At 48.3% G+C, this 142,325-nt stretch overlaps 8 protein-coding genes across 8 annotated transcripts; 5 read left to right on the top strand and 3 right to left on the bottom strand.

Moving 5' to 3' along the window:
- Positions 1-4,784: 4,784 nt before the first annotated feature.
- On the top strand, positions 4,785-6,744 carry LOC131210060 (beta-catenin-like protein 1). The gene is made up of 3 exons (XM_058203253.1): positions 4,785-4,871; positions 4,937-6,346; positions 6,421-6,744. The coding sequence occupies exons 1-3, from the start codon at positions 4,842-4,844 to the stop codon at positions 6,703-6,705; spliced, it is 1,725 nt and encodes a 574-aa protein (XP_058059236.1). The 5' UTR covers positions 4,785-4,841; the 3' UTR covers positions 6,706-6,744.
- An 8,664-nt stretch (positions 6,745-15,408) lies between these two features.
- LOC131210370 (transcription factor mef2A) lies at positions 15,409-24,039 on the bottom strand. Its single transcript, XM_058203606.1, has 8 exons — positions 23,864-24,039; positions 18,925-19,189; positions 17,316-18,449; positions 17,101-17,250; positions 16,492-17,003; positions 16,001-16,206; positions 15,810-15,922; positions 15,409-15,628 (listed from the first exon to the last, which is right to left on the bottom strand). Exons 1-8 carry the CDS (start codon positions 24,037-24,039, stop codon positions 15,560-15,562), a joined length of 2,625 nt encoding a protein of 874 aa, XP_058059589.1. The 3' UTR covers positions 15,409-15,559.
- A 46,153-nt stretch (positions 24,040-70,192) lies between these two features.
- LOC131208528 (pre-mRNA 3' end processing protein WDR33) lies at positions 70,193-75,392 on the top strand. The gene is made up of 7 exons (XM_058201308.1): positions 70,193-71,036; positions 71,102-71,371; positions 71,462-71,613; positions 73,032-73,256; positions 73,339-73,572; positions 73,639-74,183; positions 74,248-75,392. Exons 1-7 carry the CDS (start codon positions 70,764-70,766, stop codon positions 75,306-75,308), a joined length of 2,760 nt encoding a protein of 919 aa, XP_058057291.1. The 5' UTR covers positions 70,193-70,763; the 3' UTR covers positions 75,309-75,392.
- Positions 75,393-75,890: 498 nt separating this feature from the next.
- LOC131210017 (MAU2 chromatid cohesion factor homolog) lies at positions 75,891-78,225 on the top strand. Its single transcript, XM_058203199.1, has 5 exons — positions 75,891-76,187; positions 76,261-76,440; positions 76,507-77,032; positions 77,096-77,558; positions 77,623-78,225. The coding sequence occupies exons 1-5, from the start codon at positions 75,963-75,965 to the stop codon at positions 78,164-78,166; spliced, it is 1,938 nt and encodes a 645-aa protein (XP_058059182.1). The 5' UTR covers positions 75,891-75,962; the 3' UTR covers positions 78,167-78,225.
- Positions 78,226-78,466: 241 nt separating this feature from the next.
- On the top strand, positions 78,467-79,222 carry LOC131208734 (ubiquitin-fold modifier 1). Its single transcript, XM_058201571.1, has 3 exons — positions 78,467-78,607; positions 78,712-78,768; positions 78,852-79,222. Exons 1-3 carry the CDS (start codon positions 78,600-78,602, stop codon positions 79,045-79,047), a joined length of 261 nt encoding a protein of 86 aa, XP_058057554.1. The 5' UTR covers positions 78,467-78,599; the 3' UTR covers positions 79,048-79,222.
- LOC131207359 (uncharacterized) lies at positions 79,132-82,018 on the bottom strand. The gene is made up of 7 exons (XM_058199970.1): positions 81,716-82,018; positions 80,942-81,123; positions 80,636-80,885; positions 80,250-80,558; positions 80,036-80,182; positions 79,486-79,969; positions 79,132-79,418 (listed from the first exon to the last, which is right to left on the bottom strand). The coding sequence occupies exons 1-7, from the start codon at positions 82,016-82,018 to the stop codon at positions 79,231-79,233; spliced, it is 1,863 nt and encodes a 620-aa protein (XP_058055953.1). The 3' UTR covers positions 79,132-79,230.
- Positions 82,019-82,357: 339 nt separating this feature from the next.
- LOC131209447 (serine protease Hayan-like) lies at positions 82,358-85,399 on the bottom strand. The gene is made up of 5 exons (XM_058202519.1): positions 85,284-85,399; positions 84,342-84,548; positions 84,007-84,257; positions 83,653-83,931; positions 82,358-83,590 (listed from the first exon to the last, which is right to left on the bottom strand). The coding sequence occupies exons 1-5, from the start codon at positions 85,287-85,289 to the stop codon at positions 82,477-82,479; spliced, it is 1,857 nt and encodes a 618-aa protein (XP_058058502.1). The 5' UTR covers positions 85,290-85,399; the 3' UTR covers positions 82,358-82,476.
- Positions 85,400-89,552: 4,153 nt separating this feature from the next.
- Positions 89,553-133,169, top strand: LOC131212945 (galactosylgalactosylxylosylprotein 3-beta-glucuronosyltransferase P). The gene is made up of 6 exons (XM_058207042.1): positions 89,553-89,745; positions 126,327-127,056; positions 129,779-130,001; positions 130,441-130,595; positions 130,679-130,969; positions 131,039-133,169. The coding sequence occupies exons 2-6, from the start codon at positions 126,610-126,612 to the stop codon at positions 131,144-131,146; spliced, it is 1,224 nt and encodes a 407-aa protein (XP_058063025.1). The 5' UTR covers positions 89,553-89,745; positions 126,327-126,609; the 3' UTR covers positions 131,147-133,169.
- The last annotated feature ends 9,156 nt before the right edge of the window (positions 133,170-142,325 follow it).

Here is a 142,325-nt window from a genome sequence, read left to right as displayed (position 1 = left end):
AGCATCGTAGCGCCAGCCAGCGAAATGATAAAACAAAAATCAATGAACAATTCAATTACCTTTTAACCACTTTAATATATAGAATATCCTGATACTTAGAAAAAAAAACGGTACGGAGCAAAACGAAAAAGGGGCAAGGAGGGACAAAGGAATACAAAAGCACGGAGCAGCAGACGAAACCCTAGCAATGGAAGTGAACAGTGCGTGTTTGGACAGAAAAGGATGGGGCCCACGGTTCAGTACATTTATGTTAAAGCGTAATACAAATAAATGTAACCGGTATCTTCTGCAGAAACCGTATGCACGAAACTTGCTGCAACACACAAACAGGAAGACAAAGGCAACCAGCACAACACAACAGGAACATGACAGCAACAAAATACACCACAAAGCACGCACCAACACACATGAACACAACACAACGCTCTTATCGCGCATGATTGTGATGATTTCTCTCAAAGTAAACGGTTTGACAGTTGTTTGTATCATACAGAGAATTACTAAGTAAATAAATGAATAAATTAAATGAACCCAAACAATCGAACACCTGTCTTCTAGTAAACGATTGTGTAACACGTAAAAGAGCAAGGGCAAACGATAAATGAATAGAATATGTAACCACAATCCCCGCGAGGGAGGTGTCGAGCCTTGGGTGAGGGCAAAGTGCAGGCGCTCAGTTAGAACAAATCAAAAAGTATAAACTAAAAAAAAACTAATAAAAGGTAGTTAATATATAGCTCTTGCACATGCTCATCGTGATCGTGATCATCTTTAATCCTCGAACCGGCGGCCCACGCCGGACCGGGCCCCCGCGAGGCACAAAGTGGAAATCTCAACGGCGAATTTTTGAATGGATGTAGAGCATGGTTTTCCGTTTTCTTCCGTTCCGTAAACGCACGCATTCGAATTGCTGCCAAGATGTCCACAACTCAACAGTACCGAAAACTCCCTGCAAACCGACAGCCTCGTCACGACGCGCGTCGTGGCCTTCAGTCTCAATTCTCACTACAATTTCCGTTCTCGCACCGAAACGTAAAGTTAAGGTGTTTGTTCAATTCGACTGCACTATCAGTAAAAAGTAAACAAAAGAGCGTTCATTGTGTTCCCGACAAAAAGCCTTGGTTTTGCTAGTGGTTTTGCCAAACTCCTTTGCTGGGAGAAATGCTACCCACGTTACCCACGGATACATCTTGGCCAATAATTCACGTTGAAAATGGACCAATTTTCAAAAAAAAGAAGAATCCTACACAGGCCACATTAGACACAACGACGACACATACAAACACGCCCCCAGAAACTTCCTACACATAAGCTAACGTATGAGGTGCATGCAACATGATTTAAGCCAAAACTGTGTTATCCTAATGCCAGTCAGTAGACAGTATAAGTGAGATCGACGGGGTTTGCACAATTCAGCAACAACACCCAGCAAGTCGCTGACGGCGCTCACCCGTACGGACCGCCGTCAGGGGGGGGGGGGGTGGCTTAAATATTATTAGATGGGCAGTACAGAGGAGCGCAGAAGTTCGGTTGCTGTACTCGCCGTGGTCAATCTCCGATCCGACGTGTTTAAATGCTTGTGATATCCAAAATTTAAACAATTTGCTCCCGTCAAACAACTACAAGACGCTTCAAAGACGAGGAGTCCACAATTGCAATGAGTTAATCAAATGTGTTCTTAATCGTACGGTCCGGTACTCACTCATCAGCAACGGTTTGCGCAGAAGAACGAGTCAGGACTGAACTTTCCGCCAAGATTCACTTACTGCAACATTTGAGTTTAATCAGACCCTTTTTAACACGACGAAATCGTGCTAGGTTGGTTCCCGTTTTTAATGATGGCAGTTCTTTCAAATATGCAACGATTGGAACGACGGCTTATTGTGCTTGCTTTTCGTCGAGTGCATCGAGGAGTTCCCGGGAGTCGACAAACAAGAATCAAGTGCAACACTAAAACGCTCGGCCACAAAAAAAATGTGCAAATAAAATTAGAAGCCGGTGACCACCCCACGAAGCGCTCACAGTGTAGGGAAGTAATGAAATAATGTTCATAATACATATCATTTAAGCTTAGAGTTTACGACACAATTTTATGAAATGTATATTTTTATTATAAAACAAAACAAGTAAATAGACATTGGCGACAATGTGTAGGAGCATTGGAATAGATTTCCACCGTTAGAAGTAAAGCCAACGGGAAGCAGTGGTGTGGAGTAGAGAAAACAGCCCAGCAACATTACGTCAGAAAGCTTATCCTCCGGACTGGCCGCTCACTCGCTCCGAAGTGCGCAGGAGCAGCTCTACGTTGGGCGCAACAGTGCGCATAGTGTAGCGCAGTGTGCAGTCGTTTAATCGTAAGCTTTTGAAGATCTATGCGGTGCAGCTCAAGCAACTTCATCCGTAAAAGCTGTTACGCGTGAACTGCTCCGTGGTGCCGCGATTGATCGCTTTAGCGTAGTCGAATCCGTGCAGCGGCAATAATTGCACTGCCTACTTCTAGAACCCAGCCAACAATAATATTTTACCCTGCACGTCACCCAGAGCGCGGTTGGGCAGCGTCCAACGAAAGTGATGTTGGGCTTGCCAACGTGGAAAGTAGTCTGGCCTCTGCTTCGCCTCTTCATTAGAAGGTACAAGTTGTGTTCACCGGAGAGGGAGTGTCAGTCTCCCTGAGAAACGGCGAGCTTTAGCGCGCCTCAACCGCCAAATTAGTGAGTGTGTTGCAAAGCATATACACGAATCGAGAACTTACTTTTCGTCAACTTGCGCATTAATCAAAAGTAAAACATTCTTCTACACACTCGAACAAACACTCGTAAATGCTTTCGCTTCGTTCTTCCCAGCACAAAACTAATTCGCCACTCGCCACTAGTTATGTTCGATATTAGACACATAAACTGTAACACACCCCAAAGTAGAAAGGGACTAATGTAGAAAGGCTTCCTAAAGCGAGGCACCTCTCTTCACTCAATACAAAACCAAATAGTAAAGAAACACAATCTGTTTTTCATGAATCCAAAAAACAGCAAACGACAAAAAATAATGCATAACCACCACAGAGACTAACGAGCATGGAAACGAGGCGCCCGAAAAGGAGCACAAACTATTATTGTAATAGCGCTTAGCGAGCACCAGCCATTTGTACGATCGGTTAAAATTGGATCAAGAGATCAGCTCCTTTACATGTAAGGCTTCTAGTAGCGTGTAGCGTATAAAGTATCGGTCGGTGAACGGCGAACCGATCGGACAGCATCGAAAGTAAAATTAAAAACTAATAAGAAACACACACACATCTAAATTAAAATTAACTAAACTTGCATTCTACAAAACATGTGCCGCATAGTTGTCCTCCAGTCCGGCAGGATGAGTGTGCACAATGCAACACAAGAGAAAAGTACGGGCTACGATTTATCGAAATCGAATAGAACACGAACGTAGTAGAGGTACCAAGTGAAGGCGGAAGCCGCGGTTCCACCAACCGCGGGAAAACCTGTACCGGTCCGCACCAGGTGCTAGTTTGGCATCAGGGCAAGAATTGAGGACGAATGAGATGAGCAGCATGGCCGCCGGGGGTTTCGCTCTCGTTACGTTTTCCTATTTAGGTTCTCTGTTTCTACGAACACCGCAACCGTTTTAATTCGTACGGAAAAATATACTAACGGTGCCATCGTTATCACTAGAGGTGTTTCTAAAGTCGCTTAGGCAAGGTGTTGGGTTACCACTAGAGTCTTAACCGGGACTATTGATTCGTTTCCATTTGTTGATCTACTATTTGAGCTCTGCGCAAGATGCATAGGAAACAAAGGCACCGCGCGCGCGCGCTGGAGAAGGATTAGTTAAGCAATTATTATACTTTGCTCCGAGGCGCCGAACAAATATTGAAAAACAAAAATGAACCACTAGAGTTAGGTAGCTGCGAAGTAGCATTGCTAGATGGATAGAGTAAATATCACCTACTGAAACAAACATAAACTGGCCAATTATAATAAATCGTTAATGAAGCAACTAGTAATCAAGTAAACTAGCTACGATGTGAGCGAGCAGCAAAAAACATCCAACTGAGACAAGAAACGGATTAACAAAGGAAGAGGAAACAAGAACAAACCGAAAGATAAGTAAACAATAAACCTGCTCGCTCACAGTACACAAACCATAGCCGAAAATAGCGCGAGTCCGCTGACCCGACTGGCGCACCGTGTCAGCAAACGGTGTTGATGAACGTCATTATAGCATATATTTAAATTTATTAATTCATTAATTGAATCCTTCTAAAACTACAACTAAAAGAAAGAAAAGAAAGAATCAACCGGACGCAGAAGGCGAACGAACAAACGACGAGAAAAAAGAAATAAAAGCGACAAAATTAAGAATATATATGAGATATATAATGCTTTGTTAAATGTAAATGTTGTGTATAGGAAATAAAACGTACACAATTTTAAACATTTTTCTGTGACTCTGGGAAATTTATGTTTGAGAACTTGATTGGGTCGCATGCAACCGCGAACGGAACCACCATACGGGTTTGCATGGGTCATTGATATGAGTTTTAATTGTGAAACAACCAATGATATTGCAAACCTATTGGACGAAAGCGAAAGTCGGTTAATAAATCAATGGGGATTAACGGAATCTTCAAGTCAACCATACATTATGAAACATTTCGAGGCCACTATGCCATCCGAAATGTTTCATCACATGTTGAATATAAACTGGCAACACTGGATAAACTGCATCGCTGTCAAACCAACATCACTGTCAAAACACGGTTGTTGACCATTCGAACAGCAATCAATCGCGGCTTCAAATCCTATCGCAGCTTATTTTTCCGCTTTTTCAGGATGGATGTAGAAGAACTGTTATCGTTTAAGGTAAATAAACAACGAAACAAAGCTCCCATTTTCGGCTTCGTGTTGAAATTTTCGTTTTGAATCAGCCAGAGCAAACGCCTAAACGGCCATCGGATTTCGAAAGAGCTGACGACGACGACGAGGACGATGGTAGCGACTCTCCCGGAGCGGCCGGGCCGCGAAATTCCAAAGTACGCCGCACCGAACACGACACATCTACCGGTGCTCGGCCAACTACCAAACCGGTGCTACCGGCTAAAGAGCCACAGATCAGCGAGCAGGAGCGACTAGACATTCTAAAGTTTGTCGAAACCGAGGAACCAGACGGTGAGGTGCTCGACGAGAGTGGACTCAAAAAGATGCTCCTTCTGTTTGAAAAGCGTGTCCTTAAGAACCAGGAAATGCGCATCAAGTTTCCCGACAATGCGGAAAAGTTCATGGAAAGCGAGATAGAGTTGAACGACGCGATCCAGGAGTTGCACTCCGTGGCGACCGTGCCCGATCTGTACCCGTTGCTGGTCGAGCTGAACGGGGTGGCCAGTTTGCTGGAGTTGTTGTCGCACCAGAACTCCGACATCAGCGTGGCGGTGGTGGACCTACTGCAGGAACTGACCGATGTCGACATCCTGCACGAAAGTTTAGACGGTGCGGAGACGCTGATTGAAGCACTCCGCAGCCAGCAGGCTGCCGGTTTGTTGGTGCAAAATCTCGAACGCCTACAGGAAACAGTCAAGGAGGAAGCGGACGGAGTGCACAACACACTGGCCATATTCGAGAATCTGATCGAAATCCGGCCAGAGATAGCGAAGGAGGTGGCCGAACAGGGGCTGCTGCAGTGGATATTGAAGCGCCTCCGTGCCAAAATGCCGTTCGATGCAAATAAGCTTTACTGTAGCGAAATTCTTTCAATCCTGGTGCAAAACACAAACGTAAATCGAATCATGCTGGGCAGTATCGACGGTATCGACGTGTTGCTACAGCAACTGGCCGCCTACAAACGGCACGATCCAGCTTCGGCCGAGGAGCAGGAGTTTATGGAGAACCTGTTCAACAGCCTCTGCTCTGCGCTGATGGCTCGCGAAAATCGCGAAAAATTCCTCAAGGGCGAAGGTTTGCAGCTCATGAATCTGATGCTGCGGGAAAAGAAACTCTCACGGAATGGGTCGCTGAAGGTGCTTGACCACGCCATGGCTGGCCCGGATGGGCGAGATAACTGTAACAAGTTTGTCGACATTCTTGGTCTGCGCACGATCTTTCCACTGTTCATGAAAACTCCGAAGCGGAACAAGAATCGGTTGCTTGGGGCGGATGAGCACGAGGAACACATCGTGTCGATCATCGCAAGCATGCTGCACAATTGCAAAGGATCGCAGCGCCAGCGGTTGTTGGCCAAGTTCACCGAGAACGATTACGAAAAGATCGAGCGGCTAATGGAACTGCACCGGAAGTACCTCGAAAAGGTTGAAGCCTTGGACCGGGAGATTGATCAGCAGATGGTGAGTTGTGGTAGTGGGTAGCTCTAAAAACCGGACAACTCAAAGCTTCATGTTTCGGACACAATGTCTTCCAGCGCACCGAGGACGACGACGAGGAGCCAGACGATGATGCCATTTACGTGAAGCGCTTATCGGGCGGACTGTTTACGCTGCAGCTGATCGACTATGTTGTGCTCGAGATCAGCTGCACGGATGTGGTGAAGCAGCGCGTGCTGAAGATCCTCAACCTGCATCACGGTTCGATGAAGACGATTCGCCACGTTATGCGCGAGTATGCCGGCAACCTTGGCGACGCAAGCGACAGTGACTGGCGTGAGCAAGAGCAAGCCCACATACTGCAGCTCATCGATCGCTTCTAAGTTAGAGAGGATAAGACTTTCCTTAACAAGTAAAACAAGTATCGAAAAATTGTAAAGGTATGATAAATAAATGCCGTGCACATTGCTTCATTAATTAGGCCCCCATGAAGGAGCTATCGGCACAAGTAATAAGAAAAACACTTCCTGTGAATATCAGTTACAATTATATGCATCTTTATTTACTGCCATCAGGTTAAGAGAAAAGGGCGATAGAGTGAAGGTTGATGGTATTTGCTCGCTGGTTTTTTTTAATGCCGCCTCGTCCGTCAGCGCGTTGTGCTTCTCTGCCTTTCGGTGCGCACACATTTCACCAAGTCGCGTGTGGTTTTTTGTCAGAAAAAAATCTATTGTCACTACTGCATCATCATTTGCGATCGACGCTATTGCATAATTGCGCGATTTGAACCTACAAAGACACCCCTGCTGTTCTCGCGTTCATTACTTTCTCCTATTTTCTGTTGCAACTACTTTTGCTGTGCCGAACTGTTTGCACGGGCTTACTGTTCCTGTAGTTAGATCGTCTTTCTCCCTTTTTGCTTCTCCGTTAATGAGATCCAAACACAACCTACTTGGGGTAGAGTGTGTTTATCTCGATTTACTTATTTTACGATTTTAGTGGTCAAGCTTTTCCTCGCTTCTGTGCCCACCCCGGGCATGCTTGAGTGGGGCGCAAAAGGTGAAAAACTTGAACGAACTTGGGGGACTTTATGCAAACGTTTTCTACTTTTCATCTTCCAATACCGTCGTAAGTAGCAGCGGGGATCACCGATTATCTAAACCTGCGGGTTAATCCATTACTTGCCAATCCTGAACGAATTCAAACCTTCAAAATGTTCAATGCTACATACAACAATCAAACGACTGGTTACGGATACGGGGTTACGGCTAATGTAATGCTTGAGTAAAGTATATATTCAACACAAAAACCAAGTTCAAGCGAGAAGAGAACAGAAAACCTTTGTAATCAACACATTACTAGGTCATAGTTTGAGGTGATGCGTGGTAGTGGTACGAAAGGAAGGTAAAAGTTCCGAATGATGATGCTTGCACAATAGAGTCTACACAAAACAACAAATACAGCTAGTATGTATGTATATAATAAGACGAACAAACCGCATCGTAACACGCTGCGCTGTAGTCTATAGTATTAGTAGTAGTAATGGTGTGCGCGTAATACTAATTGCAGTAATATGCAGTCAATGCTGAGTTGTTCTAGAATAGTAGGCGAAATGGTTTAAAAAGGAGCTTATTTGCATACTTTGTTTTCCATTGCATTTAGAACAAGGTAATTTAGACACAGGTGCATCCGCATTCCGTACACGACGAACGTGATATGAAGATTGCAACCGGAGAAGCGTTTTGCTGTAAGATACCGTAACATGAAGACAGAGGAGCACTAGGAAGAGGCAGGCGTTGTGAAGGTAAACTGTTAGTCCTGTCGAAACGAGCATGTGGCGGGCGGTGGTTGTAAGGAGCGGGGAAAATCAAGCAACGGCGGGGGTTTGCAATGCTTTCGGGTAGCTCCCCTGTGAACCCTCCTCCAGTGGGAAGACACTTTCTTTGCGTGTGCGTCGTCACGTGTTGACTGTACGATGGCTAGAAAAGATGATAACAAGAAGAAACACGCAAGAAACAAGAGCAAGAGAGCACGAGAAAGAGTACTAGAAACAACCATCCAACTAAAGAGAAACGGTTCATTGGCTAAGTTTTTTAATCGGTTAAAGCAATAGAACTCACTAGAGCACACTGAAGTTTCAACATTTCTGCCGTAAGAACCGAACGCAGGGGGGGTGGGTGCTGCTGTAGGCGTTTTTACATGTCGAACAGAACAGTATAATGAAGCGAAATAACCATTAAAAATTAGTTGAAAACAGTTTTTGTGTGTGCGGTAAAAGAAACGGACAACGCAATATGTAGTGTTAGTACTGAAAGGTACGTGTGATTTCGCTTTCCTCGGTTGCTACCTTTAGCACACACATATTATGCTGGAACAAGCTATGGAAACCGATTATTGCGGTGCTAGTTGAACAATGAAGTCAGCATTACGGGTAGTAGTATATTCTCATCCAAAACGAATTGAAATCAAAAGTAAGTGTCTAGAAACGAAACAAAAAACCCATAAAGAGAACAAGAAGAGCGTAGAAAACCCAAAACGTACATTAGTGGTAGGGAGAACGAGAAGAGTAACAAGAAGCCCAACAATGAATGAATCAATCGAATATCAAGACAAACCAAAGAAGAAAACGATACAAGACACATCTCTCTAGTTGCATTCTTCTGTTATTATAGCTTTTTTTGTTTTGTTTTTTTTCGTTTTCACTTCCCCAAATTTAAAATACAATTACGTGGCCACATTTAAAATTGTACAATGTATAAAAAGGCACACCCAAAATATATATTACAATGTTACTAAATATGCTGTTTCATGTGTCGGTACGAGTGAGCTTGCATATGTTCATTGTTGTGTTTCACCATCTGACTCTAGTTTACTGCTTATTTGCTTTTTATTTTGTTTTTTCTTCTGTTTCGCTTAGGGCACGCGTCGCACTGCGACAAAGCAGGTTAAGAAATTGCTGACTTATAAATCAACATGCCGAGTACTGATTGAACTCGCACGCCTTCGGCCAAGTAGTGGTACTTGTGTTCAACAAACTCTCAAGTCTCTTAATATGGCAATTTGAGTAATGGTCTAACGTATCATGCTGCGGCGCTTGGTTTAATGCACACAAAACCTGTAGCTTCCTTCATTTCTGTTTTGAAATCGTGGTTCTTCCAACTTCGGCTGCCGTTTACCGTACATGCTGATAAGGGTGTTATTCCTCACACACAAGAGGTACCACAACACGACGATGACTGCAATGACGTCGACGACAACTACCGACTAATGGCTTTTGGTTTTCTGCACAAAGCTTAGCACTGAAAAAGGTAGGAAGCTACCTGTGTGACGTAGCAGTACTACAGCATGAGGACCCTATGAGACGCTTTTATGTACTGTTCTATTACTCTTTATACAAGATAGTTGGCCGTTACGTTTTTGAAGTACAAACATGTCAAAAAGATCAATTCAAAGGTTAACCCTAACGAAATTACCATCCATTCGTGCTCCCAAACCGTGATTCTACTCCCTTAACCAATGTAAAATTATAGTATACCGAAAGAATAGAATAATAGACGAACAGTGTATTATCCAACTGACTGATTTTGTTTCTCGTTTTCAGCTCTACTCTAACAGTACCATGCAGTATGCGGTTCACGCGAATTTGAGCTTCATCACACAAGAAATTGTTGCCATGCGCATATTATACGTGTTTCGATGGTTATACATAACATAACACTACTTATTACATTGCCCCACAGCAATCAACATTTGAACAGTTGGATGGAAAGACATTTAAGTTTTGGACGCAAATAGTACACATACATTTCAAAATTAAATGCGCAAGCAGTGCTAACAAGTTGTGTGCCTCTTGAGTTTTCAAGCGGATAAACTACAGAAAATGCACAACGCTTCGAATCAGACATCGTGAGAACGTAAAAGCGAAAACTTCCAGAAGCTCATTTCATATTGTACGCGTTGCTAGAACCGAGCACCGAACCATCTACACCCCCACACCTAGTAAAGAGTGGGTGGTGGTGGCTACTTTAAGATTTTTTTTATCCGCATTTTGGTGTTTGGTCGTGAACGTAATTTAATGCACGGTATGGGAACATGAACGATTCTCAATTAGCAATTTTTATGTGTTTTACTTTATTGTTTGATAACAGCAATCCCTCTTTATCCTTTTCTCTCTCTCTCTCTCTCTTTCTGGACATCTGTATTGTTCTACATAACTATTATGTTATTGATTTTTAAGTTTATCACATCTAGCAGCAGCGAAATGCATTTTTAATTTGTGTGTCTTGGGTTTGTTGCAAAATTTTGCATTTTTTTTTCGTTTTGGTTTTTTAAATTTGTGTTTTACTTTAAGCACTATTCCCTCACATCATAAAAGTCGTATTCATTTCTTTTGTCTTACTCTTTCGATGCGTACGTAAATTTTTCATTGATTAGTTTTACTTTGCTTACACACTCGTTCAATTGCGATCGTTACGGTGTTTCGTTCGACTAAAATATCGGCCATAGGCATGCACCGCGGCTGGTTTTGCCTGTTTTCTTGTCGTTCTAGAGTAAGTAGCGAACGTCGGTAAAACATCAGGAAGATGCAGAGTTTTGGTTAAACTGTAATGTGTCTTTCGTGTTGCTATTTTTCGCTTATGTGCTCTAACAATGCATGAACAAGGCTATGCATTTCAAGGGCTTACATAAACGGAGACGGATGTTACTCTTTTTTTGTTCTTTTATACATATTTTTTGATTCAACAAGGAAACCACTAAAAATCATCCACCCTACATCATACACTACACAGCAAACTGGCGGATACCTTTTGCAATCCGCATTAAATTCGGTGCCATTCTCGGATGGTGGTAGTGCATGCGTTTTCTTTGTTAATATTTATTCCTGCATTTGCTCTGTATTTGGTGTAATGTAATTTCACATGCAGTTTTTGCTATTTGGCTTCAAGGGGGGTTAGTGACAATACTGTGGAATGTTTCGCGACGGCCAGGGGATCAATATATGCTTTGAATATACTTTCGCATTGTACCTCCTGACTTCTTACTCTCTACTACCGAATTTGTCGTAGTATATATTTTTAATATGTTGGTTTTTTAATGTATATATATAAAGATCAGTCCAGAATGTAGGAGGGGCACACAATAATGCTTTGCTGTTACGTTTTTACTCAATGTTTCGCTTAACAATCACGACACGCTCTCCAATCGCAAACACACTTGTAGATGTCCATTTAATCCATTCATCCATCGCTCACTCACCTAAACGGCAGTTATAGAACAAGCAATATTACAACACAGCGTGCAGTGTTAGAAGTTGCAGGCGATGTGTGAGTGGAGAAGGAAAATACATAAGGTGTGGTCTTGTGTAGCTAGCGATTCAGTTTGTGCCATTTCAGCATGTTTGCTACACTCACATATTGCCCGGTAAACACTGCATACAGAAACCCCACTAAACTGTTTCTCAACAAACGAAACAAACTAAGAATTGTTTATACGATTAGAAATAGTATGAGAGAGAAAAACAAACACGAGAAGTTAAACCCATAATCGCAAGTGCAGAGCATAAGCGTGATTCTTGTTGTTAAACCTATCCATTGATCCCATTTCAAAGTGTATTCTCTTATCATTATTCGTTTAGCATATTTTTTTTGTAATTTTCACGTGAATTGTTTTTTCGTCACAACTGTTACGCTATTTTCGTAGTTATATCTGCAATTTTAGCGTTTGCTTTATGACCACGCGGTGCACACAAATACGATACAAATATGGACCAAAACATCGATCCACTCTAGACTAATATTGTACCAAAATCACATTCAATAGGTTTCTGCGGTTTTGCTCGTTTTGCGTTCATAGGAAACAACATTGAAACAACTCAAGTCTACTGTAGCGTAGTCGTGAGCAATCGAGGAAGGAGGACGATTTGTTACATTTTGCTTTTTATTTGATTTTTTTTCTCTTTTGTAAAAGGGACATTCATCATCCGATGTCCATTTTATATTGTTCTGCGTTCGAAAATTTGGTCTTGTTCTTGCAGTGTTTATGTTGCAAGATAAACATACATTTTACATGTAGAATCATTTACGATATGCATTCAACTATAGTGGTTAGCGTTTAATCAGAAACATCCATTCATCGCTATTATTAGATTGATACCTTGTTTGTTTGATATCATGTTTTGGAAAGCCCAAAACGATCGAGTGAATCATTTGCGGGTATCGTTAAAACTATTTCAAACGGAGTCAATTGCTTTTTCGTAAAACCTAAATGACAACAATAATATTTTGACACAATTATAGTAAAGCTGCATGGCATTGCGGGTGTTACAATGGGTTAATTGATGCTAAATAACTAACCGTATTTCAGGTTTATTAGCTTCTGCTAGCTAATTGAGATGACTTGTACCGAACGCAGGAATCTAATCATTAAAGAGATACAAAACGATAATTCTTCCGAGATCATAAAGCTCAAGGCAGAAGGGTAAAATGGAAGTAACTTATCTTAGTATTAATTGAAGCGTAGCATTGTATATTCCTAATCGTGTTATTCAAATCTACCATAAAAGTACAGCTACAACATGTCGAAAGAAGCAGCCCGCGCAACTTCGAACATTTTAATTGCTTTTTTTCTGAAAAACATTAAGCGTCCTGAGGTAAAAAGGTGTTTTACAGCGAATTTCCACAGCAACAATAAATGCATTAGACAGATTTTCGAAATTGCTGATAAAACGATAGTGATACTATATAATAAGTAGGGTTACAAAAATTATGCTCAAAATGTATATCATAAAATGTATAAACCATAAAACCAAATAAGAAGTTACTTTAGAGTGGATTACGCGTGGAATGGTTTTTCTTAATTCAACTTTTTCGCCAAACGTATCATTTTTACATTAAAAAGAGCCCATACACATAATTAAAACAACTACATTATCCTAATAGTGAAGTCTTGCGCATAAAACTGAAATTCTTATTTAAAACCTGTTTGGTGAGTGAAAATGCGTTGCTCGTAGAAGAAAAAAAAACAATCGAAAGGTAACCTTATTGCAAACCTGAGCCCACGCAAGAAAATCGACCTTTTTTAAATTCTACACACACGCACACACACGTAAGTTTTTGATTATTTTTTTTCTGAGTTTTGCATCATGTTTATCGTAGCACCCGTCAATAGTAATTGTATATGGTTGACGTAAGGTGTGTTCAGCTTCGCAGAATGAAGTGAATAGAACATGCACAAACGATCTACGTAGCCCACGGTCGGAACAAATCAACTTATTTGGGTTGCGTTACAAATAATAAAGAAGTTGATAGCAATTTCTAGGCGCCAACCTTTCCTTGATAAACAAACAGAAGCTTAATGTAAAGTGTATATCATTCTAGAGATATTGAGTTAGTAAAAGAAATTTTCGATCAAATCGAAGATAGTAGGACACATTACAGTAAAAAAAAATGCTAGAATATAAGCAACTCACACTAATTGCTTGAAAAGTATACGTTAAAATTTGAGCTAAAAGCAATGAACCACGGAAAATTGAAAAAAAAACTGCACTTGGCGTAAAACTGTGCATAATGAAAGAAAAAGAAACTGCAACAACCACATATTAACAAGAAGAACAAGTAACACAATAGAAAAATATAGACAACATACATAATACAGTTAAGTTTGAAACGGTCGAGAAATGGAACCTTAATCGACGACAAAATTATATGAATTTTCCAACAAAGTGATTCCGTTACGATGTGTGTCTGTGGCATGACCCATTTTCCAATTGATCCAATTGATCCAACGCCCGCCGATAACCAGATGGCAATGCGTTACAATGATCGCGAATTCAAAAACAGTAAGGTAGGGTTAATTTAGTATATCCACGACATGCAATAATAAACCAAACCAACTAAAGCAACCAATCTACGCGCGCTTTGTCAAGAGCATTTCGAGCACTTTGAAACAAGACATTATTGAAACAATGTTTCATGCGGACCCATTGACAATGCAGAAGATAGCGATAGAGAATCACACAGGTGGTGGCCAGAACCCAAATGTCAAAAGTTACCACAAAACCCATAAAGCAGTTGTAAATGTAACTTGGTAGGTTACCTTCCACTTAAAACGGGCTGACTCATATGCGAATTATTACTAACTGGAAGCGTCAAAATGGAAAGAGCGCTTCATTATATCCTTGGTTTTCTTTTCGTTATTCTACGCAGTGTTTTACTCACCTATTTTTCTTTATAGTCTATGATATCATTCGTGTAAACGTAGACTGAGCTGGTTACTGTGTTTGTTGTTTTCAAATTATTGCTCTTGGGTGGCTTTGCGATACTACTAACTATTCGTTTACTATACTTTTTTACTTTTGTTCTATCGTGTTTGTTGGTGGTTTTCTCTTGATTTGCTTTTTGGTTTTTCAACTGTGTTAATTCCGTGTAGGATTGTTTTATTTTTTTCCTTTGTGGCTGTGTGAGCACGAAGGTTCATTCTTTTCATATGTAGAATAAACACCATCACAACCACTTATAGCCGGGGGAAAAATAATTATTTGAATCACAGATCTTAGACTGCGACTGCCCTCGGAGGTGCACAACATTCATAGCGGATAGGACCTCATTAGGCGTAGGCAGCTGCAGGGTATCAACTATCTTTCCACCGTTACCGGAGGATGATACTGAACAGAGTAGGGAACAACGTTTATCTGTAGCCTTTTCAGGCTTAAGCTTATGCATTTTGGGATTCGTGTGAAGCAAATGAACTAACTTAAATATACTTGTAACATTCGCAACGTCCTTGTTAGCTGACCTTGACCTTCGTTAGCTTCGCCCAACAAGGACGTTTCAATTCAGAATAATGTTGAAACTGAAACACTATGGAACGCTTGCGATGTAAGTTTGGTATTATTGGCCCGATTATTGGCAACAATTAGGTTTTTTAGATGTAAATAATACATTTCTATTTGCGTTGCTAATGAGACGATGAATTTAATTGTCCGTACGGAGAACGAAGAGCAAGTTAGAACGAAGTAATGTAAGGACCTCCTTGTTGTAGACTCCTATACTGGTGGGCCATATATTCAGTTGACCCCTTCTAGTGCAGAAAGCTGTACAATATGACAAGTTGCGATCAAATCTAGACAATCCGTCGTTGATACAATGAGTTTGACCGGTTGAGAGCAAGGCGGCGACCGACTGGTAAGATATTTGCAGACAAATCGCAGCTGTTGCTCACTGTGAAGTTTGAGCGTTTTTACTGCTCCTCACTGCTTTCAAAGTATTCAGAAGCATTGCCTCGGCAAATTGGACACGTACGATTGGACTGCAAAGAGGAAAGTAGTGGGCAATGTATAATGCAGATTTCGTATTTCTGCGCGATAGAGCCGGCTCGGGCCGTACTAGATTCAAATGACAAGACGCATCCACTCGCGAATGCACGACAGTTGTATCGCCAACTGCCAAAAACGTTGAAATGCCTTTGAAAATACTGAAAAACTACTTACCCGTAGCCATTTATCGACACACTTGGCGTGGAATTCATGCGAACACGGCAGAACACGCAAGATTTGCCGGGCTTCGAAGTCGCACATGCACACCACGCACGATGTTTGATCGCCTGAAGAGGACACACGAGTGTAACGTTATCAATCATCACGGGAACCGTAGGGTCAGTCACTCAGCCCAACAAACTTACCGGTATGCGTTTCTGCATTGAACTTGTAACTCGGCAGTTGATCAATCTCGGGCCGGGCAAGACCGCGTGGCTTCGCCTCACCGAGCCGTTCGGCCAGGCTGAGGAGTGCTTCGTAGTTCTCCGTTTCGTTCGAGTCGGGTGAATTCAGATCCGGTGGACCATAGGTGGACAGCGGGAACATTGCTCTGAAAGGGCACCGCACGGGTCTAGGGTTTGTTAGTGGAGGTCTCTCTGTCTCTCACACATCCCGTTTTCACGGGCCCAGATGTTGGCAGCAACGCAACGGCGGTACGCATCACCCTAAATGCAGGATGCTCTACGAGGGATCCTTATTTCCTTTCAGTGATCTTTTTAGCAATAAAGAACCTTTCCCTGGGGCGCCATCTTTCAGTCACTGCTAGATCTTCACAATACGGAAGATCAAGGGCGATGCGTTACGCGCGCCGCGTTGTTGCCGACCCCTTCTCCCACCATCAGCAGAGACTACTTACAGGAAGTTGAGTAAGATGCCCGAGTAGGCGGACGTGGTCGCAGACAGGGTAACATGGGCCGGCTGTGGACCGAGTGTCTGATGTTGCAGGGCCGGTGGTGACCGATGGGTCGCCGGATGGTGATGGTGATGATGGTGATGATGATGGGCCGGCGGCGGCGGTGGTGGAGGCGGCGGAGGCGGTGCCGGCCAGTGGAACCGGGCAAAGTTGCGGCGCGGGGCACTGATCGCCCGGCGAGCCGTTCGGTGCAGTAGCTCGAATTGGCTGCTGCGACCCTGCAGGACGTTCGCGATCAGTGGGATCAGTGTACCGGGGGCCGCACCGGCCGTGCGCGGCGGCACCTCGGTGCCCACGGCACTTACCTCGGTGGAGATATAGATCGGTTGTGCCGCCGCGGTCAACTGCGTCATCTGGGGCGTCGAGTGCAGATGTGCGTGCGTTGTCAGCGGCGACATGTGCAACGGTGACGCTCCGGCATGCTCCAATCCGTCCAGTGCCAGCCCATCGGTACGCTAAAAGACAAGCAGAGGGGTCATGTTTACAAATGCAAATGTTTGCGGAATCCCAGGCCAGCCAGCCAGCCAGCCAGCCAGCCAGCGCGATACGTACCTGCTGGCCTAGATGCGGATGCGGATAGTGCGCCTGATGGGGCTGCGGATGTGGCACGGCCAATGCCGGACCGGCTGTCGACGCGAACCCACCGAAGTGCCCACCGATGCTGCATGTTTGAGCGAAGGGCTGCGAATAGACGCCATGGACCTAAAATTAAAAAAAAGCACGAGTCAGTTACAGGTTTGACCACAAATCGGGGGGTTCCTTTTTACCTGACACGGCGGCAGATGCGGTGCGGCCGGATGACCCGAGCAGATGGAGATGTGCGGTCCGGCCGAGTACGTCCAAAGCGGCTCGTGGTGGTGTCCGAGCGGCAAGCTGACCGGCACCTGATTGATGTCGACCATCAGCGAGGAGGCCGCATGCGGATGCTGCGCCTGAGCCGCCGGCGATGGCTGCTGGAAAACTTGCGTCAACGACTCCCACTGACGCTGCTGTTGCTGCTGTGGTGGTGGCGGCGGCGGAGCTTGCTGTTGCTGTTGCTGTTGGTGCTGGTCGCGATGGTAACGCGGACGCCGTATCGGAGGACTGCCCTGGCCCGGGTGCAGATGAGACTGCAGCTGCGACATAACCGCAGCCGCCAGACCACTTCCGGCGGTACTCGGATGCATCGGATGGTGATGTTGTTGTTGCTGCTGCTGCTGCTGTTGCTGCTGCTGCTGTTGTTGCTGCTGCTGCTGATGGTGATGATGATGGGGTGGCGGATGATGGTGGTGCTGTTCGCGGTGTAGCAGCTGTTGCTGTTGTTGCAACTGTAACTGCTGCTGTTGCTGTTGCTGCTGTTGCTGCTGAGAGCCTTGCGCTGTTTGTGGCTGCTGCATGGCAAGATTGTGATGCCCATTCATCGCGTGATGTCCGTTCGATCCGATCCCATTGCCGTTGGCACCGCTACCCAAGTGCATCATCATACCACTTCCGCCGGCTCCACCACCGCCACCGTTCCGTGGTGAACGACGGTGTTCCCAGATGGCGGGTGGCGATTGGCTCGGCAACCGTGACGAAACTCGGCGTCTTTTGCGTGACGGACTGTCCGACTTCATGCCGCCATTGCCCATGGGACCACCCTCGCCCGGACAGTAGGCCGATGGCGAGGCCGTTTGGTTGCTTCCGCTGCCCCCACCGTTTCCGCTGGCGCCACTGCCGCCGGCAGCGTTGCTTCCACCGGAGGACATGTGCCCGTTAGGCCCGTGGCCACCGCCGTTGCTTCCGCCCGGATGATAGTGCGGGCTGATCCGGTCCCGATTGTTGTCGCGGCTGTTACGCAGCGAGTCAATCGACAGCATGGACCGGCTGTCGACGTGTAACTCCGAACCTCGCGACGAATTCGATGGACCCTCGAAATGACCCTACGGAGTGAACAGAATCGCACTTTGCATTAGTTCCTGTTTGTAGATGGGAAGAAAAACACTTCAATTCAACAAACGCCCCCGCACTTCAGTTAATCACTAAACTATTGAACTGAAACTATTCGATCACCATCGAAAAACACGAATGCAAAAATCATTACTTAACGTTCCTTATTTTGTTTAAGCAACGTTCGACCATTTGATGCGTTGGCTGCTTGTCGGGCTTCCAGCAGATGATACTGTACTGAACGTTTTACCAAGCATTTCGAGCAATGAGCTCTTCGATTTGCCATCGTTGACAACAATGAATAGAACACAGCGCATACTCTTCCATCGCATTTTCGAACATTTTCGACAAACCAATTCCAATTTTGCATTTTTGCGAAATGTTTTGCTCAATGAATATAAGATCACAGAAAAATATTGCTTTCAATGCCTGTTACATAGAGACCGATCAGTCCGGGGTGACACTTACCGAATGGCGATCGATCGAGGAGCTGCTCATCGTGTGCCGGTTACGCTCCTGCATGCCCATATTGATCCGGTGCCGGTCAATGTGGCTCGGGCCGGCTCTAAGAATTTGTTGAGATCTATTATTAATACTACCGTCATCAGTAGCACCGTAAGGCACTAGGATGGCCGCTGCTGGACGACTCGTTAGGGGAGGGGAATGCAACTGCACCGGTGGGGACTTGGGTGAGTAGGTGAAGGACTCTTTGGGGCTACTTCCGTTATTGTCACTGCGCGGTTGTGTTGCGTTCGGGATCAAGATTAGTGGAGGCAGTAGGCAAGTAGTAGTGATCGTAGTAGTCGCAGTAGTAGTAGCAGTAGTATAAGTAGTAGTAGTGATACATTTTTTCACGATGTTGCGGGGGTGTGTGTGCAGTTGTGTGAGGAAGGCGTGTGTACGTTTAAATGTACGTAATGAGAGTGCCATTGTACACGAGGCAACATATTGGCATTGCGTAGAGGGCGGCGTATAGCGTTAAGAGAGCAAACACAGGCGGTGGTGGTACAGTAAGTAACAATAGCAAGAGAAACAATTGGCCATAGGTAGGTAGGTAGGTAAGTGACAAGTAGCAGGATCACACACAACCAGGAAATGGTCCAGGAGGAATGAGGAGGGCGGTGCCGTGACCGTTGTGGGATTCATAGCAGGTGAAGGGTGGTGATCGACATGATACGAGATGCATTGTACAATTGCATTCAATTGCGCGTGTATGTGTTTATTAGAGTTGTTTGGTCCGCGTTTGGTTTTGTTGCGTGTTTACCACGTTGGCGGAGGACGTGTTGTGATGGTGAGGACAGCGGTTGTATACCAGTTTGTTAGAGGTTCATTTCAGAGTACGGTTCGGTTCAGTTTGGTTGATATTGCAATAAGTTTACCACAAAGGACAAAAAGCATGCGGAAGAAAAAATCAAAAACAATTATGTATTAATTAAAATGAAACAATTTACAATTACGATTACGGTAAGCTTAGGTGTAGTTGGTCGTATTTATATATGTATATTTATATAATTAGAGAGTATATTTACGAAAAAGGTAACGATAAGTAAGTACATCTGGCACTGCTCTACAATGTAGAAGAGAAACTGTTATCGAACTGGAGGCACAACGGAAACAACGCTCGGTCAGATCGGTAAAGGTATTAATCAAAAAAAGCTATTTGTGATATAAAAATACATGAAATCGCTTGCACATGACAAGGAATGTGTGTGTGAGAGAGACAGAGAGTAAGATGTCAACCAAATGAAAGGACAACATAAACCGGGCTCGTTGTTCGTACCGGGGTTCGGCTCTACTCTTTCGCATTCTGGTTTGGTTCTGTTTCACGTTTGCTGTTGTCTTGCTGGTTTAGTGTTTCGTAAAGGGAGCGAACACACACATTGATTGTTGTTTGGCAGTTAGAGCTTTGCTCAACTTTCTCTCTACGTTTGGGGCATTCACGTTTGACAATTAACAACGAAGGAAGATGAAAACCGGTAATGCAACAGATAAAAGTTAACTCGCAGCAAAAGCTAGACAGCGTACGACTTTATATTGTGCGCCTTCGATTCAATCACTGTTCAACGGGGCATACAAATATACTTAACAAACTCAATTTGGCATGACCAATAATGATAAACTGAAAACCCATACTATGTTATTTGTTCATGATTAAGAAACTATACCAACTGCTCGGGGTTAGAAATCCAGCCAACACTTACCATGTTGCACTAACTATTATCGGTAAGAAAATTGATTCAATAAAGTCGCAAAAAATCGAACAAAGTAAAGTCTGAAGTGCCCTGTCCTGCCTGTGAGCGTGTTCCAACAAAAACCCAGGCCTGCCCGCTAGGAGTGGAAGCAGCATGAAACAATAAACCAAACTGATATGCTAAAAGTGAAACAAACGAGCACAACAAATATCAATCGCTATGTTATCATGAGTATGGCAAAGAGAAAACCAGTGGAATAGATAATGTAAGATTATTTTTATTAATGGTATATTATTTTCCTTGGTCATTCCGGCTCCAATCATACAGACTAAAAACAATAACTAAAGCCGCTAGCGATAATGTGCAACAGACAACGGGTTTATATCACAAATGGCACTCTCTTCAACCACAATATCCATACATTGCTTTGGAAGTATACTTGCTCTGCAACAGTTAGGGAACGAACTAAAATGTACGAAGAATAAAACAATATCGGCAACAGTCAACACAGATATCGGGAATACCCTTCTTCCGGGGGGGTGTGCTGATGAAGGAGGTTAGTGTTGCTGGTAGAGGAATCGAGCTGTAAAACTTTTCTAACTATACAGCTATGCGGATGCCCGAACGAAGCTCTGCCGTGATCAGCCGTGTGTGTTAGGTTTAGAAAAAAATATGCTTGCTAAAACACTTTGAATTCCATCCGAACATATGACACCAACACATTCCATTCATTCCGCCAAGTGAAAGCTACCGAAATATCCTTGTTCCAACTAAAACAACACAAATCATAGGGAAGAAGAACTTGGGCGCATTGCCCGCTCTGCGACAGAAAGATTGGTCATTCACTAAACAAATATCAACTGAAACTGCGCGTGCTGCGTTGTACTTGGACAGAATGATGCTTCGCATACGGTGAATAGATGGCAAATCGTGAGCAATAAAATAGGAAACAGAATAGACAATAAATAATATTAAAAGTAACGCACAGTACACGTTTACTATCAGTTTAGTACCCGGCGAACTGTTCAACTCAAAAGGTTAATCTTAGCAATTTTGAAAACTCATAGCGGCCAAAAATACTGCAATTGTGAACCTTATTGAGAACAAACAGCAACAAACGAACACTTGTTCGGAAGATTCTTCTAGATAATGAAAATGATATAAGAAACTAACATGAGATGTGATAATAATACAGGAAACAATTTTTAAGATGATATTTCGATATAACGAAAATCTCAACATGTTAGCTCAGCCCCCTGCGGTACTGTATTGAGTGTAAACCCTGTTCATGAAACGGCCAAATTATTATGCTCATTAGACACACGACGCTGTTTTGGAACGTTTACGTGCGAACAACAACTCTTATCAAATGCTTCTTAGTAAAGACAAAATTGATAGCCTCATACCCTAGCGTTAAATTAGTTTTCGCCCTTTTCCAAAACGTACATAACAAACGTACAAACTTAAGACATAAATTCGAACCAAAAGAGTAAATCGAAACGAAACGTAGAAAAACAGCAGCAGATGATGCCGATAAAAGTTCAATTCACAATACCAAGATACAACCATCACTTTCAAGAAAAACTAGCAGCAGATTACAGTGAGTAAGTAAAACCTTAACACTACACGTTGCAGTAGTAGCAGTAAAAGGTAGTTAGCGGTCGGTACAGTTTTTGGGTTTGGCTTTTTTTTTTCGGGGGGAGGTTGTTGTTTGTTGCTCGAATTTGGGTTCCTTCACCAAAAAAACGCAATGCCGGCGAATGACACCGGCGGCGGGGGAGGACACAGTTGCAGGTGGTGTGAAGAGTTGGTTTTTTTGATTATACACTTTTACCGTCCCTGCTTGATTTGATCATCCCTTCTCGGTGGTCACCAGCTAGGCGTTAGAGTGTAGCGAGTGCATGTGCAATCGATTCAAAAATGCATACACAACCAACCGCATACCAAACGGAGAAGAAGCAAACTTACACATAGCTACACCCGGTCGAGGCGGTTGGTTTTGAGTCGATTGCAAATGTCCCACACGGCCGGAAACGGTATCAGAGGTTGCTCGGCCAAAGGTTCCGGGTTGATGTTGAATGGTTAGTTGTGAATGTTTGTTTAATTTATATAAATGCTGGCGCTACCACTCAGGGTGTACTCGGCGGTGGAATTAAAATGTGCATTGAAAGTAACATCGAAAAACTGGAACCATGCTCTTTTTGTCGTTTCGAATATTAGTTTTTACTTTCAAAAAGGCTCAATAGATCAATATCGAATGTCATTTATTCGTGAATAGCACTTAGCACGAAGTGGCAAGCGATGAAACGTGTTACTATAAACATGAAACAAGAAACTTTTAAAAATGTTTTATACCATTGCGTAATATTCCTTGTATAAGAACTACGGAGTTGTTTTAGATGTTTATTTTTTCAAGAAACAGATAATAAAGATGCTACAATGGCCATCGCGAAAGTGTCCATCAAAAATACAATCCCGACATTTAATAATAAAAATGTAATTAAATATAGTCGACATGTAACTAATAAGTTGAACCTAAGGTTATTTTGGTGTACCAACATCGAACACATTCGTTTTCTTTTATCGAAACCATTCGTGTAGACATGAAAAGATGCAATCAGCAACGAAAAGAATTCCAAACTTTTGGAGCAACAAATGGGACATCTTACGGAAGAACACAACAAAACACAACATTGTGGTGTCTCACATACCCACAAAACATGCAACAACCCCGAAGGAGTTTGATCGAAGGATCCCCATTGCACATTTCTACTCCGTTCCGCATGCAGAAGCCGGCGGCCCACTACTAGAAGGCGCACTCTGGATGTCGAAAAGCCAACCCGATGGGGGAAGAAGAAGCTAACTTTGGTGCAACAACAAACACGATACCGTTTCCTTGGTGACCACCGCCTATTTGTGTGAGTTTGTGTGTTAAACCTTTCACGACTTCATCTGGACCATTAATCGAGAATGTGTATCTGGGGGGTTGATGGGTGTTCCTCCCTGTATGCAATCGTTACCCACAAAAAGCGCACGAAAGTCCACAACTCATCAGGCACACGCTCACATCACGTGTAGTGACGGGGGCTTGGAGGGCCTTGGGGCCAGTTGTTTCGTTTCGGTGCACCGGCTTCTACATGATGAGACCACACCCGCTCGAGAAGAGACCCCGGTCGGCTTCCGGGGAGACAGTTTTGGACAACCGACCCGCTTACCCGTAATTAAAGCTGTTCTCCATGTCCTTGTTGCTGTACCACGACTGGTTGTGGCCTCCGTGGTTCCGGTTCGAGTGATGCGGATGCGGCGAGAACGGCATCCGGGACCGATTTCTGGGGACGGCCCCGCGCGAGTACGGCCTCCGCGACGCCCCGGAATGGTTCGGATTCATCATTTTTTTTCTTCTTTTTGCTGTTGCTTTTGCCGCTGGCCTGGTTCTGGACGCCGCGGTCCTGCACACGCGGTTCGCTTCCCTCCTCTGCTTTCTCTCCTTCACTCACTCTCTCGTTGGTCGACTGGCAATATGCGACGGTTAAGAGTATGTTGCCTCACGAACGGTACACCACGGAAGCTCTGCTATCTCTGTCGATATTGCCCTGAAAGAGCTGGTGAGCTCTCAAAAGCTGCTGCTGCTGCCTTGGGACACGCTGCGGACCGGCCGCAGTTACGCCAGACACAGAGTTCCACTCACACCAGAATGGAAAATTAACTAAATTCACGGCCGATCTGGCTGACGGCGACTGTCGTTAGCGTTCTTTGGAGATGACGCCTTTTTGACGACGGAGCCTACTATATTGATGTGCGGCAACACCGTAGCAGCAGCTGCAAGCGAGAAGCGCTGCTTTGGTGCTTTCCAATTTTCACCTCACCTCACGACGAAGCACGCCTCATCTCACGATTCACCAATTTAATCACACATACACAATCACGCACGTCACGATGCTGAAAACGAGGGAATATTATGCAAATGAATATTTATGTGCAAATGGAGCACGGAAATGGGGCGCGCCTCTCCTCCCATTCACGGAGCCCTACAGAGGGCTACAACAGTGTAAACAAACCGCCCTTCACTACCACACGCGAACGTACGCACGCACCAACAGAGCCCCACCGGGTGGTTCCGTTCGGGCAAGGACACGACGCGACAGATCGCGGCGCGCTTCAATGTACCCGCCGCGAGAAACAACAAAAAACCGGCAACGTGATGTAACTCACACCCGGACGTGGGTAGTAGATTGCCAGCTCGAGCACTACTACCACCGCCATCACCGCCTACTACTACTACTACCACTACGGAAGGCGAGAGACCATTTGACAGCAGTTCCGTATGGAGAGTCACAGTCGTCCTGTGGCCACCCATCGGTGGCCCGGCCGCATGGGGAAAGCTTTTTTCTCTCACGCACACCGCCCCATCGGAAAAGCACATCGTCCTGCGATCACAATCGAGCATCGTGGTTTTGTCGGGGAGGTGTTCTCAGTTGGCTATGCTAAGTAGGCACCGCTACACCGAAGAACCGGAAGCTGAACTCGGACGGCCGCTTGCTTATCTTTCTGCGAAGGAAGAAAAAGTAAAGTGAAAAGAAGAAAGAAAATATTAATATTGGCCGTACCGCGGCGAAGGATCTGCGTGTCACGAGAGAGAGAGGGAGAGAGAGAAATCGAAAGAAGAGAGCATATCGTAAACAGCTTTTCGATACGGGTCTCCTACGGCTATGTTGTGTAGAGTGTACGCGTCTCACGCTGTTTCGCTAGCTCACTCACTCGCTCTCGCCTTTCTCTCACTTTCTCTCGTGCGCTTTTCTTATGCTATCACGCTACTTCCGAGTCTATCTCCGTGTGTATATGTGTGTGGCAATGTAACTACTATTGTTGTTTTTACTCGTCCATTCGCCGTCGGCGGCCACGAGATGATGATGATGGGCACCACACCACACAACCACCAACTTTCGATTTCACGTGGAATGTAAGCGCGGCAGTGGCGGTTGCAGCGGATGGCCTAGAAAATATACTGCCGCTGCTGCTCGCCCCCAGGCCGCCGGCGTAATAATGTTACGCAAGAGACGGAGGAAAGCCGGGTCCGCGAAGGAAAAAAAACCGGACATACCCCGGACGGAAGGAGCAACCGAAAAAACAACCAAAACCGTACAACAAATGGCTGAAGTGGACTAGGGAGAGCCCGAGAGAGGAAAGTGAAACCGGTGGCGACGGCCATTTTGGTGGACATTTTTGGGTGGAGCCGACTTGATAAATTGTTCATCCCCCGAGCAGCGGTTCCAAGGCCAAGCGTACCCGTGGAAAAAAAAGCCGACGGCCACACATAGCACAACTCAAAAATAATGTTCGTAACATAAAAGATAACCGAAAAAAGGAAAGAGGTTTTCCTTAGAGTTTCCCGCAATTCGTAGGCGACAGATGGGCGCCGGTGGCGGCACACACAAAGTATTTTTATCGGCAGCTGGTTACGGAACGATTAAGTTTAGTTTTTTTCTTTCACCATCGGGAGTGTCGATTGATGCTGATCTTAGCGACACAGAGGCAACTGGAAAAATGCTCACCCAACAAGCTTTTCCTTTGCCCGAGGACACCTCCGAAAAACGGCAAACACCAAACAATGTTTACCAACAGAGAAAGAGAGAGAAAGCAAGTAAATAAAAACATAAATCCATTTGAACGACGACGCACACCACCACCACGACCGACCGCCAGTAACCGAAATAGATTCTCCCAGAACGCGAAAGGTGGAGATGACGGTTGTGGCACGCCAATTTTAACACGCCCACGTTTGTTTTGATGCTACCCGATGCTGCTAACGATCCAATTTGAATATTCAAATTGTTGCCGGTGCTGCTGCAGGGATGTGTCATTGAAACAAAGCCCGTTGGACACCATAACTCATTGGGTGACACTTTTTTTAACTAGCATAATAAAGAGTAGCATATTTCGAAACCACCTGACCGAAGGTAAGAATGACAGTGAAGTGATGTACTTGTTTAAGCTCCCCGAATAGACTCGATTGCCAGCCTGTGTGGTGTGTGGGAGAATGTGGTGTGATACCAGCAAACCGATGCGACATTCCACAATCAGCTTGCGGCTATAAAACAGCCCCTCTCGCCAGTCCTACGCTTCCGGCTGATCAAACAGAACTCAACTTTTTTTATGCTCGCTTCGTTTTTATTACGTACTGCGTTATCACAAACGGATTGTAGCGAGAGTGAGAGCGAACACTACGGCTATAAAGCACCGGACGCGTGGTAGATTGGAGGGGAATCGGTTCGAACCACACAACCACACACATGACGCATTTGCGCAATAGAACAGCGCCCGGCATTTTCGGGGCGCTTGCGTGTCATGTGGAATCTCTTCCGTTGCGCACAAGAGAGGGAGAGAGAGAAAGAGGAAAAGAGAGAGAAATAAATAGAAAGAGAGAGAGAGAAAGAGCGAGAGAAAAAAGTTATAAAGCGAAAGAGAGAGCGTTTAAAGGATGTGTTTTCTGTTTCATTCCAACACTGCACTGTGGCATTGAAATTGGAACTGCTGCGGAAGGAGTAACAGTGAGATGTATCCTGAAACCCCTATCTCTCTCTCTCTTTCCCCCTCACGCCCTTAGAAGCTAGATATGATCTAAAAAGTGATGCCACCAGGATCTGCGTACCCAAAGGACTGTCCCGGCTCGGCCTGGTTCGGGATTCAACGGCGAGAGAGCTTTAGTTCTTTTGCCTAGCCTACTTTGAATCATAGGACGATTATGCAGTCCACTTTGCACACCCACCCACACACACACACACATACACAGATTAATGTCGAGGGATAAAAGGCGTGAAAGGAGCACCCGACACCGTCCCCAATGCTTCACACCCGTGAATCCGTGAAGACGCGTTGATGATGACGATGGTGATACTTCGTTCGCCTCTCGTTCGGAGATTTTGATAGTGACGACGATGGGTGACGAAGGCGAAGACAATGCTCCTTGCCACCCACCACCACCGGAGGAGTGTGCGTTTTGTGCGCCGAGAAGGATCACGGGGCGACGCTGAAACAATAGCAGCTCGTTAGGGTGTTTTCCTCCACTTGAGAATTGAAGTGTGACATCGGAAGGAAGAGCAGGGTCCCACGCCCCTCCCGGTCCACCCGGTGGGGTCCGGACTAGATCCCAAAAGGATTTATCGGGTTGAACAGCCGTGAGAGCCTCGCGCGGTTCGAAACTGAGACACGACTCGAGTTTGATTGGATGATAGAACACAGTGAGGGAGGCTGGGACCATCGCCTCCTAAGCCGACCCGATCCACACACAATATGGTGGGGTGGTGGTGAGTGGCCGTCACCAGACCAACGGACGCGCCCTCCCTCTAATTTAGTCACTACTTAAGCACTAAAGCCTTTGAAGATTACAAGTGTTAAGAAAGCGTTCAACCGGCCGTCGAACGAAGGACCGAAGAAAGGACCTCACAGTGGAGGCTCCTCGTGCTCAGGCAGATGAGAAAAGAGCTCGCAAAACGACGGTCTGTGCGCCACGCCAGCATGCTGTCGACGCGCTATCGTCGCTTTCCATTTGGCGATAGCGACCATCGAATACATAATCGTCGCCGGCGTTCGTGTGCTCGACGCCGCATGATGCTGGTGCTGCAGCACCGAAAAATGGAACCCCCATTTCTGTTTCGTTTCTGTGGGCGCCCTGTGGACGGCGATCGTCATGATGATGACGATGCCACGCCTCGGGCTTCTCGTTATCATCATCATTATTGTAGTTCGGGATTTCGTGAACTAAAATCTGAAGGAACCGTGGCTAAGCACCGCGGGCTTCAGAACTAAGCTTTGGCCCGGGGATTGGTTAGAATTTTTATGCCATTTATGTCTGAGCACCAAACTTTGTGGTCCCTCCGCCGTGGTGGTGCATTCCCCCTTCTCGCTTTGGAATGATACAAAATTGAAGCTTGTCCGAGGATGAATAGCATTTGGTTGATTTTCCCTAATGTCCGCTAGCTGCAATTGTGACTTTTGATCAAAAAAATCTAAGAATTCCATTTCATAGTCTTGGATAGTTCAAGTAAATTCAGCACAACATTTTCGAACAAAGGACATGGTGGCCAACAGCAAACCGAATATTTTCTTCCCATTTTTAACATCTTTACAAAAATTTTCTTTATATCCTTTCTTAATTCGTTTAATTTTTTTCATAATAAACTGAAGAATGATTCAAAATGAAAAAAATGAATCTAAATTGTCTATACTAATCTAATATTCAAATCAAATAAAAAGGAAAATAAAATGGATTAGGAACAATTTTAATCAAATCGCCATCCAATGCAAAGCCCTGCCAAATAATTAAGTGTATCTAACTCTACACCCTTTTACTGACAAATAAATTTGAAAGCTACAAATCTTTACTTGTGTGCAATTTATTGATTGTGTGCAATTGTTTCCTATGCCTTGACCTTAATACTTACTATTTTACTATTTCTCGTCTCTTGCTAACGTTCTTAATAAAGATTAGAACAAATTTTGTATAGAAATTGAAATTGAAATTGATTTTTTCTCATTGTTTTTAAAATTTTCTAAACATGTTTTGAGTGTCTAAACTCAAACATACGTCGAATGGGAACGATTCAGAGCATCCACATCGGAGGAAGTGATTTTAATCAACATACCCGCGAACGAGACCAGCACACTGACCACAAATCGTACACCAGAGAGCCCAATAAGAACAACAGTGTGCTCACCGGAACTGGCGGCAGGGCGGCCACTAATCACGGCCGGCCGAACAACTCCCGGCACATTTCCGGCCCATTAAAAGCGTGACGAACGGAGTTGGTTCCGTCACAAACTTTGCAGAGCGCGCACCGCCGTAGAGAGCTCAATTAATGCTGCGGCCACCCTGCGAAAGCGTGGCCTAATGAATTCAAATGCAATTCATCGGCGCGTGAAAAACGCCTCATCAGAACACGCGCCGCACGTTCGCTTGCGCGATGGCGGACGGGCTACTCCAATTTTGCGATTATGAATCGATCGTGCACGTTTCGTGCATTAAAACAGGAGCGAAGAAAAAACGGCGAAGAAGCGATCGTCACACCATTACCTGGCACGGTCCTTTCGTCGGCACAAATGACCCCCACGAGGGTGCGGAGGAGCTGCCGACCCGATTAATTAATGTTCAATTTATTTCATTTTATGCTCTACCACGACCCGTTCCGTGCGGGCACAGCAAAAACGTAAGGAAACCAATTTATGTTTCATTGGAAGCATTTTTTGTGCCTTCAAGCGTCAACTCAATTTTCTTGTGCCACACTTACCAAACCAATAGAGAGCTGTGCAGTGCGCGCGTGCGCGTACCTAATTGGAGCATAAGCTGCCGGCCATCATTACGCGGGTGCTCGGACGGGCCAGTAATGAATTAAATCTATCTGCCCGGGTATTAACAGGGCAACAATGAGGGGGCCATGACGATAACACGTTAACGCCATGCCATGGTGGTTTGTGTTCGCTCGGGTCGATTCAACAACATCCGGCAACAGGATCTAATTTCACTCAGAGTCCCCAGTCGACCACCCCTCTCCCCGGGGAGGCTTTGGCATAATGTTTTTTGTGTACTGCGGGCGGTGTGGGTTACTTTTTTTCACTGTCCCAATAGAGAACATCCCACCCAGGGAAAAGCACACAAAGGCGGTACCGCACAGCCGCAGCACACAAAGCAGTGCCGCATTGGCTTTATATGCTCGCAGCAATCGATAATGGAAATGCACATTAATTCCTAATGAAATCCCGCCGTTCCGGGGGCGAATGATACTCATTAAATCCATTCAAAATTGATCGAATCAGCTTCCTGCCGAGAGGCGGTCCACACGACCACGCTGGGTCTTTGATATCGCAGCATTTGGACGTGATGGCATTTCGATTACGGCTCAGCGCACACACAAAGCGAGTGAGTTCGAACTAAAATAGTAGTAAGGTCCCCGGGCGCCGGGAAAACCCGGCTGGAAAAACTCGGGGGGGCTCCACCCAAATGGACTGTGACTTTCCTCGGCTCAGCGCGAGCGTAGCGTGACGCGTGGCACATGATTTATCGAACCTCTTTCACCCATTGACAAGCGTGTATGTGTGTGTTGGACACGCACATCCGTGAGTAATTATCCGTCGTCCTTCCTGTGAGCAAATCTGAGAAGCTATTGATAAATTACCGAAACACCCGGAGGAAGTTCTAGTTAATGTCACAAATAACTGTTGTTTCGCTCTCCCGATGGCTCCAACGGATCCCATATTTTGTGTTCCTCTAACGAAGGCACCATTTTAGATCTCAGTCCCATAATGACGTCCGGTTGACCAGATAGTATTTCGCTGCGTCAGATAATTTTTACTTCAAATTGCGACCCCCAAAAAGCGCCCCCCCAAGCGAAGAGCATTTTGCAGCCATAAACGAAGCACCCATCAGCAGTTTGCGTTTGCATTTTAATGCGTTAAAAAATTGGTTTCTCTCAGGCCACGGGCGCGCAATAACGCGATGTTCGTGGTTGATGAGCCACAACGAGCGACCGAAAAAAAAAGGATAATTTCAACAAATTCTAATCTCCCGACGGTTGTTTGCTCACGCGCACACCCGCACACTAGGTAACCACCCCGCAAACGAGTCCTCATCTCGTTTAGGGATCTTGGGAAAGCGCAGCATCCACAGCTTGAGGGTTTTCCGGGCCCCTAACTGAAGAAGAAAAAACCGTATGCTCGGAATAGAGAGCAAGCAATGTTCCGGAGCACGGTCGTCTCCGTCAGTTCCATCTAAAAATGGTCGCAATGGTCGCGAAGAACTCTTTCTCCGCAAAACCGCATTTGAAACTCTCGTTTCTTTTTGCGTTTCGTCGAAAGGTGTCATATCTTGATTGTTTGCGCGCTCGGCATTGCCGACCTTTTGCGACCGCACGAGGCGAGGCGTACCCTTTTGCAAACGGATAAATCCTTTCCTAAACCGGTGGGGAAATCGGACCCCGCGTAGGACGGGAAACCAAAACAAACCACCATCCTCTATTGGGTGGTGAAGACTCTGAGAAGAAAAAACTTACAACCCTGAGTCGGAAAGATTAACGAACGGAAGAATGTTCCTCGTACTAGGCGGGGGAAAAATCCAAAAAGGTCACCTGCGAAGGAGAACAAAAAATTAGAGAAATTCGTTCTCGTTCCTGGACACCAACCAATCCATCTCCTCCACAACCTGCCGCTGCGGCGTCAGCATAATCGTCGCTGAATGCGATAGCAAAATCCTAGACCAGGATTTGGCCAAAGCAAAGTTTGGGTTTCACAGCATTCGGTGAACGGAAAAGAAAATCCTCGCAAAACCCGGCCCGGCTCAGACCGGGTCGCACCGGGCAGCCAGCCGGGGGGGCTTTTTTGTCCTGGACCACGACGACGATCCGTTGCAGACCCGAATCTGTCTTCGCCGCTAAACTATGCAGAGACGATTTAGGTGTGTGTTTGTGTGTGGCAAGACGATAAAATGCAAATGGCGCACATTTTGTGTTGAACTAGAGAGACAGGGACAGGAGAGGACAGAGAGAGAGAGCGAAAATTGTCCACAGTCAGCTCCGACGCCCGCGTTATGGACGATAATAGCGATAACGAAATTTAACCGTTTTTCCATGTCCATCAGGGGTCCATCTGCGCGTTCGTTTGGCCGCGCAGGTTGCGGTGTGACGCTTTACGTTGGGAAAAGAACCGACGTTATTAGTCAACGTTATCTGGAAATTTGAAATTTTTTTGGTCACATTCCAGGAAAAATGATGGCTAAAAATGGAGCCATCGGTCTGCGGCCCACAAGGTTGTGTGTACCGAGAAGAACAGAATTTCAAAAGCAGGATTTACCAATGTTATCGAAGAGAAGACCCTTGCGGTACTAAGAAAACCAGTACCTCACCAGCAGCGATTCTTTAAATTCCTTAATGCACCTATCCAATTGTAACACAATCAAACAGCAAGGTCCACTCTTATCTAACGTCACAGCTAAACGGTTTAGCAACTGGGCATCGGGGCAGTGTCACTATCGTGACATATCAATCAATCAATTACGTGCCTCCTCCGGTGCCGAAACACGATAAAATGAGAAAACTTTTCCTTCACTCTCCCCCCGGGTTGACAACACGTGCCAAACGACGACCGAGTTAGCACCGCGACGCGGGTTAAAAATAAATAAATATTTGAAAATATAGAAAAAGTCGCAACTAAACAACATTTGATTGTCAAACGCGAAACGCGTTGCCTATCACACGAATCGGGATCGCACCGCGAATGACACATTCGATTCTGCCTGTCGGATGCTTCGTTAGGCCAATTTAGCATCCAGTCTGCGGCTGCTGACCGTCGATTCCTAGCAGTCGACCAGAGCGCGACCATGTGACCCACACGCCACCCAGTCACGGCTGACGGCGACGGATCATTTTCACATCACGCTCACGACCGCGTCGAAAGGCGTCAATTTTTTTTGCCCAGAACGAGAGATTAGGAAGTTAGCTCACTTTCGTCGGGCGCGCACGCCCCGGTCGTGCCGAATCGGCCATCGGCGGACATGTCACGTCCCTTTATGGCACCAGCACGGCGGCGTACAAGTCATGTCAACACGTTGTCACGGCGTTTCGATGGCGAAAAAAGGAAAGTAAAAATATTAAACCGAAGACAGAGAAAAAAATGGGAAAACAAATGGTTTTTTGCGTCTCTAACAACGTTCACAACCGGTTGCAAACAAAACGACTAGCAAACACATAAAACAGAAACACGCAGCAAATGTGATAACGAAACTCGGATAAAAGTCGTGAAAGTGCCCGTAAGATGCTTGCAAACAACAGCAGCCTTGATGGAAAACAATGTCTATACCAGAAAAACATCGAATTGTGAACAAAAGATAGAACGAAAAAAACATTACGTTCACGTCACAGCGATTGTTAGCAGAGTGCGGTGAGAGATGCATTTGCAACAAGCAACTAAAATTAGTATTCCAAAGTATTATTATTATTTGTAAAATCACTATTCAACGAGCTGCTTCTGTCAAACAACTTGCAAATGCTACAAACCCTAAGCGCACACAAACACATACGCCACACACATTAGAACTAGCCTACGAGCTACGAGATACAAACCTGTCACCAGCAGGACACGATCATCAGCGGGGCGTGCACACTAGTAGGTAGTAGGTTGTTGGGAAGTAGTGGTGGTAGTAGTGATGATGGTAGCACTAGTAGTAGTAGTAGCGGAAGTAGTGCCAGAGGTAGTAATTACAGTGGAGCAGTTTGTGCTACGCGGCCTCGTTGAATTGGATAAACGCTTGAAGCCATGCTGAAGGGGCACACAACTAGCTCACTGGGGTTCATCCTGTTTGACTGTGTGCAGATAAAATGTGAGCATGCGTTACACTTAAACACCACCCGCCACTGGCCGACGACTAGACCCCCGATGCGGGGAGAAGTTCGAAACATTCAACAAAACACAATCACTACAAAAACAAACTAAAACCAAATGAATGAAATTAGGAGCATGAGATGAAACTAAGAATGTAACATAAACACACAATAAACTACGAAAAACAATTCAGAGAATGAAATAAGTATGGCAAAAAAGGAAAACTAAACATAAAAATTTAAAAGAAGCAAACAAAATTACAAAACCACAGGAATCGGAACGATAAAATGGTACACACAACATACAAAGCACTTCTGGCGTTTCAAGCGAACAATTCCCAATTTCCAATATGAAACCTGAAAGAGAGCTTTGAACGGGAAAACTTTACACAAAATCACACTCAACCAAGGAACTCCGTCAACTTTTTGCAAAGCACAGGGGCGTGAAATAGAAAGTGTATGTGACTTTTAGAACACATACACAAAAAAATACCCAAAAAACATGTTAAACATTTATCAGAATTCAAGCCGTGCTTTCGATTTCACTATTATCATATGGGTCCCCCGGGGAGGGCTTGCGGCTGCTTTCGATTGGACTGCATATGTGCCGTGTCTTTGTGCGACGAACCAAACCTTGTGAAAGTTCTACGTCATCCGTCAAGATTTCCTTCACGACTTATCATCAGCGCGCACTTGTCAAATTTGCCACCCGGGCGCCAGCGTTCGGGACACACTGCCGATCTGCTGAAAATCAGATCACCGACGAACGCTAAAAGGCAAAGCAAATAAGGTAGCCCCAGGCTCCGATAGCTCTCCGTGAGACGAAGCCACCGCGGGGATTGGTTGCTGTTGGTGGTTGGCAATCTCAGCTCCATGCGCCCGTGATGCCACCCCAGGGAGAGAGTCGACCTTTACGAGATTAGCTTTCCCAGTTCGGTTTCTACTACAAAACGCGAAGGACATAGTTCAGGGCGCGCGCTGCACGGGTGCGGAGAGTTCGATTTGGCAGCCGTGGACTTTGTTGAAATCGGATGACAGTGAAACAAGCAAAACGGTGTGCGCCTCTTGGGATACTGTGAAAAATGGGAAAAGTGTTTTCGCCGGTGCTCCTGTTGGGATTCTTCTCGCGGCTAACCCTGATGTCGGCTCAGTACTGCCCGGAACCTACGCGACCGCATACGTCTCGGTGCGATCAGTACTTGCGCTGCGACAAACTTTCCACGGGGGACCACGTTTGGATCACGGTCCAATGCCAGCAGGGACTTGTGTATCAGCAGCACATGGGTACCTGCGTCGTTCCTGGTGAGTTCAGCACATCAGAGATACAGGTCCAGGGCCAGTTCTTTAAAGGAATACAGTGATGTCCCAGAATAGACAAGGCGGCACGTAGCACTTGAATAGCTTATATTTTGGACCGAACCAAAACATATGATGAGAATGCAATTCATCACCAATAAAAATACAGAATGCCGTGTATAGCGTGTGGCCTGTCTTTGGCGAGGTTCTGGGTGACCTACTGATCCGGACCTAGTTTCACAAAAGTGTGAATCGATAAGAGAAATTTTCCTTGCACCGGTTGACTGTCTATAGATGCTCCACATAGTTCAAGTGTTGGGCTCGCGCGCATCTTGTGGTCGAGTGTTAATGAAACGTGACAGAAACATCAGACCTCACTCCTGGAATCTCAACAACCCCATTGTACTTCCCGCATATTATACCAAACTATTTTACGAACGAGTGAAAGCTCGGTCGTGCAAATCATTTCCGTCAAAGTCGTTAGAAAGTGAGATTTAGAACCGAAGTTACTAATGCGGCATTTCTTGCCATTTCTTCAGACAGCGACTGGGAGTGTGACCTGTCGGCGGAGAACGATCGCGACCGTAGTGAGGAGAACGTTTATGGTGTCGACAGTGGGCTCGATTCCGAGTCCCGTGCATCGTCAGACGATAGTGAAGACCATCCCATCTTTTCCAGTGAACCGGAATCCAGTGGTGATGGGAGTCTGGAGAAGTTGTCGGATGAATCCGAGACAGAAAGTGCTCCTGCGCAAACTAGCACGATAGCACGCCAGGACGTACCTCAACAGCCTTCTACTTCGAGCTCGAAAACGTCAGAAGATGTGACAGACAACCAGGACAAGAATGCGACTCTGACTGATCTGCAACTATCGGAGCAGCTTAGGAGATTCATCGAGCAACAGAAAACCTGGATCGCGACTAATCTGAAGCAACGCAACTACCTGTCAGCAGCGGGTGCAAAGAAGGCTGAAGATCATTCGAACTCATCGAGGGAGGTCGATAAGCCGCAACCACCGGAACCACCGAAAACCGACCCAGGTCCAAGTTTGAGCCAGAAGCAGAGCGGAGGCTTAGTGTCCGAGGATCTCATACGAAATGTGCTGAGCATTTCGCAACAAATAATCTCCAACCAGAAGGAGTCCGCTGCCCTTAAGTCGAGCGTTGAGCAGAAACCAATAGTGACCCCCATTTACATACCGTACCCTGTCGGTGGCATCCCGGGGCCAACGACAAGGCCTCCACCAACCAATACCAATGCGGCAGCCTCGCCACCAGTCGGTGCTAGTTTCAACAATCTGCCTCACAACAACTACTTCACCGTGTACGATGGTAACAGCCAATTTCCGGCTAATGTGTCCCTCCAACAGCGTCCCGCCGTACTGTATGATGCGTTCGGACATAGAATCTTGCCGTTCGGATCTTTCCCTCCCTACATGCCTGCTCCTAGTGGTTACCAAGTGGCGAACTCCGGCTACAACCCTTATTACGCCGGAGTCCAGCAGCCACCCGGTGGAAGGTATCCCGCCATATTCTCCCCACAGACTGGAGCTCCGCTGAATGGCCCTTCAGATTACTATCACAGCCAGTACCAACCAGGGCCACCGGTGTACGATGTGGGCTATGCAGGAAATCAGCAGCAAATTCGCTACGGTCCGCCCCACCACGGGCTGGGGGCTGCTTCATTCGATCGGAACGAGCTGTCAGACCCGAGCTTGTCAGACGAAAACGATGTCCTCGACAGCACCGAAGACGATGACGAGGAAGACGATGCTGCGACGTTTTCGGCCTTTTCCGACGAGTACAACGATGAGGTGGCTCCGGCAGAAGAAACCGCCGACGAGTCGACGTCACATTTGAAGCGCAAACTTTTCGCCCTCGACGACGAACGCACGCTGGACTACGAGGAGTACAAGGACCGCATACTGCCTCTGCTAAGGGCCAATCCGGGCGACACACGCATCACGCTGCTCACGTGCTCCCTCGGCAGCCGGCAACCGAACCGGACCGATTGCTTCCGGTACTACGTCTGCAATCCGCACAACGGCGCGTTCCAAACGTTCACCTGCCCGGCCAGTACGGCATTCAACAAGAACACGCGGCTCTGCGACTCGGTGTCGTACAAACCGTGCCAAACGGCGACGGTGGGCCCGAAGCGTCCAGTGTCGCTGAGACGCCAGAAACCCCAGGCGCACCGGAAACGCACCAAGGAGCAGCCCGCCGAAAAGGAGCTTCTGCGCAAAGCGCAAAAGTACGTCGAGCTGATTCGTCGGCAGGCCCTGAAGGTGATGGTACCTTCCAACGGCAATAGCCAACAGGCAATAGGTCAACCCCAGGCCCGGCCTAACAAAGTACATCGCCGTAAGTCGAGCTCCTCCGCCGGCAAGAGGAGAGTGGCGTCGACCACAACGACGACGACGAGGGCCCCCGTGAAAGTGGCGCGCTGTCGTCTGGAGGGCCGCATGCCGGATCCGAACGATCGGATCAACTACTACGTCTGCCATCGGAAAAGTGCGAAGAAGTTCACCAAGCTGAAGATGGCCTGTCCGCCCAACTTGATCTATTGTGCCGAGTCGCAGTACTGCACGTTGGCAACGAACTGCTGATCCAGCAGCTGTCGAAATCGCTGTTAAAGCTATTTATTCTATTTATCTACTTATTTATTTATTTATTTGCACGCAGGATTTTGGATAAATGAAAGCATAACTCGCTTCAGGAAACCATTTTTAACAACAAAACCACGAATAAATACGAATTTCTATAGCAATCATAAAACCTTGAGAAAGTTGGAAAGTGAAAAGGTTATTCATTTGCACAGAAACTGTGTGTTAAATTAAACTCCTATAGTTTTCTTTCAACAACAATTAGACTACATTTTGTATCTTTGCGAAATCCTGGAATAAAACGACATTAAAAATCACACTTTAAAATGACTGACAATGACGTGAGCAACAAGCACAGCGTTAGAGTAGAAGAACCGAAAAAAGCATTTAATTTTTATATTCACATGCAGGTTGAGGGGGGGTTTGAAGTAGTTATGATTCTGCGCATAAGCTGAACTGTGAGTGCGTTGTCATGGCTGAGTCATTCGAACGTACGACGGTCTGGCTGCTGCTACGTGACACTACAATCAAATCTTGCGATTTCCTCAAAAGTGCTTTGCAGAAAAGAGAACCATTATGCTGCGAACGGACGGCCGATGGCGTCGAGGTGCTTTCTCTGCTTATGCTGAAGAGGTTATCAGAGAAGCAATCCGAGTCTCGGCTGCAGGTACTACCCTAGAAACATCACAATTGGTCACGTGCTGTTTAATATTAATAAAACAGAGCAAGGGGCCACGCATGCATGCAGGAAGAGCTGGTGACTAAACTGATCCAGCACACGGCACACAATACTGGAATTCTGAAAGTTTGTGCTTACACGAACCGAAGCGAATAGAAACCGGTAGAAAACGGCTAGCAGGAAAGAAGCCTTATGTACGATACATTAAGAAAGATAGAAACGATAAATTTTAAAACAAAACCGAAAAATAAAGAAACGATTAGAACTTTTGCGCACTTCACCACAAATCTGCAAATCGATGAACAAACACGAAAAGTACAACGACCCCACCAGTTGGGGCATCAAAGCAGAACGGAAGAGAAGCAAAGGTGCTTGCCTATGCCCAAGTGTGATGTTAGTTAAATGTTGAACCAATGGAGTTAAAGAAGAGACTAAAGAAGAAAGCTAACTAGTTAAAAGAACCAAGAAACAATAACAACAGAAAATAACCACCAACACACGAAACAACGGGTGCTGGTGAAGCAAGAGGAAACAAAAGTAATCCTTTTTCTGTTCCAGCAACTTTATTTTGCAACAACCAAATTATGAGCAGCATTACATACAACTATAGATACACCATTGTTTAAGATACTATAAATCGCGAGTCGCAATGCAAGAATTGTGCACAATTATCATTACGGTACAGAGATGTGGTTAGTTTTCTACGGCTCGCACACTTTCTTTACCTCCTACATCCTATTAATTAGTATTGGACGGTGAACTATAGTCAAACTGATTAATATGACACGGCCGGTTAGGTTACACGGTGGCTTTCATCATGACGTTACGCACGTTACACGACCTAGAAATGATGAGTTCTAAAGTGTGTCCTTTACAGGAGGCGCACCTCGACACATCACAAATTAGTTTCGACTTGTGTTCAGTTTCTTTTAAGCGATATAGAGTGAGCACAACATTAGTAACGAAATGCAGTAGGGCATATAGATGAAAACATAGATAAAGCTTTCTGCGAGTTTGTTTATTTTCGTCTAAACATAGGCAACAGGCTGTTTCTAACATAAAACGCAAGTTCATCATGCATCAGATAGTGTGGTACGCAATGTATTTGATACTTTTCTACACATTTAAGTAACGTTTTCGTATTGTATCATTATTAGTATCTTTTTTTGGTATTTTACAAAATCACAGCAACTAATCGGAGCATGTATACGTAAGAAGCAAAATGCAAAGTGAAATACGCAAACGCGGCTTAACACTAAACAACACGTGAACAGGGGTATGTTTGGCCTTCCATCCATTCGGATTACTGTGAGCTAGAGTAGATGAAGTGGTAATTATTTTATTTTCGCTCAATCAACGGAAACTAAACAACAACAACATTCAACAGACACATACCCAACCAACACTATGAGCGTCTTCTACTAAAGTGAAGCTATCACAACGCAATGTACGGCACCGTTCCGATAGACAATATATTTAAACCAGGTGGTTATGAGAAAAAGTGATGCATTCTTGTTATTAGATGTGTTGGCACATACCTCTAAAAAATCAACATTATAGAGCGTCTCAACTCTCTAGTTATTCTTTTCTTTATCACAAAGCAGCACCATTAGTTGCGATAGTATGTATGTGTGCAAATGGAATGTATTTACTCAGGTGGTGGTTTAAGTACGATTGAACAATAGTCCTTTTTCTGCACCTCCTTGTATCAGAGTTTAGTTTGTTACCGCGGTGACGAATCATAAAATAGCAACAAACTCTTTACCTGGTTCCAGAGGCAACACGCAACCGCGCCTTGATGCAGATCGTATTTACACAGTTTGAAAGTTTCTTATTTACATGAAAAATGAACAGTTCGTGACACGCACTTACTAAGTTGCTACACTGCAAAGAATACGCATCGATGAGATATCACACAGCCGGTGTGGTCGGTCCCTGAGATTAAGGTCCTTTTCGGTTCACACTGTAGTATCGAAGGCGTTCGGAGAGTGTGGTTAGTAAATAAAAAATCGATACGTGGCAAACTACAAACAGCCATTCCAGCTGGCCCAAGGTTGTTACAACGGGCGGACGGAAGAAATTAATAATTTGCTACAACCCTGACGTACCCTTGACAGGCCCTGCCGACGACTGTAACTGTGTCTTGAAACCTTACCGTAAGAAACAAATTTATCATCTTTCTTCAAACGACTCGTTCTTTGTTGATTGCCAAACAAAAAAGAAGGAGAAACAATCGAAATACATCGAAAAAATATATTGCCCGAAAACATAAATCAACCCCGGGAGGGCTTCCGTTAACCAACACGGGGATCGTAGAACGAACGGAACCGACCGACTGTGCGGTATGGGAACTCTAGGAAAAGCAATACCAACACAGAATAGAACCTCCCAGGCCAAGTGGGCCAAGTTCGAGCGTCGCGAAAAATAAATGGAACCAAATACGCGCGTAAAAATCGAAAAATCGGCTTGTCATCGATGTAATTTCCCAAACATTTCCCGGTCGACGAGTACGGACCGGGTAATGGTGCAGGAGGGCACCACAACACTGGCTGTGATGACTGGCTTTTTCACGAGTAGTTTACTCGGAAGAAACAATAAGAAAAACTGGGCAAAACACATAACTCTCGAAAGACTGCTGACCTTCAACGGGGCGCGCGGATGGAGCTCACATATGCTGCGTAAAAAAGGGCTCAACATATTTCTCATAATATTTTATACGAAAACGGTACGGTTCCCCTGGCTCGGTGCGGTGCGGTACAATCAACCATGCTATCCAACTAATCAATCTATGGAAAACGAGTGATGTCACGCACAATTTTTCACGCTTATGGAACACGGCACACGGTTGTGAAGAAATGCCGCAAACCGTGGGGAGTTCCGGTATGTAACTTGCTACGTACAATACGACTTTGGTCATAACGTTAACGAATAGAAACACATTCACCGTATCGAACACTGAATCCAGCGCGAACTAATAATGGAAAAAAAAAATTGATGCGAGAACGCTAATCACTTGCGTCACCACACACATTTACAGGTTGACGCAATCGTCGCCCCTTTCCGGTGTAACGATCGTGTAGCAACTCCCACAAAAAAACAAGCCTCTCCAGCTTGTTGTCCTGAGCCCTCGTGTTACGTTCCATTTCTTAACGCCCCATCGTTAGTTTGATGGGAATTGTGTTTATAAATCGCACACACACGTGGCCACACGGAGGGAAAACACAGCCTCGACGAGGAGAACCGAGAAGGCTCAAAAGTCCTCAACAACTGTGTAAGGGGTGAGGCCGCAGCTGTGTAGAGCCAAACACATTAGCATATCGCACATATCGAGTGGTGGAATGGTCTATGTCCCCTTGTGCGGCGATGGTCTTCACCCTTACACATATATTATGTGTGTGATGATAACATGATAGAAAGTCCTTTTTACCAACCCTCCTATCCTAGCATGACCACGAAGCGAAATAGAACCGGAAGATATCCAATAATGAACGAAAAATGTTGGGGACGCATAATTTTTAATGTCGCTCGGACTTGAGTAACGACCACCAGCACCACGGGGAGAATGTGGTTCTACCGTACTCGGGGAATTCCTTAACGTGCTCCTTTGGTGCTGGCACCACGACCACTACAGCAGCGGCACGTAGTGGCTATTGGGTGCCCCCGTGTTGCCATTTGTCATTTGATTTGATTTTAATTTCATCGCTCGTGACGTTTATGGGACATTACGAGGCCACCTCTCCGGGGATGGAGGCAGAACCATTCACCGAGGGCGATCCTTCGGGAAGCATGTGCACGAGCACCACAGCGAAGTAAATCTGCCCAAAAGAGAGAGGAGCCCATATATTAGGCACTGTGTGGGGTTGCCGTGCTCTTTGCTGGGTTCTCTGGGATTTATCCTTATCAGTGAACCAACGCACGTAACACCAGCTCTTTCCCCTCTGTTTGCCATGCTTCACGCTTGCTGGACCGGCGCGCCATGCTGAAGAAGTAAGGACCCGGGAAGATATGGGCCTCAATTCTGAGCGTCCCACAAATTATCGTACGCCAGCGGACGAGCGCGTCTGCCGAGAGGTTCATCATGAACGCAGAAGAGTCCGTCAATCTCGTCGAACATGGGCCCGTGCCGTTGTCGGGGAAGGGATCTACCACACCATGTGACGCTTATCGTAAACCTCATCCCTAACGCTCTCTCGGGAAACAACCCCGGGGTTTGGAACGGGATCGAACGGTTATCGAATCCCACACCGGGGACCGCCGTCCCAAGAAGATGTTTTGAAAGTTGGTCCCAACCGAAAACAACATTCTAGAATCGCGGCCCAGTTCCGTGTGGACCTCGCCGTCTGCGTGGTACTCTGCTCTGCTCTGCTCTGTTTGGTTACAAGTCGGCCCGGTTTTCTCGTTCGCCCAACTGAACCGGGACACGGCACCGCGGCCACCACACAGATAATGTTGTTTGACTTTCCCAAAGTCTCGCAACCCGAATCAACAAACCGACCGACCGAGAAGAGGGGGAAAAATATTGTCAGCGAATTCAACAAGCCTGGTCTGTTGGGGAGCATGCGTTCTACGTTCCACCACGGCGAATGGTCGGTGTTGAGCGTCGTTTACTTTCTGATAATTTACCTCCACTCGAAAAAGGCCGCGTTCTGATTAGGTCGGCCCGCTTCAGAGTTGCGTGGAGTTTCTGATCGCAGCGCTGGTGTTCTCGCGTTCGCCGCTGCGGAAGTCGCCATTAGAATCGTGTATTTGCATATCTCGGCGTTCTCAGCCACCCAGAGTCCTGTGGGTTGTTGATTTCGTGTGCGTGTCCTGTTTGGAGGATGAGAAGAAATTAATTTCTTATCAGTTGCGTGCAGCAGATTACGGAGTGGGCAACAAAAAGTATCATTATCCCGCGTGAACCCCAGATTCTCGCTCTAATCTCTGTTCAAATCCCAACAGAACACCATTTAATTCGAATATCTCCGTCTGACTAGAGGAGCTTTTGAACCCCTGCCTGGACACTGAAGAAGGCTAAGTTAACAATAGTTTTACAATGCCTGACCTGCAACCTGCAATTGGCTTTCGAAGGTAATTTTATACGAAAGTAACAGAGAGTGTAGAGCCCGCTTATTGCCGTTCTTTCCATTGCGAGAGCACAGCTTAGTGACTCACTGTAAACCAATCAAGCTGCAGCATAATAAACAAATGCCAGCAACGGCGAGCAACGGGTTGATGAAGCTACTACTACTGCTGTGTGCTGGCCTCCCGGCTGGAGCTGGCACTTAATTTAACTACCAATGAATTATTTAACCTTTTACTCTCAACTACACAGCCCGGATGACGGTGCCGGGCACACGCGCGTTTGTGTGTGCGGGGGCCGTCCCCAGAAACTGGAACCTTCATCACCAACAACAATTCCAACGGATATGGGCCGCGTAATGATTCACTTGAAGTAATACCACCACGCGGGTAGCTGGGAGCGAGCGTGTCGCGTGTTTCTCGTGACGCTTATTACGACGACCGCGAACAAACCATACGCTGCGCACCCCGGGGCCCATTCGGAAAAGAAGGATCGAGGAGACACACCGAGAAGCAAAAACAATCCCCAACTGGGCTACTGGAGCCTGGCGAAGTCCTGCCGCCGGGTGGGTCGCCCGGAATTAACGAGCTGCAGTGTAAGTTCGCGTCGCCTTCAGCGGGCCAAACTTTGGCATTTCAAAAAACAAAATCATAACCTTCGTTAGCCAAGAGCGCCTCTCCACGTCCACATTTTGCGCGGGGACAGGCATTGAGGGCTCCTACTAACTCGCTTTTCGGAAGCGGAAAAGATGCTAATGCGCAATTTAAATTACATTTTCATTATTAAACATGAGCCGTTGGGGACGTCGTCGTCGAGGACGCAACTCCTTGCTCGTCTCAAGCAATCGACGAGCGAATGCCCCGAACGGCGCTTTCATTGTGATTTCACATATGGCATAAAAGCGCACTGCGCTCACCACACACCCCACCTATGAGCCACCTCTCTATATTTCCGGTCTTAAAAAATAAACCCTTGCCCTTTCGGTGGCCCCAAACTCACCCGTTTAAACAGTTTTTCGTAAAATTAGCATTTATTTATCGCAAGCCCCAAAGTAACATCAACTACAATTAGGGCGCGGCCAGCCGACCGGCCGTCATGTTTCATGCACGGTTGTGTTCTAATATGACCGGAAGCACGGAGAGCCACCAGTTTCCGGAGGCACCCTGCTGGTGCTTTTTATGAATATTTAAAAATAAATCCCACACAAACGCCCGGAGGAGTTTTCCCGCTGCTGCCACTTGTTTTATGGGTAGGTAACCCACATTCAGTTCGGGAACTGGCAAAGAGAGCTCCTTGTGAACCGAGGCTTGTGTGCGACAGAGCGAGAGCGAGAACCACACGGTTTTCCTCCCGATTTTTCATCACTCCTTTTCCCTGCCGAGTCGAGGTTCTGGTGGTGTGTGGAAAGTTCGGCAAAAGGAGGAACCAGGCGCGCGTGCGCGAGCTGCTGCTTATTTGAAGTCCTAAATTTCAATTTGAAGATAAGCCCCTTTTGGGGTCCCACCATTCACATGATTTTTCTTATGAGACAATCGCAGCAACCCGTTGTGCAAACGATAGGTTGGAAATGAATGGTGCAGCTTTCGAAATATTATTTGACATGACCCCAATGGTTTGTGAGAAGATTGTGAGAACCTTCAAAAACCTTTCGTGAAACATGTTCCGTATTATGAAAATTGTTCATATCGCAAAAAAACGATGCCAAAAGAGTTTGAACTCTATGGGACCAAAGTTTCTTCTACCGCTGCAGTACTTTCCCCGTTTAAATTGATTTTAATTTTAAGATGGATCCGAAGGGACGGCACATGTTTATTTTTTCAAACCACCGAACGCTTTTCGTTCCCCGTGAGATGCCTATCGTGCGGATATTTCAATTAGAGATAGGACGAAAAATGTATGAAACAGGTACGCCCTGCCCTCCAGGGCGCCCGGATGGCTTCTGTTAAGGCAAATTTAATTAAGCACCTCTCGGTTGCAGCCAAAAGCTGATCAAACACAACCCACCACCACGCCCTGTATTCTGGGGGTGCCAGGGATGCAAACGATCACTGACTGCCGAAGAAGAAGTTACTGCTGCTGCTTTCCTCCTCACTTTCCCTCTCGTCCAGTGTGACGTGGGCGCTGGCGAACGAACACGAGGCTGAGAGGTTGTTACCAGAGAGCCACCTACTTGTAAACTCTGTAAGCTCTTGTTAAGATAGTCCTCGGAGTTAGGCCCGTATAGTAGGCTCACAAAACTTGCGTCAGGTTGTGCGTCCGTCGTCCGTGTTTTTATCAACGCGATGCCTCCGATCGCTTTAAAAGCCTCGTCTGTAAATTGAATTAGATGACTACTTCATCATGCTGGAGACTAACTTTTTACATTATTGCCCTGAGCGCTCTGTGAGTCCTTGGAGTAAAATCTTTTAAAGTTTTCTAGCTCGCTTCATGGTCTAGCTTCAGGTGTGCCGTTTCGGATCGTCATCCACTCGTCGACCAAAATCGAATCGAAGCGCTAAAAGATGACGCAAACTGCACACAATTCTTGAAAGCAAACTACGAGAAATCGCCAGTTCCACCATCGCGCTCTGCTCACGAGAAGACGACTGAAAAAGGTGAATTTAATTATTGCCTGCCCACTGGCAACCACAGGACGACCACTAGGAACACGACGAAGACCAGCGACGCATCACATGATGAGCTCTGCACCGTTGAACGGCGGACTCCCATTTGGTCTCGTGCATTTGTGTGTGTTAAACTAATTAATTAAAAGCTCATGCTGGGCGCTGTAACAACATGTGGCAAAAGCCCCATCACCTTCAGGAGAGTTTAGGACGGATGGACCGACCACCCGCCGATTGAATAATGCCCTCGGGGCATCGAAAACGTAATTGCTCTGCAACGCCCTTACGCGCTGCACATAACATCCGTCGTGGCTAAATGTAACCAGAATTTTGAAGAAAAACAAAATGCGTACCGTGGAAAAACTGTAGATGGAATAAAGCTGCCCATTGCTACACGCTTCGATGGCTTCCACACCACACGTCAGCTCGGTCTGTAACTCGATACAGGCATGGACAAATAATGCTTCCCTCTCACAGCACATCTGCACACATCAGCACCCGCCGTTCGGGCATCAAAGGAAATCATATCAAGCCACACATTTCAATCACCGCACCGGGCCCCGGGATTCCTCCGGAAAGTTCTCCTTGTGAAGAAGCCCTTTAGCCCATCAGATCAGCAACAAACGGTCTATTCTTCTTATCAAACATACACGCACGCGGTCGGGCCACACAAATGAAATCAAAACCATATGTCAGAGAGACGCCAGAGAGTTTATTCAGGAAAAAGTTGGCATGGTAGCGCGCCCGCCAACACTCTAAACATCCCGAAGGGAAAAATATCCCTCGAAACCGGGTTGTTCCCTTCTCGAAGTAACGATCCACAACGGGTTCCCCCTGGCAAACCACAAAATTATGATTTGCCTGTGTTATGAGTCCGACGTCGAGTCGACAGGACGAGCGCCAGTAGTTATCAAATATCAAAAACATCAAAGCTTTTACTTATCGCGCATCGGGGGCCCTGGTTCCGCGGCAGCAGCAGCAGCCTCGTTAGGGGAAACGATATGAGATGATGTTCGGTTGGAAATTATATTCAACGGACGCGAGGAGAGACTGTCTGTGTTGTGTGTGACTGGCGCAAAATAAAAAGGAGTCCGAAATGGGAATAGAGACCCTGTGAACGGAAAGCTTACAAAAAAAAACACAGCGACCCGACTTTACTTCGTCCGGAACTGCGCAGAACATTATTCGTTCCGTTCGCTATGGCCATTCTCGTCCGAGACACTCTTTCGATCGATTCTCGGGAGTGACAACACGCGAAGCGACAACCGGAAGTCGAAAGCGCACAGCACGTCGACGCTTTCGCGCCACCACTATTGTATAAGGCCGCTTTCCCGGCCATTTTCTGGCCCTCTCCGAAGCACGGCGGCGGCGTTGTCTGTAGTTTGTGCGCCACGGAGGTTTACGCTCAATTATCGACGGCAATCATCGTTCCCCGTCGACGGCGCTGCAGGTTCCACCACCATAATTTCACTTTCTTTACCGCCACCAACGCGCAGAGACGGCTCTGCCGGGGCCCAAACTGAAGATTTGAAGAGGCACAGCAGAGGCCGGCGCGCACGGTGGGATACATTTTCGCGCCTCATCACGAAGAAGATTGCTTTCTAACCTCGTTTCGGTTTTGCCGTGCGCATGATGGGGAGAGGTCCCTTTATCCTTGCTTTCCCCTCCTTGCGAGAAATTCGAACCCTGTTGTGCTCTTGGCGGATTCGCCCACATCACGTCGGATTGAAAACGGTGCTCTGGCAGCTAACTTAAGGCACCCCTAACTTACAGTAAATATGGTGGCACTGGCGTGGTAATCTCGACCGGCGGAAACTCGGTACGACTCCCGTTCTGTCGGCTTTTCGATTCGCTTCGAAAAAACCGTGGAAAAATCAACCTAAACTGACCGCTCCGGCCCTTTTCGAAATCGGGAACGGATTCAGCGAACCTGGGGAGGATGTTGGCTAAGGGAACTAATTAAAATTCCATCACCGAATGGCCCACTTCCCTTCCTTGGCGGTAATAAAACCGTTGCGAAGGACCTAAAGCCGGCCAAGGGTTGAGCCACCCGTTAAGAAGTTATCGGCCCCGGTTTCCCATATTTTCCATTTTAAACTCACCATTTTCTACGACTTTTTTTAGTACATGCACTCAAAGTTTTGCACCTAGAAGGACTTTAATCGAGCCACATTTCTATGCGAGCCAACCACCGAGCCATTGGTAGTTGGCAAACGAGAAGTAAAGTTCTCAAACAATATTTACCCGGACCGATAAAGCCGGTCGGCACAATAGTACACCCCTCGCGTACGTGCCAATTCGCGAGCCGCATGGGGTGGCCCCGATAAAGAAAAGGCCACGGAAGGAAATGGGTTTCAAGTGGCGGCCAAGCATTGCGGGTGGGCGGCTAATAGGTGGGCCTCCTCTTTTATCAAACCCGGCCCCGTCGAGCACACTTCACACAACTTTACGACGGTGGCGCGGGTCTAAAAGTTTTCTCAATTCCAAAATAAAGTACGAATAGATGCTTCACAACACTCAACCCTAAAGCAATAAATATGCTAGCCAATGCATTTCTTCCCGCAGCATAAACCCAGATCATTTGTCAGGACCTCCCGTGTATGGACAGCCCCCGATTGCTGTACTGTGTCTTGTCTGGTTTTCCGAACCATTTCTCTTAACCAATAAATGTTGCCACCTAACACCGTGTTTGGTCCGGGGGTTCGTTCTTGTTCGGAAATGGAGAAAAAGTTTCACACTTTAGAACCGATCGATTCTCGATTTGGTAGATGTTGTACACTTTCTTGTACACAAAACCACCAAATAGCATCCCGCAGCGTCTTGTTCCCAGGGTCGGAGCGAATACTCAACGTTGGCCAACTTTTCAGCACGACGAAGCCAAACCGAACCTGCTGCTGCACGGTTAATGGAGAAGAAGAATCGGTTCTCGGGCGTCAATGTTCTGCTACGTGGTTTGATAAGCATCATGCTCAGTTCCACTATTTTTCATACGAGGCCACAATAAGTTGCAATTGTGAAGAATTATTGTGATCCCTCCCGTTGTGAACTTGTGGACAACCTGGACCAACATTTGCTCTGGTCTTCTGTCTACATGAACCAAACTCATCAACCATCAACCTATGTAGTGAACTCTGTGTAGTCGTTCTGCTGCCACAACATGACCAAAACCGGCATCGAAAAACTCCCCACACTTACGTATGGTTCTCTAGTTGCTCGAAGAAACATGGATCACCACCACAGCGCGGCCAGCCCGCCGGCCGGTCAGCCGGTCTCTGAGGGCTTCAAGCAGCTTTTTTAGTATGCTTCTTCACTTCCACCGGACATTCCAGTCAGAGCGCCGGCCGCCGCCTGGAGCCTTCGGCGAAAACAACCAAAGCACCGACTGAAATGAGTCATCCCTTCCATAATTGATTTCGATTTCGCAACCTGACCCGGCGACGAACAGCATGACGATGCTGTATGCCGTCAGTCTTCGGCTGGCACGGCAGGCAGAGAGCACCGAAACATGCTTGGGATTGTGCCGTCGATGCTCCAAGAAATTGGACAAACATTTCAGGGAAGAACAAAAAAATACACCCCAATCCAACACGTTTCTCTGAGGGGGGTCGATCAAAGAAGTGTGTGCTAATGAGAAATCAATCGAAAATCTGGCCCGATTCTGGCACAGAGATAGAGCGCAAGAGAGATGTCCAGATCTTTCCGAAGCAACCAACAAGACACGCACGCAAGTTCGTCCTGTGCCAACAAATACTGATTTTAAATTTAAAAAAGGGACCATATCTTCGCCCTGAAAGCAAAGCCCCCCATTTTATATCCTTCATAAGCTTTCATATTAAATAAGCATAACCTCTGCATGTTCGGCCCCCGGTACAAAGCTTTCTCTCGCCCTGCCGGCCGATGAAATATGGCTGCGGGAGGAGAATTCTCACAACGACACAGAGAAAAAGGATGCTACGACCAAACACGACGGTCAGGCATCGCAACGCTCTGCACGAGGCGGCGGCTCATACGGATCAACAATACCAAACCGGTTTTTGGCCGCTCCCTCCGTCAGCAGTGTACTCTCGTTGAGGCACCGAAAACCCCGAAAACAATCCTTTAGCCTCTGTGAAGGAAGAAGAAAAACAACGCCCAGAATCTCCGACAAACGATCCCACCATCATCGATAAACGTCGGTCTGTGCGAGAGTTTCCCCATTCATCCCCATGGAACCCTGATCCCAGGCAATCGTCCCCTTGTCCCACAGGCTCGCCCTTTTCGCAGAGTATAGCTCCAGACCCCTTGCGGCAGTATCCAGAACACACGTCCAACAGCGTGAGAGCGCCTAAAAAGGGTTCATATATACCACCGGCCCCCCGATAAGATCGGTTTCATTTTTCATCCTCCACAACAATATGAAACAGACGGCCTACCGGCCTTGCCATGGGGGCTGCTGCTGGCTCTGCGCTCTCCCCTTGAAAGAGACAGGGGCCGGATGGTGAATATTGTTGATGAAAGCCCTAGAACAGGAAGCGCACGGATTTTATTTTCAATCCGGACCGGCCTGTTGGAACCGGACCGATCCACAAGAAGAAAGTGGCCGAGCTCAATTTCCGGAACAGTCCTTTCGTAAGTTACCCATCCAACGCCCACACCAACGTTACCTTTTTTACCACGGTAATAGGCCTAGTTTGGGAGAAAATTATGCACTACCGAGGTGGCCACTAGCATCCGTTCATAAAATCATGTATAAGAAAGGTCTAACGCGTGCAAGGCACGAAGCAATTTATTGGTCAGAGACGGTTCTTTGCTAGATGCGATGGTGGGAACGGAATGGACTGGTCCACAATAAAATACTATCACTTGGCCAGCTTGCCATAATTCGATGGTAAGCCTATTCGCCACACAAGCAACATAAGGACACTTGTATTAAGTATGTAAAATAAATTAACAGTCAAGCAAGAATCTAAAGGATCTACTCAACTTTAATGACATCGTAGGCTCAGCCTAACCTAGCCTAACATCGCTCCTAACCTATACCTAACAAGAAATAATGCCCTGAGTTTCTTTTTCTAGGCACTCCATAATTTGAGAGGCATTTTACGAAACGCAATGAATCGTTTGAGAATCGCCACCATTGGATCATTAAACGTTTACTTTATGCTTCGTGTTCAGCGCGGTGACTTTCGTATTGGGAATTGATGGCTAGACTCTAAGCGCAGCAGCAGCACACTGCACATAAATATGCTACTTTAGCATCCCGTTCTAAATTTTATTCTCCTCTCCCCCAGCAAAGCAGTGAAATGGGACGGACTGCATCGAGAGTCAGTAATAACAATAAATAAATGAACAGTGACTTCCCATCAGTTTCGGGTACGTGTGCAGTGCGCGTCGAAAAGGGAGCGTAAATTTCAACGCAAAAACCTTTACGCAATTTAACTCGCCCAATTGAAGTCACGTACCGCACGTCCACTCCTATCCGGCGATGACTCGGGCAGCGCTTGTTGTGGGCGATAATTCGAAACAGATGTTGCCATTGCAAACGATATATTTCTCTTGGATTGAAGTGTGTTACTTCACTACCGCCTTCGGAGCCAAGAGTGTGTTCTGGGCGGAACGAACAGGGAAAAGTTTTGCCTGCACTCAAGGTGTCCCCAGGCAGGCGGCAAATATCGGTCGTAAAAAATTACTGTTCCTACATGGTTATGGGGTAAGAAAGAGGGCCCAGTGAAAATTGTGATATATCTGAACCCGGGGAGTCCTTATTCCCGTGTGAGAAATTAATGAGAAAACTTTCGAACGAGTTCGTGAGCTCGAAGAAGCCTTTTGCTCCGAAAAAAACTTACACTCTCGGTCATTAAAGATGTCTCAACAGGTCGCACACTCGGGCAACTCGGGACGGCGATTATCAAATCAAGCTCCCCCATCACGCTGTGGGCTACAAGACTTCCGCCGTTGAGCCTCCGGGCGCCTTCGCCACTGCGCCCACCATCAACCACGTGCGATAACCAATTTTCTGCCTGAGGTAGTACAGCGGCCGATGTACTAACGCCCCGTGTGTGGGGCGAGATAAAAAACAAACCATAAGACCCCATTCCGCGGTCCGAACTCCTCCACAGGCTGAACACCGGAGGTTAACGACTACAGAAATCGCTGAACCGCGAGAGCTCGCACCCCCTCAGCGCCACCGGAAGAGCGATGGTGGAAGATAAAGCCTTCCGATTCCGAGAGTTCAAGGTGAATGGGGGGGGGGAGTTCAGCCGCGTCGGTGGCGCATTTTTTCCACTTCGCATCGTAATGGGGACCACCACCACCACCACTCTGGACCCGTCGTCTTCTTGCCTCGGCGGTGGTTTCCCCGTCCATAAAACGGCGGGATTCGCGCGGCTTGATTATTCGGACCTGAACTCTTCCGTTCCGCTGTGCTGGCCTTGGCGTAGCCCCCTGGCCTATCGTGGCCTCTCTAGCTACCTTCCGGTGGAGACTTCAGAGGTCCGTCTTCCGTCGACCAGTTCTCGTGTTCTCGATAATGGGTCCGTTCACCGATTATTACCGCATCGTCCATAGCTCGGCGGGCACGGTCGTCGATCGTCGATGTGTTCGGTCGATGACGTGACCGGTAGAGCTCGACGGGGCCGACCAGACATTAGCGCAAACGCAGCCTCAACACATCCACATTGCTGCTATTGGTCCAATGACATCCACTTCGCGGCCTTCATTCAGCGTATTGTTGGTGTGAGAGTTGTTGCGAGTCAGGATTACGTGTGGTAGTGTGGAGGACATAGCCCCATTGGACAGTAGTAGCAGTGAGGGAGATCAAGCCTTCGGGGAATGGATGTCCCAGGAACACTCACGGCACGCCTATTACGCTGGATGAGTTACATGCGGTTCTTGGGATCAAGCCTCCAGCAGATCCTAGTTGGAGTCATTAGTTCGGGGGGGGGATACCATCGGGAGGTCGATCGTCGATCCAAGGGATCATTTTTCTTGTTATTATCAACTGCGCTCGGCTCTTTACAGGCGATCTGAGGTTACCTCCGATCCAATGTCCAATCAGAATTCTGTATCGCTGAATTAAAGTACCCATAAATCGGCTACGGACACACTCCCCGCAGAAGGTTCAAAGCTAGCAAACACACTTATCGCTGTTGTTCCAATGAACTCCCCGCTCACAGATATGCAAAGCGGCCACTTCCATTCCTCGTAACTCATTCACGCAAACGGGATGGCCCAGAGTGTCGCAGGCAGTATAGTGAGTTTCCACAGAATGGCCGTCAGCCGTCGATTGAACGAAACCACAAGGCCCGACGACGACGACTGACGCATCGTCATGCGCCTCTCTGGCGTGGCGGGCATTAAATAATCATACTCCATATTCCGGGATGTAGGAACCGCGTGATGATCAAACTTTGAGTGGACGACCGGACCAACTGGCCACTGCGTCTCCTTCCTGCTCGGTAACCAATTTACCACTAGAGGCAGCGCCAGCAGCTGGCAAACGGGGACGCGCAGGCCCTGATGGCTGGACCCGCCCCGCCGGACCCTGCCCTGAACCACACACTTCTGCTGGGAAGCAATATTTAAATAAACAAAACTGTCAAGGAGAGACATCAAGCACATCAGGCGGATGGGCGATGATGGTGGGGTGGCAGGCCGCCAAAGAATGCTATCGACCAAGAACCGACCGCCGAAGGAACATGTTCTGTTTGCGTTTTTTGTGGCCAAGGGAAAAGTTGGTCTTCTCTCGGGGTGCGGCGGCGCTGGCTGCTGATTGGAGGCTATAAAATGGCCGCCTGATGGTAGGGTACCGGAGCCGTGTTGGGAAAAGTTTCTGCTGCTGGGCTGTGCTACGAGTTGTTCCTTGTTCATTTTTTTTACCTCCGACATTCCTTCGAACACTGCTCTCGAGAGTCCCAAAAGTTTAGGATTCGTCCATCGAGAACGCTGCTGCTGCTGCTGCTGCCGCCGTAGCTGGTCAGCCGGAGCGCGCAGTGGAGTTAAGAGTTGAAGTCGAAAAGCGATTGTTGAGAATTGATTGTTGAATGTGCTGCATCGCTACTGAATGGAAGTGGCCCTGGCCCGTAGCCACTTGGACTCTCCTCGATGGGGACGAGAGGGACGAAAACTTTCGGGGAGCGAACCCGAGGATTTGCGCGTCGTGGTCCCGGGGAACAGGCAGGGCTAGAAATTTGAGAACTCAGACCGCACAAGAATGCACCCGGCCAGGGCGGGGCACCGTTGAAGCCCTATGCACGCCAGACCGGAGACCGTTGCACCGGAAGTCCCCCTGCTGCGTGTGTTTGTGTGTGCAGCATTGTGCCACAAGGGTTCCTCGCCGTCTGGACGGACCCTCACGAACGAGTCTCGGTTGTTGGGCAAGTATCCAAAAAGGTATTCTTTACCCAACTCTCCTGGGAAAGCAGGGACGGTGTGTAGAGGCCCGAAAGGACTGGTCCGCCTGCGAGTAAGAAGACGGATGTGAAAATCCATTGTGGAAGGAAGGCAACGGAGACTCTTGCCTGTTGGGGGCAGGAATTTTCACAATCTACACACGTCAGAGGCCGCCGGCTTCTTGGGATAAGTTCATCGTCGAACGTCGACGTGCGGTGCCCGTTGCAATATTCACCAGGTACATGATCCATCAGCCCCAAGGCATCAGCAGCACCGTGCGGCTCTCGGTAACGATGGTGGCCCGCTTTTAAAATTGATCGGTGTTAGCTAAATTATTTTACACATCGTTGGATACGACGTCGAAGTCGGCCGGAGGCGCGAGCGAGCGGAGAAATTGATTTCCCTGGGCGGCGTGAGGCGAATTTAATTTTCCAAGGAGCAGTAGGTCCGTGGGATTACAACGGTCGTAAGCCCGCAAAACGACGTGAACCCGCAAAAGGAACAGATGGTTCCGAGACGAAGAGAGGCGAAGAACCCCGAAGGTCCTTAACCCGGGCCCAGCAGCAACGGTTGTCCACAGCATGCAGTAGAACCACTCCTTAACTTAAAAAAAAAGCGACCGAAACAGCTGTGGACGCAGCGTGTCGTCGCAGACACGTTAACGTCACCTGAAGGAACGAACGGGCGAAGAGCTCAAAACAGAAGGACGACCACTTCTTGGCCCTGTCAACCAGTCGCATTAGACGATACCCCATCAAGACGATCGTTTGGCGTTTAGGGAGCCTCTGATTGGTTCATTGATCGAAATGATGTCAGACAACAGGAGTCCTCTATAGAAGCGTCGAGGAGTTCACAGGACTCCTTGACACTTCTTCACGCACAGCACAGCACTCACCACGGCGCCGGAATGTGCGCCGCATTTTGATTTAGCTTTTTATTTGTGCCAACAAAATGGCGGTCCTTCTTTTTTATTTCAGACCCCCATCAGGACACAATCAGAGAGAGAGGGAGACTCAAAGACATCTGTGCAAAATGGCAAGAGCTACATCAAACGAGTGAATACAAAAGTGTTTTAGATTTGCCATTTTTTTTCTGCTCGCCAAGCTCGGCAGAAACAAATCGGCCACAGCACCCGCACTCTCGCGACACCGTTCCGGGGACCGACGGCAGGAATGAAGAAATAAAACGTCATGAATAATTAATGGCACGTTCTGCCGCCCTTAGCCCGGCCAAAACACATCCCACTTCGCGCACGCTCCCACTGCTATTTGAGTCCGTTTTATTTTAGACGGAAAGCGTCGTATCTTCACCGAGAGTTGGAGGAATATCTGAGGCCACTCTACGACGACGACGATGGAACATCACAAATCCAGCATCACTCGGCGCGTCTTGACACTTAGATCCCGGGTGCGCTTTGCCAACTGTCCAAAGTGATGGAGAAACTTTTGATAGTTTCAGTCCGCCAGCCAACCACCCCTCGGACCCTTAAGCTAATGGCCCCCAGGAACACGCACTGCGAAAGGATTAGCTGCCAACTGAACCCGGCGCGGCTCTTAACAAAATCGGTCGTCTGTCACGGCACGCCATGGACTTACGGAGGAATTACATACAGAGCGCCGTGTCCGTCGCTCATAAAACTTTGCACTTCATCTACGAGCGAGCGAGCGAGCGAGTGGCAGGGCAGAAATCCCGTCCCGAGTCCCAGACGTCCCAGAGCCCAGCGCTAATCCCAGAAAGAAAGGGGGTACAAACGCTTTTATGCCGTGTCCCACCAGTCGTCGGCACCCCTTACGTCCTGTGACCTGGAAGCGAGAGAACTCGACGGTGCGAAAACGGGAAATCGACAGAGAAAATCGCCATCGCCTGGACGGGGTGTGGGGGCACCCAACAGCACCCCGGATTTCCTGCAGGTCGAGTTTCATCCCCCGAAACCGCCGAAAAAAACCGGATCGCACCCGGCCAAGTTCCACTCCCCTCAGACAGGGCAAACCCTCTGGTGGCGAAGTAGAGAGCTCGAAATTTCCGGTCCCGGGAGAACTGCGCCGGGAGAGCCTGGAGGATGCGGCAAGCCCCATTACTTGTCCTCCGGGATTCGGTGCCTCGCTTTTGGCTGCCGCCGCCGCCGCCGCAGCAGCTGCGACGGACGGTCTTGAGTGAGTAGCAGGGAACGACCTGCATCACTTCGTGGCGTGGTGAAACACACACCTGGAGGCAGCATAAAAAAGGGGCTGACGCCTTCAAGGAGCGGACGGACACCTCTTCTTCCATTTGAACCACCTCGCTCTCTCTCACACACTCTCCGGCTGACACGGACAAACGGCTCGGCTCTGGTGAACCTGTCGGTCCTGCGGAGGCAGCGAAAGCAGATGGAACGAAAAAGGTCAATCTTTCCGAAGTCGGGACACAGCTGCATGGGACCGGGACCGGGAGCTGCAATCTGGCAATGCACCGACGGTTTTTATGCTCGTAACCCGTGCACAGACACGGACCCTTCTTTCTGATATGCAGGTAGGTTGGTCGTACGCCCACAGAAGCTTCCTTGTTGCAGCCAGCAGCAGCAGCTCACGAAAGCTTAAAAGCATGAATGGCCCTTCTACCAACACCATTCAACGGAGAACTCTCTCCTCTGTGTGGCGACCCTCTTCTTGCGCGTTTAATCCTGGGTCGCGTCGATCGAATGTTCCGCGCTTCGTTTCGCCACGGGTTGGGAATTGCTTTGAGCCACACAACGGATCACACAGATTCTGTTCTCCCGGTTCCTGAGTGTGTCCCTCGTCTTAAGAAAGCTAAAAAAAACCGTCAAAGAAACGTTGCGTTGGTCTTCGCGCGGCCACACCACCGTCGACGGGATTGGTCTGACCTGGATCGCGTGTTTTCTTTCGTGACAACACCACCGAAGGGAGAAAACAGCAATATGTGCTCCCATAAGACTGCACAAGGCACACCTCTCCGTGACAAAATCATGAAGGGAGGGTGAAAGTTTATTGCTATTCTTGGTACACGCGACGTTTCGAAACAATGCAAGAGTATCTGATAGAAGAAGCAGTAAGAGCAAAAGTAAAAAGAAGAAGATAGAAAAGAGAACAAAAAACAGTTCGAATCGAATAATAAAGGAAAAGAACAAAAACAGGCTGAGTAGTTATAGTAAATAGGAAAACCAAATTAACAACTATCTCAAAACAAAAAAAGAAAGCAAAAGAAACAATTAGAAGGGGTTAATCAATAAAGTTAAAATAAGAAAACGGAACAAACGCATTGCAAAGGGCACAAAACGTCGTCGATGAAGCGAAGAGAATCGATCGTCGATTAAGCGAAAAGCAAAAGACCGAAAGCTTGCTTATGAAAACAGCGCCCAATAATGATCGAAAGTGAGAATGAAACAAAAATTAACTATTGAAATAGCAAAAAGCGGCAACAATCCCAAAGCATACTTGAAGCGAAGAATTCTCGAAAGCGGACGATTTGATACCGAAAGCCTTGCCACGAACGAAACTAATCGCCCCGACGCAGATCGAACGGGGGGACTTCGGCATTGATCGGACCACGAAACCGGCTGCCGGGCACCAAAGTGGCATCAGGCAGAGACCTCGACCTCGATCATGTAACAACCCGCCGCAGCCGCAACAGCCGCCACCGCCAACGACGAGATAGACCCGCCGCGGTGAAACGAGGCGATGAGAAGCATAAACTTTAATCAACAGATGATGATGATGATGGTGCTGATAATGAGCATTATGGCTGGCTGGCTGGCCGTGGTTTATGCGGGTCGGGAAGCAGCAGCTTCGGCAGGCGAAACGAAATAATGCTCCACGACGACTGGCCCCCATATTACGGTGAGCGGGTTCTCGCTTTGTTAAACCACGCGGATGAATCTACCTCCGAAATCTTACGCGGAACGGCAACTTTTCCTCATCCGTCGTCGTCATCGTAGTTGATGTGGGTTTTCAGCGCCAGACGCCGCAGCACACGTGGCGGATTGAGCTGTTATGCAAAGCCCGGGGCCCGGGGCCCGCGGGAACCAGACGGGTTTCGCGTCGACTCCAAACAAAACAATGAAAACAGCCTTCAACAGCGACAACAAAGTAAAACGGGGGCCCACGTTATAATGCTGGCTGGCTGGCTGATGAAGCTGCTGCTGATTGTTGTCATTGAAATAGTTTTCCACCGTGCCAAGAAGGAGGTCGCCCCTCTGCCGGTGGTGGTACCGATTTTCCGGTACCGACACCGGGCGGGCCAAGTGTAGTGGCTGCCTCTAATGGAGTTCCGGTGGCCTCCTCGGGTCGTTTGCTGAGGGCACACATACACCGTGCCCACATACAGCTGGGGCAGACACAGCACACATATTGCGCGCCTTTTCGTGCATCTAATGAGCAGCAGCTTTACCTACAATCGGCATACACAGTGTGCCCGAGCGCCTTCATTAGCTCTTCTTGTGCCCCAAAACATTAGGACCCTCGGAAACTCGTCAGTGGTTTCTATGTGTGTGGGGTTTTGCGGTTTTCGCAGTCCTCTCCCCAACAAAAAAACCGCGAAAAGGAAAGTACCTTTTGAAGGGAACTCTTGGTGGTCGATTGTGCGGTTCGAATGTGTGGACACAGGAGGCCCAGATAAAGACCCGTCCCCCATGTGATGGGGTCGAAAATTCCCATTAGGCTCCCGAGGACCGATTAGAAAATGGAACCGAATCCTTTGAACGGATCGGAGTTTGATAATCGAAGCGTGACGAGGCTGAACAAAATCCTCCACGTAAATAGAAGATAGAGAGCGAGAGAGTGCGACTAATATAGGGTAGGGTATGCATGTATAAAGGCCCGATGGTGCCGAATGGTGGTCGATGACACTTTCTTCACGTGGACATTCCCCGCACAATAAATGTCACTTGTGGTCTGCCCCACCCCCCCAAACAAGGGTGGGTGGTGGTCTCCCACATACACACGCATGGCCACATGGGGTGGCCGACCCCACAATCATCATTCGCATCGCCACGCCGCACGATTCAAGGTTCCAGAATAACAGAAGGTGCGGATGAGGGAGCCGCCGGTGCAATGTATCGGCGGCGGCGAGACCTCGCACTTCCTTATCATCCCTCCCTCCGGGCCTGTGCTGATGTTGGCCCCAACACCGACCGCGACCGCAGACGATTGCCGTTACCCTCGCTCGCGCTGAGGTCACCCACAGAGAGCAGCGGCCCGCACTTTGCAACCCTCACACCGCAATGGGGTGGCAACTTTTTGTGCGTTCCCCACACACAAGCAACCCCAATCGAGGTTGGTCGTTGAGAGCCTGAAGTATGTAAACCCCAGGAAGGGCAAATCGGAAACCAAATTGTGTTGTGTTCTTCTATGGTCCGACTTCACAGACAAACGTTCATTTTTCATTTTCTTATAAAATGAAAACAGCTAAATATTTTTCGATGGTTGAATATTTATTCGAAAGGTTTATTCATTACATTTTTTTATGTAAAACAATTTTGGCCAAATGTCCACCACTTCGGCGCACTTTGTCAGACCATGGAACTAATTACAGAAAATACTATAGAGCTTAACTTTAACATACAACCAACTTTAAGTAGGATGTAGTGATACCCGTGGAATCAAACAACGCTACCCAACTTAATGACCCTCGTGGCTCCAACCAGAAATTGTTCTCTCAAATGCATGATCTGTGCTATTCTCGGTTCTACATTCTTTGCTGCACATCATCGATTCCCCCGCACGGCATGGTTTTTTACGTGGTGGTTTATGGCCGCGGTTACTCGTGGAGGTCGTCAGCGGTCGGCGGCAGTGTTGATTACCCAACTCGTCCCGGTTTTTGTTTTTTGGGAGATATTTCGAGCCACCCATAATAAGCTCCATGTGCCCAATGTGCAGACCACCCTCGTTGTCCGCCCGCACCCCCACAAACTGACGTCCACAATGAGCGTTCTAAAAGTGCAGTTGCAATCCTGCAGTAGAAGCGGTCGTTTTGCGGGAGGGAGCTCGATTCGCCGTTAAATGAACTGCAATGCGTCGAATTTTTTGTGTTGTTGTTCCACTCACACAAGTTACTGAGTTGATGAGGGAAGTGAAGCGCGCGAATAGTGTATTTACGCAAGTGGCGTCTAGGAGGCCAACTACTTTCAATAAAGAGCGCTGTAAGTATCATTTCCTCAAGCCACGCACACACACTCACACGCTCCTGTCCGCTGTGGGGCCAATAAATGTTGCAAGACGGGACCGGCTCCGCGCAACAACAACGCACGTGCCCGCATCGACCGTCTCACTCCGGCACTCGGGCGTCAATAAATGATTACTTATTTACCCAACGTCTTATGCTCAGTCGCGGAGCCCCCCACGCACAGCGACGACTTTTTGCAACCGACCGACGCGTGATGGAGCATAATGTTGCCTCTTGTGCCTCTCTCTCTCTCTCTCTCGGGCTGGCGCTGGTTCAACAAACAACTGAGCAGAGCAGAGCAGAGTTTACCGAGTCGCACAATCAAGCGCGAATTGGTATGGAAGGAGCAAATAAATAAACATCAAACAGTGTGCTCGTTTATTGCAAAATACGAAACTCTCAATAGCACAGCCGTTTCAGCGATGGCGTACGGGATAGAGTCTCGAGTAACACACACGGTTTGCTGGGGAACGAAGTGTTACTTAAAACTCACAACAAATAGGCACAAATTCTAGGAGCTTCTAAAAGATTAAAATAAGCATGAACATGGAACATTCATTCTTATCTGCTGTGTGAAGTCTGGCAGGGGTTTTCCGTTAGCTTTTGGTTTTTTTTCTTTCCGCTGACTAAATATGCAAATTAAACAACCCGCACCGTGCACGGCGCAATGCTGTAACGGGGCGCACACGACCCACGTGCGCGACACTGAAATTAGTTGCCATACCCCACCAGAGCTCCCAGCTCTGGCAGCAAGCCCTTTTAGGGTGGTGGGTGCTTTGCGTTACTTGCCATGGCCACGCGAAAAGGATAATACACGCTGCACGAACCCGTACTCCTCGTTTGTGGCCACCAGACGGGTCCACAGTGGCGGGTTATGATGGCGGCCCAACTACTAACCAAGCCAGCTCCTGGGATGTTGCTGCTCATTTCTTTATATTTCGGGACCAATTCGCTCCTCGCTCCATAATGACCGCGACTGACTCACTCTCGCGTGGTTTTGGAAGGCGAAAGCCACAACGGCACGCTGGTAAAAGACTTCAATCACGCATTTTCGTGTCTAGTTTGCATTCCCCGTCCGACCCAGACATTAGCTGATGAGTAATGCAGCAGCGCAGCAGAACGTGGCCCCATCTGCTGAGAGTTGACTCGCTACTTATTTGGACGGGTGTCTGCGTGGTTTGCGGATTATCGACTTTGGGTTTTTGGCTACCCCTTTGGGGCCAAAGTATCATCGACTTAATTACGTTTAAAGCCAAAAAAATATTTGCTTCAATTGACAAAACACAACCCCAAATTCGGATTCAACAAGCAGACGAGAAAACGTTCAGACATCCTCGAACCACCGCAGCGTTGCTGAAGGTCTCCCGAAGCATGTCCGTCGATTTCGCTACCTCGAAGGTTGTCTCACAGACACACGGCAGTGGGACACACGAAAGGTATGGGGAGACCCTACGCCATTAGTGGATGAACCTTCGCCAGACGCAAGCCGGTGGCGCCGGGCGAGTTAAAGGCCCAAATTAAGCCTCCAAAAATGGTAAGTGATTAAACCAGGCTCACGATTCCGCGTGTCTTGTGTTTCGCGTTCCGGGAGTTTAATAAACCGACCGCGGCCACGGGTAAGAAATTGCCGGCCGAGATGATGACGGAGAAGCCCATCATCTGCGCTCGCTGAGTCGAACGTTAATGGCTCATCAATCCCTTGCGGTGTTTGCCACAAACGAATCACCTCGAGGCGCGGCTCAGACTGCTGCCATTCTGCTAGCTGGCTGGCTGGCTGACGTTAATACGGCCGTGGTGTTGACGGGTAGACGATAATTATGATGATGGTTCTGCGTTCCGTGGTACGTGTTGGCAGCTTCTTGGAAAGGCACTGAAACGCTCCCCATCAACCACCGACTTGGAGGGCTGCTGCTCCGCGAACCTGAGAGACACTGAGAAGTGTGAGGTAATAAAGTTGCAAGGAAGTGTTATGATTCTACTCTCTAGATCGAGACCTTGCCGCGGCCGGAACAGCAGTGACATTGGCCATTGTTGAAGGTTGGGGTTCGGCTGGTCGGATCGCCGCTTGTGGGACACAAATCCGCCGATTGAAGAGACGATCAACAACAACAAAAATCCCACAGAACAATATTGTTCGCGCTTACGTATAAATAGAAAAAAGGGAGATGCGATCAAGAAGCGGACAAAGAAAATCGTCTTCAAGATGGCCAAATCCCCCGACACACACCCATGCATGTATTCGTATCGATTATTTTGAGAAACCCTCTTGAGGCGAGGGTTATAACACACTGATTCTCTCTCTTTCCTTATTCGGGCCGGTTCCACGATTCGAGGAAAACTAATGGGGAAGTCGGGTTCGCGGCGAAAGAATTCGAAAGGCAAACGGGAAAAACGAGATCGCCATCGCCTATTATCCTCCGTTTCTTCGTTTCTAGAGCTCCCAACATACACACTCACAGCAGCAAACCGGTCACACTTACTCTAATTAATTTCATGCGCGAATAGCGTGTGGACGTGGAGGACCTCAGAGGACGCACGTGGAGCTGTGCCTGTGTCGGTATGTTACGGCCGTGAAGCCGACCTTTCCCGTGATTTATTTCAATCACCACCAACAAGAACAATAGAAGCAGCAGCTCAAACCTCAAACTTCTGCCGGGTCGAAATGAGAAAACTCGCCCGGTAAAAGTTTCACGGCGTTCCAACAACCAAATAACGTTGTGCAACCTTCGTGCCTCGTGTCCACAGCGCTATTGCGCCTGCTTTGTTGGCTCGTTCGGCCAAGAAATCCTTCCGGAAAGGATACAGTAAAGTTTGCTGCCAAGTTTCAACCCCGTGCCCCTGGTTCTGTCGTTGAAGACCCAGTGTCGTGAATCGGGAAACTTCTGGCCTACGAATCCTCTCCTGGCGAAGCGCGCACGGGGAGCCCTATCAGCACCGAAAGTGGGTATTTGCGTTTGAGATAGCGAACAGCACTGCGTCCAACACATACTACGTTCTCAGTAATTCCCTATCATTCGTTTTGGGGCACAAAGGAAGAAACCTTTTGCGTCTCTCGGTTGCGCGTGTCTACGTGCCGAGGGGATGCAATGCGACACTAGAAAGAGGGGAGCCAAGAGCGATATAAATCCGGACCGGTTAGGGTGTGTGACGACGATGAACCAGGCCAGACCAGGCGGTCATGGCGCATCGTACGATACGCGGAGGGGTTGAATGAAAATAGCTATGAATAATTCCGATACATCCGACGGCCATCACCGGAACCGAGTGCAAACCAAGCGCGAACCGCCACCAGCACCGGCGAAGCCAACGACGCTGCTGCAAGGGTGGCCCAGCGGCACAGCAACTCAACGCCCTCCACGCGGCCTCTATACGCCTGGCGCCAGAAGGGGTGCATACAAAAAGGAGGAAAATCATTTCCGCTTCTTTGTCGGAACGAGGGAGACACTCTGCCGGTGTGCGTTTGCTGTGACGCGCTCCACCACACCGCGTTTCGTCTGCCATAAGTTTCGACAGGGCCATAGCACGGAACATTTCCCAAACAGAACTCGCGGCAAACACAGCGAGAGGATAACTCTGCCTTCAATGCAATCAGCGGCACTTAGAATCCGATTTAACGGTAGGAAATCCGTCACTCGATGACGACTACAGAGGTCGTCGGTTCGAATCCCTTGCAAGCTTTTCCGGTTTTTCGACGGGCGCAATTTTCAAGATCACCTGCGGCTGATTCTTCCAAACATTCCTTCTTTTCAAAGGCAGGTGTGTTTTGTCACTTACCGAAATGATTTTTCAATACACAAACCCACAGCGGCGCGGCCTGCGGACCACTCAGCATAATCAAACGGCTTTTGTGCGTGAAACACAGAACTCTGGGTGGTTCCGAGCAGCACATCCCCTCCTGTGCAGAGGGGCCTAAGATTAGAGCAGATGCTATCCACACGCCTGACCGAGAAAACTCTTGTAATTTGTTGTGCGAACCCCCCTTTTCTTTTTGTAACTTTTGTTCTTCGGGTTCCCCATTGTGGCGCTCGCGCGTGTGACGGAATGCTTTTTGATGGCACCAAAAACCATGCAGCCGCCATGTTTCTTTTTACTGTGCGAAACAATGCACAAACCATTCATTTCCTTTTATCCCCGCTGTTCCCGGTGCCATAAGAAACACACAAAGGAATTCGGATGGCCCTCAAAGGACGGGGGCGGCGATGCTGTATGTCCTCGGCAGCATCGTATCGGCACGGACGAATGTTAATGTCGCACATCGCTCAGGAATGGCGGGTGATGAATATTCCACCAACACCATGGTTTAGGTTAGGCCATGTGGCCAACAACAAACACACCTGTCTCCTGGATTGGGCAAGTTTTTCGCTCAAGTACGACTTGATATGTTACCGAACTCAACCTGATGGTGGCAGCACTAGAACAAAATGAAAGCTGAAGTGAAGTTTAGTTCAGTTTATTCACTGGACCAAATGGTAGTAGAAGATCACCGAACTAAGTGCTGGAGATAGCAGAGCTTATTAACATGTTAATAAGCTTATTAACATGCTTATTGTTTGTCACTATTGGACATAAGGAGGTTGTCTGGGCGTTGGTTGACCTGTTTCCTTAGCGATGGCCATGGCTAAAATCCACCAATTGCCGTTTGATCTGCTTGAGGAGTGAAGAGAAGCCTATCTCTAAAACGAAAGAAAATAAAATTCACAAAAAGTGTTTGCATCTTTGTTGGGTCGGACATTTTTTAAGTCACCCTCGTACCTTCTGCTTCTTTATACCCAAAATCATTATCTTAACAGTATTTTATTTCCATGGTGTTCCCCTAATCAAACCCTGGGGGCTGCTGGGGGCTGCTGAACGAGTGAAACCCGAGCGGATTGTAAAGTGGTGCCAATTCGGTACACTACCTTTGCGGGCTACCGCAATCCTATCCCGACTCCCAAACCAACCATCAGCTCAAGACACACTCGTACGTAAGCCGAGATTTTCCCTTTCAACCACGAAAGAAAGCCCTCCCCGGACCGCCACGCTGAGTGGTAATAGAGTGGAAAGATGCAGTAATATCCCGAGCCGGACGCCACCGTCACTATTTGGGTTCAACGGCTGGCGCACCACCGCCTCAGGCATCACACGAAAGAAAGACGAAGAAAGCATAAAAAGGCAGCCACAAGGGGGGAGCGGCCCCCCTTTTCCTCGCGTTTCGCAACGTCTGGAGCAGTTTTCTTTCGTGTTCCATTTTCTTTTCATTTCGTGCCCATGTTTTTCATCGGCCTCTTCCATTCCACGTGCTTCCATGCCGGATGCCGGCTGCTTTCCCGGGCGACAGGCGGAGAGGGCGGCCACCAAAACGTGCATGGCGCAGCAGACACGCCAGCCCCAGAAAGCCCCAAACGCGGAACACGTAATCACCGCGCGCAACGCGTTCCTCGCCATGTTCCGTCATCATCCGTCATCCTGCGTTCCAAGGTGTGGCGTACGAAACGAAATCGAGAAACAAAGAGGGGAGGGAAAACGAAATCTTCCAAACAACAAAGAAAGGAAAAGCCACTAGCCGTGTGTTCCTGCTGCCGGGCAAGTGGAGTGTTGGATCCACCGGCGCCCGACTTCGTCACCTCATTTTACTTTCGCCTGATGACAGGCGGACTAGGCTCTGGGTCCCAGGGAGGCCCACAGGCGGCCTTTTTTGTTCCGGGAGGGCTTTTGCAATTTCGCGCCCCGTGTGTGGCCGTCACCCGTCCTCGGTTGGGGTGGTGTCCTCCTTCTTTGAGAGAAGATTGTTTGCTTTGTCTGAAACACCGGCACCTTTGTTACGGGCTGGGACACAAGGAACCTTTCTAGAAAATGGTTCTGTCTTTCGCTTGAGCTGCGAAAGATACGCGTGTTCCCACCGGGTTGTGGCACAGTCCCTGAAACAGGCATGACTCAACAATAAGTAACAAGTGACACATGCTTCGGGCGGACGTGTTCGGGGGTCACTTAATAACTAACGGAAAGACGGTTTTTTGGTGTCACAATTTTGATTAGTTTTTTTCAGTTTTAAACAATTACTCAACAAAGAGAGCACACGTAGGTGCTTCCAAGTTCCCTTCATTTCTTCGATCAAAGACCTCAGACCCGCTAGCTGGCCGGGTGTGTTTGTGTCTCATTTTTAAGGCCCCGAAGCGAGGCGGCTTCAAAGGCCGTGTTCATGGTTCCCTCGCGAAACGCGACCGAGGTGTTGTGTACATTGTTTATACATGGCCCCCGGGGAGCAACACATTCCAAGGCGCCATATAGCACCCCCTTTTTGTATTCCGCTGTGCGTTACGTGCATTGTGCAGCAAAGTGTTGAAAAGCGCAGAACACGGCCCCCGTGGCCCCGCGACTTGGTACACAGCAATTCGTCCTCGCTCGCATGGTCCGTGGATTCGTGTGCGTGTTCCAGTTAAAAACGGCAAATTGCTACAAATAATTCAAAAATTAAACATCTTGCGCCCGGCAGTAGTGGTGGTGGCCGTCTGGTAAATTGAAAATCAACATTCTGTCGTGGGTGGCGAAACATCGCTCCCATCGCCGTCCTCGTGTGTAACGCACGCGCCTTCACGCACCCACACGCCTGCAAAAGACGACGCGAATGTGTGAAAAATTAAGCTCCCCAAAGGACTCCACACAAGATGAATGACAGAAGCCAGAAGCCCTAAGCCCGCGAGTGGGGTTCAGGGAAAAGGATCGATCTGTGTTGCGGAGCCGCACACAGCTACTGCTGGCACTCACACCAACATGCGGCGCCGCACGTGCATGGCGGCGATGGAGCTCGGGAAAAAAACATAGTGCGCTTTTGTTGCTGGCCTGCTTTGTTTGTATGGCACGCGCGAGAGCGAGAGAACGAGAGAGCGACAGGGACGGCGAATGAGAATCGATTGTGGACTTTGTTTCACCCCGTTTTTTTCTGTCTAATTCCGTGCGATTGATTATTCATTCGCCGTCCGTTCTCGCTGTTGTTGATTAAGCCACTTCTCTCTCTCTCGCTCTCACTCACCCGCCGTAAAAATAACGAAATTTACTCTTTCTCTGACTCACTTCTACTTTTCGTCGGCTTCGCGTGGGGCACCACCATTCCCAGAACGGAGCCCCACCGATGGTTGCTGCGGTTGTTGTTGTTGCTGGCTTCGTTTTCGTTTTTCGGTTTCTGCTGATCTCCGCATCCGCCGCCGCACAGCCTGCTGATATTTTTGACACGGCACACGTGTGTACGTGTGGGAGTCGACCCCCTGCGGTGCAACAAAACGCCATCAGCGACACAAACACTCCCTCTTGCTCTCTCTCTCTCTCTCTCTCGCTAGCACAGATGGGACTCTTTCTTCGATTGAGTCATGAGCCGATGCATCACACACTGTGGCCTTTCGTGTGAAACTTCCGGCCGATGACCGGGGGGTGGCAGCAAACCGACGGAACGGACACCCAGCGAATGCACAATTAAATTCACGCCCTCACACACTGCGACGGAAACACAGACGCAAATTTGCACCACCACCTTGATACCGACGAACCAACCAAACACGTTTCTGGCTCCGGCAGCAACGTGCCGCCTGCGCGACGACGGCGACGTTGTTGGCCATCTTTGCCATTCGACGGAATTCTCTGTGTTTTTCCTTTCCCTTTCCTCGGACGCTCTCGCTCGCCCGCGCAGGTCCGTCGTGTTGCCCCTCTCGCCCTCCTTTTCCCTCCCACAGCCCGGCCCATGATATACCGTGATAAAGCAAAAGCACACGCCAGGCGGCCCCTGATGTGCGGGGGGGCACTTACAAAACACAACAGCACAAACACACTTACACTAGCACGCACACACACACTATTGCGCGCTGCGACACACGCAGGCACGGCAATTAACCTTCGAGTTGTTTTTCCTTCCTCCTTCGACGATGTGTGTACTTTTCACGCTTGATGTAATAACCACCGCCACACCACCATCCCGTCGGTACCGCACAGACTGCTCGCACGCACGCACGCACGCACACAGAAACACACGCGACGAGGCCGTAGACGGACGCAGACGGACGGTACGCGCGGAACTCGCTCTCTTCGCAGTTTTTGACGGAATGACGATTCAGTTTGTAGCCGCAGCTCTCAAACCATCGGAGTCACCAATACCAACACCAAAGTTTGGTTTCGTCCATTCGAACCTGACCTACGAGTCGCGAAACTTACCCGAACAGAAAAAGCACCCTTTTTCTCCGTACTGGGACGAAATATTTCACGTGGTCAGAAAGAGATCGCGACAGCGAGTAATATTTCGCTGTCTTCTTCGCACTAATACGCCACTCTTCTCGGACAAAAGGCTTCCGTGAATTGAATGCGTAACTTAGCGAACAACACGTTGTCTTGTATGGGATTGTTTGGGACACTTCACATTCAACTTCACCATCGTCGCCGACTGGCGCAGGCCAAGTTGGTTGGGACGGAATTTTTTGATTATTTATGTTCGCATATTCGCAATTTTTGGTGCGAGCATTAAAATAGTTTAATGATGAATTTGTGTTTGTATTACTAGTAATAATTAAGTTAAAATTATTTTGCATGCTTGTGATACTGTGCCGCCACACGGTCCGTAATTAGGACCGTAAAAACGTTCGATCCTTGGATCCTTGGACGTTCGAAAAAGGATCCTTGACGGTTCGAGTGCCAGCAAAAATATAAACCCGAAATGTCAAACGTATTTACATTCGTGTTTTTGGTTCAAGAAAACAAATATCGAAAAAAAATAAATTGATTTCTGAATATTTTTTCTGTTTGTTTTTAGATTTTGTTGCTACATCAGCAAATATGAACTTACATCATCCTCTGTTTGTAAACAAAGCGTATGCAAACAATGTTTACGCCTCGGGCGACCCATAAACGTTTTGACATAAGCACAAACAGTTTGGCATTTATCTGAAATGTCACTTCGTTTATTTGCCTCTCGTCTGGCACCACAGTTTCATTTATTCAGTATCGCAAGTTTTTTTACAACTACGATTTTTCAACAATTGTTTACAACTTTTTGTTTGGCACTGCCCTATCGGCAGTTGTGCGATATTTAACTTGTGAAATTGTGTGTGCGTTGAAAAATTAAAAGCGCCGCAGTCGCTTTTACAACAAATCACATAAACGGTGCTCATACTAAAATTCAAAGTTAATGCGTTTGACACTACAATCTTCCATCGCCTCGCCCGTAAATCGTTCGCTATCCATCATTAAGCCTCAATTTTAAGTAGGTGCTTAAAAAGGCTCTGCCCGACAGTCAACAAACTCCATTTAATATTCGATTTTACTCCTTTTCAATGTGTTTCACCTTCACCGTCGGTGTAAACCGAGCCTCGACTGTACCGGTCATTACGCCGACACACGACGGCGCTGTCAACGGTGACAGCTCGAATCGGCAGAAAAATGGTTGCCCGCACACTATTCATCACGCGTAACTTTGCCCCACGATAGAAGCCAATCGGCGGAAAAGGCCCACAATATTTCGTCCTGCTTGCGACATTTTCGCACGGCCGCCCAGATTAGTGAACTACGCGTCGCGAAAAGGAAAATCGGAAGGACGACCTAACGCCCCCGAACGGCACCGAGTGAAAGTAGCGGGATCGCTACTCCGGACGCGGGGTGCGCTAAACATTGTAAATCATGTCCAGCATTTAGCCCAGTGAAGGGCGTCGCTCCGAAACCACCTGCAAACCAGCCGGGCTGTGTTGGCGAAAAGTGTAATACGCGTTCCAGGTGTAAAACAAAACCGTGCAGGGTTGTTCGTAGCAGCGTTCCGTCGCTCACTATGTGGCAGTGTAACACAAGCGCGTGTAAATAGTGCGTAGTCCCGTCGGTACGGGGGTTTCCGGTTGCTTCCGTAGGGATTCGGTGTGATTGGCTCCGTTTTCTGTTCAGTTCGGTGACTGCCGTTCCGTTTGCTTGGTTAACGCTTTTGTCCAGGTTGTTTCGTCTGTTGTCCTCCCCTCCGGCCCGGTTAGCTTCGGGGTGAGATGGAGTTTTCACAACCGCCACCGCCGGTGGATGCGGCACCATCGGTGCAGCACTTTGCAAACCCGCCGCCCATTAACCGCATCCTGAGCTACCAGAACCCACAGCCGCAGAAACAGCAGTTCTACTTTTTCCACCACAAACCGTACCACCACTTCAATGGCTTCCGCAGCGGCGGGCCAATGTCGCAGGATGACTTCGACGGCAAGCGGTTGCGAAAGTCGGTCATGCGTAAAACGGTCGACTACAATGCGTCCATCATTAAAGCGCTCGAGGTAAGCGGTACTCTAGCAGTGCAGTCCCCGGACGTTGGTTTAACCCCTTTTTGTGCCAATCGCAGTCTCGGACCTGGCAGCGAGATTACCGCGACCGGCGCGCCCTGCAGCCGGAGAGCATCTACATTCCCGAACTGTTGCCACCGCCGAGCTACATGGACAACCCGAGCAACGCCGTGACGACACGGTTCGTCAAGACCGCCACCAACAAGATGCGCTGTCCGATCTTTACTCTCGCCTGGACCCCGGAAGGTCGTCGGCTAATCACCGGCGCCAGTTCGGGAGAATTCACGCTCTGGAACGGGTTAATGTTTAACTTCGAGACGATCCTTCAGGTAGGCCCGCTGGCGCTGATGCAATAATGTGCCCTGTTGCTCTGTGCCCCGTCACCTATATGCCACTTGTTTCATTTCTCTCCCGCACAGGCTCACGATGTTTCGGTGAGGACGATGGTGTGGTCACACAACGACAACTGGATGGTAACCGGCGATCACGGCGGATACGTCAAGTACTGGCAGTCGAACATGAACAACGTCAAGATGTTCCAGGCGCACAAGGACCCGATACGTGGAATAAGGTACAAGACCGGCAAAACGGCACCATCGGTCACGCTGGTGGCGTGCACCGTTGCCTCACTTGGTCCCTTCGCAGCGGTGCTCGACATGCTGCTTCTCTTCCTGCCACTCGTCGCTCGACTAAGTATACTCTATCTCTCTCTGTTTCTCTCACAACTCACTCACTTATGCTCTTGGTTTGTTTTACTGGCCACTGGCGGTTGCCTAAACGTATCTCCATTGATGGTCGTTTCCAGTTGCTCCTCTAGAGAAGGAACTGCTAATTTTTTTTGAAGCACGTTGTTGGGGCATTTTTTTATGTTGCCCCAATGAAATGGTCAATGCATCGCGTTCATGAACTGCAAGGATCTTCTATTGAAGTGTATTTCCTTGTGCTACCCTTGTGATATAGCACCTTTTCGTTCCATCTGTGATGCCATTTTTGTCGGAAATTAAGTCCGATACGAATGCTTTATTTACAACATTTTGTATCATTCGGCGTTGCCCTCTTTGATTGAATCGTACGACGAAACGAAGCACCGTGTGATCAAAGCTAGCCCGGAAATAAAATAAAGCAGAATTTATGTTGTTGGGTATGTTTCGTTTCGTACAAATGCGTTTACACAACAACATGTTGCTAGAAACAGTATGTGATAATAAATGTTATAAAATACACCAAATAAAGCTGACTGAGCAGTGCTCTGTGAATGTTGTGCTTATAAGCTAACCGGCGCGAAGTTTAGGCAAAAACAAATAAAAACATGCCGATCGGCTCTACCAGAACAGTGCTAGTTTCGTACCAACTTTAAAAAGGCCTACTGCGGGCCGAAAGTTACTATTGAATAAAGTGCCAATGCGAGATATACGCCGACCATTACAACCGAGGCGCTCGAATCACAACAACCCATGTGTGAACGTGTTTTTTTCCTGTTTCGATTAACGTCCCCGAAATCGACGTGATGGTCCGTGATAACTTTGCAACATGGCGCCGCACAATGAGAAGTTTTCCAATAAAAATTAGCAGCGCGGCTTGGCAGTAACATTTCCTTTCTGTTTCCAACGGCTCGGTGGTATACGCTATGTCGGCCTCCGAAAACTGTCCTATTCTTACACCATTTGATAAAAATAAAATGTTGAAAAATAAAGTAATTTCAGCGATTGTGAAACACTCAGCATGCTTTGGCCTACAAAATTACACGGAAAATTACGAGGAACCAAAGCACAAAACACTACACCTAGCAGTCGAGTCGAGTGGAGTTCACAAGGAAGTAGAAAATGAACCGGGTGTGACACGGCATGACAGAGAAGCGGTTCCCATCCCTTTTCCGAGGTTCCCCCTAGTAGTTGGTTAATTTTTGTTCCCCAATTTCTGCTCTACCTTTTTATGCTTTGTACAAATCCACACAAAACGGCCGAATTGCGACAATGTTCAACTCTTCAGCTTCAGTCCGTCGGATGCGAAGTTTGCGAGCTGCAGCGATGATGGCACGGTGCGCGTGTGGGATTTCTTGCGCTGCCAGGAGGAGCGTGTGCTGCGGGGCCACGGTGCCGACGTCAAGTGTGTCCACTGGCATCCGCAGAAAGCGTTGATCGTTTCCGGCAGCAAAGACAACCAGCAGCCGATCAAGCTGTGGGACCCGAAGTGTGGCCAAGCGCTCGCCACTCTGTAAGCAACGGATGGACTCTTACGTGAAAGAGGGGGCTTTGGTTAATTAGTTATTTACTTCTTCCTTTTCCGAATGGCTCAGGCATGCGCACAAGTCCACGGTGATGGACCTGAAGTGGAACGATAACGGAAACTGGCTAGTGACGGCTTCGCGGGACCATCTGTTGAAGCTGTTTGATCTGCGCAATCTCAGCGAGGAGGTTCAGGTATTTCGAGGCCACAAGAAGGAGGCGAGTGCCGTTTCTTGGCATCCGGTGCACGAGGGTTTATTCGCGTCCGGTGGCTCCGACGGATCGATTCTCTTCTGGAACGTTGGGTAAGGGTCTTGTTGTTGTGATCGTTAGATTTTGCAACCATCTCACGGGGGCGGTTCCTCTTTTAGCACCGACAAGGAAGTTGGCAGTATCGATATGGCGCATGATAGTATCGTTTGGACGCTGGCCTGGCACCCGCTCGGGCACATCCTGTGTTCGGGGTCGAATGATCACACGGTCAAGTTTTGGACCCGTAACCGTCCCGGCGATCAGATGCGAGACAAGTACAACCTCAACACGCTACCGGCCAGCTTGGCCGGGTTGGACGAGTGCGAGCTGGAGGAACACATCGTCATCCCGGGAATGGGACCGGAGGATAAGGTCGACATCGTGGAAAGCATTGCGACGAAGGAAACGGGCCCGATTCCCGGGCTCGATCTGAACGTGAACAACTTTAACGAGAAAATGCGCGAGAAGAAGATCCCCTACAGCAAACCGATTCCGCGTAACTTCCAAGCACAGTGGAACGAATCGGGCGCACTCGATGATCACACAACGGCCGACGAGATCAAGGAGGTTATTTCGCAGATCGTAGACGGTGTCGCTCCGGCTTCACAGAAGAAGCCGCTACCTACCGCGATGGCCCTGTACGATCGGATGGTGCAGGTTATACGTAAGTACAACGGAACCCAACCTTGTGTGATCATTATGCTGATCTTCATTTCACTTTCGCTCAGCGGGTGGCGCACTGGAGCGAGCAATCGACGATGGGGCGGAGGCTCTGAACCGCTTCATCGAGCAGGGTGGCATCCCGGAACTGCACGATATCTTCCCACCGCAGCCCGTGCCCGTCGAGCTGGCGTCATCGACGAATGGTGATGGCGGTAAGGGAGAAGGTGGCGGTTCATCGAAACAACCGGTCGCAAAGCGGCGCCGACTCGACGTGGAACCCAAATTCTTTTACGGGCCGCAACCCCCGTTCGTGATCGATCTGGTCGATCCACCGGAAGTAGTGCGCATCGAACCAGAAATTGTGATCGCCACTGGCGAAGATGATGATGCCGGGTCGAGAGATGATGCGTTCGATGCAAACATACCTTCACTGCTACAGGTCGACCCGAACCAACCGACCCTTCAGTACAACACGGAAGACCCGTCGGATGCCAAGAAGCGTGGTGCGGGGCGAAGCGAGAAGCAATTACGGCGTGACAAGCGCGACCTCGAGCAGGACAAGCGGACGTGGAAAGCGTTTAACGATCGTAACTGGGACGAGGAGGACGATGATGTGATGATCGTGGAACCGGCGGGCTCAACGGGCAACCGTAGGTCTGACTCTCCCGCGAGCACCAACAGCAACGGACCCTGGGGCGCTGAATACGAGGGCGAGGGCCACCCGCCACCGCCTTGGATCAGCGATAATGGTAGTTCGAGGGGCCCTCCACCGCCATTCGGTGGTGGACCGTTCGGTGGTGACGACGAAGGTGGCAGATCGTTGGATGGGTTTAACAGCCAGCGGCCACCACCACCGTTCGGTGGTCACCTCAATCCGAATCCCTTCGCGATGATGGGAGGAAGGAACGACGACGGGGGTGGAGGATTAGAGTACAACCACGGTGTCGGTGGGTCACACAATAATCCCGGCGACCATCGGGACTTTGGGCGGAACGATGACTGGGGGCGTAATGAGGGCGGTGGCAACAACCATCGTGGGAATAATCGGAACCGTGGCGGCGGTAGAGACTTCCGTGATGATCGCGGTGGTCGGCGCGGTGATCGTGGGTTCCGGAGAAGAAACTAGCTCGTTTGGGCAACGGGGTCGTGAGAGTGAAAAGGTGCCCTTCAAGTGGCACGATCGCGAGCGCGGATCTGTAGAAAGAAACAATTGTAAGAAAGGTAGCCCTTAAGAATAAATATTATAAGGTCTGTAAGTCTTTCTTTTTTCTCTACTCTAGAACAAGATCAACTTATGGTAAGATTGAACCAAGACCAAGAAGATATTAAATTGGTTTTCGAATACGATTGGGGTAGGTTCTAGTAATCATTATACCGAGAGCCAATCAGATGGCGCTAAATCATATCCCGTAATAATTACAAGATAAGGTAAAAATGCTTCTAGATCCTAATGGAGTAATTCTATTGGGCTTCGATTTCCATGAAAAGTTCAATTTATAAACGGGATTTAAAATTAATGCACAACGAAACACGTTTCGATTGCTACGTTTCCAAAGGGAACGCAAAGAAGCGGTAACTTGACTGGCAACACTGCCTTCCGTGATAAAACGTCAAACCGACGCTTGATGCAATCGCGGCTTCGTATTTTGTTTACGTCGTCGGCGCACGAAAACAGTAAAATCGGTGCTGCAAGGCGGGAGAAAGATTACGGTTGCAGCTTCCGCGTCTACCCCACGAGCCCCGTTTGGACGGTTGATCATCTCGCCCACCGGACAGACCGATGACGTCTTCGCAGGATGCGTGCTACATCTCCCTGCTCGGCCTGTCGGAGTACTTCCGCACGGCGTCACCTCCGGACATCAAGAAGTGCATCCAGTGTTTGCAGGCACTGTTCACATTCAAACCTCCGCTCAAGGTGGAAGCCAGAACGCACCTGCAGCTCGGCCAGATACTGATGGCCTACACGAAGAACACCGATCTGGCGAAGAACCATCTCGAGCAAGCGGTAAGTGCAAAGCCTGTACCGTACTGCGCCAGTGGCCAAGGCATTTACCGTTTTTCTGTATCCCACGTTGCAGTGGATCCTGTCGGAGAACATCAACAACTTTGACGATGTAAAGTTCGACACGGCCAGCCTTTTAGCGCAGCTGTATCAACAGCAGGACCAGAGTTCACTAGCCAAACCCGTCCTCCGGAAGGCTATCGAACTTTCGCAGCACAACGTTTACTGGCACTGCAAGCTTCTCTTCCAGCTAGCGGTAGGTATAGGTTCACGGGCCGTGATGGGGGTCAACTTACAACTGTTCTTTATTCTTTTTCCGTAGCAAACACACGCCACGGATAAGGAGTACGCACTCGCCTCGGAACTGTTAGCTGTCGGTGTGGAATCGACGGATGAATCGAACGCAACCTACCTGAAATCGTTGTTCCTCCTCAGCCGTGCCATGATCATGATGATCGAGCGCAAAACCAACGATGTGCTGGCGATCCTCAATCAGGCGGGCCCAATCATTGACCACTCGATCACGAACGTCCATCTGAAGGAGTACCTGAAAGTGTTCTTCTACGTGCTGCAGGTTTGCCACTATCTGCAGCTCGGGCAGGTGAAGACGGTCAAAACGAGCCTGAAGCAGCTGCAGCAAAGCATTCAAACCATCATGGCCGCTAACTGGCCGGCGGATGAGCAGATATTCGGACAAAACAGCACGGAAATGTTCATGTGGCTGCCGAAGGAGCAACTGTACGTACTGGTGTACCTCGTTACCGTTTCGCACTCGATGATGGCCGGCTACATGGACAAGGCGCAAAAGTACACCGAAAAGGCACTCACACAGATCGAGAAGCTTAAATGTGAGTAAAGGGAATCCTATGTATGATGCGGAATCCATTGACTAATCTGCTTCCTTTTTGTAGCTCAAGAAAACAAACCGATTTTGGCCGTGTTTCAGATCATCCTGCTCGAGCACATCATCATGTGCCGGCTGGTGATGGGCAACAAGTCGCTGGCGATCAAGGAGATCGCGCTGGCAAAGGACGTGTGTCTCTCGTCGTCGCACAAATTTCTCTTGAAACGGCACGCTCCGCAACTACATTGTTTGCTCGGATTGTACGCCATGTCAACCAGCCTGTTCGAGCACGCCGAGAAGCAGTTCTACACCTGCATCCAGGACACGACGGAGCGGGAGCTGAAACTTTTCGCCAACCTCAACCTAGCCATCGTGTATCTGCGCACCAAACGGGAACAGGATTTGCGCAACATTCTCGAGCAGATACAGCAGGAGAACTCGCAGTGCTCAAACAGTCAGGCGCTGATGGGCAGCTTCTACTACGTCCAGGGACTGAACGCGTTCCACAAAAGCAGCTTTCACGAAGCAAAGTAAGTGACCGGACGGCCCATGATGAATGTAATGGGATTGCACACTGAAATGCTCTGTTTTTAGACGATTCCTGCGCGAAACGCTCAAGATGGCCAATGCCGAGGATCTGAACCGATTAACGTCCTGCTCGCTGGTGCTACTGAGCCACGTGTTCCTCAGCATCGGCAACTCGCGCGAAAGCATGAACATGGTCACGCCGGCGATGCAGCTAGCGTCCAAGATACCCGACATCCACGTACAGCTGTGGGGCAGTGCCATACTGAAGGACCTTCACCGGATGCTGAAGGAGCCGACGCAGGAGGTCGAAGCGTACAACAATCACGTCAACTTTTCGCAGAACCTGATCGCCGACCAGCTCAAGTGCACCAAGTTTCCCGAGCACACGCTTATCAGCTGGTTCCAGGGCGATCCACCGTTACCGATGCTCTCGCAGGAACTAGTCCAACCGGTGGCAGCGGCAGTCTCTAACGCTCCGATGGCGTCCGGTTCCGGTGTGCCATCGCTGGTCGTTACAGGGCAGCAGCAGCAGCAGGGGACGGTCCAACAAGTGGGCGGCACATACGTACGATTACCAGGCGCACTTAATCAGCAGGTTATGTTCCAGTGAGGTTACCAGGGAATAGCGATGTGACCAACGACCTACCTACTGCTCCTTAAGTGTGTGAATTGAACCATGAAATTAAAGAAAAATTTCAACCAATAAACGTTTGTTTGCATAACCTTATTTAAAATCGTTTGAGCGAGAAGATACGCCGCGCTCTCAAATTTTCCATTTTTAACGTCCAAAATTGAACAAATATCCTTCAACTCGCAGCTGACTTTGTTCACGAACGTGCAAACATTTGACGTTTCCAAAGGGGCTGAAGGTTGTCAATCCGACCAGCAACGTGTCAGCTGCTTTGTTGACGATTTCTGCTTGGTGGGTAAAGCACCAATTCGAAAAAAGATCGCTTCCGAATAGCGATTTCGAGCATTTCACTCCACGTTTCAATTCCATTAGTGTGTAGCTAGAAAACGAATACGTAAGAAATACTAATCAAATGGCAGCGTAAGTATTCCCTACGACGAGCAGTATTGCTATTTGCTATTCGTCCATACGTTCACATTTGGCCGCCTCGAGTTATGAACAATTACTTTACCTTTCTATTGCAGCTCGAAGGTAACATTCAAAATTACGCTCACGTCCGACCCGAAACTGCCTTTTAAAGTGTAAGTGCACTCAAGCGAACCGTTCGTTCAAGGATCTTATTCAAACAACCTACAACTTTCCCCACCTGTCTTGCCGAATCCAGATTAAGTGTCCCGGAAACGACACCGTTCACGGCGGTACTCAAATTCGCGGCAGAGGAATTCAAGGTACCACCGGCAACGAGCGCCATCATTACCGACGATGGAATCGGCATCAACCCACAGCAAACGGCGGGTAACGTGTTCCTGAAGCACGGTTCCGAGCTTCGGTTAATTCCACGCGATCGTGTCGGGTGCTGAAGTGGCTACTCATTGTTTTCGGTTTTGCAAAATGCTTATTTCAGCAGTACGTTTAATTTGTGATTTGCAACACATGGCATCTCGTTGATTATTGGCTCGTTCTGCTTATGATTTTTATTGTTGCCCTCGGAGATACAAATAAATACTTTCGTCCCATTATAACCAAAGCAAAGTGTTTGGGGCCTACGAAATTTGTTGCCGTAGCCAGTCGCGGAACTTGGGAACATCGGTAAACACGGAGTACTGGTTCGGGTCGCAGATGAGCAGATTGCGACGCTGGGCACTGATCGAAATGATACCGCGAATGTAGTAGCGAGATCCCTCGTCAAACACCAATCCGCCACCGCTGTCGCCATTGCAAACTGAATTTCCTGTGTATGGGGCGATAAGAGAAAGGAGTCAGTAATTTGATTTTATTCTTGAAGTGGCACAACATACCATCTGCATGCCCAGCACAGAACGACTCTCCGACGGCGAGCACCACGTTAAACTGGACGTTCTTCTGTGAGCACACCTTCTGCGAGACGACCGGTACTTCCAGATAGTTGAGCACATTGCTGATAACACCCTCCCGGTTGAAACCCCAACCCGTCACCTTACCATCGCGCCCATAAAACCCACTAATGTCCACGGTCCGATTGTAAAGGCACACCGGCCTAATGAAACTATTGTACGTGATGTTACGCTTCAGCCGCAACAAGCCAATATCGGTCGTGAACATAACCGGATTGTACTCTCGGTGAACAATCACCATATCAACGGTACGATAAAGGTGGTCATCGATCGTGCTGATGTCGATGATTCCCGCGTACACACGGAACAGCCCAGCGTCGAGTGTTTCATTAGTGTTGGGCCGCGTCAGGCAGTGTGCCGCCGTCAGAATCCACCGTCTGCCCACGATGCTTCCTCCACATTGATATTGCTTAAACGGAAAAGGAAACAGAATCGAAATTGAAGCGGTTGAAAGGCATACCTCCATTTTACGCACCTCATCCAGATAAATGGCAACATGCCACGGGTGTTCACCCTGTCCGGAGGCCACACCACCGATTATTCGCGACTTTACTCGTTTAGCGACCGGCGGTAGGACTGTCGCACATTCACTCTCATCCAACGGCCACGGCAGCTCCTCTGACTGGAGAAACAAAAATAGTATCAAAATCCTTCGAAAGAACCCATTCGTGACTCAGGCGCCATCTTACGTCACTTCCTGTTGCCGGCCGATCGGTAGTCACTCTAGCAAAATCACGATCATTGATAGTGGGCCTAGGCGTTGTATCTCGCCAGATTTCGCCATCAGCTCCGCCATTTCCGTTCAGCACGCGACGACGACGCTGCCGGCAGTAGTTGTGGCCATTAAAGTTTACTTCCACCACGTCCGGCAGTGGTCCAATTTGGTTGTAACGAACGAAGAAGTTCAATTCTATTTGCGAATCCTTCGCCAGGATGAAGGTACGGTTTTCGATCCGAAACCGCGTACTGTCCTCTGTCGTAACCTCACCGAAGTGGTTCTAGGACACAAACAGAACCACCATTAGTGTTGCCCGTACTTAGAGAGCGCGATTGCAATCTGTACATCGTTGTTTACCCCCACTATGTACACGGGATGATCGAAGACGATTTCGATCACGGCACGATCGATGGTATTCTCGGCCACCAGATCCATCACCGCGTCCCACCGGCCATCGGACACAACGGCACCAGCACGGATCGCCTGGCAGGATGAGTTGAAATGTTGCTGCTCATGATCTTTGGTGAAGTTTCGAGAGTTTACCACCGGTCTTTCGACGCTGGTGGCAGGACGCAGGAGAATTGACGGGCGAGGACGCGTCAGTGGTCTGGAATGTAGGTCAATTATTGCCGGGAGCTCTGAATGTTTCGAGCCTTCACCTACATCATGGTTAGCGGACAGATTGTGAGACCGTTCACTTCAATTCGCACGACCGTCGGTTTGGTGGACGACGTGTAGGACACTTCTACCGGGATTTTCACGATTGTTCCGGCCCGCATGGCGTACGTCATGTTGGCTATGTGGAAACTGTGGTGATCCAGGGTGCTGACGTGACCGAAGTAGTTCTGCAAAGAGGTATACACTTAATGTATGCAATTGAAAAAAGAAGGTATGACTATGTTCAATTAATATAAACGTTTCCCCGTTTCGATTTACACAACCCACAGAACAGAGCGATCATTTGAAATGGTGTGACGCACCATTTAATATCACGGTGATCAGCTACAGTCGCCATAATCAATAATACGTTTCCAATTCCAGGAAACAGAGAACTCTTTGGAAAAGAGAACCTGATCGTAACCTTCTTTTGCGTCGGTCGATACAATCCCCCATACGTTCATGGAGAGCATAAGCTACCAAAAGACTACTTCTGTGATTGATTTTCGACAACACCGAATTAAACCACTATTTGGAAGCTGTTTGATTGCGCATCAAGTATGACCGAATTCAACACAACCTCGTCGGAGAGCAGTACTACAGATTGCACTTGCACATTGCACAATGTTTTCGAACCGTTTCCACATTTGTAAACATCGCGCACTGCAAGCGATCTGTGCTCTTTCTATCACGGACACCCCACACTATAGCCTTCAATCGCAAAAAGACCCGTTCGCGTACTGCAAACGGGCAGGTCCTGGGGTCCCCCAACTTTCTTACCGTTAACTGCTCTACTTCCCGGTCAAACTGGAGCACCAACTGTACGTAGCGTAGGGTTACATTGGGCCGCAGTTCCAGCGTTCCTTCGTACCACTTCTGGTACGTGTCCTCACGATCGATCGTAAAAAGATCACTACAACGAGCCGTCTGCGACGCAAGCGCCACGCGAACCTCCGAACTGCGACCTCCCGATCGCCCGAAAGTGGTAAGCGCCTCCGAACGTTGGCCGAAAATGGTCACCAACAGGATACATAGTGACAGGAGCTCGAGTATCAACTGCATTAGGCTGCTACCGCGACACATCATTACTACGTTGATAGATTTAGTCACTCTATTGGTCAAAGGGGTGATCCTCACCGTACTACGATTGCGAGACGAATGAGCGCCTAGTAGAGCGCTGCGAGGTGAAATGTGCCAGCTGCTGGCGATAATCCTGACCCGGGCCGCTTTGATACCGGCGCCACAACATTCAATCACAACGCTGATAGTGGTGAATCAATCATTTCGCCACCATACGAGTACGATGACGTCGCTGGGTTTACACGCGAAGGAACTCAACTCCCGACCCGTGACGTCGTGTGATAAGGCGAGCTGCAATCTTGGAACGTAGGAATTAGAGGAAAACAACGGGTTCGTTGGGAATCAGTGATCAGTGTTTTTATTTTTCTTAACCACGTGCACGTGTTTCTTGGGCATTCTATGTGATGTCTGCCCATCTATTACGATGGTAATTACTATACGCTACAAGCTGGTCAGGTGGTTCAGGTCATCAAACTTTTGATCCATCTGACAAACTTGGCCACATCCGTAAACACCACGTAATGGTTGGGATCGCAACGGAACCGATCCTGCAGGGCGGCACTGACGGAGACCACACCGCGCAGGTACCAGCGGCCATTATGCTTGAAAACCATCCCGCCACCGCTGTCCCCATTACAGACCGAGGTCCCGTTCTTGAACCCGGCACAGAACGAGCTGTCCGACGTAATCTTGCTGAAGAAGTCCCGGTTCGACCAGATGCACGTTTCGTGCGCCACGACGGGCATCTGAGCGAACGACAGCCGCGAGCTCACCAGTCCGTGCTCGGTGTAGCCCCAGCCCGGCACGAACCCGATCTTGTTGATCAGCGTCTTGTAATCGTCATCGAACGCCCACAAACAGACTGGCCGCACAAAGTTGCTAAACTTGACGTCGTCCTTCAGCAACAGCACGGCGATGTCGCTGAAGAACCGCTCGTGGTGGTACTGCGCCGGTACGTGGATCGAACGGACCTGTGCGTCCTCCTCGACGCCGTTCCACTTGCCGAGATCGATCTTCCCAAAGTACAACAGCAGGCTCTCCGCTGCGACCGTTCTGCTGCTTTTCTCCAGCGTCACACAGTGAGCAGCCGTGATGGACATCCGTGGCGATACCAGCGTCGAGCCACACAGGTACTTGAGCTCCGTGATCGAACTCCGGTAGAGGGCTCCGTGCCACGGAAACTGACCCCGTTCCGTTACCGTTCCATGGGTTACCAAGGGGTTGGCTTTCGGGACGACCGTTCCGCAGCTGTCCTCGTCTGGTTTGTTGATGTAGTGCGTCTGACCGCCGGTAGCCGTGTCGGGCGTACTGTCTTTGTTGAGAAACGCATAATCGCCGGCGAAGTACTTCTCCCCGGAGGTGGTCCTGGAAGGTGCTGGCGTTGTGCTGGACGGCCTGGTGGCACTCGTGTAGCCATCACCGGCATTCAGTGCCACTCCTGCGAAGGGATTCGGGTTCCGTTCGTTCACCAGCGATCGTTGCGTTTCCGTAGATGTTCGTCTGGACACTTCCCAAATTCGTTCATCCGCAATCGGACTGTAGGTCGTGGTGATGGTAGGTCTTCTGGTGGTCGGTCTACAACGAACGGGAAATTAGGCGTTACATCTAGCCGCTTTACTAAACCCAAGCTAAGCTACCGAGAATCCGGTTCCGGTGGTGAGTAACTGGGGTTCGGCAAATGATCGCCTCTACGATCTTCTACACCTACGCGACGTGGAAACAAATGTCCCCTATCTACGTCCGGAGAAGGTGGGATGGAATCGACAGCCCTTGTCGATACCGTACCATGCGAGGAATGCGAGGACGAATGTTTTTCTTGGGAAACTACAGGAGATGCCGCTGTGGCGTACGCATTAATCGGATCTACTACCCGCGGAAAGACATCCGCTACGCTATGGTCAGTTTCACTAGAGGTTCTATAGAGGTTAGAGTAAAGAGAAATCAAACCCTTTTTAGTTCCAATCTACATACAGCTACCATGCATTACTTACAGCCTATGAGTGTTCTGTCCTCTACCATAGGCTATCGTCGGACGTGCCGTCTGCCTCGTAGGAGGCGGATTCGTGTCAACGCAAATGTTTTGTCCATTGAAGCGGATCTGTCGCAGCAGCGGTACCGGTTGATCCGGTTGGTAGCGAACGTAGATCTTCAGCACCATCACTTCGCCGGCCCGCAAATGTTTTGATTTATCCGCAATGTGAAACTCGACGTTATCATCGGTGCTGTAGTCCCTCAGGAACGTCTATGGTGACGATGGATACAAGCGGATGATGTTAGAGCTAGAGAACAAGTTTTTGGAATGCTTTCGCTTGTCTACTGGTCATACCCCAAATGTTACGACCGGTGCAGAAAACTGGAGGTCCACAAACACGCCGTGGAGCGGAACGTTGCTCTTCAACCGCACCGTACCGAACCACGTGTCGTAGGAATCGTCTCGCTCGTCGTACACGAACACGGCCGGACAAGGAGATGTTTTCTGGAGACTTGGCTTGATGTACACGGCAAACACCACCAAGAGAGTAGGTAAAGGTATCTGCGGATGTAAACGTCAATGATGGTGTTAGAATGTTTTAAATAGCTTGCATGCTACACGGACTACAGATTGAGCACGCGAGCCTGGTCCATCGAGCAGAGAACGTCGCGGTTCCAGACCTCTGCTATATAATTTTCATTTAGTATTCTAATAGCGTCCACGATGCACGCAAATGACTAAGTAGAAACAGTGTCTGGGCGCACACGATGACTCCCAACGAGTTCCACCGCTTCCGTTTCCCGCTCCTCTAGTGCCCAAGAACCAACTGGCTCCCTGGAACTGACTCAACATCATGCGATCACTATCGCGCCGGGCCACGACACCGCTTACGGCAGAATAACGTCCGGAAGTCACAGATCGTGTACGCAACGGTTCACTAGTTCGCTGGAGACTTTCCAATGAAATCGATATCCACCACTTCGTAACTGCGTCACAAATTGAAGCGCTTTTCCTTAGAACTTGACAGAATAGAACCAGTTTCGACGTAGGTTGGTCGGTGGGTGGGCTAATGCGAGATGGAATGCTGTTTCGACTTCTGCGGTGTCCATCGCCCAGCCTTCGTGAGACACACGGTGCGTTGCACAAAACGGGAAGCGATCGTTACGTCACACTTGTTGTTGTTGTTACACTGGAATAACTTTGATTATTTTAAACCAATCTAGACCGGTTTGTCACAGTTCCTGCTGTGGGTTTCGCTTTGGTTTCAATACTGTTTTATACTAAACTGTTATTAACCTTCATTCTGGGGCCGGTTGCTCTGGCGGTCAACGGACACACGATATGAGCTGGCAGCGCAGCTCAACCGCAACACGACGCTGTGTATCTGTGTTGAGGTCGGGAACGGAACTAAGATCACCTAGATTGTCCGGCACTGGTTTTATGTCGCTAGACTCTGACACTTCGATCTTCGATCCAGCAGCACGATCAGTCAAGCGATCGAGTGAGCTGCCGACTGCGTGAGCACAGCGTCTACGGATCAATGCGACACACCACTTACCGGAGCTGTAGCATTCCGTCTGGCACCAAGGGAATCCCCTAGGTCTACCTGCCGCTTGAGAGGGTCTCCTCTGGCAGAGCGAACACAGCCATTGATACCAACTGTGCCTGTGCACCAAATATTCGTGTACATGTCATACTTCGACTTATCCGTTCCGTTCCGTTCCGTTTAATGTGTTTTTGATGTTCAAATCTTTGCTTGGTAGAATCGCGGAGCATTTGAATTCGTCGTTTGATTTGATTGGAAATTCAACTCCCATCGAACGCTCGTACATTTACATTAATAATGCAACGAGGCCTTTACAACGTACTTTCGCTAACGATGACTACTGTAACGCCCGCAGAATATGCTCAACTTACAAAGCGGCGTCTGTGGGTCGCCCGCCGGAATCGGAATCGATCGAATTGCTAATCGCGGAAACCCGAAACCGAGACGATGAGACGATCCGTTCTGTTGTTTTAATTGTGGGTCTCTTCGCATTTCTGATGATGCGCCCCGCGTTCAGCCCATTTTTGTAATCAGCCCGTCGCCGCGGGCCCCTAATTTAATTATCATCTCTCCGCGTGGCTTCGATGGCTTCGGTGGCCCGACGGAGCAGCGTGCCCGATTCGATTCTAATTAAGGTTTAATGATGCCACCGGTTGGCGGACGCCTGGGCGAAGCTAATGTTTTGCAAGGCCAAACCAAACCACGCTGGGAACCGAACTAACACCAGCATAGGCACGTGTGTATAGCGACGCGGTAAAGGATCGGAAGGGGACACGCACACACCCAGCAGAACCGGGACCGGTGCAATGCAACTGCACCCGCAAACGGGATGGCATCGACAATTAGCAGAACATAAACATAGCTAAACCCGGGGCGGTTGGGCGCGACAAGCGATGAACCGTTGTTATCGTCCTCCGAGGCACTAGATCTAAGGTATGGCCTGGTTTTGAACTCCTACACTAACACATCCACACGGCTTGCTACAATGCAAGGTCACCAGTGCATCGGCGGCAGTGCAGTGCGAATCGCTCCCACCGTTGGCTTTATTATTGTTTTCGTTACATAAACCGTTGCTCCAGTGGCGGGCCTATTGGATTTGAAATGCTAATGCATGCTGCTTCGCGGCTTCTCACTGCTGCAGAGCTCCATGCCCCCGCGAGGTCGATGCATTTTTGTGGCAGTTCCGGTTCGGCCAGTGGTCCGCTGTCTGAGAGTACATCATCGGATCACAGTAGCCATTTGTTGAGCCGCACTGTTGGTGTTGATTGTGATACCTACTCTCGCTCGCTGAGAAGAGCGAGTACCGACCGGATCGCCGAGCGAAAAGAGGGAAAATCGTGGAAAACAAACTGGCGCCTTCCAGTGAACGGGAGCTCGGTTTCTTCCGGGTTTCGTCGGGCCGAATGAAAACAAACCGTTAAAAACTCCCAGAACAACTGGCGTGAGAATCGGTAGCAAGATAGCGTAATAGAGAGCGTCAGGAAACAACAGGGAGTTGGAAAGAGAGAGAGAGAGAGAGAGAGAGAGCTTAAAGAAAATGATTGTTCGAACGCGGTCTGAATGCGAACCGGTACGAGAAAATCTCAGGCAACTCAGAGACCACGGCGGCGTCCTTGTTTTTAAAATTATCTCCAGCCGTTACGGTGGTCAATACGTAATGGAGCTTGTTTCTCGATACAGCCAATTATTGCTAGTCCGTTTTTTTTATTTTACAAAAGAAAACAGTCAACAGGCAACTTGGCCGAATTAATCTCAACTGACGAATCGCAACGCAGAAACAGGTAATCGATATTTAAAACATGCATGAAAGTAACACGGACGAAACATTTACTAAGATGACATGAAAGCAAAAACATCACGGCACTGATCAAGGGACATATTAAAGTTAAGAAGCGACGAGTCATTGTTATAAGTACGACAGCGAGCAAGTAAAGGGTCGCCAGAGACAGAGAAATAATCCAACTCATGAGCAAAGGACAGGCCAATTTGGCGGTCAGTAACTGATGAGAAACTCTGCCAATTGCTGTCTTGAAGTAAGTGTAAATTTTATCAAACAATTTTTACACTACGTCATGACTTTTATTCCCAAATCTCCCACGTGCCAGCATAGAGGTCAACTAACGTTCCCAACTCGCTGGGTTTTTTTTTTAACCCAACCATGTTACACAACCATCGGTGAACTATTTTTCGCTGTATCGGTTTTTCCGGCACTAGAATTTTATGTGGAACGCTCACTGCCAGTTTCGTTACTCATTAACCTACGTGCTGTACTATCGCGAATTAAGCCGCCAAGATTATGCATTCTGAGAGAGTTCTCGACTATGCGCCGACGAGAGCGCGTTATATGCTGACGCTCGGCTCTCTCTATGTTTATATGTTTTCCTTACGGGGCGGCTCTCGTATGTTGCACCACTTTTCCAACGCACCGACCGGCAGAGTGACCGAGCGCGTTGCCGTCTGTCCTTTTCATCACACTCGCGTTCTATTGTCGAATTTTCGTCGGCCGCAACGATTCTCTCTTGCGTTGCGTTTGCTGCGCTCTCTGGCGTGCCGCACAAAATCCGATGAGCAGTTGATTTTTAGCATCGTTTGCAGGCGGTTGCCGTCGTCGCCCGCTGTTCCGAGAACTCGTCTTTTCCTCGCCACACAGGAAGAAGGCGCGCCAGGTGTGTGTGCGTAAAAATACTAAACTCCGACATTGCTTTGTGGCCAGCCATTCAGCAGCGATAGGCAAAACAGTGGTAAAAACGCGGAAAAGGAGTCACCACCAAACACCGTGCTGGGGCCGAGCCGTGCCGTGTCAGTGTGGTGTCGGTGGTGCCCGCGAAGAAAAATAGGTTATCGATTGTTTTTGGTCGTGACGGGAAGGGAAACAACAACAATAATAAATCCATTCGCACGCAGGCCATGCGGCGGCGGTTGCCGGGCAGCCCGGCCGTTGAAAACTCACGGCACAGGTGAGACGCACTGGCTGGGTGCGTGAGACGAGTGGCGTTTTGGGGGGAGTTTTGGAGCGACCAACAACCAAATTGTAACCGGCCATCCGGGTGGGGTGTTAATTGAATTTAAATTAGTAAATAATTGCCCGCCCGCCGTCAACGTGGGTAACGTGGCCGTGTTGTGCTGTGGTGACTCAAAAGAAAAAATCAATTCCCAAATATACGCGGCCAGACACGCCCGGGGGCTGCGGGGGCTATGTGTGTGAGTGTTCCGTTAACTCGTAAAGAAAATCAAATCCCCCCCCACACAGAGTCCGGTCAACGATTCGTTTCGTTCTCGTCCCGCAAATCCTGGCCCCCCGGCGGCGGTGTTCTAAGGCGGGTGACAAACAAACGCAACGCGAACGGGCGCGCAGTGCGTAACCAGGATCCTGCGTTCATCAAAACACCTGAATCACCGGCGGCCGTGCGGGTCCTCTGGGGGAGAGTGACAGAGAGAGCACGATCGGGTTTTTTTCCCTTTGTGGGTTCAAAGGAAACGCACACACTCGCTTTGCGCTAGCACTCCGATTCTCGGCCGATCCTTTTGATGCGGCTATTTGTTTTGTTTCGCTTGAAGTGGGCCGTGTACCGGTTTGTGTCCTTTCAAGCGAAACGCGCTCTCTGGCGGCGGACGTGTGTTCGTAGCTGCCTCGTCCGCACGAACACCACTTTCCGGCCGGTACGCACGCAGCCCGCTCAACGAGGACGACGAGAGATGATCATCTGTCAAACATTTGTTGTGCCGGGTTTGGCTGCGACCTTTTCTCTCTTCTTCGTGGGGCCGATTGTTTACGAAACTCGTTTGTTTCCTTCTCATTTTCGGGGTTGCCCCTTCGGGCCCCCAACACCGGGGTCGGTGCTTGATTCCGGGTTGAAATCCATTGGTTAACGCGGATCCGTTCTCTTTAGCACCCGGCAGGTTTCGTGACTCTCAGTAGGCGGCTCAACATTTGCGAACGTCTCACAGTGTGCGTGTTCTTTCGTGTTCTAGAAGTGAACAGTTCTTTTCGGGGAAGAAACACAAGAAGTCGATCGGTAAAAAAAATTAGTCAAATTCAATTTGTCCATCTTCCGGTGTGTGACCGGATAATCGGACGGGTGGCAAAGGATGCCAATCTGTCCCACGGGGCAGGCCGGACTGGTGAACCCGTGAACCCGGCTCGACCAAAAAACTTTACTCCGCTCCGCGATGCGATGAAGTGTGATAAATTGAACTGTCACAATGCGAAAGGTAAGGATAATCTAGTTACACCGGACCGAGTTTCTTATTACAGCACCTTTCTCCGTGTCAGTTTCCGTTGGCCTTCCGGCCCGGCCCGGCGTAAAGGGTTTCGGTCAGCGTCACGCAGGAAAAATCGAATTACAATTTCACCCCCTCCTTTTTTCGTCCGAGTCCGTTTTCCCGGCCATCCAATGTTCTGTTTTGGCCGGGGACTGGCACAATGATGATAGATGATACTTCCGGCAATCGGAGGGAGAGCAACCGGATGAGGATTGCTTACGACGGGGCCTAGCCCAACGGGCACGCACGCACGCACGCATGCACGGAGGCACGCTCATTTCCTTTTCTTATTTATCGACCTCCAGGGACACCGGACGCGCCGCCGTTTATTAGGTTTGTGGTCAGCGCTGGCGGTGTTTTGCGAGCAAAAAGGGTTTGCACATAAAATGTGGAGAACATTATTTACGCAAAGTAGATCCATCATGATTAGGGAAAGGGCGCCTGCCTGGGTAATGTCTCAATTCGGGGAATTGGTTTTGAATCGTTGCCCATCGGTGCCATGATGGTTTAGTTTGTAAAAGCCACCGGTATTTGGATGTGGAAATAATAAGCCAGTCATTGTGATCCGTTATTCATCAATGTCGATCGGATTTTGTTTAAGGTTTCATATTTATAGGAGACTCGGGAGAGTCTTATTTTAAGACCTGACACAAACGTTTACTTCTGTTCCGTTTTCTTGCACAATTTCGAACTGAGGAAATGAGCAATCCACTGTTGAAACCTCGGCCAGATCGAAACAGTGGCTTATCTTTTGCCGATCGATGTGCCAATCGCGGGCATATCTGCTCCGTCGTCTCTCCATCGTCAGCCAAGTGTTAACAAGACGCTTGTGTCGATAGCTAATTAGCAAACACAGTGCGAAGGCGACCCAAGCACGCCGCTTGTCGTGGCCTTAGCGCTCATCTCTGCCTCCGTGATCCGTGGCTCCGATGAGGCAGCAACAATTTACGACTTCTTTCCGTCGCAATATTTCTGTACGGAAAACCGAAGATGAAGTCGTGATCTATGGGCGCACGAAAGAGCCATAAATAAGAAGGTGATCCGTTCGAATCGTTGGCGCGTGTGGAAAGTTTTATGCTTTTCCAATATTGCCAATTAGGTGAGAATTAATTTTCCCGAAGTGGTGGCGGTCCTTATGTAGTCTTGATCTGGGTCGGCAGTAGCGTATGAACATTAGCTCAATTGATTTTTAAAGCATGTTATAAGAAGTAACTAACCGTACTAGTCGTCTTTAAAGTTAAATTCATATCATTTATTTAAGTTTAATATAATTCGATAATTCTTAGATAGTTTTCGTATTCTCAAAGTGCCCTATTTATCATTGTGTGGTTGCGGTAAGTGCGACAAAAGCTGTACAAGAATGGTTTGTACTACAAACCTACAATATGGATCCGACTTCCTCGTCCGGCATTGTTAATGACGGTCGTGGTTCTAAAATAGAAGAAAAGTTGGTCGTCAAGCAGAACACAAAAGCAAAAAAAAACGAAACAAGTTTCTATTACCATATCCTTATCAGCTAACTAGCATCGCTCAGAAACAATGATTCAGAAACTCCTTCTCAGCTGGGTTGGTGGGTGGTGTGATTGTTCCGAGATGGGACGAGAAGTCATTAGCTTTTGTTAGTTTGCAACCAGTTTTTCCTTCCGTAGAGCACTTCACCTGAGCACGACTTGGGGCCTGGATCTTTTCATTATTTTGCACACTTATCTCCGTGCTTATGCTTCGCTGCCTTCGACGCTCCATTCACCGTTTCTGCACGTCATTAACAAGGGATTTCCTTCCTTTGCAAGCTTCAAGACTTTCGTTACTCATTCGTGAGAATTATGTTATTGTACCTGAGTCTCCTCACTAATTCAGGCTGCCTCAGATGGGGCGTTGCGCAAGTGGATGTTTCCACCATTTTCACCTCCTTTCGAACATGGCCTGGATGGAACGGACAATGTTTTGTTGTTCGAAATATTTAGAACTTTAGCAACTCCTAGCGTAGCAATTTGTTTTCGTAGAAACATTCTCGCTCTCACGCGTTACATTCTCTGCGTTCATATGTAGCCTGATAAAATAAAGTTTAATTGCCCGAAACAGCAACGCATACCTTTTAGCCTTGTGACCCAACGGCGCATGGGCGCATAAAGCGTACATAAAAAGGGAAACACATTAACCGCTTACGGCTGTTTTCTGTGCTGGCTCCAAAATTCCTGTCCCGTGAGATAATTTCGGGACTATACATTCCGAGATTTTTATTCCCGGAGCACTGGCTCCACTGGGTGGGTAACATTACTTCTGGTCCGATGTGACACCCAACCGGATAGCAACATTTTTTCTCCCGACGGGTACTTCATGCTGTCAGCGAAATAATCCCCGAGCATGGAAACGGAATCCACGGTACACAAGATCGTCCTCGTAGCGCGTGCATCATCAGCAGCAGTGTCGGTTGCGGACCCCGAGTGATAGGCAGTCCCCAAAGTGCTTGCTAAATATTTCATCAATTTTGCAACGGATTGTGATTTCCTGGCTCCGTCCGGTAGCGATGATCCATGCTTCATGTTCTCGTGTTAATGCATAATGAACTTTTTTGTAGCCGTGGCCTAAAAAGTCACCTGAGTCACCGGAAGTGGAGCTATTTGGTGGATTAGGTGTTGCATATTTTAGAGGGGACATTTTATTCAGTTATTTATCATTTATCAAAACGCTCAAGGAAAGCGAAGCAATTGGTATTGCGTTTCATATAAAATTCGGCATTGTATCATGAAATACTATTAGGTATTAAACCTGTAGCATGCAACGCGACCTAGTAATGACCTGAATTGTGAACGGCGTTAGTTAATGAATACATTTCTAAGCGCCCGATAATTTATCGCCGGCAGCTTCCTGTAATGGAAAATGCTTTCAATTCCTCAACCAACGTCACGCAGTTAGTTTCTATTGATGCTACGCACCACCGGCCATACTTCTTGCGTGTGTTATTTATTACATTCTCCCTCGGTCCATTGCTTTGACCCCCATAACGATGTTGCAACGTTCCTGGTTCCTGACCCCAAACGGTGACCACGGCCTAGGAACTTGCTTGTTCAAAGGAAAGAAAAAATGGCACTGTCATCAACAAGTAAGTAAAAGTAAATGAAAGGACGCGCGCGGCCTCGACTCCACCACGCCGTCAGAAGATCCTTTTCCCAGGCGTGATGCGGCCGGCGAATGAAATGCTGTTTAATGGCACCGAATTTGTGCCACTAGGTGCTGCCGTCGCAGGGCGCCAAGTAAATGTGGAACGTCCGGCCCAGCGGCCTCGAAATGGCTTCCTTTGCCTTTGCTTGCCCACCGCGGCCCAGCTGGTAACAGGGTGTCCGCAATCCGTGGTCCGGATAGGTGCGGGGATAAGTGGTGCTGGTGCCCTATTCACCCAATAGCACACCTGCAACGGACGACTTTTACGCACGCAATTCTCTAATGGTCACCGCCGGGCGGTTGCGAGTAGGGACCGACCGGAAACCCGTACCATATGGCCCACCGAGTGGGTCGCAACGAAACGCACGCATACACACAACCACACACATACACAGGAACACAAACTTCCGGCCAACGGGGAACCTGTGTTCGCACGGTAATCGCAGATTGGAGACGATTGGCCGGGGAACAACAACAAGGGCCAAGCTCAATTTCCTCCTTTCGAGGGCTGTTCGTCAATTGCTTCGTCAGCGAGTGGCCCAAGGCTCAAAGTAAGGCAATCGGTGACGTCTGATGGGTCCCCTCGAGGAGGGCGTTACTCTAATGTGGGTCCTTAAAGGATTTAGCAAATTACACGTTTCACCGGCGGGGAATATACGCGGGGAAGGGGCGATATAATTTTGTGTTAATGTTTGCTTTTTGAATTTCAACATTTAATGCTAAATTATAAGCCTCGAGAGCCTGCATTGAAGTGAAAGTATGCAAACTTTTCCTGCGCAGCACTGGTCAGATATTTTCTCTAATTTTTTGTTTTGTTAATATTATAAAATAATTGATTGGCTTCGCACTAAACATCGAGTACGGTGCATGAAATACGGCCATAAACATGGAGTGTGTGGTCCACCCGGTGATACCAACTTTTCAACATCAAAGCCAACCCGGCAGCGTAGCTGTTAACATTCTGCATGAACCCCGCAATTAGATGCAACGTTTAATTGCGAACAATAGCGCATCATAAATAACACGTAATTGGCGATTGAAACCCATTGGTTACCCTTACCATTATTGCTAAACGGGGAACAAAGAACACATAAAGGAAAATATTACGGAAAAAACAGTTTTGTTTTCCCGGATGTGAACAGCCAACGGAAAAGAGGGAAAAACAACAAACGCTTGGTGATGCTTATCATGCGCAAAAATGTCCTCTGTTTTGTTCCTCGCATGTTGATGTGTTTTAAAAAACAACATAGTCTTTGAATGTTGTTGGTGAATTTCAATGTTTTTGTTTACCTATCACTTTAGCATTCACTTTACGTTGCTTCTTTTGTCGAGCTTTTGAAAGCGTTCGCTCGGGTTCGCATTAAACATGTGGACGATGATTAATATTCAGCCGACGTTCGCACTCTTGTTTGAAACGTTTGTTATTCCGACCGCCAGCCCACCGACCGCCCGTGGGTTGTTCGTTAGAAAGGATTACCGACGAAGGTATGCTTCTCAGGAGTTTTCGGAGGTGTAAAGCTGCTCCTTTTACAGTTTCTGTAGGAAACGGCGCTTCAAACGAATGCTACGTGTCTCGCGTTACGTGTGGACCTCGGATCATCCTTGTGGGTGCTTTGAAGGTTTACTACGCGAACGGGGTTACACAGCTACTGCGGTTCCCGTTGCTAGCCAACGGATAACGTCACCCGATAAGCTCCGTTTCTATGGCCTCTAAGTCTAAGTCCACCTTAAAGGGGTCTGGGAATTAGTTGCCGCTTCAGCGGCAAGGATGCCTTTAATTGGTTTAATCAATGAAATGCTACAATAATGGCTTTAAAAGGAAAATTTCCTTTGCATTAACATTAGTAGCATATCAAAGAAAGTCAATGTTATGTGCAAATGTTGCTTAACATTCCGAAATCACAACAACTAAATAAATTTTCACATACTACCGAAGTAAGACACAGGCAATCAAGGCGGTCATTAGCTCTTCTGCCAACCGCCAACGGGTTATGTGGCGCAGGAAAATGAAAATAAGCATAATTCACATGAAGCACCGGGCGCCTCCATGTTCGCTCTAACCGCGCCGAGCTCGTCGTGGAACGTGCAAGAAAATCCAATTTCCGTAACAAGCCAGCCTGTCGATTGCGGTCAAACGGGGCAGCGGTGCTTGTAGTGAAAGTTTCTTGCAACACGCTGCTGATGTTAAGGGGATGTTTTACGCCGCTCGGATGCGGATTCCACGGAAGCCGCGCGCTGCTGTCAAAGGAAGTGGCTGATTATAATCGGCTTATGATGATGGGGGGGGCCCTGCAATACGTCGCGCACAAGTGTTACGTTCGGTCGCTTGGCAAGGCGTCCCGTAGCATCGTTATCAGTAATCTTCGTTGGCGTGAGGTAGGCCGCGTGCCGCAGATGAAAGGACTGCCAGCACAGGAGTCCAGTGTGGCGCCTCCATCGCGCCGGAGAACAATAAATCGAACAACGAACGGATCGATTTTCTCCCTTCGCAACCGAAATCCGCGGCTGATTCTCTTTTAATGGGCTTCCAGCGGGCTGTGGGAGCATTTATTTAACACTTCATTAGCCGGTTCGGAAACCTCAGCCCTCAGCCCCCGGGTGGCTCTCCAGTGTTTATGGAAGCGACCAGACACGTATCGCGCCGTTTCGATCTCGTTCACCGAACAGAGCCTGGTGGTGCCCTACCCACAGGACTTTGTCTATTTATCTTTTTCCGTGGCCACTTACGTTCTCGGAAACGGCTTGGCAGACTTCTTGTCGGCCGGCGATTGCAGAGCACACGGCGGGCGACTCATAAATTAGTGTGCCGTGAGTAATAGGGGCTCTCCGAAGCCGCGAAAGGGCACCGCAGGTGGCCAAACTTTTAATTTCGCCCGAACAAACGGCACCAGGGATTGGGTGGGGGGCGGTTTTGGGGTGTGGTTCCGTGGAACGTTTATGGCTTAGGTACTACGGCGTATAGAGCCACAAAATCCGCCACCAAGATGTGCCGGGTATTTCGGGACGCGCACCGGCTTGGCGTACCGGTTCGTTCCGGTTCCGGTTTTCGGCGAATGGCGGCGTTTTTGGGGCAGAAAAGCTTTTGTTTGCTTCCGCTAGTAGCCGTGCACCGTCACTGGCCGCTTCGAAGTGCTGTGAGGGTACTCTGCTCATTTTTCCTAATACGCTCCGCTACGGCACGCTAAAACCATCGCGAAAACGTGCTTTGAAATTGATTCGACTGAGCCTTTCGAGAACCACCGCTGCTGCTAAACACTCGCTCGTGTGTGCGCCACAAGGAGAAGCATCCGGTGCGAACCGAGCCGCGTTGGGTCGGGCCAGGCCCGGAACGAATCGTCTTGCCCGAGCTTAATGTAATTGCTTCCGTCGAAATTTGCTGTGAATTACGACGACATGCCTCGGCGGCGCAGCGGTCGTCGCCGAAAAGGATGTTTTTTGCGTTGTGTGAAGAGCACAATGAAGTCACTGGTGGAAAGATAACATTTTTCTTGCGCTTCATTTGATGTGCCAGAAGCGATAAGCAATGGGGCCGTGTCGTTCCAGCACTCCAATTCTAATGCGCACAGCAGGGCATTAGTGGAGAGACCGCGGACAACCAGCTGTGCTTATTTTTACATGAAGCTTTTTCCGTTTCATTGGAAATCCGCTCCCGGGACCCGGGATGGTTAATTTCCAATCTTCCTTCTCGCTCATGACGATTTGGGTTTTTTATTGTTAACAGAGAATAACAATGTTTTGCGTTCATTGTGTTGGTTTTGCTACGCTGTTCGTTTTTCGTGCTCTAGTTGTTTAAAGATCGATCCTATAATTTAATATGAAGAACCATGTTTTTTGGTGTTACTTTACTGTCCGATTGTTTTCTATCCATTTACTTCGTTTTCTATATTGTTGATTTTGCTCTGTTTCTAACTAAATTTTATTGTTTGATTTGTATAATGAGCCAATGAAAATCAAGAATTCTTTATGATTTGCAGTTTAATAGTTTATTTATTAGATGTGATTTTGCATTGGTTTTTATCACATTTAGTAAATACGTTTAGAGTTTTCTTTAGTTCTTTGAGCTTGTTTTTAAGCCAGTTCATGTCGTAAAGCAAAATTCAGTGATTTCTTTATTACAATTACAATTAATCAATTCAAAATTGTTCAGATGAACTCTGGAAATGTATTAATAAAAGTACATTGCAAGCCACCGGTAACAGTTAGATGGCCTACAAGAATGCAATCAACCGTAGAGCATCATCATTTGCTGGAACTCGAAAAGGAATGCAATGTAATTTTGTTGCTCAATTACTTTCGCATTTTTAAGCCCATTCTCCGAACACGTCAGCGAACAGCGATTCCGCGTGATTCCTGTGCCACGTCGTTGGCATTTATCAGAAGCGAACAGACCATCGAGACAGGGATCGCGCCAGTGTCTAGTGCACTTATTCTATAATAATTAAATGCATTTTGTGATTGCGCCGCAGCAAACTCGGGCGCCATTTTTATGGAAGTCCAGAGCGCACGCTACGGTAACAATTAAAATTAGCGTAATGGAAATTTTATTCGTTCGCAATCACTTCCACCGGAATGACATCGCGCTCCGTCAGTGGCTCGGTGGCTGCCAGCTCCAGCGAGTCTGCTGTTGCTGACGCGCGTCCCTTTATTCGCCTTCAGCGTAGTTACAGTTTGTAGCTCGTTCGGCCATCATCTGCCGACCGACCGCCTTCGAGATGTGGCTGGTCTTTGTGAGCAAGGACGTGCTTTTTTCACCGCCAACAACGCAGATATCTCAACCGATGCAAATGACCCGAAACGGGCGCCGCCACGCAAGGATAGGCACGGCGCACATTGTGTTTCTTCGTTTTCTGCTCCACCGAAAAAAAGGACGGAGGTGCGTGGTGAAAATTACGATGCCCGGAAGGGCGCCTAGGATGAAAAGGTCACACCGGCACCAACCGCTAGCAATGGGAAGCCGGAGATCAGCAGTTTTATCCTGGAGATTCGTTGTCAAAAATTCTCACGCAGCCAGCAACTTGGACGGTGCTGGGAGTGATTCCGGGACAGACACTCTGGACAGTCTGGTGTAGTTTGGAGCGGTAAATTATACACTCCCGCCGCCCACTCTGGGAGCGAAGTGATGAAGCTCGGATGAAAATGAAGTCGTCCGGTACATTTATCATAAACGAAGGATCGTGTAGCCCGGTTAACGTCGTATGGCGTTTGGCATGACAAAGCCGACTGGCCGACTCTAAGGGCCCCAAAGTCCAGTGGAGGCCCTTTTTCCTTCTTTCTATCTCTCTATCTCTATCTGTGTTTCGCTTCGTTGTTTATGGGCCGATTTTTCAACCATTAAATAAAGTTGGTGTCGGACGCCGGTGTCTATTGTGATGCTTCGGAGCTTAATTGTGATGTGATAAAGCGAAGCTTGTGTTAAGTTTCTCACCAACTCACTTTTATCTCCCGCATTGAACTGTGCATAAATCAGAGTTTGGAAAAGTTACCGAAGTACATTTGATCAATAGAGATACAGACTTAGATACTTAAAGTACCTTCCTTTCCCTTTTATATTTTTGCCTTTAAGATAATCTTACAATCCGCAAAAATCCGAAAATGCGAAGCAAATCGGATAAGCTATCCGGGACATAAGCAATGCTCGTACGTTTGCCGGAAAATGGTCGTCGTATGGTGGCATCACGTTCGAGAGCGTTTTGGAAAGTGCACTCATATTTTTAACTTGGAAAATATGCTTCTCTGCTTTTAGCATTTCATGAATAGAGCATTAGAAAGCTAATCCTTTAGCTGCCCGAAGTGCCACCCACCGTGGGACGATTCATATTTCGCCTGTCGTCTCCGGACGTGCGGAGCTGAAAGAGTTCCACGGGAAACCGTTCGTGGCGCAAGTTAGTGGGGCGCACATTCTGTCTTCAGCAGCTGATGGCCACACCGCCGCCATTCATCGGGCCGTCATTTTTTTGTGTAGCTCATTTTGCGACAAAGTTAATTATGTTATGTCATGGTGTGTCCCCGAACGGAAGGAAGATGGCGATGGCTGCACGGAAATCTCGTGGAATGCTTAATCGTCCTGCCAACTGACTCCCAGTGACAGCGAAAAATAACGCCTATCAATCATCATCTTATGGGTATCAGGCGGGCGCGTCAAAAAATTCGAGTTAACTGCCTTTTGCGTCCACCGGGTTGGTTCGTTTCGGTTCGGGATGCATTAAACTAAATGACTTTAAAAAAAAGTACTTAAACCTTTAGATGTAACAACCATGGCCTCTGTGCGGCGGCGTTCCTAAGGCTTTCGCCTAATGCCATTAAGGCGTCTTATCGGCTTGGTGTTTATTATACAACTGCAGCGCAACCCTTCGGGCCACAGCAGACAGTCTAGATGGACATTTAAGAAGTGTGCCGTTTGTGGTGTAAAATCGCGTGGCTAACACTGTCGTGGGTTTCAAGGGCGCCACAGTAACTTATGCAACTAGGCCTTGCGTCGTTAGGACCGCTGCGCCTGTCGTCTGCGTGGTGTCACTCAATTTAAACTGACAGCTGGCTATTTCGGGGTCGTCCGTGGGCAGGAACTAAATTAAATAAATCCAAATAAAGCGGCTGCCCCGTCTGGTGGCGCAGTTTAGACCACGGGGTCTGCTAGCCTTTCCTCTTCTCGTGGCGTTTGTCCAGAAGAAGCGCTTTACAATGAAGTGTTTATTGCTATCCATATTTTGCTCTTTTTATGCACCAAAGTACCTTTATTTTATGCATGCATTGAATCGTGGCCAAAGGTTCCATTTCAGTGCTAATGAATGAGCATTTTTTTCTTGCAGTAGCTGATCCTATCCAAACTAAGTTTGAGAACTGGTGTAGTTGCGTTCGCTCATCGGCATTCAGCGGCGCAAAACTCAACCCTTAAGTGAGATATAATGCCGTTTGCGATTAGACTCAATCTTCAGCGCTGCTGCGACGGACATTGTCGCTTGGCTTGGGGCCGTAATAAAAGTAAACCCATATTTGCATGATTTGGCCGGGCCCGCGGGGACCAGGACCGCATTTTGAGTCGCCACATCGTCTGAAGCTGCAAGCGCTGCACAAGTTTTGATGGACCGTTGCGCGCGCGCACCGTTGGCAGTGTGCATGGCTACGCAAATCGATGTCACACGCCATGATTCCTGGACCCCGACGGCCGGGCTTCCATGGCAACCGGACGGCCCATTAATTATGCGCCGGCACGTGAGCGGCTGTGGTGGGCCGAGGGCCATGCGTTTTAAATTATGTTTGCAGAGGCACACACAACATTTATCATCGGTCCGCTTCGCGGTGGAAAATGTTCGGCTTCCGGTTAGATGCCTATCAACGGAGGCCGTGGTCGGTCGTGGTGTCGACGTAAATGTAATTGGTTAATTGGATTCGAATTTGTCCAGTGCGAATTTGTGCGGAGCGCACAAGAGGCGACCGGTCTGGGATGCTATCTGATGCAGACTGATCCCAATTAAAATGGTACATAAATAAGTGAAGCTTTTATTAGAATGCGCTATCAATTATTTAGATTGCGATTTGGCTGGAACGGAGCTGGCTACTACTTCATAGCCTGGAGTGTTTAAAGAAGGAATTGGCCGGTTTATAGCACAGTTTTTAAGCTTTATTGGGTTGGTCGCATGCTTATGCTTGAGTAAATCGTACATCGTTTTGTACTTTCAAGTCACAAGAACTAGTAATGCTTGAGATGCAATCCATCAATCGACCTGCTTTATTTGGCCATTTATTGTTATGTCAGAGATGCGTTGGCTACATTCGGCTCACCAATTCATCATCTCGAGTTGCTTCCACCAAATACTAGGAATAAACCTTGGGCTACGGTTGTTTGATGGATGATTTATTTGGATCGAAGTACTAATTTAGCAACAATGTGGAACAGCTAACAGGGCCTAAGAAATAAACGAGCAGCTCCGTCATATATTGACCCTCTTTAAATCATGATGTTCACGGTGGTCACTTGTCTGTTTGATTTAGTCCAGTTTGCCCATCATTATGGGTTGTGCTAAATCGCGTGTGCCTGTCCCATGTTTCTTTTATTCGCGTACTTTATCAGGCAAGAAATGCAAAATTATCGTGCAACGAAGTTGAGGACACCGAAAAAAGTCACTCCCATCAAAATGAGCACAGCGATATAAATGTTGCGCGAGCAAAATCACTGCCAAGACATTGCTTGCAACTCGAAGCAAAACACACCGCGTGGCCCTCCCGCATAGGGCATAAGCGGCTGGCAGACGCGTGATGGCCCCGTGAACGCGAAATAAAAATTGAAGCGAATTCTGTCGTAAATTTGTCGCTTTACGACCCCACGGCCGGCAGCAGCAGATTTTCCGCGGGGGTTCAGGTTCATCGTTTCGGCCGCCGTTTTCGGCACGTTTCGGCTGCGAATCTTGCTGCTGAAAGACAATTCTCGTCGTCCCACGACTTCTTTTGTTTCGCAAAGTCGGTCAGGTGAGAAAAGGGATTTAGCATTCGAATGGTAGGCACGTTACCGTTTCAATTATGGTGTGTCGTTTCGGGCCGGGCAGCTGTTGAGCTGTGGGCGGTTTGAAATCTCAATTTATGCCCAGTGCCGTGACCAGTTTAGATTTTTTGGTTTAACGCACCACGCACAGCAATTTATGTATTTGCTGATCATTCGTTTGAATAAACAACGGACAAAGGCGTAACGAGGTGTTACTGTGTAGAGGACATGGACCTGCCCTGCCTAGCGATGACTAAGTGACGCTACATGATCAGCTTTCCGGTATTTTTTCGGTTGACTGATCATCATTATTTATGAGCATCGCTGCTACCGGCAACAAAAGTGTAGCATTAACAATTATGTTTCGAAAAGCGTTGCATGTCGAGACCGCAAATGTAAAAGCTGTTTGTTTTTTCAACCGATGAGGCCGCATTGGCATTGGCGAGTTTCTATGGGTTACTGCGCGAATGGAATGCGTATTATAATTAAATTTTATGGCCCAATGAGTATCATATATTTTTAATCAGTGCTCTTTTGATTGATTTTCCTTCGAAACCGCATCGCAATTGAATTGAAAGCCGAGCCGAGTAACGGGCTCGTTTCATCAAACGCTACTTGCGGAAAGTAAAAACCAAATGCAAATGGCGTATTAATAAATGATCAGTGGGAACAAACCGCAGCGCGACGATTGATGCGTATCCCATTTCTCGGCTCAATGTTATGTAAATGCGGCTAATTGAATGTAAATACAATTTCTGCCCTAATTGGTTCCGTGAGTTTTTAGCATAAAGATAAGCAACTTTTTGCAACATCGCTCTATTGAATTTGTTGTTGACGTAAAGGTTTGTAATCACGTTCACGAGTTGATGAGCGTTTATTTTATTTGGATGTTTTATGTCATTTAAAGTATTCTTAGGAGAGCCTCACCTCAGTTGATACGAATGATAGTTGCAATAATTTATTTTTTTTTATGGTAGACCCCAGCATCCTTTTTGTGCGTGCCTGTTTGGTTATTAACAAAAATGTTTTTGCAGTTTATGATTTTTTTTCCGTTTTGTTTCGACGGACACTGATGCGAACATATGCACCGTGCGCCAACGTAGAAGCCATAAAGTGACATAAGCCGATGGCTGATAGTACTGCATAACTCTCTGGCACCTAGTGCAGGAAGTTGGGCGATTGAATCGGGCGCCAATTTATTTCGCTCTCGAAAAATGGGGCTTACCGTTGAGTTAAATCATAATTAAAACCGTGTTTCGTGCTTCGTATGTTGCTTCCGCTGGCAAAATGGTTGTCCAAAAAATGCCAGTAGCGTCGCGCGACGCAAATGAAAACAAATAAATATCCGGCCCCGGCCAAAGCGCAAACATCGGGGCGGACTGTCGTGCACGTGAAGAGCAGTAACTCCGACCGAAAGCTCGCGCTGTGTTGTGTGCGATAGTATGTTTCTACTTTTTCTGTTTGATGTCGGGAAAAAGTTGTGCTAAAAACTGAATTCCGGTCGGTCGGCCGGCCGGCCGTTCGTGCAACTGGCATAACGACTGAGTAACGAGTCTCCGCTGGACTCGACCCGGCCTCGAGGCGGGCTTTGCGCAGGGCCACAAATAAATTCGAATGAATAAAAACGAAACTTTCGTAATTAAATTTGCAACCGAATGGAGCAGACGGCCATTTGGCAGTTAGCGCTCTGCTGAAGCCCATCGGAGAACACGGGGCTTTCTTTTTTTCCCCTGGCTGTCGCTTCTTCTAGTCGATGAGCTGTTACGCGGAAACAGTTATGCAAACGGTGGGCTGTGATGGGCACCGACGCCATTTTTTTCAAATCCTGGAAACTTTGGCTCTGCTCACGCTCCCCGTTTTGGGCTGGGTTGCGTAGAAAAACCGAAACTAGTTTCCAGCTCAGCCCGGGACTGCGGACAGCACGAAGGACTGCCCCGCCAGCAGCATACGAGGATGTGGCATAAGACGCGTGGTACGAACGTCCTCGTCCTCGTGCTATTGATTCCTTATTTTTGGCACCTTTCGAGCGCAAACGAACGATAAGAACAGCGCCCCATGGAGGCGGCTGTCCTCTGCAGAAGAAAGAATGATGTCTCCGCTGCTTGGGATGGGGTCCAAAATGGGGTGCCCAAAAAGCCTAACGATGTTCCGTTTGTTGGCAGGCCCTCCTTGGGTCGCCAACTGGGCCGGGTCAGAAGAAATGCAGCGATAATGCACCTTAATGAACAATTGTTGGCGACGGAAAGGGCTAGTTTGTTGGAAAGTTTTGCTCCGGCCAGTTTTCGCAGCCCATCCTTAGGCCGTTCGGTTTGTCCTTGCAGTCTTTTCAATCACTTTCTTGTTTTTCTTTGCTGTAAGACTCCATTCTATTTCCGCAACTTTCTAGCTCCTTTCATGCTCAGCGTAGGCTCAGGAAGCCGCTCTCGAACCGGTTGTAATGGGGCTCGGGCTCCCCGTTCTGCAGAACCACTACACCCTGCGGGGCCGGCACTGTGCGGACAATATTTATAGCTCCTGCTGCTGCTACTCCTGTGGCCAAAGAGTGTTGTCGGTTCCGCGTGGCTCCGGCGCAGCATGCTGCGATGCACACCATTATTGCCGTGACCTAGTGAACGGGGGCCTAGGTTTTGACCCTGGAGAGAAATTACGCAAATCGTCGAATGTTTTTATGGCTCCGAAAGGGAAGGTCTCTGCAGCGGTGGCGGCAAGAGGGGCATTTTTCATTGCGAAAGGTTATTTCTGCATAACGCGCGCCCCCCGCTGGGTGGAAATCAATATTCGCAAAAGCTTTACCGGTGGCGAGCGCAAGGTGTTTAAAAATGAATCCAAACAACTTATCGGTTATAGCTGTTTGTAGTGTAATTTTTTTATTATTTATGTTAGTTAGTATAAACTAGGAACAATTTCAACTAATTCTAGAGTATCTGAATTGATTTGTCATGATTAATTTTATCTTAAGGTTTTTTCTTCGTTTTCTTTTCCACTTTCTTTGTTTTGTATGATGTTTAGTTACTCAAGGTTTTTGGTTGGTTTTATCTTCCACTTGGGCAATAATCACTCATTTTATTTATTGCTCTTTAATCATTCATTTTTTACAATAGACTATCGTTAGAAATTAACAAACTAAAAGAAGGCCTAATCAATAGATGCAATAATTCTATCCACCCAACAATAAAAGACCTAATTATCTGATGTTTTTAAAGTTAACTAGTTGTAAGATGTATGTAGTTATTAGTTATTAGTTATAAGTATGATATAATGACTCAATGCCACGTGGCATAACATGTAATCTAAATAGATTTTAATCGAAATATTTTCATTTCAATCATTTTGATACTTTAAAATTATTAAATAGCTGCAATCCCATTGTGGAATATCTCTGTACTCTTATGTAATCAAACATCTCTGTATAATAAAGATCCAATTTTGAGAATTAAAAAAAAAAAAATTCACTTTTTACTTATGTACGCAATTCAATAAGCTTCCTTACCTCCTTAGCTTACTGCGATCTATCCTGCATAAGTCGCGAATTTTAAGGTTTTTTCGTAATCGATCAATGACCATATTTATAAATACTATATTGTAAATGGTTTAAATTTTTATGTTTGAAATGAAAGAAATGAATTATGTGAAGGGGGTCTCACATCGCAACTACAACTACTGGAATGTGAATGTTTGACTGCAACACGAAGAATTAGCAGAAAGCCTGAGAATGGGTCCTTCTTAAGGCTCTGAAAAACGACAGGAATTTAAAATAATCTGGATGGGACTGAGGATGAGGCGATTTATGAGAAAAGCGATGAGCCCAGATGTAGCTGAGATCTTTGACAATACATTTGGCTATCGATATCGATTAGTTTCACGACTACCGTGTGAATTATGCAGAGGCCCTTTGATGTAGTTTTCTGTTATGTTTCTTTCAGTACGTATGGTTCTTGGTATTTCTGCTACTTTCAACATTTCGGAACACATTTATGATTGGATAGTGTCGCGATTGATATTGCGCAGGAGGTTCGTGGGAACATTGAACGCTGCACGGGCACACCAACAAACTCTACAGGAAGATTAAGCAGTTTCCAACTAGCAAGCAATTTCGATTTCATGACACTTCACATATCCTGGAATTGCATTCGTTGTGTGGTGGATAGATTTCTGCAGTGGACTGCAACCGTGAGTCTGGGAATATTGGTTCTGGGGCATGTGCCCAAAGCTACCCGTGACGATGCAGTGTAAATTGGGGAACACTGTTGTTTTCTTCTCCATTCACTCTGCTGGCTATTTGCTCATGAATTGGTAATGCACATATGTTTTCCAATGTGTTGTGCAATACCCGTATTGAAATTTGCTTTCAATTTGCTGGCCCGTCGGACCGGTTGGCCAGCACGATGCTGCCAAATCGACAAATTTATCGAGCTGGAAATGAGTTTTGCGTCTGTCTAGAGTTCCTTTCGGTTCCCATAGAGCTCGGGTGATTTTTGTGCTGTTGAATGGAATTTATGCGGCCATATTTTATTCTTTCAGTTGAAAAAGAAAAACATAATTTTGGTTAAGGCTCTTGTAATATGAAGTAATACTCCAGGCTTTGCACCTCTTTTAATTAGTACGACAAAATTAGTACGACAAAGTGGTGATCGATGCTGGAAAAGTACACTTCGAATAGCAAATCCCAACTTTACACTTTGGCCACCATGGCGTTTGGAATGTGGATTCTTGGCGCTTGGCGCAAAGTTGTGTAACTCCAATGCACGACGAGTAACAAAGAACAAAGTCGATCCATCAAAGTTATTTACGAGTTCTGTTCTGGCTCTGAAGCCAACGGATTCATCTTCAACTTTCAGCCTATTAGGTACCTCACCAGGCGAGCTGTTATGTCTTCTCAGCCTCGCTGGCCCGCGGAGCCAATAATTCTTCCCAAAGGCAATCCGATTGCCGTAGAAAGTTACGGTGCTCGGTTGGCTTTCGACCGCTGCGATGATGATGATGGTGATGCTAAGACGCGGCTGGGCTCTGAGCCAAATTGAACGCAGTAATGTCGGTCGATTTGTTCTGTCTTGTTGGTCCGTTGCTGTTCGTTTTCTTCGATTACGTTTTCGAATTTTGAACGGTCATCCTCAGGGTCGCAAAGACCTTCCCGTGTCTTAAGAATGGCAAAGGGTTCCGATGTGCCTTTTTGTTGGCGAAGGACGAATCGTTTGTGTCACAAAAGGTTCACACGTTTGATGTAGTTTTGTTTTGGATGCTTTTTCTTTTTCAAAGTGAACCCTGAATAAAATGAAGAAGAAAGGAACACAAACGATATTCCTTCTTTGAATTGCCTTTTATAAGGATTTTACTTCGTTTTATTGTGATGTCATTTGGGGAATTTGGTCGCCCTTTTTAATGTAGTTTATTCAATCCGATGTTTATAGTGAACATTTTCGGAAATTTAGCTCGTTTCGTGGATAAACTTTGCACCCTCACCAAATATTACATGAAAATGCCCATAATTCGTCATTTCTTTTGTAATTTTCCCTGCTCAACTAAAGTTTGTAAATAACGCAACATTCGATCAGCATTTATTGTCCGAAACACATCCCGATTTCACTCAACCGGCTTTCCCTCACGTTTCCACAGTTCCCCATTGCGGGGGCACCATTCGAGCCAAATCCGTACAGATTTACCTCCGCATTTCGGGTCGGCAATATTGGCAAAGAAAGGAAAGTTGGGCGGTTTATCCCCCTAAAAGGTTCCCAAAGTCGGCCACAGCAGCCGGTCCTGAAAACGTAATCGTTTTTTTTGTCACTAGTGGGCGGTCACTTGCGAGACCGGGCGTAAGTATTTTCCGTTTACTTAAACCCGAGGAATCCGGAAAAAGCGTATCACGAAACCAGAACCCCGTACTAACTCCGTTCTTTTCTTCCTTCCAACCCGTTTCCATTTGGGTCGTAGCAAAAATTCTTGAAGAATGCGTTCAAATACACAACCAGTCTTGGTGCGCGAGCTAAAATAATATGCAAAACATTGTTTGGGCATACTTCTTCTTCGGGGGGTTCATTTCAGTGATTTCAGCTAAGGGTGCGTTTTTTGTTGGATTAATTGTAGATATTTTTTCCCCTCTTTCGGTTTGTAATTCTTTTCAGCAGTTTTCTTTTAATTCTTATTTCTGTTTGTAAGTTAGCTATTGGCCACCCATATTATAGTAGCGAAGATTTTGCTCGAAATTCATAATATTTTTTTGTTTCCTCTTTCTTTTACAGGTAAGCAAAGTTTCACTACTGCCAGCGAGCTTCAAATGGGCAGCTTAATCGATTTTTGCTAGATTTAGAAGGTATGCTTGTGGGAGCTCAAATTTCCAAAGTTTATACGCTCAATAGTGTGTACAAAATGTTCTTTACTTTTCCGACTGAACTTAAGAAGCATGTTCCTAGTGAACTCACTCTGCACTGCACACGGATGCCACATCACGAACTGTCATACGCAGTCCAAGGGTGGGTCTTTTCGGTAGGTTTTTGTATTAACGTTTTGTTCTCAAACAGTCGGCCGGCCCCTAGCTTAGGGGAGCTTGGGGCTTTCGTGGAGCGTGTTTTCCTGATTTATGTTGTTTCGCCGAAAGTTTGGCAGCTCGAAAGTGGCAGCCCGGAACCTGCCGTTGGCAGAGGATATGGAAAGTAGTATGCAGTCCCTGTCTTTCCTGCTCCCTGGGTCCACTTTTCCGACCCATATGTGGTGTGGTGGCTTTCCGCACGAAAAACTTTGACCCCCATTGTGTGTAGATTGTTTCGCGACAGCCCCCGGTGAGTGCTTTTGACTTAGAAAAGCTGGCGAGCCACTGCGGCCACCGTAGACGTTCTTCTTATGCAATTCCCTGGCAGCGTTAGCAGCGCATATCTCTGGGTCTGAAGTTGTAAAAAGAGCATTGGGCGTTGTGCTTTTCGACTATTCGCTCCTTCCGCCGTGGAATGTCGCGGAACGCCAAAACCGCAATTCGGTGCCGCAGCTGGCTCGATCGTACCGGGAATGCACGGTGTCCTGGAATGTGACCCGAACTAACTTCCGTTTCGGACGCAAGAAAAAATTCAATCTTTTGCATACCGGTGTCGGAGTCGGTATGTCGGCGTTCTTCGGGTGGTCATAACATTGTTCGCCGGGTTGAAGGTTTCTCGAATCGATTTTATCTCAAACCCGACCGCTCTGGAGCCACTACAAAAATCCAGCAGCAAATTCTAAACACATTTCACCCAAAAAAGTGTAACCTATGGCCGATTTGTTTGCCAGCGCGCTCCAGTGAAGGTGTAATAAAAATCTAAATTGTTGGAAAACTCACTCACCAACTTTCGGCAAGCCACGTTAAGCCGGCCAATTTACGAGGACAATTCTTTGGCCGTATTTTATTGGTGCGCTCTGCCTCGTTCCATCGCACATTTCGTGGGCTACATTAGAAGAGCCAGTAAACGAAATGGCTTAGATGGTTGTCTTCAAGACCCCTTTCTGGGGGCCCGGGCATAATGATTAATGGGGTGAAAGTTATAAACCCTGAGCCTGAAACGGCAGTTCTATGTTTCAACGTTTCAACAACATCCAAAAGATACGGCGTACCATTCTCCGTTTTTTCGTCGTTGCCGGTGACGGGTCGTGCGTCTCTCACTGTTTTGGTGCAGTGCGCCGCAAAGGATTAGAGTGTATCGAGAGACGCGACGAGCAAACTTGACAATCGACAAACGGCATCAGCAACCGATTCGATCAGCACCAGCTACCACCGCATTCAATTACTCTGCGACTCAGGGCAAGGATCTGGCTGGCGCCGTGTCGACACTTAACATCCTCCGTTGGTGTGTGTGCGTGGCAAGGATGGCCGCGTGCGAGTCTGCCGCTCGCCAAATACCATTTAACTCGACGACGTCAATGGGTGGCTTTGATGGACCACTGTGTTCTTCACGCAAATACTGGAAATGGATTTTAATCAAACAAATGATGGCAAGGCGCGTATGCTTTCGGCGATTCCGCTCTTCTGCTCGAGGCTGAAAAGCGATTTATCATCAGTGCTTTTGCGGGAATTGGAATGATTAAATTCTTCCCACTTCACACTCTGGCTCGCAAGATAAATGATAAAGGCCGCGTGCCTGACTGGCACTGGTAGATCCACTGTCAGTCAAGTTTATTTTTCCTTGTAAGCTACCGTCTCGAAATATAGTCGCGGACAATTCGCTGCCGTTGATTGCGGCGGTAGTTGATTCCTGTTTTTTTACGTTCTCTGTACATCCTTTGGAGGAACGATGTTTGGTTATAGCAGCGTTGGTATGTGTAAAGTGCTGTTGCTGTGCTCCCATTGTTTTGAGGGTATTCTGTGCTAAATTGGACGATCCGAAAGAATAATTGCTCGCATCGGTAAGGAGGTTACAGGTAGTGAAGGATCACGTAAGGTCTCTTACCCTGTGTGGCTCTGTGAGTGATTGGTAGTTAAGTGGATTTATGGAAAAGCTTTTAGTGACGGATTCATCGGAAGCTGACATGAGACAGGATGAGAAGAAAATTAATTTAGGAGTCTAATAAGAGTAATCGCAATGCAAGTCTTAATTTCCAACATTTTGCTCAAGGCAAGCTGTTAGCCTTATTAATGCTGCCGGACCTTCCGAATAAATTTGTGTAAATCATCGCATTTCTGAAAATTCCTACTAAGCGTTTCATTTGGGAGATTTCATTCGAGGCTGAGCACTTTGTTGAAAAATGAATACATAAATTATTCCAGCACGCTGGCACTCTCTGTTACTCATTGAACCAAAGGGATTAAGCAGTAAAAAGGCAAGCAGTGAATATTAAGCAGTAAAAAGGTGTGACGCACAATTAGTATTCACCACCAAACTGGAGCCCCGGTGAACCTTCTTACCGTCGTAATGATTGCGGGAATGTCAAGGTCGAGAAGCCGGAAAGCCCACCGCCCACCAAACCGCTTGAGGGCACCACCATCGGCAACATACGTCGTCGGCCAGAAAGTTTCCTTTGTTATGCTTTATTTACGGCGTGAGTGTATTTTCTTTAATCATCATTTCCATCAGGAGACCCACCATTAGGTCGTAATAATGTGTGGAGACAGAATTAAGCCGCGCCGCGGGGCTGGGCACACGTGTTACGGGCGACAGGCGTTGCTTGCCTCCAATGAGCTTACCGCCAAGAGTGGGTGGGTCGCGCACGACGAGGGCCGTGCTCGCAAAACAATTTGGATTTGAAAGGAAAATAATGAAAATTGTTTACCGTCTCCAGGGTGTGTGCCCGTGCCGCCGAGTTTCGAGAAAAGTTGCTCTGCTTCGGAAGGTTCGCTCTCGCGCAGCCACCGTGACCGCTCTGGCGTACGCCCACTTTGGCGTGTGCCGGGCGAAGGCCAGACCAACACGGCCCAGGACCACGTTCGGCCCAACGTGCCCGATGTGCTCGCTGACAGCGAGTCTCGAGTGCCTCACTGTTGTGTCACACACTGGCGGCTGGCGGCAGCTTTGACGTTTGGCATTGTGGAAACCCTTCACATAGTCACAGTCACACTTTCCCGTGGCCATTTTCCGAGCAGACGCGAGACGAAAATTCGTTCTTCAACCGTACTGCTGCTGCTGTAGTGTTAACATTCCATTTTTCCGGTACATTTTCATTTCCGTCGCTGGCATAGCAGAGCTTTCCCAGACACACGCGCGCGCGCCAGGGAAAACAGTTTGATGGCTTCGGGGTGCCACAGAATTCACCGAATGGTGGTGTCCGCCATTGGAAGGCTCCAATTCCTGAGAGAGGACACCCTAAAGTTGCCCGGCGGGTCCCCGGTTAGCCTTTGCACTTTGCGCTCCCGGCGGCCGCTGTTGATGTTGGCAAAAGCTCGCAGGACTCAGGACGCAGCCCCCTGGCACTCGGATGGCTCGTGGCGGAGTCACATTTTTAGGTTTTTCTATTTATGTTTTAAATTCCCACCCGGAGAGGGTGGGGTTTGCACTTTTCCGTCCCGTCTGCAACACTTCGACTCAGTCCGGTCGTGGCGTGGCATTAGATGGCATTCCGAGCCTCCGAGCTTCTCCGGGCTCCGGTCGCCGACGTCCCGGCCTTGCAATATGTGTCAGCGTCTGGGGCCTACGTGGCCGGTTCTTCTTCGAACACAGCGCAGGATATGTGTTGTGATGCTATGAGACCCATTTCGGTCAATATGGCATCCGCCACCGGCGTTTGAGCATCGTTTGACTGTTACGAGCAGCAGCATTCCGAACCCGCGGCTCGGTTTAGATCGTTTTACGGGATGTTTATTGCAGTTCCTTTCCTCGGGTGCCATTTAACGGTGGAAACGTCAATAGCAGCGGCAGCAGACCCATTTTCCTATTGTGAATTCTCATTCACCTTGTTACGATTGTAAGTGCTAAAGCCTGAAAGCCGATGCCACTGGGTGCGGTTAACGTGAAAGGAGTTTTGCCGAAATCGTGTCTAGTTATTCGTGTGATAAATTGAGAAACTGTTGCTATTGTTTAAACTATGCAATGCGTAGAATTTTTTGGATTGTTCTTAGACAGAAGGATACTCTTCACAAAAGCTTTCCGATATCCGACGAACCGATTAAAATATTAACGTTTCTTTTTTGTGCATCATTTTATATGGATCAATGTTCATTTATTTTGTTGCCCTTACTTTCTTAACCACAGTTATCTTGCCTCAAGAAAGGTGATCGCAAACGCTCCAATGGCATTCTTCAAGTCCTTCTATGCTTGTCGTTTTTCATACTTATTATCCACCGATCCATTAACCGAGAGTGGCCGGCTTTAGTCCACTACACTCCGGATGAAGTGTACGCCTTGTTTGTTGAAATATTTCTAAGAAATAGGATGTCACTCCTGAAGTCCTGCATGACTCACTCCTATCACTCCACGCAACGCCTGTGTACGTGTGAGTCTGTGGTTCATAATCTGCTGCCGTCGAAATCCAATATCAGTTCATTAAATACCTGGTGTCGGTGAGCATCAAATTTGCGAGCCGATCCAATTGGTTTACTAATTGCATTTAATTTAGAAAACAGGAAGATGATTTATTCGGTTCCCGGGCGTGTTTCATCAGGTGGCGAGGAGGCGATTCGATTAGCCGACAAATTAATTGCAAACCGGCCAGAGCACCGCCCGGTAATCGGTTCGCCAGCTAAAGTGTCCTAAAGTGGGTTAAATTCCACCGGAACACGATATTTTAATGACACGGTTCCCTCTACCTCTAACAGGCGCTTTGCTTCTAAGCCGCGCTTTACTCAGGGACTTCTAGATGCTTCGGGGGAAGAAACAATCGGCAACACTTTGCACGCGCCACAAATTTAGTGAGACGTGCGTGCAAAACTTTCACCAGCGCCCATTTCCGGTCGCCACCTAATCCCGCCACCCGTGACGCCGAGATCCCAAACAGCGAAGCGACGAAAAACAACGAAGCTCACAGGAGCTGCAGAAGCGACCAGGGCGAGCAGCAAAACACTGGTGTGTGTCTGGTGGTACTTTGAGTGATGACTTTTAAATTGAATTTTCACTTCCCCAGTCCCAGATGTGACTCTGAGCCGGAGCGCTGAGAAGAAGCGCGTGGACCCGTGGATCCGAGTCGCTCTATCCCGGGAAACAGGGAACTTTTGAAAACGGAGCCTCGGGCCACGAATCGGTGACAATCGGCTGACTTACCAGGGCGCTCTCCATATTTGGTCACATTTTGATTGATTTCGTTTCGGTGCGCGCCCTGAAGCGGATAACTGAGGGCACTTCTACAGGGTTTCGTTTCGTACGACGCTTTTCAATTTGATGCCGATGCCACCGGACCGAAACCGAAGCGGGAACCGCTTTTAAACAGAGAAAGTTGAAGTCGGGGAAAATAGGGAAACGAACTCCAAGCTAACCGATGCGCGATAGGAACTATCTGAACCAAGTGGAAGAAAACTCCCGGAAAATTGTGCCACCCATTCTCGGGGCTCGCCGACGGAAAGTGACAAACATAAACCGGTGGTCGGAGTGTCCAAAAAATCTTAATTTTCTTCCTTTCGACAATAGCCCAGCCCGATAGCGGCGCTCGTCTTGAATAAGTAATTTCTGGTCGCAAGGCCGAACGGCATTTTCTTTGGGGTTGTAAATTTGCATTCTTGGTGGGGCGATGTGGCCCTCGGCTGGAGTGGAATAATTTTATCGCACCACTAAAACATATAACTTCAGGGGCTGCTCATTTCCTTGGCTGCTGCCTTGGCAAACATCGAGGAACGAGATGATGATAACAGTTGGAAAATATCAGTGTGCTGCTCGGCGAGAGTGTCTTCGGCCGAGACAGACTTTTCCGTGCAAGTTGCGTCCGTGCGTTTCAAACTTTTCTGCCTTCTTTTGCACTTTTTGCTTCAGTGCTCAAGAAAACACCGAAAATAGCGGTTGGAAAATCCGTCGCGAAAAATGGTTGATTGCTGGAAAATTGTGCAAATGTTTGGTATTTGCATTTTCTCTCTCTCTGCACCAACTAGCGCGTTCCGGAAATTGCTGAGCTTTGCGAACGGAACGAACACACTGGCGGCGGCGAATTTACATTCGAGCTTCGAGCCATTTGAGCCACGAGTACGAGGCAACGGCAAGGCGGGCAACTGCTGATCATAAAATTATGGATATCAATCAGTCGAGTGGTAAGGTTGTTGACTGTAACGGAACCTTCATTTGCATTTTCCTAAATCGTCCAACGAACAAACCGATCGTGGGTCTTTTCTGTGTTCAGTAATTGTCGATTTTTGCATAACACTTTGAATGTTTAGGTTTTCATCGACTGTGAAGTAAACTCCAGTTCACACAAATATAATATGCAAATATGCTAATATCCGGTGGCATTGGAAATCAGAAGAGCATGGAAAAACTATGATATCCTTAGAGGCACCAGGAAGCAAATTACCCTCTAGGAACCACATTGAATTCCTGCCCACCAGCGCTTCGCTGTGGTTCAAGCTAATATTTCAGAACCCTAATCAAGGCTCCGCGATGTGAGATGAGATGTGAGACCGAAGAAGCGAAGCAGGGAGTATTTGTCTTGGACTATCTTTTGAACGGTACTTCCTTTTTTTCACCCAGCTACCGCTCCAGGGAAGGAAGCTTCTTCACTAACTTCGCTTTCCCAACACACCGTGCGCACGGGAAGTAGTTTTGTAGTTGCTCCCGCCATGTTACCCAGAGAGTGGTTTTTCATGTTGTGAATAGATGCACCAAGGACGACGTACGCACGTACGAACGGTAGCGCTGTTCCATTGCTACCACACGCTCACCGCACATCGTTGCCGCAGCGGGAAAACTTTCCAGAAATTCTTCGTCTATGTCCCAGAAGGAAGCCCACCGGTCCCGACCAGGACGAGGATGATGAGACCCGCGTTGGGTTCGTCTAAGCGATTCCCCAACCAGTCGGAATGCGAAGAGCGAACGAGCATGTAAATTAAATACTCAACTTTTGTTTCCAAGTCTCCAGGCGGTTCCCGCTTTTCCTTTTCCGGCACGGAAGGCTTCCCGATGGGAAGTTCCACAGTTGTGGTGCGACTTCGCTTTCAATGAGTTTTCCTCATCGTCGCTGGTGGCGTGTAATGGATCGGATCGACTGTTTACGGCGATCCGTTGCCGTGGAGTCTTTGACAGTTGCCAGGACTGCTTAATGAATCCGGAAAGCGCCATAATGGGTATCGCGTGTATGATTTCTTTCAAGTTGCGCCTAAGCCTTGCCGGGACAGTGAGCCTTTATTCATGCGATTCAACCAACATTAAAAATACTCTGCTTCCTCCAATTCGTACGCCTCACGAATTGTGTTTGAGAAACGAATCTTCCCATAAATCTCGGCTCGGTGGAACGCGCGAGTCGAACGACATCCGTTCCTTCGTTAGCGGTTGATTGAATTGTTCGTTGCATTGGAGAGCTCAGAAAAAGACATGGATTTTTCGACATTTTCATCCCGTCAGCGGTTTCACCAAATCGTCTCGCAGCAGCAGCAGCAGAATCAAGCATCAAGCAAAATGGCTTTAGTTTAACCAAATTTCCCTCGAAATTCCTCGGCATCGACCGGAGCGCACCATCTTGATCGTGGTCTTCAGCCACAAGAACATTGTGAAATTCGGTTTTTCCTTACTTCGGGTTTCGATCGCCGGGGTCTTTCGTTCGGTGCTGCGAACGCGCACCGGCTCGGTCGGCTCGGCTTGCGAGATAAAGCAGAAGGAAACTGTAAACTGATTGCACAATTTCCATCGTTCGTCTTTCTCAGCTAATCCGAGCTCGAGAACGCGCCCTACGGGTTCTACGCTGAATTGACTTCCTCCGTCGTTTTATTTTCTTACTCAAAAAACACGGAGAGCGATTTTTTTTAGGAAGGCGTTCTTTATGCATAATGCGTGGCATTTTTGCGAGAGGGATGCTTTATCGCGCGAAACATATCGCCACGCCGTCGCCAAAAACCCATCGACTTCCGCCCGCCGGTCCGACCGTGGCTGAAGCATGTGTAAACGGCGCAACCGCTTCGAAGGCGATATGATTATGCTAATTTGACACGGTGGCAGCGGTACCTTGCCCTTGCCCCTTGTCGTGTTAACGCTACCCGGTCGCACACACATGGTGGCCAGACTGAGCTGAACTTGAACTTTGCCGTTATTAAGCCGGGGGAAAGATTGCATCTTAACGGCCTGCGCGGCAGCGAAGAGGGCAAAATTTGATCGCCCGTTTGATGGTGTGGATTGCTAATAAACGTTCTTTATGTTTACATTTTTTAATTTTGGCACCGTCAAACGGGATCCTCCTTTCATTTATTGGGGCAAATAGAGCGATAAATGTTGGCATCACTAAAATGAAACGATAAACATTAGCGAATTTATCTTGCATGGGGAGATTAAGTAGAAAGTTTAATTTTTTAAATAAAATAGTTATAGTTATTAATTATATTTTAAATCACACCACCATTCTCTGGTGGCTTAAGAGCCGCAACAACATTACATTTTCCCGACGGATCGTGTGAACCGAGCCACCGTGATGCGGTTGATTTCCGAAACTGCTCTACTTGCTCCACTGTTTCAGCTCCTCGAACGGTTATCGAAAATTTACATAAACCCACGGGTCCCACCGTTCCGAAACGAGATAATCTACTGGGGCGCACCGGTGCCGGAGTCGGTCGGTCGCGCTTCAATTATTACGCATTGAACGTCGGGATAATTCGCTCCTGCTTCACACCTGGAGACCCAAGCTTCCGAAGCTTCCTTTATCATCTTCCCATAACGAAACATCACCGTTCTACGGCACAGCATGACGTTTAGCGCTACCGGCGTGACACAGTCGAGTCCCTTGTCGAATTTGTATGCAGAGGAAACGTACGTATCCCCCGGGCTAGTTAGAAGCGAATCACGACACCAGACGCGCGGGGTGTGGATATGGAGCGGGGACACAGGCCACAACTGGGCGGGATGGGCGGTCGTTGTTTGCAAGCGAACAGCTAGACACTTGCGTATCGCATTGAGTTTTATCTTCATTGGACGTATCCGGTGTGCGGCCTGTGGCTGTCCGCTGGCCCGGGTCTAGTGCGCCATTACATTCTGACCTTCTTTCCCTCGTTGGACAATGCAGTGGGGGCCTGTGCTGTGCGGCAGTGGCAGTTCGGACCATTTGATCGCATCATTTGTGTCGATCCGTACAGAGATCCCAGCTGCTATAGGTTTTCATTTCGATTGGGACTTGCTTCATTAACTTTATTCTCTACTGCGACTTCAATACTTTATTTACTTTTAGTTTCCTCTTCAAACGAGAACTTTCTTACTTTATCAGTTTGGTGACTTACTTTACTTATAACAACTTACTATCTTCAACTAACCTACTTGCTCTCTTTTACTATCTCTCTTTAATTAAGTTTATCATTTTTTTTGTACATTTGACTATATTGTTTATATTTACTTTTTATGTGTTTTTGCTTTTCCGTACAATCTATTTTTTATTCGTTGTCTCCTAGAAATTGCCTTTTTCTAAATACTGCCAACGGAAGATTAAGTTAATTTGCAGTAAACCTAAAGGCCCTCCTTTTTCCATTCGAACCACCATCTGCAGATGGTATCGTGAATGGCAAAACTTTGCTAGAGGCAAAGTAGATACGCGATAGAGAGCGAGAGAAAGAGAGAGAGCATTTCGCAAATGTAGGTCGTTAGGCGATAACGAACCTCGCGATTGCGTGTGCGGGTGGGGACACGGGATGATAGATCGGAATTGCTGCAGATGTTTCGAGCAACAAGTTGCCACCGGAGAGCAGCGCATAAAGCAGCAAAATCCTCACAGCAGTGCGTAACCGTCAACAGCACAGCGGGAGGGGAGCAACCGTATCCGTATCACCGTGGCTGCAACCAACGCCCACTTCACCCACGAACGGCCGAAGGACTTGCCCAATCTGTGGAGACCACCGCAACTGACGCATCGTCGGGGGTAGTAAATAGGCCGGATGTTTCTCCCATTTCGCAGATGCGTCCAATGGTTCCACTGCGGGTCTTGGGAGATGCCCGGCAAGATTGCCCCGCCATTTGCCCCGTGCGGGTCCCACAGCATCCCAGCGGCACGTTGGGAGTAGATTAATTGATTTATGCGATAAACCTATGCGAGCAGGAGAGAAGAGCAGCGTGTGCGTTGTCCCAACAAAGGCATACCTCAAAATGGTCCCACGGGCCACGGGGCGTCCAAAACATAATTAAACGTTCTTCGGCGTGTTATGCTTCGCCGTGATCGGAGTACCCTCCCCCGGAGCCGATCGGAGATACTGCATTCGACGCGGTCCTTGGTGATGAATAATATTCCGAAGTCCGGAAGAAAAGGAGCCAAAGTTCGGATTTCCTCCAGATGATAAACGATCCCCCGTGCGCGTGTCGTTGGTCTGGCGTATCCTGATGAACTGCCGTAGATCTTGACCGTACGAGATGGACCCCCGGCCCGGACGGTCCATTAGGAAGTTTGTGGGATGTTTGCTGCTGTTGGTGGCGCATCCCATTACAGGTGGGGTCCATCCAGATTCCACATCTCGAGCGCCATCTCTCGAGATCTATTAACCTTACCATGATCCGAGTTGAACAACTTTCTTGCGGTTCCTGTGGTCAGCAGCCGTCCCCTGATGAGAAGGGACCCCAAGTTTAGCTTGATCCTCAATTAGGTTGCTTCGTTGACTGCGTTAAATTAAATCTGTGACTGTCTTCTGCACTACAGGCAGTCAGACAGTCGACCGATGGCCACGTGAGTGCGGTACTTTTTTGCCACGCACTAGGCGCAAGATAATCATAACTCACCAGGCCGGCAGTTTAGCATTCCTACTTTACATTTCTTTTGTCCCGCAGGCACAGGCCCCTTCCAGCGGGATAAGATTATAGGATAATGGCGCGCCGTTTCCGTCTGGGGAATTTAATTTTCGTTGTCCGGAACATCAAACGAGCCTCTCGTGTGCCGGCCCGGGCTTGTGTAGCTCGAAGGAGTACGGCACACGTTCCGTAAAACCAAACAACCTGCCCTCCGGGCTGATAATGGATTATTGGAGCAGCAGGAATCTAGCAGGATGGCCAGGATGGGCTTAACATGGTACATGGAGCGATACACGGCACACAACACACGCTGGGTTTGGAGATAGCAAAATGTTTCGTCCCCAGAGCGGGAGCGGGAGCATTGGAAAATGTGTTGTTCCATGCTGTTCATTCGAGGGCACCGTCTGTAATGGCTACACCAAAATTAACTCCTTCACAGCAGAGAGCTCCGTTTGGCCAGATGGTGTTTGGCGATGTGTTCCCGGTTAGTGCGGACCGAACGTGAACGAGTCAGGGTCTTATCGCTGAACTGCACTTCGATGTAGCTCGTTTCGGAATGCAACGCCCGTCCAACCGGTGGTGATTATATCTCTCGAAGTTTTATGCACCGACTCGAAATGGGACCCAAACTAACTGAGGGGCCCGGAATGAATGTTTAATTTCCGAGAGCTGCACGAATTGGTTGGCCGAATGTTTTCACGGGGTTTGCTTTAGTGTTATTAAACCCGAAAAATGGTCGCACGTCGTCTGATGGACTGTAATTTCCATACTCCCGGTCCGTGGTGGTTGTTCCGGGGCGGCCGCACACCCGCGCAACATGTTGTCCGAAAAACATGGCATAAAATATAATCTAATAAAACACGCGCTTCCCGCAGGCCGAGGGCAGAGCCTGGGTGTCCGGGTTCCGGGAGCGACCAAATGCTCCATAATTTATGATCCGCCATATTTTGCACCCCATTCCACTACGTTGGCCGGCGACGACAACGACGGCGACGGCCACCGGACGTTGTTAGTGGTGCTTGTCGGTGACGGCGATGGTCCTATGTTATTGGATCGCCTGTCTCTCTCTCTCTCTCTCTCTCGCCGGTCGTATCTCGCCAGTTGGCGTCTTTTGTGGCCCCAAAAGGTGCCGGTGGTTTCGAACAGGAAGTGACACCAGCAGCATCCTAGCATCGTCATATTCCGAGGCTTCTCACGTATTCCTTCGCAACGGTATACGGAAAGGAGCGCAAAATGGCCGTTCTCGTGTCGTGTCGGTGATCTTGGTAGTTTGCGCGACCGGAGAGAGAAAAAAATCCCAAAAAAGACCAAACGCGGTACGACCACGAGTGAGGCAGCTCGAGAAACGCGGATCCGGAAATGCAATCGGAGGTGCCGTGGCGATGAGGCGCACGGTTTTATGTGCCACCCATTCATCTTTTCCGCGTACGGCTCCGACGCGGAAACGTCCCCGTTCTTCCACCGCGCCGTGTCTGGAATGGTCAGAGTTCAATGAAATGCCAGAAGCCGCCAGCCGGCCAGACACTTCGGGAACGGGGAAACCCGTCGCCCTGAACGCCAGCCCAGTTACCTTCAATGAGTGAGCAAATTTCTAGAAACTCCACGCTCGGAAGATGCGTAGCCCCCCAACCGGAGTTGCCTTCACACAGTAGCGGAAAGTTATGATTAAAATCAACCAAACTTGGCACTCTCAGACAGGGGGAGCGACCACGGAAAGTGGAACACCGGCTGTGTCTGGTCGGGCGATGCTTGAAAATCACGCTCCTATAATTAGCTCCCCTTTGGAGCTGCTGCGCCGTTCCTAGCTAGACGCTTCCGTCTCTCGCTCTTGGGAAATCGTTGGTCCGGACCCGGGATTTGTTGTAGCGGTCGTGTTGCCGTTGTCCCGTGCGTGTCGAGGCGAGCCCCGAGCATAATCAAGTTATCATATGTAATATGATCCCTGCTTCAGCTGTCAGCGTTTCATCTCTCGGATTGTGACACTTGCGAAGGTGGGACCGGGGCCCGGGATGCATATCGCGCCGTTGGTGCAGCCTTTTGGAATATTTCAACAACGCGAACGCACCCAGTCTAGAGACCGAGTCCGGGTCTAGCGCGTCCATCAGACCCACGCTGACGTGTGTCGATGTCCGTGCCCTACACGCTGCCGACTAGGTCCGCTGATGAGTCCAGTGGTTCGCGATGTCGTGGCAGAGATAAATGTTCTCACCATGTCCCGTCGACCGGGGAAGTGTGTAGCCAGTTGTGGAGCAAGGACCAGGACCAAACGAACACCGTTTGACGAGTGTTTGGCTAATGACTGTCAGACGAAGCACAGTGACGACAGGCGGTTCTCGCAGGCTTTAGCGCTGGAACTATTTGCCGGAGCCAAAGTGCTGAAAGTTGTAGCACATTGCCGTCGTCGGCCGAAAAGGGGGCTGCTGCGAGGGATTGAGTTGTTTTACATCATTCATCACTTTACGGGTTTATTAAAATTCAACAAAAAACATTTAACATTCATCTGAAACTGTTTGGGTATTTCTCATCTTAAGCGGTTGTTTAAAAATCTGGAATTTTTCCTTTCAGTTAAATTCCACTCTAATCCATATGTGAGCCGTGCAGCAGAAACCATAAAAAGTTGTTTGCAATGTTTTAGTTATGGTGAAAATAAGTTTTTATTTCAAGAACATTACAGAAATAAATGAGGTTTAATCTGCAGAACGAACCTCTGTCGAGGCACTACAAAATCCAGACGGCCGTTGGCATTCCGATTCGGTCAACGGATCGTGACGACAGCGGCCGGGCTGCCCGGAAGTACGTACACCCGGCCAGCCGGCCGGTCGACCGGTGATGTCGCCGGTGAAGAAAGAACGGTTTGCGCACCATCATTTGCCGTTCATTAAGTTTAATTTTGCCGAGCCCTCGCGGTGTTTATCATTTACGGTGCTTCAGGTCTGCGGATTTTCCGCGATTTTTCAGTTCTTTTTCGAATGAAAAGGGTTCTTTTTTGAAGCAGCAAATGCTCCTTTCTGGCGCACGCGGTACACCTTCGTGTAGCCGGGATCAGCGGATATGCTGATGATGCTGCTGCTATGTTTAAAACCGCCTACCGGTAACTGTGGGGCGAAAGGAACAGCAGAGGGCGGCCCCACCGATTCGCGGGTCGAGCATATTAAGGGTTTGCGGCGTTGAAAAACCGGTGAATTATGTATAGGGTGCGGGTGCGATTACGTTTACGAGCGATGCGCAGCCCCCGCGTCCTTTACGCTGTGTACGCTCGGGTTTGAAAGCCCGAACCACGGCCTTTTCGAATGCTCACGGACCCCTGTGCAACTGGCAAGTATTAACTAGATTACGGCCGTAAGCGACTCAGTCTGCGGTGTGTGTGGAGTGAATTTATGAATGTGGCGAACAGGGAGGATCAAACGGGCGCACGCGGCCACGCTGCAGCAGTATGGCGCGTCGGGACTCATTTGCAACAGCCGCAAAATTATAGCACTCGAGCCAAAGGGGTTTGTTTGTGGATGTGTGCAATTATGGTTGTCTCGAGAAGGCACAGAAAAACCTGGTCGTGGTCGTCGAACAAAAGTTGTTCACGATTAATAAAGTAATTTGAAGTGCAGAACTCCAAATGTCTTACCGACAGGCGTGCTGGCGAATGCGACCGTGTTACGGGCAGGATCAATAATAAAATTTTGTTCTTGGTACTTGATGGTTTTTACTGCACAGCATACTTTCAGTTCTCAACACCCAAAAGATCGGGGTGAGATCTGCCTCATTTGCAAAAAGGGTCGTTAAACATATCTACTTTGAACCCGAGTTTAAATCGTGTTACAAAATGATACCGAAATGCAGGAAATGTTTAAACTGCTTTACGAAGTGCTGTCATTAATGAGAAATTCCATTAAAATTCACAAAACTGACTCTTAAAGAATTAACTTGAAAAGAATATTTAGAAAGCCATTATATAAAGTCATTTGAAACGATTTTTTAAAGCTTAGTTTCGCTATTTATTTACCTATTAATATTTGCATTCGTATCTTACCTTAGCTTACCTCATTTTGCAATCTTTCAACTTTCTTACTTTCCTGACTGTGAATATCCGTAATCTTGAATTATTTTTAACCTTTGCTGATCTTTTAACGAAAAAGATTGTTCCGAATTCCCTACTCAGACTACGCATTTCGACTTGAGTTTTTCGAGTGATCGGCACTACATTAACGCCAACGAATTTAAATCCCAAACGCCGCAACTTAAACCGATGTTTAGCGATTGCACCTCAACATTAAACACCAGCTTTGAATGAATTATAATTAATATCGTCCATTACTCGGGTGTGTTGTGCTTCAATTCGGAGCTCATAATTGCTAATTTTCGCAAACAGGGCGCGCGCTATTGTTTCTCTCGCTCGCTTCGTTTTTGTTGCAAATCCCAAAATAAAATCTCCGTAACAAAGTTGGTAGGTCGGTCGGTTCGGTTAGGTTGCGTTAACTCAAAGCCCGCCTGGCAATGCTGGCGGTGTCAGCTGTCGGGTATCGGGTTGCACCCAAACATAACCTCATACAACAAAAACATGGCCAGCCCACTCTCATCACCGTTCCCGGGTGGGTTGCGGGCGGCCTACTGGCGTTGCGCAGCATAAATTAACCAACGCAACGCTGGCCGTGGCCGCGGCAATTATAGTACATTGCATTGTATAGGGGTCGCCTCCGCGCTCGGATGGCAACGCGCGTTATGCTCGCTCATATGACGCGGGTGGATGCTGTGGGAGGGTGTTTTGATTTTTGTTCCAACAACACAAAATTAGGTGTAGGCCAAAGCATTTCCGGTGTCACCGGATGACCGCACCGGATGCCGATGCTGGTGGAACCGTTCCCAATCGACAGCATTTCGAGCGGTGCCGTGTTGCTGTTGAGGTGGCCAAATGTCAACGGTCCAGTTATGGGGCCCCTCCGCCGAGGGGTTCCCATTGGCATGAGGTCCGTTGATGGCGAGCATCCCGCTAATGATGTCATTTGTAGATCGGATGACTTATAAAATAATCAGCGGATCGGTGCAGCGGAAGAGCCCAAAGCCATTGGGTCGATGGTAGTTTGAGTTTTAATAGCTTGTGAGCCGAATTATCTTCCCTTTTGCGCCATTTTCTTATCACTTGGTACAGAAATCAACGAATCTACCCCAAAAGAATGATCAACAATGAAGCAAAAATAATGAAATGAAATAAAAAACAAATCGATGATTTTACAAGTTGATCTAACCGATAAAATCCTTCTCTCCTTCTACAATGTTTTCCGAATTCCGTGGATAGATTAAAATTCAGGGCCACTCTTGGCGTTGGATCAAGCATCGGAAGCTGCTCACCATTAACGCGTACGATATTTGATTGCTGTTTAAGTGATGAGTGCGACTACGAACCACCGCAATCGGGACAAGTACGCACTTGGCGATGACTGACCGGACATGAATTACACATTTCGCACGATAATGAATCAAATCGCCGCCGTCGGCAGTGCCTCCGGGGAGGACCGATGGAGCACTAGTGGCCGGACGTGATAAATGCACTCGCTTTGATTGATAGTCCACGCTTCGACGTGCTTGTGAGGGCGCGCGAAGGAGATTGATCAATGCACTCTCGCCGGCCCCTAACGAGAGCGCTTTTATGCTTTCATGCATCCGAATGGGACCCCACGAACCCCGGACCAATTATGTTTGCGCCGTCAGCGCCGTTTTTTGTTTCTGCCCGGCCATTTGGATGACGTTTGGGCGGACGAAACAGATGCGACCAAATAAAACTGAACCACGCGGCTACGACTTTGAAGTGTCCGGATATTTAGTTGGAAACCTCTTTGGTCTCGGCAGCGTCCGATTGCTGTTTGTTCGGAAGTGCTTTCGAATGATGAGCGGGCAGCGTCAGATTGCCCAGTCGCCTCGTTGCGGTCCAATATGTGTCACTATTTGTTCGATTCCGGATTGCTTTCTGCTCGTTGCGAACATTATCGATTGTTGCTGTTTTCATACTGCTTTTTTAACGTTAGTATTTTCTAATTTTTGAATGTTTGCTGGATTTTTTCCTTTTCTTATCCTATACTTCGTTGTGTAAGCTTCTGTAGATCATGATCTTATAGTTTGACTCATTTTAAAAAGGATGGTTATTTATGCCGGAAAAACGTAAAGCCCGCTTCCCGGCAACCGACCGAAACTCTTTTTCGAAAAACTGAATTTTTCATCAGCTCCATTTTCATCACGTCATACAACAGTAGCACCATATTCGCGGCATTGCATCAGTCGCCGGATTGAATTTGGATCACCGACCGGGCGTTAAGCACTTCGACTGACAGCTGACGCCGCCGGGAGCTGGATAATAGGCCGGCCTATAATTTGGCGAAAAGAATCACTGGCACACACTGAGGTGATGCTTTTATCGCGGCTCGAACTTGGCCCGCTTCCCTTGACACATCTTAACCCAACTCGGCCAGAAGCGGGCCGAGGCCGAGAGGGATGCTGATGCTGCCAATAAGTGGGTTGCTAACACCGTACCATCGGCCATTCGGCCCCTCTCTGCCCAATTCGGTGTTGCCGAAAGTAGAACGCACATAACGCCGCGTGTCGAGATGGACGGAAATGTGGCCGCTGACGTAAATGAATAAAATATGAGCCCGCTGTTCCCGCTTCCGGGGGAAGTCGGCTCAGCTTCGCGACACATTGTTCTACAAATAAACATCAACATCGATCGGTTTGAGAGCGACCACTATCGGATCTGGCTGAGTGCCGCCAACTCCACCGGGCACCAGAAAGCATGGCGTCATCTTTCAAATCGCTGAAGGAAGTCTCGGACCGTGATGCCGAAATAACTTCGGGTCTATTAATGGTGGCAACGTGGCTGTTATGCTATTTCCGTTCGGTGACTATGGCGTAAAGCTGCAGGAAGTACTGGAGATCAATAGGGAGCGTGTAAACAGCGTCTCCAAATCGAAGCCACCAGAAGTCCAACTCGGGAATTATTGGAAAGCAATCACCAAAACCAATTGACCAACTCCCTGGGGAGGCTGTCGTCGCGAGGTTTCGGGAGCATAAACAGTCGCCAGCGCCACTTATCGACCGACTGGAGCTCGCTCCGGAGCTTGTCCTTATCAGCATAGCTGGCCGTTTGCTGTGGCCGGCCTCTTATTTTACTGTTATTGTTTCTCACTTCTGCTTCTCTGCCCGAAACACGATAAATATTCCTTCCTCTGGCAACGCGCGCGGGCAAGCCGTTGTTGGAATTTACATACAATTACCGTCTCGTTAGCCACGGGCCCGGCAGAGCCCAGCAAAACCACCGGAAGTATCGCGTGGCAAGCGACTCATGTCCGCGGCGACGCCGCTTTGATATGTTTTGATAAGAGTCCGAGTGCCGAGTTCGTGGAATCATTAGAATGGAAAAGAGACCGGCAAGTGGGCAGACTGAGAGAGAGAGAGAGAGAGAGTGACGAAAATAGGCGGTCGGTGTAGGATACGCGTGGCCGTCGCAGCCCGAAGCCTGTTCATCTGCTCCGGGCGATTGATGCAAATATCCACTCACAAACACACACATTGGGTAATAAATAATGATGTCCTTGTTTATTTATGTTCCCTCTTCTTGGTTCGCTTCTTTCCTCTAGGCGCCTCCAAGGACTAGCGCAATATTGTTTACACTGGCGTCGGCCTCCCGATGATGAAATTCGTCCAGCGGAACGTCGTCCATCCACAGCAAGTCGAGGACATCGGCGCGTCGCGTATCGTCCGTGTTCGTCTGCCCCAAGTAATTGTTGCTGGTGCGGCCGAGTGTAGCCACCGGTCCGACCAAACCGAAGTCTTTCGTAGTTAGAGCTTAACTAAGTAAATCTGGCGAGAACCGCCTGGAACCAGTGGAGTACCAGAGAGTTCCGACGTAGAACCGCCATCATGCTCCGATCGTACAAACTGTATCTGATGCTGCTGGTCAGCTCGATCTTCTTCATCGTGTGCCAGAACCAGGGTTCGATCACGAATCTCGTCAGCAACGTGTCAGCCACATCCGGGACCGGGTCCGATGACGATCCGCTTGGCCCCCAGGGACTCGTGGCGGCCGATAGCGACCTAACGGCGTTCGGGGAACCGGAACCGGCACTAGCGGAGAAAATCCGCTCCAGGAGTCTCAACTTTAAGGAGCTGCCACTGAAGCTCGACCGCTCATCATCGACGTCGGCCGCAACCAGCAGTTCGGCGGCGGCCGCAACAAGCCCAACATCCGCCTCGACGACGATGTCCACGACGACGGCGTCGACGACGACCACCACTTCTACGACCACGACCGAGAAACCGTCGGTGGTGAGCAAAGAAACAGCGCCGGACAGTACCGGACAGCAGCAGGTGAGTAGTTCGAGTCGTGGACAGCGAATTGATGAAGGATGTATTAATGTCACTTTCGGTTTGGGAATATTGTCACTCCCAAAAGGCTCAAAAGGTCCAAAGCTTGCCGTTCAGCAAACGGGCAAAGGGGCACAGGTGAAAACGCTCTCCAAATGTTCGATCAATATGCCCTTCGTGACTTACAGCTCCATTTTGGGGGGGCCCATAAATCTCGCTGTTTGTGCCAATCGTCCAAAATCCTAGATTTTACGCCTTCCAAAGCCCAGATTTTCACCGAAAATCCGGCTTTCGAGCAGAAAATAAAAAAAAATCGTTCCAATTCAAATCGTTTCCAGATCTAAAAACAGCGGAAGCACCGTGTCGCGAAGTAGAAAATTGAAATCCTACACACGCCCCAACGGAACCGGTCCGCGAACGGACGCGAATGGTCGCGGTCTTGGGCAAAAAATAAATTGCACTTCCTTCGGCGGACCCCGACCGTGCATTTTGGGGTCCGGTAAAAAAAGGCTTTCATCTCCATGACCGTGCGGCGGACTATTACGCAAGTTAGCCAGCGCTACCCAACATTCATTCCGGATCGCCTACGGTTTCGGTTCGGGGAAAATACGCCCCAGGATTAGTACGATATTCGTTGGACCGACGGCGAGGAATGTTGAGTGGATTGCGGGAACCACTAACTTCAGGGCCGGCCGCTGGCTATCTGCAACTGCTGTTGGTGGTACATCCACCAAGTTACGGATGTTTGCGTATTCGGTTGCTCGGGACCCTACGCTGGCGTTTTCAAAAATGCATGCAACATGCAATTACAATCGCTTACAGGAATTGCATTCCGCCGCTGGCTGCTCCGCTTCCTATCGGGATCCGGTAGAGAGCACTCTAATCCTCAGACGATCCACAACGGGGGCGAGAAGTTGACGTTGGTTTGATTAGCGTCGGTGTGTATGCTGGCAATCGGCTGCCCGGGAGCTGTGGAACCGAATCGAGCAACCGTTTCTATAGATTGCTTGCATAATTTATTGCTGCATCGTTCAATATTGCACTACCGGAGGGTCGGTGCCGGCCGGTGTATGCTGGCTGATCCCACTGGCCGCTGGGATGCACTTCGCTTATCGAGCGAATCTGATTTTCGGACATGCTGGCGGTGGTCTGTGCGCAAGGTAACAGATGCTGTAAAATTCATGTCGTTGGCATTTTAGGTTAATTATGGCAATATTCGAACGGACTATTCGACGTCAATTGAACACACGGGGTCTTCCGCCCAGGTAGATGAAATGTTTGGGTAAACATAAATATGTTTACCGGATGTGGATTGTGGAGCTCGGAAGTTCCAAAACTATAATTAGTGAAGGGACTGCTGCTAGGCGTTCCCGATTTCTTGGTTCCCTTACCTAATAATGTAGTGTCGATGTTCCGGTTGATGTACGTATTTGGCGTAGCTGGGATGGCCGTTTTGGTTTTCTGTATTTCAAAAGTGACATTCTTATATCATAATCAACGTTCTCAGGTTGGCGTAATAAATGTTCTTCCCCATGTCCTACATTCTGTGCTACATTCTCTTTCATGTTTGCTTACCTTTTGAACGCCTCAAAGCCGTGTTCTGCAGCTTCAACCGGACCGGAAGGTTCTTTTTCCCTCAGCATTCATCCATCCGGACCATTAAACTCTACGGACTGTCCGGTTCATAAATGCGCCACTGACCTTACTCACGTGAGCCTCCTCCACGAGCGTACGCTATGTTGGAATGAATTTAGAAGGACACATGATGAAAATTATCCCGTCTGCCCAAATGCCCAATAAAAGGTTATGTCCAATTTTCCGTTCCATTAAAAGTGAAGCCTTCCACATGTTATTTTGCCTCGCCTCGCCGTTCTCATGGCCATCGCGGTGCGTCCAGTCATCCAAATAAACACACTCAGGTGGCCTTATGTTTGCTGGTGTCCACTGGCCGCAGCGTATCTGTTCCCTTCGGCCTTGCCATCGCCATCGTCCTAAGTCTGCCCGAGTCGCAGAGTGCAGCAGAACCGTACAGCCATTAAGGGCAAAAAACGGGAGGTGGTCCGTGAAAATCGAAAACCCATCACCAGTTCTTTCATCCTCCCGCCACACTGTGGACGTTGGAAAATTGAAATCCTGACCAGATTGGTGAGGGAAAACACAGACAAAGCTTGTCCTCGGCGACAACGGGGCATCTGGTGTTACTGGCCAGCGTTGGCTAGGCGGGGGTCCAACACCGGAAGCCAACAGGTTTCGCTACAACGCGATATTCGTGGCGTTAGAGTGGCGAAGCCTTTCGCGCGCGAAGCGACCACCGCGCGCTGGTCGAGCCTTTCAATTAAACTGCCAAACACCGTAAACGAGTTGCAATTACGCAACCTCAATCATCGATAAAAGCACATTTCGGAGCCGAGAAAACTTACTTTGGTCGACCTCATCGTCGGGTTCACCGGGGCCCCGTGGCGCCCGATAATTTATTCATCAAAAAGAAGGCTTCCGATTTCCGTGTAGAGCGGAACCGGAGCCTGACGGCAAAGTTTTTGGTCGCTTCCGGCAGAGGGCAACACCACACCGCATTGGGTCTAATCGAATTGCTGATTAAAAACAACGAGCGAAACTCGGTCCTTCCGCCAAATTAGACAACTTCCGGAAAGCGATACCGCGGGAAACGATTTGGCGAACCGTATGCTCACTCACTCGCTGTTCTCTCTCTCTTTCGCCTCGCCAGGCAGCGTATCGATTTCCGGTGGACACGGCCGTGCTGCCACCGCTGTACATCATCACACCGACGTACCGGCGGCCGGAGCAGATCCCGGAGCTTACCCGGCTCGGTTACACGCTGAAGCACGTGCAGAACGTCCTCTGGATTGTGGTGGAAGACGCGGACAGCTGCACCGAGACCGTGGCCCGATTGCTGGAAGAGATCGGTGTGCCGTACGTGCAACTCGCAGGTAAGCCGACGTGGAATCCATTTGCAAATTACGTACATCCGGGGAATTTTCGTTTCGCGGTCGCCGATGGATGGTCGCCAGCAACAAGCACCCCGCTGGACCGCAGTTGGTGTAACGTGGTCCTTGCGTTGGAATGCGTTCAAACATCTGGCTAGGAATACATCAGCAAGGCATGTCGAGGTCCGTCGGAACTATTCCGAGTATTCCTCCTCTGGACTGGACTTCAAAGTAGTTTCAGTTCAACGGCCATGAAGCCAGCCGCCAACTGATACGTGCCGACATTCTATCGGGGGCTGGGATCCGGCTCCTAATATCTAAAGAAACCGGAAGATATCCCTGGTGTGATTAAAGCGCAAAACTTCTGCAGCAAAAGAGTGCTCTCAACTTTCTTGCAAAATTAGCTAAATTGCGCTCGTCTCTTCTACCTGTTCCCCCACAGCGTCCATGCCGTCGCAGTATCGCAAGCACAAAGTAAAACCACGAGGAGTTTCCAACCGCAATCGGGCGCTCCAGTGGATCCGGGCAAACGCCACCGAAGGGATCCTGTACTTTGCCGACGACGACAACACCTACAATCTGAAGCTGTTCGAGCAGGTAACGTGGGTTGCGGGGGCAAGGACGACCGGAAGGTTGTCGGAAATGATACTTACCACACCTGCTCCCTTGCTCCTTTGCAGCTTCGGCGGGTGCGCAAGGTGGCCATGTTCCCGGTCGGGCTGATATCGAAGTTCCAGGTGAGCTCTCCGATCGTGAAGAACGGCACGATAACGGGCTTCTACGACGGGTGGCTCGGTGGGCGCAAGTACGCCCTGGACATGGCCGGGTTCGCCGTGTCCGTCAAGTTTCTGCACTCGCGCCCAAAAGCCCAGATGCCGTTCAAGCCGGGCTACGAAGAGGATGGCTTCCTGCGCAGCCTGGAGCCGCTCGAGCTGAAGGAAGTGGACCTGCTGGCGTCCAACTGTACGGAGGTGAGCGCACACGGTTCGGCCACGCTTGATCGGCCCCCTCGCTAACTGACACATTTTCCGCTTCACCAGATTCTGACGTGGCACACGCAGGCGAGGAAAAATCCCCCAGCTCCGGCCCTGGACCGTTCGAAGTACTCCGGCACGAACCTGGTGAAGCTGACGAACTGGCTGGTGTAGAAAGAGTGGACCACGACCGGGCACCAACTGGTGGTACCGCGTTGGTTGAAAAAATTATCCGTCTGGGTGTTTAAACAAATGCCGTAGGAGCAGGCTGCAGTATCCCCGGAATGATGTCCTGCAGGAGCAGCGAGAGAGAGAAGGAAGGAGCATGGATCGTCACGCTCGGGAATTGTGGGACAAACCGACGGTGCGTCGGGTGCGTTCGTTTTTGTAACAAAAACTGTTCGAAACATTACTTAGATAGCGACTCTTCGAGAGGATACCAAGTGCTGCTGCTGCAAATTCGTCATATTCGGGTTTGTGCCGCACAGAAGCACCACACATTGGTACTTAAGGCAGATTGGACCGTGACCGCCGTCTCTTTCCTTCCGTTTCCGGTCTGTCCGTCTGCAGATTGTTGGGTGCAAAGATGGATGCGAAACGGAACTGATTTGTATGGTGACCGATGAACCGATTGAACTAGCTGAAAGGGCCGCGTTTTAAGATTAGAGATAGCATAGGTTAGACCAGAAAAGTGGCCAAATCTGTTCACAAATCTACACAAACCACTAGCAATGTTCTGGTTTCTTTGGTTTAGTCGACACCGAAAAGTGTGATAAGCGCATAAGGGCGGGATGGGCGCAATGTTTCGAGATACGGTTAGTAAATCACAGCTAGTGCTAGAAAGTGGGATTTTTCTTCCACTATCTCCGCCAAGGACCGGAGGTCGGACCGGTCGAAAATGTATCAAGATCTTTGACACAGATGACACAGAGCGCAGCGCGGAACAAAATCTTCGTTCTTATCTCGTAAATGTTAACATACAGTATACAGTAAACAATATCCCCCACAATATACACATACACATTTCCGATTCCAATCACAAATAGTACGGAGCCGGAGTTGGCGGTTCGGCAACTCCGTTTGGCCATCAAGCGAACTCCGACCAGGGTCAGGAGAGATTTTAGATAGTAACGTTTTTAACCAATTTTTAATTGATTAGCCATGGACACAGGGCAAGCCCTCGCCAAACGCGCGAGGGCACTAAACATGATGATGATGCAGGAGCGCAAGAGCGATGGTAGCGATCCGTTTGATTCGGTTTTGTAAATATTACTACGAAAAAAATTCCAAGAATTTTTCGTTTCACCAAATCTTAGACTAGTGTGTAGATAAGCCACTCATAGACTAGTGTATCTAAATCGTAGCTTTTTATGATTTACCCGGAGCCATTCGGCTCGCGTTGTATTCACTCTTCTACTTCTGATAGGCGATAACGTTGCGTGTTCCGGGAGCATCCTTGCAGGAGGTCCCCTTTGAAGGAACTGGTGGAACTGAAACAACAACCCAAACTTACTGAAAGTACCTTTCGCCACTAACGATATAAAGCAATCCAATATTTTACTCCTCAACAGCGTAAAATGAGCGAAGCTCCTGAACAGTGTGCGTAAGGAAAGAGGCAACGGAAGTTGGTGTAAGTTTATGCTAGTGTAAAACCGGAACCTTCTTTTCCTTCGGGCGGAGCATATACAACCCGAACGCCGACATCCTTGATACCGACCCGAAAGACGAGAATGGAACGATCTCTTTCGCGAACGAGCTTCTTCGACTATTGAAAACAAAACGTAGCTGTTTACTGACTATTGTGTGTAGACTATTGTGTACTTTTCATCATTTTCCATTTAGTCGTGTGTTTCTGCTCGATAATATTTGATATTACACCACTGTTTGAGCTTTCCGATATAACTGTTCACTTTCTTTGCATATCCCACTGTAAGTGCTAAACCTAAGACATTGTTCGGCCGCATCGAGAATCGGCCCCGAAGTTAAGGAGGATCTTTTTGGAGGAGCGAAATCAACAGAAACTTGTGAAACCATGAATGAAGGAATAAAAACTAGCAAACCGTGGTGCGAATGGGCCATGTTCTCCGTAACGGAAGCAGAAACCGTAACAGGCGGTTCTGTCTGATAAGTGATAATCTACTATTCAAACTCTCAAAAGAAGAATTTTCGAGGAGCGTAAAAAACCAACCAACACAATAAAATCTACTTCAAACCGTACAGATTACGAGCGTCCACAGTTTAATTACTTTCATTAGCGGCTGGCGGTAAAGTAAATTTGACCATCGATAGTCCCACCGTGTTTCAGGTGCAGCGTGGACACACACCGTCCTCCCAATGGTTCGTGTCTGGGATTTTGTTTCAAAGCGAGCGCCATTTTCTTCCGCTCCTCGCGGAAGCCAACCAGCTTTCAGGGCGCGCACTTTCAAGCTTCCGCCCGTGACGTCATCACACACGGTGACGCCATCGTTCCTTACGCACCTACCCTCCCCCTGCCAACATAACCGGAAAGCGCGTGCTCATTTTCAATTTGATTCCGACCGTTGGCTGCGGGCCATCTATGGGTTGGTGAGCGCAGTGAGTGGTCGCATCGCACGCACACAAAGTATCGTTCGTCCGTTGCCCGTTCGTCGTGTGCGGTTGTGTAGGTGCGCTGGTTGGCTTTGCCGTGTCGGTCGCACGGTTTCAGTTCGGCTCTCGCGTTCAGCAGACGGCTGCCGCAACGAGTCCCCGGAATCCGGAATCAAACGCGGCCAAACGCGCGCACACCGTGTGGTAAGTGGAAAGCACACTGCTAACGTTTCAGCCTCCAGCCGCGTGGAATTACTGCGTTATTCGCGTTAGTTTTGCGACCGGATGGGCACAGTAGGAAGTTAAGAAGGGTTCAACAAGAAGCAGCGACGGTTGCGAGATTCGCGTGAGTGGCTTTTCGATTGGATCATCCAACCGTTCGTATATGTATCCGTCGTTGTATCGTAGTATCCCCAACACACAGCATGGGCTACGCACTGCAGATAAGAAAGAGAGCAAGAAAAGGAATGGCGCGAGAGAGTGAGCGAACGCGAGGCACGCATTTGGCTCATGCCACGCTTTGAACCGCTTCGCTGGTGTGCGTGTCAGCCCTGCGACGGTCCACGTTCCAACGAGCGCGCGCGTGGTTGCGTGTAAAGAATTTTCCAACTTGCTTTGCCCCAACATTCGCTCGCTTGCCACGATCTCGGCAGAAGCAAAAGCGGCCTCCTTCGATAAGCGCGTGTGATTCTTCGAGGCCCGGCGTGCTGGTCGTTCGTTCGGTGCGTGCATTCGGAACAGGATTGTAACCCCCCCACGGTGAGCACGGTTTTTTGCGCCAGACCCCACGGATAGGATAGCACGTTCCGATTCGCGAGTATGAAAACCATCCGTATGGTAGTTTGATTATTTTTTCCGCTTCTCGGTAAGTTCCCGCTAGGGGTGTGTGCGTGAAAGAGAGAGAGAGTGTGTTGGTGAGGTGAGAAAGTGTTTCGCTCGGTTCTACGCGCCCTTTCTTTTTGCTTCCTCGCGCGAGAGAGCGAGAGAGCGCCCAACCGGTGAGAACGGGCAAGGTGAGCAGTTTAGCTCACCTTCTGTTGAGTTTTTTTTTTGCTTTCTTCATTCGCCGTCGTAGGAAGAACTTTTTCGCGCCGCGCATTGAATTTCCGGCATTGAATGTGTGTCTGTGCGTGTGTTTGTGTGCCTCCAGCGAGTACACACAGGGTAGGCGGTGATTCTGGAGCCCGTCGTGGCCAAAATCGTTGACCGCAACGTCGGCAACAGAAGAGAGTAGTGGTGGTGCGTACAGTGGGAAAGGTGGCGTCAGCTTTACACTAACTGCGCGGTAGCACATCCATTTTGTTGTTGTTGCTATCTGGGTCTTCGCCCCGTAAACCGGGCAGGAAAGGAATTGAATAGCAACGCATGCTACCCCGAAAGGGTCGCGAGCATTATTGCCGTCTCTCACGTATGCGAGAGTGAGCAAGCAAGCTAGTGAGAAAGCCACGGGGCAACGCGCGTTCTATTGGTTCCTTTGCTCCTTTTTGGGCGTCGCGACGTAACAGGCACCTATTATTTACCCTGTTCAAGGATTTCCAAGGAGTGGAGCACCTCGCGCTCGGTAAAGGAAATTCAGCGTGCGAACGAGACCGTCGCAATTGCGAGTGAGCGGTACCGTCTGGGGCAAGGTGTGCCGAATGGCGCGGTAACGGACGACGGCGGGGCTACTTAAAACATTCTCCACAACAAACATTAATCCGTTTGGAAGTGCGTGGCGTGGCGAGCGAGCAATCGGAAGCGAAGCGCGCTCACTCTTTTCGGCTCACTTCAGCAGCAGCACATCGTACAAGTGGAGAGAGAGAGCGAGAGAGAGGAATAAGCGGCGACCGGTGAACGAGAGTGTATGTGTGCGTGTTTTCGGGTTGAGTGTCCAGCGAGAAGCGCCGCGAACTGCGCGTGTGTCTGTGTCTCGTCACGCGGCTTGCTTTGCTGGAGCCCCATTTGGTCGCAGAATTTTCCCCGCAGGTCATTCCGTGGACGCTTTCCGTCGATACGGTTGAATGTACGGCGCGCGGCACGGCGCTCTAGAACGCGGATGGAATTCTCTCGCCGTGAAAAGCTATCCAGTAAGTGTATGCGTGTGCGTGTGCGTGGTGTATGATAGCGCGTCGCGTGGTAGCGAACGGGGAAATGGCGATAAAAAGGCCACACGGAATGCGAAAGCCGCCACGACGACGACGCGCGGTTTGGTGCGTGGTCAGCAGTGTGTTGCGCGCGGTGCTAGGTCCAACGGCGAGGAGCGTGGTGTTGCTCCATTTAATAGGCGTGAAAAAGTGCACGATCAAGGAAAAGCTTGCTGGGAAAAACACGATCGAAGCGCAACCGGTGGACGACGACGACGTGTGTTGTTGTCCCAAAAGCAGATGGCCAAGCAGAAGCGCTTTGGATTGATTATTTATGCACTTTCGTCGGCAGCTCCCACGGAGCAGGGAAGGGCCCGCTTCAACTTAGAGGCCCTAGTGGAGTATTAGTGTGCGAGAACCAGGCTACTGTTGGCGTGGCGTGCACATGATGTTGCGAGGGGCGTTTGATAAGACGATGGAAATCATGCTCCCTGCTGGTGGTGGTGGTGGTCCCCGTGGAACGGCCCAACCTTTCGTAATTCCCGAGTAAAAGAGTTCATGGGCCCCCGGAGGGCCAAGAGTTGCGTTGCCATTGGCAGAGGGCATGGTTGGTGACTCATCGTAACCATTTACCATAGGACCCATAAACAAGGGCGCCCCGTCTCTCTCTCTCTCGCTCGCTCTCTCCCGGTCCGATTGGCAAACATTCGGGGAAGTGATAATTTTTCCGCGCAACATTGGGATAGGTGGCCGCATTTCGAGCAGTTTGCACACCGCCACCACCGACATGCTGCAATACTTTTCCGTACCCTCTTCAACCGGGTCAGCAGCGACGGCGCGCTCCTTGTGGTGGTGATTGGCTGCGAGCCAATCTTCTCCAGTGCTCTCCTCCTGGACAGCATAATGAGTGGTTTCTTTCTCGACTTTGCATGCTGCCAGCGCCGGCGGCCCCGCACATCAGCCGCCACCACACGCGAATCCTGCAGGCGTGGCGTGCGCCTCCCGGAACGGCGGGTACCCCGGAAGGCTTGCCAATTTTTTTTAATGTTAGATACAATGAAGGACGGAAAAAATCGATTCAAGAATGGGTGAACGGTGCCATACGGCTGGCTGGTGTTTGGTTGGTCCCTTTGTCTGCCTCCAAGGACACACCGCAACGGGTTTTTCCGGGCACCGCTGTTCCAAATTTGTTGCACAACAAATAATGGCCGCTTATCGATAGAGAGCACGTAAACCCGTCTATCACCTTCCGGTGTTCGGTTGCGCACCTAAGGGAATTCCGGTTTAAATGATGGATTGTGGACCTATATGATCATCCGACACAAACCCACACTCCGCCTTTTGTAAACGACGAGCCTTTTGTGGAGGAATGGAGGAGTGTGCAATTAATTAAATTAAACATTTATAGAGCCCTAACATCGATTACCTGCCAGCAGTGGGACAAAGTGACTAGTAGCAGTCAGCACACCACGCTGCGCTAGTGGTTAGTAGTGGATCCTTCTTTTATTGTTAATCCTACCAAGTGCAAATGTGTTCACAAAATTCACTGTGTAGAGTAAACCCGCCGTTCAGTTCTCGGTACATTAAACTCCACGGGGGATCCTTTTGTTGCGCCGCATAGTTTTGTGCTGCAAAAGTGCGATCCCACGTCTATTGAGTATATGTGTGCGAGGTGGTGATTGCATAAACTTCCGTCTCCTCGGAGCAACACGAGGTGGCCATTTGAGCCAGGCAGGCAACAGTAGCAGGTGGTGCGACTCTGGTTCCATCTCACGTGGGCCGCGTGTGCGTTGAGCAACAACGCCACAATCAAGAAGTGGTGCTTGCCGAACAATGAAGCGCCGCGTGTGGTGTGTCCATGTGGCCCCGTGAACGATGCTAATGGCACACAATGCAGCACGCACGACGACGGCGCTCCAAGGAGGTTGGCCTGACGCGTGGCCTTCGCTGAACAATTAGCAGCAGCAGCAGTCAGTGGCGACGACGCGACTCGAGAGAGAGAGCACGAAGTAGCGAGAGCGAGAGAGCGTCTATTTAGCGCCCTCGGAGAACGGGATGGCCATTTAGTGTGTAGACAATCGCTTCGCGAGCGTTCCCTGACCGCCTGGCCACCGAAAAAAGGACCGGCCCCCACCGAGAAGCAACCCTAACGCCAAAAGTGTGAAATGAGATCGGGGAATTTCGTGGGTGAATGTACGCATTATCAGCTCTCGCTCGCACACAACACTGGTCTGCCACATACACTCTCTCAGATTGCTGCGGGTATGGGTTTTCGATTCGATTCACTCTAGAGCGGCACGCAACGCGGATGATGGCTTTCCGTCTCCACGCCGGAATCCGAGAACAAATGTGCAAATCATCCCAATCTTCCAGAAGAGCCCACACGGAGAAACAGGAAATCGCGTTGAAACAGGAAAAGCCAAAATACACTTTTCTTTTCGTAGCCTCCTTCGGCGGCTCCGTGGCGCACTATGGCTCGCGGATCACGGATTCCGGTCCATATCTCGCTCTGTTGGCTGGCTGGCTGGCTGCCGGGTTATTTTATGCTCGCTTTCGCACTCCTCTCAGGTGGCCACGCCATATGTCGGAAACCCCCGGGATCTAACCCGTGTGCTGCGCTATTCTGTGCTTACGTAAACGTTGAGAACACTCTACCTCCTTCTTTTCGTTCGGTGTCTCCCCGAGTCTGCCGGTTTGTCTTGGACTCCCCACCCGGATTTTCGAGCGGTGGTTGACGCACGTTTCCTACTCTTTGCTGTTTTACTCTTATTCCGAATGCTCCTGAACCCGGGATCTTGCTGCCAAATGGGCGACTTCGCCAAACAGACACACTTCCTGATATCGTGAATGCAGTGTTCTATCTGTAGGGCTTGGTGTGAAAAGATGCGCTTTTAGTTCTCCTCAACTAAAGCGGCATTTCGAACCGGATTAGTTTACATGTCGGCCTGTCGGGTGATTGTCGGTTTTCGTGTCCGACCATTTGCGTTACATTTTGAGCACTAAAGACCGAGAACGACGCGTAACACTTTTTCTCGGGGTGGGGTGGTCATTGCCACTTTGCAGTTCAAAAATACGACCGACAGCTCCCCAAGGAAGCTGAACCGCTTGGCTGTCTTGGTGGTGGACTTTGCGTTTAAAAATAATGCTTCGCTGATCCGCGAGTGTTGGGTCTTACTTTTGGGACGTTCTTTGGTTTAGAATGCGAATTATGTAAGGCGAATGCGAATTATGTAAACCATCCAATGAGGGTCTTCCATACGATCGTCGCTATAATCTGTTCACGATCTCCCTGCTGGCAGAGGATTAACACATGGACTGAAAAAGTGTCGGCTCTAAGAAAGAACATCATTTTTTTTTGTTCTAATTGACTTTATGCATCAACGTAATCTCCGTCCAGAACCGCTCAATGATTCCAGCGCCGTTTTTTTTTTAAATAATGAAAGTAGTGTGACACTAATTTACAAACTTGTGAGTAGAATATCATAACATTTTAACAGCTTTCTTTGAAGGTTAGTACTAACTGAAAAAAGCCGTGAATGCAGTAAGACAAGCGCCATCTACCGGTTAGGCACAAGACTTTTCAGCCCATGTGTTAAATATCGCGACGACTCGAGACGGCATAATTGTGGTTGAAACCGTTTTTTGTTGCGCCTTCGATGGCTGGGGTGTGGTTGTTCTTTTCCGATACACCCAGTGAGTTTATCTTCCCAAATGTTTTTTATCACTTAAACATCCGCCCCAGATAGACGATGGCAGCCTCGATGTTCCGTACCACCAATATCAGGCCCGATTGTTCCCTAACGGGCGCAAAGCAGGAGCCCCAGAGCTAATCATAACCATTTGTGGTCGACATCCCCCACACTGTCTCCTGCGGTCTTTAGCGTGGATAATGGTTCCATGTATTTCCTATTTTGTTGTTGGTCCACGTTGATTCTTTTAAGTGTGTAGCTTATTGAGAAACATTAAGTTGGGAGGAAAACGGAAACCTCAAGCCCTCTAACCCACCACCACCCACCAGCATGTTTTCGTGACCTCCTCTCCACCATCCACATGACAATCAGCATTAGCGGCACTATTGTCAAAAGTCGGTCGGTCGTCGGATGGGTATATTTTGTCGACGAGAGAATGGTGGCATTTCCTAATCGTGCCCACTAATGGGGTGCCCTTATGTGCTTTGTGGGTCATGTGATGCTTCCTTTTTTATCATATGTGAACCTATATCAGAATCGACTATTTGTGTAATTCTTGTAATTAACCTTTCCACCAGCATAATGTTACAACATTATATGGTTCATTACAAGTCCCAATTGAAAGACGATTTGCCATACCGAATATAATGGCTTCTTGTTGTTATTATATGTTAATGTCCGTATCATCCGTTTAAAAATGCTACTCTTCGATGGTTGTGATGTGAGTTTTGGTTTGCATCAATAAAGTAAACCATTTTCACACGACGCGCGCTTCAGGAAGGCAACATTGTGGGACATTTCGGGCAACACGCAAATCAGGAAGTAAACCCTTTGCTCCAATAAAGTGCCCAGACCACGGTGTGTCCGCGATCATTTCGAAAAGTGCGTGAACCGAAGCAGACACACCCCAACAGAGAAAGTGGAGCTACGCACTCTCGCCGCAAGTGGGCCGCGCGGCGTACCGCAGGGAAATTCACGGACGGGGTGGTACACCGCTATTTACATCGTTACTAGAGTTACGTTGCTCGCTGGCTTGGCCTCTGGCGTTCGGTTGAAAACAACACATACCCATCATCATATCGCCGATCCCGCCGAGGATAATTCGCGCGCGCATTTCACGTGAGCAGCGATCGTGAGAGAAATGATGGCGAGAGCTGCTCACCGATCTCGATCTCCGATGCTTCATTCTCACCTCTTGCGTGCGGCGCGGACTCTATTTCTCGTCTTTCCCTTTGCGTTTTTCGCCTTTGGGAGTTGCGCAGCGCGTCACTTATCGCGAGCGGAGCATGACTCACATGAAGTTTGTGCTCTGGCGTCCTTCGCTCAGTTGTTTGTTTCTCTCTTTCAGTGAGCAAACCTGGCGCGCGCGTGAGTCGCAAGTTCGCGCGTTTTTTCGCGCTCAGCGGAGGGGTCAATACAGTGCGGGCGCTGTTGGTGGTGATATGAGATTTCGGTTGATTTGTCTGTTTCGATAAGCGATTAAAGAGCTGTGTTTTCAAAGTAGGTCACCATCGACGCGTAATTAAATCGCATAAACGTCACGATATCGAAGACATACTGTTCGTCGTGGTTTTATGTGAACTTGGATCACACCATCAAAGAGTGGTGAGTTTTTCGATGGTGGTACGTTGCAGTGGTGAGTAAACCTAACTCCATCGTTTATAGTGCATTTCTCCGATAACAAAACATACAGTTCCAGCTTGTTGCGAGATTGCTCTAGGCGCATGCCGCTGTTCGGCTACTTAGCACCCAGCGACGCCATCTCGTCGTACCATGCGCCGTACGAAACAATGTGCTCACAAACACAACTTAAAGTATGTGTAGAGTGTATGATCACACCGCAAGCCTTATTTAGTGGGCACAAGTGCGTTACGAATGAGATAAGTTTCGCTTTCACGTACAAGTACACATACACAGGCGACGGGTATCGCGATAAAAACGCCTCGCGCCTTGCGTATTATGTGAACTCTGCCTCGGCGCACGCACGCACGATTTGGGTTTATGGAACACAAAATTGGTTTGAATACATTTCAAATTACGTTTCACAAAAGTGTGTGCCTCCTCTGACTTACTGTTTTAAATACATTACAATTTGAATGCAACGAATGGATCTATTATAGATGAAACAGAGGTGGGGATGCAGGGAACAACCCGTAACATGAGGACGGATTGCCCAATGCTTTCCCCCAATTCTCACATGCTTCACGGTGATTGGTGGACCATTGATTGATTGATTAATGGGTTGACTAAGGTTGATTCGTGAAAAGTAATTCGTGTTTCGTCCTTTCAGTCCCCGACATCGTCTGATCGTTAATGTTTTATGATTCCTGTCGGCGATTGAGGTGTACCTTCCGGTGAGTTGATCGATCCTCAAACTGTGAGATGTGTTCATATTTGACTCTGTGCTTTGGGGGTGATAATTTCAGTTCTTTGATATCGCACCTTTTCAGCGTTCTACGGAAGATACGTTATGCGGAGGCGAAAGTCAGGCATTGGTCGATTCATCCGTAATATTCTAAAAAAGGGAAGCTTACGTACGTGAACCGGAAGGCACTGAATGCCGCGAAGCAGAGCGCGCAACTCACAGTCGACCGGAACAGTTTCACTCGAAGACTCTTTGATTGTTGGGTTATTGTTCATGTGGTAAAGTTAGATTGACTTCGCCTGATGGCGACCTACCACAATCAAGCGATTCCTTGGCGACTGTCCACCACGACCGCAAGGGATGCTTTCCAATAACGTTTGAGAAAGGCAAACTTCCAAGGCAATTTCTGTTCAAATTATTCTTTGTCATTGCCGCCGGTGAACGAAGATCACCCCCACCCAATCTCCTAATCGGAGAATTCATATGACGAATGTTAGCAACAGTTTCAGTGCGGGACGCGAATCTGGATCCTGTGGAACAAAAGCCCGTTCCAAATCGGAGAGCTCCCAATTCCCAGCGAGCGTGCCCTTCAATCGTGCCGCAGCGCACAATCTGTGTATTTGTAGGTTCATGCTGCTGGTGTGTGCCCCCCGTGCTGATGATGATTG

Source organism: Anopheles bellator, chromosome 2 (assembly GCF_943735745.2).
Source record: "Anopheles bellator chromosome 2, idAnoBellAS_SP24_06.2, whole genome shotgun sequence".
NCBI lineage: Eukaryota > Metazoa > Arthropoda > Insecta > Diptera > Culicidae > Anopheles > Anopheles bellator.
The sequence above is the reverse complement of the archived record's forward strand: the minus strand, read 5'-3'. Positions and strand labels throughout refer to the sequence as shown.

What these genes read in the sequence shown, in the direction of transcription:
- LOC131208734 (XM_058201571.1), top strand. An exon ending in CCGAAACTGCCTTTTAAAGT is followed by an intron (nt 78,769 to 78,851) that starts GTAAGTGCACTC and finishes TGCCGAATCCAG; the next exon opens with ATTAAGTGTCCCGGAAACGA.
- LOC131210370 (XM_058203606.1), bottom strand. Translation starts at nt 24,039, where the DNA reads ATGATGAATCCGAACCATTCCGGGGCGTCGCGGAGGCCGTACTCGCGC. An exon ending in CGCATCTGCCGCCGTGTCAG is followed by an intron (nt 17,251 to 17,315) that starts GTAAAAAGGAAC and finishes TTTTAATTTTAG; the next exon opens with GTCCATGGCGTCTATTCGCA. An exon ending in GGCATCTTACTCAACTTCCT is followed by an intron (nt 16,207 to 16,491) that starts GTAAGTAGTCTC and finishes AACAAACCCTAG; the next exon opens with ACCCGTGCGGTGCCCTTTCA.
- LOC131210060 (XM_058203253.1), top strand. Translation starts at nt 4,842, where the DNA reads ATGGATGTAGAAGAACTGTTATCGTTTAAG. An exon ending in AAGAACTGTTATCGTTTAAG is followed by an intron (nt 4,872 to 4,936) that starts GTAAATAAACAA and finishes GTTTTGAATCAG; the next exon opens with CCAGAGCAAACGCCTAAACG. An exon ending in GGGAGATTGATCAGCAGATG is followed by an intron (nt 6,347 to 6,420) that starts GTGAGTTGTGGT and finishes AATGTCTTCCAG; the next exon opens with CGCACCGAGGACGACGACGA.
- LOC131210017 (XM_058203199.1), top strand. Translation starts at nt 75,963, where the DNA reads ATGACGTCTTCGCAGGATGCGTGCTACATCTCCCTGCTCGGCCTGTCG. An exon ending in AGAACCATCTCGAGCAAGCG is followed by an intron (nt 76,188 to 76,260) that starts GTAAGTGCAAAG and finishes CCCACGTTGCAG; the next exon opens with TGGATCCTGTCGGAGAACAT. An exon ending in ACAGATCGAGAAGCTTAAAT is followed by an intron (nt 77,033 to 77,095) that starts GTGAGTAAAGGG and finishes TCCTTTTTGTAG; the next exon opens with CTCAAGAAAACAAACCGATT.
- LOC131212945 (XM_058207042.1), top strand. Translation starts at nt 126,610, where the DNA reads ATGCTCCGATCGTACAAACTGTATCTGATGCTGCTGGTCAGCTCGATC. An exon ending in ATCTGAAGCTGTTCGAGCAG is followed by an intron (nt 130,596 to 130,678) that starts GTAACGTGGGTT and finishes GCTCCTTTGCAG; the next exon opens with CTTCGGCGGGTGCGCAAGGT. An exon ending in TGGCGTCCAACTGTACGGAG is followed by an intron (nt 130,970 to 131,038) that starts GTGAGCGCACAC and finishes CCGCTTCACCAG; the next exon opens with ATTCTGACGTGGCACACGCA.
- LOC131207359 (XM_058199970.1), bottom strand. Translation starts at nt 82,018, where the DNA reads ATGTGTCGCGGTAGCAGCCTAATGCAGTTGATACTCGAGCTCCTGTCA. An exon ending in ATCTGTCCGCTAACCATGAT is followed by an intron (nt 80,886 to 80,941) that starts GTAGGTGAAGGC and finishes CCTACATTCCAG; the next exon opens with ACCACTGACGCGTCCTCGCC. An exon ending in ATCCCGTGTACATAGTGGGG is followed by an intron (nt 80,559 to 80,635) that starts GTAAACAACGAT and finishes TTTGTGTCCTAG; the next exon opens with AACCACTTCGGTGAGGTTAC.
- LOC131208528 (XM_058201308.1), top strand. Translation starts at nt 70,764, where the DNA reads ATGGAGTTTTCACAACCGCCACCGCCGGTGGATGCGGCACCATCGGTG. An exon ending in ACTTCGAGACGATCCTTCAG is followed by an intron (nt 71,372 to 71,461) that starts GTAGGCCCGCTG and finishes TCTCCCGCACAG; the next exon opens with GCTCACGATGTTTCGGTGAG. An exon ending in ATTCTCTTCTGGAACGTTGG is followed by an intron (nt 73,573 to 73,638) that starts GTAAGGGTCTTG and finishes TTCCTCTTTTAG; the next exon opens with CACCGACAAGGAAGTTGGCA.
- LOC131209447 (XM_058202519.1), bottom strand. An exon ending in CACCGGTCGTAACATTTGGG is followed by an intron (nt 84,258 to 84,341) that starts GTATGACCAGTA and finishes TCGTCACCATAG; the next exon opens with ACGTTCCTGAGGGACTACAG. An exon ending in CCACCGGAACCGGATTCTCG is followed by an intron (nt 83,591 to 83,652) that starts GTAGCTTAGCTT and finishes CGTTCGTTGTAG; the next exon opens with ACCGACCACCAGAAGACCTA.